This window comes from Trichosurus vulpecula, chromosome 3 (assembly GCF_011100635.1).
Source record: "Trichosurus vulpecula isolate mTriVul1 chromosome 3, mTriVul1.pri, whole genome shotgun sequence".
In the NCBI taxonomy this organism is placed as follows: domain Eukaryota; kingdom Metazoa; phylum Chordata; class Mammalia; order Diprotodontia; family Phalangeridae; genus Trichosurus; species Trichosurus vulpecula.
This window is the reverse complement of record NC_050575.1, coordinates 102434733-102556628: the sequence shown is the minus strand read 5'-3', so window position 1 is coordinate 102556628 and position 121896 is coordinate 102434733. Positions and strand designations below refer to the sequence as shown.

General features: G+C 45.5%; 1 protein-coding gene across 7 annotated transcripts; it reads right to left on the bottom strand.

Moving 5' to 3' along the window:
• Positions 1-437: 437 nt before the first annotated feature.
• Positions 438-102932, bottom strand: DLGAP4 (DLG associated protein 4). 7 transcript variants are annotated; one of them, XM_036750551.1, is made up of 11 exons: positions 101789-102932; positions 100233-100453; positions 97759-97873; positions 94537-94587; positions 77075-77303; positions 23669-24033; positions 18586-18674; positions 17396-17808; positions 6728-6819; positions 4471-4623; positions 438-2537 (listed from the first exon to the last, which is right to left on the bottom strand). In XM_036750551.1, the coding sequence occupies exons 1-11, from the start codon at positions 102806-102808 to the stop codon at positions 2319-2321; spliced, it is 2967 nt and encodes a 988-aa protein (XP_036606446.1). In that variant the 5' UTR covers positions 102809-102932; the 3' UTR covers positions 438-2318. The 7 variants fall into 7 exon arrangements, with proteins under 7 accessions (XP_036606446.1, XP_036606447.1, XP_036606450.1 ...); XM_036750552.1 differs by lacking the exon at positions 18586-18674 and adding an exon at positions 18930-19009 and having other exon boundaries at positions 101789-102833; XM_036750555.1 differs by lacking the exons at positions 77075-77303; positions 94537-94587; positions 97759-97873; positions 100233-100453; positions 101789-102932 and adding an exon at positions 64029-64277.
• Positions 102933-121896: the final 18964 nt, after the last annotated feature.

The following is a 121896-nucleotide window of genomic DNA, read 5'->3' as shown; positions in this document are numbered from 1 at the left end:
TACAGAAGCAGCCACCTCCACTATCCGGTAAATAGGCCAACAGAGAAAGCCCTTTTGAATCTGTTAGCCCCAGGTGCCTTTTTGCAGAACAGCTCTAAATGGCCTGATTTCTCCTTAAAACATTGCTCTAGCAAACCCAGGCTCCCATCCTCACTTTCTGCCCCCTTCCAGTAACTGGTGCAGTGGGCTAGGCTCACTGGGCACCTGGAGCAAGGAAGGGCCCTGGGAGAGTGTCTGTCACTTTGCAAACTACAAAGGGTTCATAGGAACTATGGTTGGATCTTCCATCAGAGATAAGCCCTTACAGCTCAGGGTGGGGCCAGGGCAACGCAGCTCAGAGCATCCCCCCCATCCCTCATAGCTCCAGCCTGGCCCCAGTTTTGGGGCAACCCCTCCCACCAACTCCCCCTCCCCAATAACAGCAATGAGGTCAGTCATACACGTGACCCTATTTATTCTCACAACATGCCTGTGAGGTAGGGAGGGGCGGGGACTATCCCCATTGTACAGAGGAGGAAATTAGAGGCACACAGAGGTCGAGTGACTTGCCCAAGGTCACAGAAAGTGGCAGAGCTGGGGGTTGGAACCCAGGCCTCCTGACTCCTTCCAGTGCTCATTGCGTGTGACGAGGCCTACACAGAGAAGCCTGCAATGCCATATAGACATATACATAGTATACAGCATTGGCGGGGGGGGGCACCAAGTGCACATGGTCTCCCGATTCCGGGCTCCTGGGCTGGTTTTTTTTTTCCTGGGATGAGGGGCTGAAGGAGCCACCGGACACTGTCCATCCCAGCAGGGGAGCCCAGGGATCCGTTCGAGTGCCGGCAGTTCAGTGCCACTGTGAGGGGCTTCAGTTAGAAAACCTGAAATGGGAAGGGTCCACCTGTCTGCCTGCCCCTCCTTCCCCCCCTAGGCACGGGCTACAAAGGGGAAAAGCTGCTAACACCAAGGTATGGATTTTTACACTCACTCTTACACACGCCTAGATATTGTACATGTAAAAATAGATGCTCTTCATACACCCATGTCCCACTTGGTGCCTTGAGGCCTCCTGTGCACATGTGTATGGGGGCGCACATGCGTGTGTCTATGTGCGCAAAATATACCACTCCTACGGGGAGGGGAAGGGGTCTATGTGCATATGTACACACAACGTCCGCAACCAGGCGTGACGGGAGCCCCAGCTGTCCCTCCCCGCTGGGGACTCCATCTGTCTGTAATACCTGTGGCTGGCTCAGTGTACACCCCACCACAATCAGCTTTCCCCCTTTCCTGCATTAGCTTCCTTTGCCAAGGAAGGGGAGGGTTGAAGAAAGGGGGCAGGAAGGTGGACGGTACATTCTTTAGCCTCCCAAGCAGGGCCTGGCCTTCGGGGAGGGTTCATAGGATGGAGAACTGAGAGACCTAACAGATTCAATCCATTCTCTCTATTTTTACAGGTAGGGCAGCTGAGGCCCAGAGGTGAGGTGACTTGTTTAAGGTCACTCAAGTAATAAGTGTCAGAGCTGAGATTTGAACCCAGGTCCACTGACTTCAAATCTATAACACTCTTTCCACTGCACCATGCCCCTCTGCAACTGGGAAAGAACTCTGTTCCGGCTCTCCACTCCTGGAAAGCTGCTTCCCATTAACCAAAAGACCAAGGACCATGCGTGGGGTGGGGGCCGCCACAGCATATCCACTCATCCCTCCCCATCCTCTTGTCCCTGCCCCTTCCTTCCCAGCCCTGATGGTAAGAAAAGAAAAAATACTGAGGGACAGAAAGGAGGGCTCTCACCAGGATGCCAACCCACCAGGAAGGCGGGAGCCTCTTAACCTCAGGGGAGGTCTTGGGGGAGGCAGGGCTGAGAGGAAGAGGTCAAAAACAAAGACTGAGGAATGAGGGAGGGAAGAGAGAGATGGGTGTGCCTGGGGCGATAGTGGCTGCTCAGGATTCTTGTTCTGTTCTGTAGCTTGTAAATAAAACTAATCATTTCTCATGAAACACAACAGGTAAAAAGATCCATAGTCTGGAGCCTGGGTGTGGGAGCTGCAGGAGTCTGTCTGTCCAGTCCACATGGCAATACTGCCTTCAGAAAGAGAAGACGGTCCTGTAGTTTGCTTGTCTGTTTCAATCTTCATCACTGAAAGCTGGGAAGAAGGGGAAGAGGAAAAAAAAGCCAAATTCGAGCCCTTTCATTAATTGGTAATTTTTGTTTTAAAGTTGGCTCCAGTGTCTCTAGACTGAATAATCACACTGAAGGGTGGGAGTATTTCATTTGCTCTTTAATGATTTAAAAATTGCTTGTGTTCCTTCCCTTTTCCGTTTTGTTGGCTCAAAGTCGGGTCTGGGCCTCCGGGACATAGATCTCAATGCTGTCCGCGCTCTCTGTCGCGGAGTTCTGCCGCACGGACGCGGCTCTCTTGGCGGCCAGGAGACGCTTTCGGGCTTCCTGGCGCTGCCTGTCCCCAGAGTCCGAGGCCTTGTCCCGGTTCAGAGCTGTTCGAGACTTGGCCGGCTTCTTTGGCACAGGAGGGGGAGGTTTCTTCTCTTCCTTTAGAGTAAGACAGTAAGGAGATAAAAGAGTAACATAAAGACGGCCGTCATGTGCACCCCATGCCGCCCCTTCCCCGCCCTTTTCCTCCCTTCCTCCCCCCACTCACCCCGTGGCTTCCACCCAATTGGTGGCTGGGCCACAAGCAACACACACAAGTAGCACAGGATGCAGGGGGGGGAAAGGGGGAGGGAGATGACGGCTGGGGGCAGTACCAAGTGCTTCTACAGGGTGCCAAATGCTAGGTTCCCCCTGGATTCCTCCCAGAGCAGAGCAGCTTGGAAGATCTAGAGCTGGAAGGGACCCTTAAAAAATCAACTGAGTCCAATACTCCCAATTTATGGGTGAGGAATCGAGGTCTAGATCATAGAAGGAATTTGCCTAGGGTCACAGGCAGTGAGTGGCTGAGCTGAGATCTGAATCATGGTCTTCTGATTCCAAATCTAGGGCTCATTTCCCTGTATCCTTGTGACCTTCAAGGCACCGATGTATTCTATTGGCTAATATTTGTTTGTTATTTTTGCATTAGCATTCGCTAACGGAGGCGGCATGGCTATGATCAGGGAGCCAGTCTTGCGGTCAAGAAGGCCCGAGTTCAGGTCTTTCCTCCCCCTGACACCATGGGGCCACAGGCAAATCACTTAACCTCCTGGAGCCTCAGGTAACTCTCTAAGACAAGAGTTCTTAACCTGGGGTCTGTGGATCGATTTCAAGGGGTCTATGGACTCGGAGGATAGGGAAAAAACTCTATTTTCACTAATCTTTGGTTTCCTTTATAATTACATGTATCTCAGGTAATAATGATGATAACAACTAACATTTATACAGGGTTTACTATGTGCCAGACACTGTGCTAAGCACCTGACAATTATCATCTCATCTGATCCTCACAACAACCCTGGGAGGAGGACCCCCATTTTATAGATGAGAAAACTGAGGCCAACAGAGGTGAAGTGACTTGCCCAGGGCCACACAGCTAGAAAGTGTCTGAGGCTCCGGTCTCTACGACACTGGATCTAGCACTCTATCCACCATGCCACCTGGCTGCCTTTTATGTCATGGACACCTTTCCATGACTGAAAAAGTTAGGAACCCTTGTTCTAAGACCATAAATTACAGATGCATGCTGATCTGCATCAGTGGAGGAAGTTTCTACACAGAGAACTTCCCAAACCAATGAGATGACAGATCTAGACTGCCCTCTCCCTGTAAAAATCATTAATGACACTGGCTTATAATTGAGTTTCTTTTTTTGTCTTTATCTTTGCCAGGTTTGGGAGATCAAGACTATATTTACTTCACAAGAAGGAACTCATAGTCTTTTATCATTCTCTACCCTAACAAACGAATGATTAACTCTTTGAAGATTTGGAAGAAATCACTTTTGAATCTGTCAGTTCCCAGTACCATTTTTGTAGAGCAGCTCTAAATGGCCTGATTTCTCCTTAAAAGATTGTTCTAGTTACATGAACAGATTACTTACTTGTTTTGTCAATTTGCAAGCCCCTCATTTTATGAAGTAGGAAATAGAGGCCCAGAGAGGGGGTTGGACCTCCCAAGGTCACACAGCAAGTCAGGTCAGAGTTGGGATTTGAACACAGGTTTCTCAAATCACCAAACAGGGCTCTAGCCACCTTATGGTGTTGCCGCCACCGTCCCAAGGGTGGGATTGTCCGTGCATAATATTGCAGCAGCCAAGACAGCACAAGTCACAAAGGAAGCCACAAGACAGAGCTTTGGGATGGGATGGGATGGGATGGAATGAGATGGCAGGAGAAGCATGGATTCCAGGAACAGAAATGGGTCTGCGTGGTCCTAGCTTAGAGACACATCGAGAACCGAGCCGAGCTGCACTGACCGATGGTAGAAAGTGTTATTTCCGACTAGGTCACAGCCCCTGGATTTCAGCCCCTCGGCAGTGCTCCATGCTCACCTTCTTCTCGGGGGGGTCCGCCAGCTGCCAGCTGTTTGCTTTAAGATGGTACAACTCATCAAACTTCATACTGATGTCTTCGATGGACAGCTGCAACAGGTCCCAAAACCCAGCCAAATCCTGGGCTGTGGGCCTGGGGTTGGAGTCAGGGTTCTACAAGGGTGAAGAAAGAGGGAGACTCAGAGGCTGTGCCCCCCACCCCCATCCCCACCCTTGGGGATCACATCAGAATAGGAACAAAGATGGCTTTTTTTTAAATTCATTTGTTTATTCATTCATTCACTGCACCAACAAACTGTTCAAGCAACAGAAAGGCAACATTCCTTATCCTCATCCAAGAATCTGCCCTGTGACTTCAGCCTAAGCTGCACTGGAAACTTTATGCATATATTCTCTTTGCTCAAGTTTCTGTCCAGACCAGTGTCTTTTCTGACCCTTTGTCAACAACAAGACTTTTCTGATGATCTGTTTCCCATTGTGCTTTCCCAACACCCATCTATCACAAAGTAGGAAAGCAATTCGGGGGGAAGGGGGCAGGCTGCGGGAGTACAGGAATAGAGGGATGAGAAGGTTACTCTGTGACTTTGGAAGAATCATTCCCCAACTCTTGAGCCTTATGCAAATGGCATCACAGGGATCATAGGGTTAGAGATGGAAGGGACCTCAGAGAATCATTTAGTGGAAACTAAGGTACAATGATACCCTGTGACTTGCCCAAGCTGCAAGGTGGCAGGGCTGGTATTTGTGACCAGGTCACATCTGAATCCCAAATTCTACATTCTTTCCATTTATTGGGGCATAATAACTCCTGTGCCCCACCTGTCAGGGCTACAGGGAAAACCCAAGGAGAGAGGGAGGACAGATATGATGATGCTTCATCAGTGGTGAAATTATAAAAAACAAAGCATCATAATTTATTTAATGATGATTTTTTAAAAAAAATTTTGACCAAATTGGTTAATTTCATCATTATAGGGAGCTATGCTAATAAGTATAACTTCCTCTGCCCAAAGTAGGTCTAGCACCTACTAGGTACCAAGAGCTGGAAATTCAACCTTAAGTTCCCGACTTCAAGGCCAGCTCTCCATCTGCCTCTCAATATAAATCTCAATATTCCTAACAACAGTTATTAATATTATTCCCCAGAAGGTCCCGCTTATGCTGGCCTGACTACCAGGAGCTCAGAACTAGCATGGGGGGGGGAGGGAGGTTTCACAGAAGATTTGTACAAGGGAAACAGTGAAACCAAAAGCCAGATGTAGCACATCTGGCTCTCTCCCCTCATTAATCATTACTGTGATTATTTCAAGTGTCATTAATAAGAGAGATAATAATGATATTATTTCCTCCTGTTTATCTTGTAATATTTAATAAGTGTTATCGTATCCACAGTCTCACTGGACCCTCACTGGACTCTTGCCAGGCAGGGCCAGGTTCATTAGCCCGATTTTTTCAGAAGGTGTAGGCCCAGAGAGGGGAGATCTGCCCATGGTTTACAGTGTCACCATGACTAGAATCCAAGTGAACTCACAGTTTAGGGCTGGGAAAGCTTAAAACTGCACTGTTTTTTGGGACAGCCTGAATACTGCCACCATTTGTTCACCTCCTTTTTAAGCGGGTGCCCTGAACAGAGCCTTTTTTGTCTCATCCTCCCAATGACTCCTTTCTTCTGGCCTTTCCCTTGTCCCTAATCTTGGCCTAACCTTATAGACCCCAGAGCTCAGCGTTCTTCCCAGTACTCTCACCACCCCCCTCCTGGGCTTGGTGGCTCAGAATCAGCCAGGAGGTCACTCCTAGGCCAGAAGACACAGTTACCAAAGTGAGGGTGGTCAATTGCTGACCAGTGGTATTCCATCGCAAGAATACAGTCCCTTGTGGGTAAGGCATTTCACTCATTACTCTCCTCCTTTTTCATTTTAGATGTTTCTGGTATTAGCAAGTTCACTGGCTCCAAGCGGGCCAGATTTCTTCCTCTGACATAAGGCAACAAAAGTCCAGCTCCTCCTCCCTCCCCCAGACTAATGGTTCTGGAATGTCTGAGTCACTTTAAAGACCCAGGATTTGTTGCGGACATTTCTTTTCCCCAGAGGAGAAAAGTGAGACCCTACAGCATCATTACCCAAAGGAAGAGCCTTAGTTTGGCAGCAAGCTAGTTGGAGGGACTTCTTATGAGGGAGCCAGATCCTGTTCCCGCCCCTCTATCTCCCAACCCAAGCTCACAGCAACTTCAAGGGCCACCAAGGGAATTCAGACTCACCAAGTTTTGGTCACAAAGACCCCGGAACTGCTGGAATTTCTGAGACATCAATAGCTGGGCACTACCAACAGCACTGAGGACTTTCCCTAAGACTGAGAAAAGAGAAGGAAGGTTGGTCCAGATCAAAACTAGTCAATCCCAGAGAAGGCCTGAGAAAGATATTGTATTAATTACCGTTATTATTATTCATAACAACTTATTTACAGTCTTAACATTTACAAAGCACATAGTCCATAATCTCATGAACTATGATGGACAGGTAACCCTTTTCACTCTTATTTTACAGATAAAGACCAAGGCTAAGAAGTTATGTGACTCGCCTAGCACCACATAGCTCATAAGTGTTAGAGCCAGAATTTAAACTCAGGTCTTCTGGCTTCAAGTCCAATGCTTCTCGGTTATGGCTCCGATCCTTATCCACTGCCTCGATGATGCCAACAACTCAGCCCAGTCCTCCTGTGAGAGGAAGGAAGGCTGTCGCCTCCTGTTCCAAAACTGTCTCCTTTGAAGCGTAGGACAAATATAGACACAGAAACAGAGAAAAATCTGCTCCAAACCTCCTACTCCCTTTGTGGCAACACCAGGGATGATGACAGCGGTGATAACAGCAGTGATGGTGGTCACGACGGCCCACAAATCTACACCAACTTTAAAGGTTTCCCAAATCCTTTCCCCATAATCCTATGAGGGAGATGGTTAAAGTATTGTCATCTCCATCTTAGAGAGTTCAGGGTTTAGAGCTGGAAGCCGACCTTAGAGTCCAGTCCCCTTCACACTTTGAAGAGGAGTTAATGAGACCCAGAGAAGAACTTGTCCTAGGTCACACAGGTACTAAGTAGCAGAGGCCGAATGAGGAAACGGAGGTTTGCAGGGCAAGTGACAACCCAAAGTCACACTGAGAACTGGTTAGCTTGATAATCTTAGAGAATGGAAAGACTTGCTTGGAATAATGAAAAGTGAAATGAGTGGAACCAAGAGAACATTGTATGTAGTAACAGTAACATTGTTTTAAGAACAACTTTGAGGGAATAAGTCATTTTGACTATCATAAATATCCCAATTAACTACAAAGGGCATATGAAGGAAGATGCTATCTAAATCCAGGGAAAGAAATGATAAATAGGAGCATGTATAGAATGCTTTTATGTATATATGTACATTTGTATCTAATGGTAGCCATCTCTAGGGTGGAGGGGAGAAGGGAAAAAAAAGGAAAAAAAGAAATTTACATTATAACGGTATAATATATTTAAAAGGAATAGAAAATTGTACATAACAGATCTGCAGTTTCATGTGCAATCATCTTTTTAAAAATTATATATGGAAATGCTTGTTTTATTCCATAAATTAAAAATAAAATAAATAAAACATTAAAAAAAACCCAATTGGTTAGAACCAAGGTCTTGACTCAGAGCCTAGAATTCTTTCCACATTCTCCATAATGATCAAATCACTCCCTTTTCCCAACAGAGAGGCAGAGAATGACAAGGGCTGAGTGCTGTGGACATGGGCACTGATACCTTTTGGGCTCCGCTGATTATCTTTTTTAATGAGTGAGGGGTTCCATGGTGGGGGGGGGGGAAGGGAAGAGGGCAGTAAAAGAGGGAGGATGCTTCTAGAAATGACTGACAGAAAACTCCCAAAGCCATCAATAAAACTTATTTTTAAAAAGATCAAATCATACGAATCCCATTGTCTTCTTGTTCCTGTTCAGCACCAGGGAACGCTAAATAGATTCAGAGCTGGAAGAAACTTTAGTCCAACTCCTTCTGTTTAAGAGATAAAGCAAGGACCTGGGAAGTACCCATCATACAAGGCAAGAAGAGCAGGATTGGAACTTTGACTTCAAACCCACCATTTAAAAAACTATATTGCATCGTCTCACTTAATATTCGCCAAACATTCTCAATACACTTGCGTTCGTGTTTTACCTTTACTCCCTTGTCAACCTCCCCTTTCTCCCAACTCCTGCTCTGCAGGGTTAGGGGTTACTTGCCAGGGAAGATGCTGTCCTCTCTATTGCCCTATTTTAGACTGGCGGGGTTCAGTAGAAATGAAATACCTTCCTTTCCCATGCCTCTTTCCAAGGGTTCACTTGACTACTCCTCAAGGTCATCCCACTGACCTCTGCAGGGCAGAACAGGGCAGCGCAGTCAGTCAATTAGCACTTATTAATCACCTACCATGTGCCAGGCACTTGTGCTAAGTGGGATGCCAGGAAGAAGAGATGGGAGAACAATGAGCTACCACTTACAACAAGGATGAAAAAAAAAGTTCAGCCAAATGAACCATGTCTGCAGCATTTCATCTCCATCCCCCTACCTCTGCAAGAAAGGGACAGAGGGGCTAACTGGTGTTTCAAGGCTCCATCTACAGCCCACAATATCTCAATCCTGTCCACCTTCCCCAAAATGTCCAGGGGCCCTCGTCTAGGAGACAGGTTCTACTAATGACTAACAGTGGAGTCTTTCCCTTTCCTAGGCCTGAGTTTGGTCCCAATGATTGTCCTGTTCAGCTCTAACATCTTTCTGTAAGAGAGAGATGGTACTCTGGGCTGGAGAGTGTAACCTCTGTACAGGACATGGCAGCTGGTTTTCATTCAACAAACACATGCAGAGAACTTTTCAGCTTGGTTTAAAAGGCTGAACAAAAAAGATCACAGGTAGTACGAGAGGAGAGCCTGGATCAAGAGCCAGTAAACCTGGTTTCCAGTCCTTTCCCTTCTCTGGGACTCAGTCTTCCCTCTGTAAAATAAGGCAGTTGTACAGTCTCTAAGGTTCCTTTAACTTTTAAAATTTTGTAATTCTCACCTGGACCCTGAAAACCATATCCCCACGACTAATAATATTTATGGCAGCAGATAAATATAATTCTAGCCTGGTACCCCCCTCTCTCAGAGAAGAGCCAAGCTTCTGGGCCCAACGTCCTGCTTCCCCTTCTAGAGTTCAGCAGAGGGAGATTCCAAAACTGCACTTCTGAGGAGGCCTTCAGTGTCTGTGCTGCACTCAGGGGAGGAACAAGGAAAAGAAGAGAGCCAATCAGGCCTGATCTGGCCCCTGAGCATCTATCGTATCACCTTTGGGGAACACAGGTCCCTTCCTTCCCCCTCCAGCTCACCCTCCACACAGCTTACCAAAGTGATATTTCTTAAGCCCAAGTCTGACCATGTCACTCCCCTGCATAAGAAGCTTCACTGGCTCCCTTCTCCCTCTGGGACAAAATACTAACTTTTCAGTTTGGCCCTTCACAGTAGGGCTCCAGCCTTCCCTTCCAAGATATTTCCACATTACTGCCTTTGAGCACATTTCCAGCCAAACTGGCCTTCTTGCTATCACCCTTGGATACCTAACATTCCATCTCCCAAGCCCTTGCAGAGGCTGTCTCCTATTCCTAGAATGCCCTACCCTCTTCCTCAGCCTATCAGAATGTCTAGCTTTCTTCAGAGCTCAGCACAAACACTGCCTCCTACTCCAGGTCTTTCCTAATGCTGGCCCTTCCCCTCCCCATCAAGCTACTAGTGCCTCCAATACCAGGAAATTACCTTGCATTTCTATATACAGATTTTGTCTCTACTTATATGCATGTACGTTGCTCCCCTTGATGGAATATAAGCTCCATGAGGGCAGGAACTGTTGGTCTTTGTGTTCCTAGTGCCTAGCACAGTGCCTGGTACAAAGCAGGTGCTTAATAAAGGGTTGCTGACTGCTTGGGCAGGACAGAAGCTGGATGGGATGTCAGAAGGCTTACAATCCAACAAGTATATGAAAATGAAATTTCCTTATTAACAGCTCCGACAGATGAGTGGCTTCTTCTAATGATGGGGAACTCATGACCACTTCCCAAGAGGGCTCTGCTCACACCATTACTGCACAGATCTCGCTGTTAAGCTTTTGCTTCTACCAAGCCTCCCAGTTGACTTGACCCCTATGGCATCTAGTTCTAGCCTCTGTGGTCAAGTAGAATTGGACCAACTCCACTTCCCTCAGACAGTCCTTTGTATAGTTTAAGACAAACACTGCATAACTGGGGGGCCCCGAGTCCTCTCTCTCCAGGAGAGATCATCATCAGCTCCTTTAAGAGATCAGTAAGCCAGCAGAGAAGGTCCTCCCTGAGGAACTGGAATCAAGGGAATCTCAACCTAAAAGAGGCTTTCTGATGCAGAGAAGCAATTAATTCAACACATATTAAGTGCCTACTTGATATGCAGAGCTCAGTATTTGGTTATAGAGCAGCCCCAAGCCATATCATAGGTCACAAAGTGTGATGTTGTGAGGCAGGGTGACAAAGTAGATACAGGGGCAGCTGGCCTCGAGATTCGGATGGATGTAGGCTCAGGTTCCACTTCTAACACATTCTGGCTGTGTGACATGGGGCAAACCACCTAACCTCTCAGTTGCTGTAGGTAGAGGCAGTTTCTGCATTGGGGAGTTTTAAATATCAATTAAATCACAGGCTGGCACCAAAAATAAATAAATAAGTCAAAAGAACCTTCAAGGCTTGAAGTACTGAGATGGTACAGTAGACTGAAAGTTGGATTTGGAGTCAAATCCTGTCTCAGTAAACTGATGGCCTCTGAGGTCACGTCGAGCTCTGAGTCTACGATTCCAGGTTTGTAAAGCATTTCCCCCTTGAGAAGTCCTGTTAGAAGTAGGCATACAAGTTCTGTCACCCCTGAGACTGAATTGCAGAAGGGGTTGAAGTGAGTTCCCCAAAGTCAAACAGCTACTAAATGGCAAAGCAGGATATGAGCCTGGATCCTCCAATTCCCAGAATTTGTGCTCTTTCAACTTCTAGAATTTAGCAAATGGTGCACACAGCAAGCGCTTAATGAATGCTCATCCATCAACAAGCTGCAACAAGAGAGAGGCCATCTGCTATCCTTATTTGAGAGAGTGAGAATCTGCTGGCTCAGAGTTCAGCCTAAAATACAATGAGAATGATACTGGAAAATGTGTGTGTTCTCTTCACTAGCTTCTGTCTGAACCAGTGTCCCTTCTGCCCTGTCACCTATACTACTAACTCCCACTTCTCTTACTAGAATCTTGTGAGAAAGGCAGTTTGAGTTCTTGGCATAACACACAACAAGGACATTAGAGGTCACTGAGTTCAACCCTATCATTTCACAATGGGAGGAAACTGAGCCACGGGGAGGGGAAAAAGATTTGTCCATGGACGTGAAATCAGAGAGGGCTGGAGCTGGGATTCCAACCTAGGGCCTCTGACTCCTAACCCTAGGCTGTTTCTATGATATCACTTTTGTCTCAATAATTAATCAATAAGCATTTATTAAGGCCTACTACATGTACTAGTTATTATGCTAGGCATTGTGGATGCAAAGCCAAAAAATGAAACAATCTTCACTCCTCAGGGGCTTACATTCTATCTGGGGAAACTGAATAAATAATAAAGTAATTATTAATTACCAACAGCTAAAACCCAAGGGTCCAAACCTAAGGGAAACTCCCCTCCTCCAAGTCAAAGCTAGCCACAGAAAGCCTTGTGCCCTGAGGCCCATGCAAGAGGTTTACATCCCTCTAACATTCACCCAAAATGAATTCCAGAAATGGCACCTCCTCTCTGATGGAGTGCTCAATTTCTGCTGTTCCTCACAGGGTCACAGAATCTCAGAGACAGTCAAGTCCCATCTCTACGTGAAGTGAGATTCCCTTCACAACATTAGGGATAAACGACCATCCTGCCAGTATCTGAATACCTCCAGGAACCCACCCAGGGCCTCCAAAGTCAGCCCATCCCAATTCTGAATAGCTTTAATTGTTAGGAAGGTTTCCCTTCCAGGCAATCTAAATCTTGGTCCTCTCCTTAACACTTCCCTACATAGAAGTCAGTCTGGTCCTCTGGGGCCAAGCAGATCAAGCTCTTTCCACACGCTGGCCCTTCAAATACCTGAAGACATTTACTGGGTCTCTCTTTATGTAAGGGCTGGTTCCACAAGGAACAAGTGGGGAGGGGGAGGGAGAAGGAGAACAGGAGGGCTAAAGTGATTTCAGGATAAGGTTCCCCACCCCTGTTTAGTTACTGATTAAATCTACCTAGGGCTGATCTACTGAATAACCCTAACCCTAAATGCCTCCATCTCTAACCCTAACCCTAACCCTAAATGCACACTCCTTTATAGCAGGGACCGCATTGCCTTTTCAGGGAAGCAGCTGTGGTGCTGGGGAAACCTGATTTCCAGGTTACTGCTCTTTAGCTGACTTGCTTTATGACCTTAGGCAAATCACTTTCTATCTACTCCTTAAAAAAAAAAAAGATTTTTATTATTACGAATTTGACAAGCATTAATTAAAAAAGGACTGTTTTTTAAAAAATAATAGGTTTTTTATATATAATACACAATAGAAATATAACTTTATATTAATATATAAATAATACAATTACATATCATAATATGATATAAATACATTTAATATAGACACATATGAAATTTAACGTCCTGGTTCCAACCCTGCCTGTCTGTGCTGTATTTAACTTCTGCTCTCTTCTGTGTATTTTTAGATGTTCTGTTGATGTGTTTTTCTTCTACCCCACCAGTCCCTCCATAACTCTCCCCTCTTCTCCTTCTTTGTAAGAAATAAGGAAAGTCAAGCGCAAGAAAACCACCCATCTGCTGTCTGCCTGCATATCAATATGCAGGCCTCCTTCTGCACCTCAAGCCCATCACCCCTCTCTAACAAGACTTCTACCCTTTCTTCCAAGCCCAACGTGGATGCTACCTCCTTCAGGAGCCTTCTCTTATTTCCAGGACCCCCACCTGTCAGGGTAATGACCTTTCCCTTGAACTTCACCTCCTATATTTGTTTTCTTCTTTTTCTTTTTTTGGAAGTAACTGGGGTTAAGTGACTTGCCCAAGGTCATACAACTAGGGTCTGAGGTTGGATTTGAACTCAGGTCCTCCTGATTCCGGGGCCAGTGGTCTAACCACTCTACCACCTAGCTGCTCCTCTTATATTTATTTTCTAACTCTCTAAGATGATTATTGTGTAATACTATCTCTTACCAGTTACCTGTGTTTGGGTCTTCTCCCCTTACAAGACTGGGATCACCACGAGGGCAGGAACTGTTTCTTATCTAATTTTGGCATCTCTTGTAATGCGTACCTCCTCAAATCCAGCCTCAGATATTTACTGGCTATGTGACCCTGAGCAAGTCATTCAATGCTATTTGCCTCAGTTCCTCATCTGTAAAATGAGCTGGAGAAGGAAATGGCAAAACCATTCCAATATCTTTGCTGAGAAAACCTCAAACAGGGTCACGAAGAGTCAAACACAACTTAAAAACAAATGAAGACTACCACCTAATGTCTTTAACAGTGCTCTGCAAGCAGCAGTTATTTAATAATAAATAACTGCTGAATTTCTGCCCATCTCCTAGCTGATGACAGTGGGCACAGGTCAGATGTGATCTACTAAGCATTTGTGAAAGAGCACTGGGCTCTGGTGGCCAAGAGGTACAGTTTAAATCTGACCTCTGACACCATGCGTGTGAACAGAGGCAAGTCCTTTCATCTCCCTGGGCCTCAGTTTCCCTATCTATAAAATGACTTTGGGATGAAATGACCTCTCAAATTCCAGCTCTAAAGCTGTGGTTCTATTAAGTGCCTGCTGTGTGCCAAGCACTACATTTGGCCCTGTGGATTCAGAAACAAAAATGAGGGGGGACTCTGCTCTCGGAGGAGTAAAAAATTCCTTTCTGAATGACCATCTCCAAAAATTCTGCATGATTTTTATGTATAAGAGTCTGGAATACGGGTTGTCAGAGCTACAACAGTCAAGCAGAGCGAATCCAAACAACAGCTGTGTTTGAGTGTCCAGGTCCCATTCTGTACCTGGAGAATCCTTTACCTCTTACTTAAGAGACTTGCCCTTTGAGGCAACTTAGAAATAAATCTCTGCCCTCGGAGACCATTGAATCCAAACTATTGGGGCTCCAGGGGAAGAAAACCGTCTGAATGACCAAGGTGACCCCAGAGTGGAACGAGCTCTCTTGGGAGGTCTTCAACTAGAGGCTTGGTAGGGGTGTGACAGAGGGGATTCCTGTACAGATATGGCTTAGCTGACCTCAGTGGGTCCCTGCAAACTCTGAATTCTGCTGACTAAATATTCGTGTATAGAGCATTATCCTTGGTGCTGGAGGAGACAAGGATAAATCAAACCTGGTCTCTGCCCGCAGTGGCCTCCCAGCCTCGTAGGGAGCTAGGAGAGTACAGCTAAATGAAATAAAAATTAGAACAAGCGTGTAAAAAGACTATCGCGTGCTAGGAATAGAGACAGGCCACACTCTTGCTTCTGTTTAATGTGAGCTCCCTGTGTCTAAAAGCAGAGAGATGAGCCCAGGTTATCAGAAGGTACAAGAAGGTGCCAGGTCCTGGGAACTGTGCTCTGGAAATTAAGCAGGCCCTGGGGGCAGCCATGGGCTGGCTGAAACAGTAGCAACATGAAGGAAGTCAAAACAGTCTGAAGAATAGATGCTTGAAGGGGCCTTAATAATAATCTCCAAAGACAGGATGCATATTCCTAGAGAATGCAAGCCACTGGTTTCTGGTATCCAATGAATGCAACAAAGTAGATTGAGGCTCCACAATTTGACAACTGGGGAAACTGAGGCACTGAAAAAGGAAAAAGACAGGGGCATATCCAGAGTGAGGCATCAGGGCCTTGTCCAGTTAATCAAACAACATTTACTAAGTAGCTATTATGTGGTAGGCCTAGAGATACAAAGAGATAGGTGGGGGACTACGGGTATGAAACGTGTCAGACATGGCTGATATAGAATGGTTAGTTTTGTTGACTATTTTCCCTACCTTTTTCTTTTCTAATTTTTGTTATGAGGGATAGCACTAGCTGGGAAGGTTGGGGGAGGAAATAGTCAGAAACAAATGAGACGTAATAAGACATTAAAAATAAGATCAAATCAAAAACCCCCGAAATAATAAGCTTTATTTCTTGAAAGAGGAGTTTTCGATGTGTCCAACTTTTGATGTGTCCCCATGATGACTTCACCAAAGAAGGCCTTGCTCCCCCTTCTACGTGGGGGCCTCATAAGCCTGGACCAGATGGTCTAAATATGTTGGAGGGATGCACGAGGGCACAGCAGCGAAGTCTACTATGCTGAACTGGGATGGGAGAAGCACAGCCCTCAGCCTCTGTCACACCAGACCGTCCCTATCTAGAATATCATCATGGTTAGGTCTGGGCCCATGTTTTTGGAAGGACACATTATTGGAATGCATTCAGAAAAGGATGCCAAAAGGACGGTGAATGAGCTGGAAATCATGACTGGAGGAAATGGGGTGGTGCGTTTTCCCTCATGAAGACAAAATTTAGTGGGTCATGATAGTGGTCTTCAGATATGTGAAGGGAGATTATTAGGTAGTCACCAATTAATCAACATTCACTAAGCATCTACTCTGTGCCAGGCACTGTGTTAACAGCACTAGCATGGGGAAGAGGGATTAAGTTTGTTCTGACTGGTCCTAGAGGGAAGAACTGGAGGAGAAAGCAGTGCTTTTGGATTCAGAGGATCTGGGTTCGAATTCTGTCTCCGATGCCTACTACCTGTGTAACTTTGGGCAAGACACTTCATGGCCCTGAACCTGTGCACACATGCACACACTAGATGGCCTCAGGTCTCTGCCAGCTCTATGATTCTGTAAGCGACAGGGAGACACAATTCCTCTAAATCTAAGGAGAAGCTGAATGGGAGAAGGGAAGGACAATCTAGCTTTAAAGCCAGGAAGACCTGGGTTCAAGCTTACCTTCTGACATCCACTGGCTGTGTGCCTCCATTCAATTCAATTCACAACCTCTCAGTGCTTTAGGCCAGAGGAGTCAAACATGAAGGCACTTCCCCCTCCCCCACCCCACTGAGTGCAGCCTGAATTAGATTAAAAGGTAACTGGGAAACATTTAACAAAATAAATAAAAATAAAATAAAACAGATAATATGTTTACAATTTCTAATAGTAATTCCTAAGTCACTATGTGATCCTTAGGTTCAGTTTAGGTGGTCCCTGCTTTAGGCAATTCCCCAAGATTATTAAGTTGCAAAAAGGGTACCAGCTTCACAACAGAGGAAGTTGGGACAGCTAGGTGGATCAGTGAGTAGAGTGCCAGCCCTGGAGTCAGAAGAACTTGAGTTCAAATCCTGCCTCAGATACTTCACACACTTACTAGCTGTGTGACCTTGGGCTAGTCACTTAAGCTCAATTGCCCTGCCTTCCCCTCCTCCAAAAAACATAAAAGTTTTCTTTCCAGGAGAGCCCCTGCTACCACTGAAACCCCAAATCCAATCCCTACCCTTATCCCTGTGAGGAGAAACTCCTAACAATTAGGCTGCTCCAACAACGGAACAGGCAGCCCTAGAGGCAAGGAAGCCACTCCTTTCTTGTTGAAGTTCTTTTGACATGAGCTCCTCCTTGCTGGGCAGTAAGCAGGGAGAGCCATGCTTTGTTTGGGTGGGAAATGGACCAAAGGCCTTCTAGAGTCCCTACTGAACATGACGTGCCATGATCTGTAAATCTCCGGGTGGATAATTTTGTGACTCTTGGAAACAGACTCGACACTCCCATGTGGCTCAATACCCCAGGGTGCTGCCCCGAGCCCCCCACCTCTACTCTGGCCCCCAAGGCTGCAGCTTTTTCCTTCCTACCTTCTTCGGAGAGATTGTTCTCTTTGGCCTCCTTATCCATCTGACAGCACCAGCCTTCTAACCTTTCTGTCTCTGCCTGAAGCAGCTTCAGGAACCAGTAGCCATCCCTCCGACAGGCCCCAGGTTGGGAAGGCTCCAGGGGAGAGCTGGATGAAGTCTCCAGCCAGGGGTCAGGTGGGGGAAGTGAGGAAGTTTCCAGGGCTGGGTCAGTGTTATCTCCATAGGAGAGGTTGCGCTTGATCTGGGAGGCCTTGGCGGAGGGCCGGGGGCTGGTGTCGATGTTGATGGAGTTGTGGTGTGGTGGGCAGTCAGACAGGCTCCTCTCAGAGGATTTACAGCTGGAGTCGTTGGCCTCCTGTGTGTCTGAGTCAGTGTCCCGCTTGGAGGACATACTGTGAGAGGCTCCGCTGTATCTACAAGGAGGGGAACAAGTGGGTATCAGGAGGTGCTCTTGACCGGGCCAGACCGGGCCACATCGGGCCCGTGTGTCTCTACCACACCCAGCACATACATCAGGGAGACAAAGGAATGCATCACTTCATCATGCCTGCAGCTGGGTCCCAAAGCCCCCTCCACCTCCCAGGCCTCACCCCCGCTGCATTCTCTGCGTAGCCCCTGCCTTGCCCTGTGCGCGCGCACACACACACACAGACACACAGTTATAAGGTTGCCTGCGCACTGCAATAGGCCATTATACCAGAACGACACGTCTGTAGCCTCAGGGATGTCGCCCCTGTCCTAAGCTCTCTCAACATCTGCTTTTGCCTTACAGAGCAGAGGCTCAATTCTGGCAGCACATGGCCACGGGGAAACTGTCATGGGACCACCGAGCGCCTGTTGCCTGCCCCTGCCCCAAGCCCAGTCTAGTTATCATCAATATGGGAAGGAGAGACATGGGTTAGAGCCAAATGGTAAGTGCAGCTTAAGGGTAGAGGAGGAAGAGGAGGGAAGAGAGAAAGAAAGAAAGAAGAAACAAAGCAGGAAAGAGGTAGAGACTGAGGAAGGAAAATGGAGAAAGGAAGAGGGAAGAGGAGGAAGATGAAGAGAGGAGGAAGAAAGGAACAGAAAAGGACAAAGATGAAAAGGAGGAGGAAGAGTAAGAAAGAGAAGGGAGAGAGGGAGCGGAATGAGAAAGGAGAAGAAAGGGAGGGAAAGAGGGAAGGAGCCGCCGCCGCCTCTCTCTGACTTACCGCCACTCGTCCTCTACCTGTACCCCGATGGACTGGAATTTGGTAGCGGGAGGTGGCTCTTCCTTTGGCACTGGCTGAATGCAGTCAACCTTATTGAACGACAACAAAAAAAAATACACAAACAGAAACAAAAAAAAAAAAACAAAAACACAAGAACTTGCGGCTAGAATTCACATTAGTAGAACACAAAAAAAGGTCCGTGCAGACGGACAGACAAACAGACAGACAAGCATGCGGACGTTGCACGCTGACGTACAGGCTGAGCAGGGAAGCCGGGCACCGCTCATACCACAAGGGCAGGGGAATGGGGAGATGGGAAAGGGGGTGTTACTGGCTGTCCCTACTCTGAAGAGGGTGGCATCAGATCGGTGGTTTTGGGTCCGCTGTCCTCAGGGAGTTGGAAACCGTTCCTTCTAGTCCTCTCCTTTATACACATCAGAGAGAAGAAGAAAAAGACACACACACGTACACACACACGCACACACGCACACACACATAGAGCCACAGTTGTTATGCCTGGGCCATGGAAGCTGGTGGATGGGGTGGGCACTTCCTGGGGAAGGTCTCGGCCCTCAGCAGGCAGGACCCACGAAGGTAGGACCGAGGATCCAGCCACCTTATGTCCAGCTTGGAATGAGGAGGAGCAAACTCAGAAGAGTTCTCACAACCCCAACTGTGGAAGAATCCCTTGAAAATCTCTGGGGAGAATTAGGAGTGAAAAATTGCAGGTAAAAACAATTTACTTTCCATTGGAAAACTCTGTGGATACCTGCACTGTACCTAATGGTTTTCCCCCTGGATGGGGGTGGAGCGGAGGGGAGGGGAGAAACCACATCTCTGGAAAACAAGCGGTAATACTCTCCATTGTGCTTTTCTTCCCCGGCAAGCGTGTGAAACACCTGCCAAAAGGACCAGTAAGTCATGCCCAGAACGGGTTTCATATGATGGTCAGCCTTAGGGCAAGTGAGAAGGATCCTAAAGATTACAACCAAGCTCTGGGCTAGGGGTTTAGAAGGAGGAAGAGGTCAGTCCCGGGAGCAGTGAGGAGAATGAGACACCTCCCCGAAAAGCTGCAGCCACTGGGACCTTCTCTATTAGCTTCCTGCTGGGCCTGTGGCTTGTGTCCAACGAAGGTGGTGAGCCCTCGACTCAGCATCCCAGGTGGGGGAGAGGACTTGCTCTCTAACCTCAGCAGGACTAGGCTAAAGTTTTCTAAATGGTCCTTCTTCACCTGAGACTAAACCACAGAACTTTAGACCGGGAAGGGACTTTAGAAATGGCCCAACCACACTTGGAATTTTTTGTTGCTGTCTTGTTTTCATTTGTGCCTGACTCTACATGATCCTGTTTGGGGTTTTCTTGGCAGAGATACTGGAGTGGTTTGCCATTTCCTTCTACAGCTCATTTTACAGATGAAGAAACTGAGGCAAACAGGGTGAAGTGACCTGCCACAGCTAGTAAGTATCTGAGGCCACATTCATTTGAACCCAGGTCTTCGTGACTTTAGGCCCAACTGTGCCACCTAACTGCCCCACCCCCCAAACTTGAATTTTACAGAGGACAAAAGAAACTCCAAAAGGAAAAATGACTTTCTCAATGTCACACGGCTAGTAGGTGCCAGGATTCAAAGCCAGGTGCTCTGACTCCAAAAGCAGTGCTTTGTCGTCCCTCTCACCCTGCCTCAGCGCTCTATGTAGACAGGGTGCTTCTGGGGGACTGGGACTACACCTTGGCTGTACCTTTAAGCCAACTGGGACATTAGTGGGGCCACTCCTAGACTGGGCTAGGGAAGGAAGGAGGGAGTTAAGCTCAGAAAGAGAATATGGGGCCAGGCTGGGCATTTCTGCTATCAGTGAAGTCCAGTAGGATTTAGGCCCAGCATGGAGGGGTCTTGGCTCACAAGTCTGTGAATGACAGAGGCATTACTGTGCTGCCTTAAGAGGTTAATTTCCTTTGCCCCACATCAGTATTTGGGAGTTCTTTCAATTCTGGAGCCCCAGAATATATAGGGACACTTCCAAGTTCCTTCTGTCTAACCCTACAGAATCACACTGTTGGAAGGGACCATTCTAGAGGCCATTCTGGACAGCTTGTACCTGACAGAGTGCCCCCTACCACATCTCTGCCAAGAAGCCACGTGGCTGCCTTTGCTTAAGGAGGACCTCTATTAAGGGGGGAGCCAGGACCTCCCAAATCAGCCTATTACATTTCTGGAAAGCTCCACTGTTAGCAAGTTGAGCCAAGACCTACCTCCCTGCAACTTTCAGTCACTGGGCCTGCTTCTGCCCTCCTGGGCCAAGCAGGGGGAGTCTAATCCCTCTTCCCACATGGCAGCCTTTCAAATACTTGACAGTCTTCATCCTTCTACACTCCCAGCTGGAGCTGTCCTCACGGCCACACCCTCCCAAATCACAGCTGGTCCTGTCCACAGCCTACTGAGACAGGCCCCCCAGACTCCCCACCTGCCATAAGCTTTCATCACTCTCATCTGCACATTTCCAACATCTGAGGCTCTGGTCACATCTTTTCCTGTTCTCAAATTCTTCTTTTATATCAACCCAAAGTAAAACCTCAGAATCCAAAGATGTACGGAAGAAACCTTAGCAGTCCTAGCCCAGAGACAAAAGGGCCATGGCCACAGTCACCTAGCCACACAGCCAGTAAATAGTGGAACCAGGTCAAGAACCCAAATCTCTAAGGACTGAAAAAGAGCCACAATCTACATCACACTACCGTCCTAGAGTACGAGTCTGAAACCTGGGTTCTAATCCTATCATTAACTAGTTATGTGACATCAGGCAATTAACTCCCTTCCCTTCTCTGGGCCTCAGTTTCCTCATGTGTAAAAATGAGAGGATTGGATCCTCATGATCTTTAAGATCCCTTTTGGTTTTTAAAAATTACTGATTTCCTGTCTTCTGGGTCTCTACATATCCAGTCCGCTGCTTCTCACTTGATGCTTTGTCCTCATTTTTAAAAGTTCACCCCTTAACTGGCCTTATTAAAGGGGGTGAGAGGAGCAAAGTCTCTGGGCCCCCAAACTCAGACAGGAGGGAAAGAAAGGGGGTGAAAGGAGCAGTACATCTTTATGTGATAGATCTAGGCTTCCCCTGGCTGATACCTTGATGACTAAGACATGTTAAGTGGAATTGGAGCAACAGCAACTTCCCCTACAGACTTGATATCTCCAAGGTCTGCTTTGTTTAACTTGTCAGTACTTTATACCCCTCACTCCTAAACAAAAATATGGGACCCTCAGGTCTTCTGAGTCCAACCTCTCTTCTAGGACAGGAAAAAAGGCCATCCTGATGGATGTCTAAACTCTACTCAAATACTACCTTAATCCATTATTAGGACAGATCTGATCATAAAGCTAAAATCTGCACCCCTGTAAGTCTTTGCACTGTTCCCCTCTCCCCATCAAATTAAAAACAAAACCTCAAACTGGGATCACTTCCCCCCACCCTACCTCCCACCCCCATCCCCTAGCACCACATTGAGTAAGCCTGTTGTTCCTTTTGCTATAGACAGTGTCTATAACAGTGGAATTTGGAGCCTGAGCCAGAAGGCTTCCAGAGCTGATCTGGATGGATCCAAGCACCCTCTATAGTGATTATCTTTCTTTCTGGCCCACCAGAGGAACCTACTAGGCTCCCTGAGAGAGCTTATCAGTGAGTCAGGTGGGCAGGCTTCCTGATGGAGTCACTGCCCACTCCCACCCCCCCCACCCTGCCCCCAGAGTCCCTGTCTTTCTCCCCAGTTGCAGTAAAGTGACTTTTCAGGTTCAGATTTTGGTAAAAGCAAGACAAAGGGAAAAAATATTCAAGTGGTTCATTGGAGATGAGCACAGACTGATTGTCTGCTGGGAGCATAGCAAGGGCCACAGCAGAAAACACAGTTTGGGGCCAGGGTGGGCGAGTAGCCTGAGGGCACTGGTCATTGGATAACAGCTGAATGGCCTCATCACAGTAACTGCTGGAGAGCTCCTTCACTTTTGGTCTTTAGCCACGTTTTTGCTTTGGTGATTTCTCCTATGATTCTTTCCACACAATCTCGTTCCGTCCTGAATGTTAGTTTCAAATCAATACTATTGAATTACAAGTCAGGGTAAAAGTTTCATCCCGCCCAGCGGACCAAAGATGGAACGGTACGAAGCTACAACAGTCTGAGGCTTGGACCTCAGCAGGAATATGCCCAGAATATGCTGTCCATTCTCCCAACAGTTCAAGGCTGATGGCCCCTCCTCAGACTTGGGACAGCAGGGTCAGTAGTAATCAGAACTGAATCTCTGCTCCCCACCCCCTATCTCCCATCCCCTTTACCCCACTCCTTTCTCACCTGCCCAGCAGGGAAGAGAGCTTCTGGTGGAGACAATGAGAAAGAGGACACAGCAAGCAGCTTCATTCCCTTCCAGCCTGGGGGCCACTCCCCAAATTTCTATTCTGAGGGGACTGAAGAGCTACCTTCTTGTACCCTCCCCCTCCCCACCCCCACCCTTGATTCAGACTGTCCTTGTGCCTGGTACAACAAGCAACCTACCTGTTCTCCAAGCACTGGGAAATGCTCTTCATGAGTGACCCCTATATCTCGGGGTGTCTGGCCCTGGGGGGCTGGGTACTGTGGCCTACATGCTTCTGCTGCTTTGTCCGGCTACTATACCAGCCTTCTTGACTTTAAGGGACACCTTGGATCAGAAAATCTGTTAGGTGGCAACCTGCCTCGAGGAGACAGGCCAGCAAGGAAAAAGATTGTGTGGACGGACAGTGGACGAGCAAACGTACAGGACATGGTGGGATGAGTGTAACTACATTCACCAGGAACCCCATCAGGAGGGAGGAAAAAAAAAGGCACAACACCTCACGTCCGTGCCATGAGCAGGGCATAACAGAATGAAATTTGGTTTGGAATCAGGAGCCGAACTCTGGACTGCATTTTGGCCAGACCCTCAAGGAGAGCCCAGGAAAACCGGCCTCCAGTAATGGTGAGGCCGGTTCCTTGAGATGGGTGAGTGGGGTCAGCCTCCGATGTAATTACACCCACGTGCACAGAGTGGAGTCTGACACACAACCAAAGGGACCCATACTTGTATTCCTATAGATGAAAGTTTCCTTTTGGGGGCGGCCTCGGCTTTGGGCTCCTCACTGGTCAACGTTCCTTTGTCGTTCTTCAGAGTTGCATTTTTCTGGGGTAGTTCTGGTGCCTCCCGGGCCTGAGCTCCTCCTCCACTGCCCTGTGTCACGCTGGGGGGCCGGGTGCTGTCTAAACTGTCAGAGGAATTGCTCAGACCAGACTGGCTGTTGACCTCGCTCTTGTGGTCCTGGCTGTCAAGGTAGGTATCCTGGGCCGACTCGGTGCTGCTCTGAACGGTGACCGAGATGAACGGCTTTGATGTGGTCCGGGGAGGGACAGGAGGCGGTGTCTTCTTATATGCCACTAGGCATGATGAACCTGCAGCCATGGAAGAGGGAGTAGAGAGAGGGGGAGAGGGAGACACAAGGGGAAAGTTAGAGCCAAAGAAATACACGGTTTCATATTAGTCTGGCATCTCAATGCTTGAGAAAGGCTGAAGGAGAAGGGAAAAACCCCCCAATACATCCCTGGCTAGGTTTCCTAAGGTCCGGAGTCCTGGCTGAGGGTCATTTCTGTCTCCCTAGCTGTTGGCATATCTTTTAAAAGCAAACTGCCCCATCCTAATCAGCTACTGCCTTAAAAAAGAAAAGAAAAAAAAAGATTCCATTTGCCAAAACTAAAACACTATGTGATTATAAGGACCAAGCTTGTCCACAGGGAAGGGAAAATGTATCTCTCCTCCCCTTTCATTAGAGGTGAGGGCTGGGGGTGGGGAGCTATGTGTGTGGAATGTTGCCTATGTTGTCAAATGAGGGTAATGTTGGTTTTGCTGAACTGATTTTTTCTCCCTTTTATCTTTGTTATAAGAGAGAGCCCACCGGATACAGGAAAGGGAGAGGAATGATATACTTAGAAATGAATGCAATGTAAAAACAAAAGATACGCATTATTTTTAAGAAGCTTGATACCAAGAGATATAAAAATAAATAAATAAAAATAAAAAAGGCATTTGCAAATGTCATTTACATATCTATGTTTCTCTGTCCAGGAGAGAAACCCGGCAGAACATGATCCTTTTTCCCATAGGACTGCAGTTTCAGAGCTGGAAGAGACCTTGATGGTCATCCTGTCCTATCCTTTCCATTTGACAGATGACGAAACTGAGGCCTATCAAGGTTACACATACACCAGGCCAAAGTCTGGATTTGAACCTAGATCCTCTGACTCCAGTTCCACTGGATATTTAATCTCTCTATGCCAAACAGCTTTTCTGTGATTGGCACTCTGAAGTCTAGGGACTTCAGAGATAGATATTAATTCACTAATAGGGGGACGATATTTCTAGGCCTGAAAAAAGGCCCCTGTGGGAATGGGGCCAAAATTTCCCATTTCTCCTTTGGCCCTGAAGGGGTACGGATATTAGTGACCTCACAGATTTAGTGCTAAAAGGGAACTTGGAGGTCCTCTAGTCCAATCCCCTCATTTTAAAGATGAGAAAACTAAGGCTTAAGTGACTTGTCCAAGGTTACCCAGGTAGTGTCAGAACCTAGATATGAACCCAGGTCTCCTGACTTCTGTAGAAATGGGTTTTAGTTTTAACCGGTAAAAAGCAGTGAGTTTCTCTTGAATATCCTTGGATGGTGAAGCCTAGCCTACCAGGCTGATTGTCAGCAGCCAGCCCTGACAAAGCCTCCTGTCCTGACACAGTTTTTCCAAGGGTCTGACCAGAGGCTGATGATCCAAAGCCCAGTCCTGGAGAGCTGGGAACTGCCACCAGGGTGGAAGCAAAGGAAGATATACCCAATCAGAGGTGGACCATGGTCCTGAGGTGAAGACCCCAGCTGAGGTTTCCCAACTCTTAGGGTGTGGGGGGAGTGTCAATCTCTGCTTCTGGGCTCACTTATTACCTGCGTCTATTACAAAGCACCTTTTCCACAATCATGTGAAGTAATTCCAATGGATCTGTGTTCTCATCAACGGGGCTGGTCCTTCCAATGATGCAGAGTGTGTGTAGCCCATCCCATGTGACTCATAAACTCATCAATACGCATTTCAGAAATTATTATCTTGTTTGACCCTCACAACAACCTTGGAAGGGGGGTGCTTTTATTTTCATTTTATAGAAGAGGAAACTGAAGCAAACACAAGTTAAATGACTTGCCCAGGGTCACACAGCTAGTAGGTGTTGAGGCTGGATTCGAGGTCTTTCTGACTCTAGGCCCAGTGTTCCCCCTCCCCAAATTAGCTGCCCCCACTGTACTATGGGCCTTTCTTGCTTTCCTCTTGACCTGATGAGGATGTGGGTGGTCTGTGGTTGCTCTTCCTGCCTATCTTCTTGCTCATACATTTCTTTGGAGAAGTCCTTCACAATGCTTCACTTTCCCACTCCTTTGTCTTGTGCCATAGTCGGCTTTCCCCCTGGGCACCTCTCCAGGTAACACGTTCAAATGTTATTATCCCCATCTAACAAAGGAGAGTGGCCTGCAGCTACCAAGTATCAATCAGAGCCAGGAACTTCGAACCCTGGCTTTCCGATTATTCTTTCTACTCCAACACATGCCTCTTCATTCATTCACACCCTCATTCAACCAAGCTTGTTACTTATTAAGTGCCTATTTGGTTTGAGGAGCAGGGGACAGAAGGATTAAAGGGAGGCAGTTCCTGACCTCAAGGAGCTCCCATTCTAGGGAGAGGGAGGGAGTCTAAGAGTGACAAAGGAAATTTTCCCCACAGATCCTGATCGGTCCCAAGATGGGGCCCATTTGGCTAATTTCATAAAATCAGGGCTCAGACTACAACAAACGAATCGACCTTGATCAAGGACTCAAACAATTTCACTGCCGGAGAAACAAGTCTTAAAAAGCAGGTTATGAGTTCCCTGAGTCTCATGTGTTGCCAGTTTTCCTCACAGTAAACGCCAAGTCAGCAAAACAACCTGCTATTAGACCTGAACACATAACATCTATCCATGCGAATTAAACAGTGTCAGCTGAAAGGAAGCTCTTAGCCCAGCGCTCTCATTTTACATCTGAGGAAACTGAGGATCAGAGACAGGAAGGGACATGTCTAAGGTCTGAGAGCTGGTATCAGTCAAGTTGGGTTATAATCCAGTCTCCTGCCTCCCACCCCAAGGCATCATGATCTCAGCTGATCCCCACACAATGGAGGCAAGGGGCGGGGCGGGGCGGGGGAACGAGGATGAGGACGACACTGTGCTCCACATTCTAGATGAGAAAAGCAAGTCCTAGGCAGGGAGAGGAAGTTGTCTATGTGATTTGTAACCTATTGGTAATGGTAGATCTGGAAACTAGGATCACAGAATTTTATAGCTTGAAGAGATCTTGGGTATCATTTGGTCCAGCCCCCTTATTAAGGAGACCAGCGAGATCTGTCCAATGCTCTGGGTGAAAGTCTAGCATCCTTACCACCACCCCACATGGACTAGAACCCAGGTCTCGTTACTCCCATAGGCTAGGACTCATACCATCACAGCAGGCTGCCTGTGACAAAGGCGTTTCCAAACATGTTCCCAACTCCAGCCAAGATCCCAGCTGATCCCAGTAAACAAGCGCTCTCCCCCTGCCCCCCTTCTCTCGGACACCAGCTGCCCTAGACTCCCCACAAGGACCAGAATTGTTCATGAGCTCAGGTTTTCCAGTGAACGCCAAGCTATATTTTCGGATGCTGGAGTTTTCTTATTCTTTACAATGCTTTGGATTCTGACTGAGAGGTTAACCATAGTAACCCTCAGTCTATTTAAAAATACACATGTGATGCAAGAGCCCTTTTGACTGCCCTGATGCTTTCTGGAGAAAAACAGCAGGGAAAGGAACAATTGGGAGAGCAGAAGGAATATCATTTCTTTCTCTTTTTTAAAAAAGGAAAAAATAACCTACTTTTTCACATTGTTATCGAGTATGTCTGACCACCTCCTTCCTTCCTTCCTTCCCTCCCTCCCTCACTTAGAAAACCAGGGAAGCTGTCTGGTCTGGTGAAAGAGATATGGATTTGTGTCAGCAGGTTAATTTAGTAAGCATTTATTGAATGCCTACAGTTGAATGCAAACAGCTAGAGCACAAAGAAAAAAAAGGGGTCCCTGCCCTCAAGCAGCTTATATTCTATTGGAAGGAAACAACATACACAAACCTTATACAGAGCAACTGCAAACAACTGGGGGTGTGGGGATCAGGAAACTGGGGGTACAGGAGGTGGCACCTGAGCTATGTTTTTTATTTTTACTTTTTAAAGATTAAGTCCTTCCGGGGCAGCTAGGTGGCACAGTGAGGAGGGCATTGGCCCTGGAGACAGGAGGACCTGAGTTCAAATCTAGCCTCAGACACTTGGCACACTTACTAGCTGTGAGACCTTGGGCGAGTCACTTAACCCCAATTACCCTGCCTTCCTCCCTCCAAAAAAAAAAAAAAAGAAAAAGAAAAAAAAAGATTAGGTCCTTCCTATCTCTCTCAGGTTGGAAATGCAGATGCTACTAGTACTCATGGGCCCAGTCCCACTACTGATTGTCATGACAATTTGACTTGTTTTATTCTGCCCTGAGCCACTAGAGGAGTCCACTCCTGTGGACTCCTTATGCTGATGCATTATACTTAACCCACTGTGGCTCAGAACTTCTGAGCTCCAGAGGCCTTTGCCGCCTCTTTAGCTAAGATAAGCGTCGAGTGCCACAAAGTGAGTGCCCTTCTTAAGCTATGTTTAGAAGGAAGTACTAGAGTCTACGAGGTAGATGCAATCAAGAACATTCTAGGCAGGGGGGCCTAGACAGCCCATGAAAATGCATGAAGGTAACAGATGGATGATCAATTTGGAATACAGCAAACTGGTTTGGCTAGAGTGTAGCATGCCTTTGGAACTCTTTGAGCTTATCACAACCTTTTTTATTTTGTCTTATGATCCCTCACCCTTCATCTTCGCTGTCATTTCCAATCTACCATCAGCCCTTCCTTTGGTTCTTTACCAAATGGGAAAGAATTGGAAACTGAGGGGATGCCCATTACCTGGGGAATGGCTGAACAATTTGTGGTATATGATCGTGATGAAATACCATTTCACCCCAAGAAATGACGAGCAGGATGCTCTCAGATAATATCGGAAGGACTTACATAAAAGGATGTAAAGAGAAAGAGGAGAAGTAGGAGAATACTGTACACATTAACAGCAATGTTGTATGATAATCAACTGAGAATTACACAACTATTCTCGGCAACACATTGATCCAAGACAATCTGAAGGACTTAAGACGAAACAATGCCATCTACCTCCACAGAAAGAACTGATGGAACCTATAAGCAGATCGAGGCAAACTTTTTTTACTTTTTAAATTTTTTTTGGGGGGGGGTCCGTGTTTTTTCTTACAATATGACTAATATGGAAATACGTTTTGCACGATTGCACGTGTCTGTATCAAATTGCTTGCCTTTTTAATGAGGGGGGAGAGGAAGGTGAGAATTTGGAACTAAAATTTAAGCCCCCCGCCCAACAAATGTTAAAAATAGTTTTTACATGTAATTGGGAAAAAATAAAGTATAAAATAAATAAAAATATATAGGTCCATCTCCACACTGGGAGTGGAGTAGCCAGGAAGGAATCCTGGAAGATGGATAAGCCAAAAAGATAATGAAATCTCCTAGCCCTTGCCTTAGTGAGCTCATGCTGAACTAGAAGAGAACCAATTTGTGAAATAGAAAGACCCTCTGGACTCTGAGTCAGAAAACTTGGGCTGGAAGGGACTTCAGAGATCTCTAAACCGTAAGGGACCTGCAATGCCTTCAATGACATGGCTTATTAACTGTTACCCAGCCTCCACTGGAAGATCTTCAGTGATCTAGCATCTACTACTCTCCCCTGAAAGGCAATCCATTCCATCTGGGGACAACTCTAATGGCTAGTAAATCTTTCCTTACTTGGTGCATGTTTCCTTACATCTATGTCCCTGTAATTTACACTCTATTAGTCCTAGTTCTGGCCTCTGGGTCCAAGTTGGAATAAATTCCCTTTTCAATGTGACAGCCCTTCAAAACACACACACACACACACACACACACACACACACACACACACAACTGGCCCACAGTGACTTGCCCAGGGTCACACAGCTAGTAAGTGTCTGAAGCTGAATTTGAACTCAAGTCCTCTTGATTCCAGGGCCAGTGCTCTATCCACTGAGCCACCTAACCATGCCCGCCCCGGCCCAGCCAATATTTTAAGATAATTATCATGTCCTAAGTATTCTCTTCTCCAGGTTAAATAACTATAGCTACTTTACTGGAACATTTTAAATATATATATGTGTGTGTGTGTATCTATCTATCTATCATAGGGCTGTCCAAAACGCAGCCTGCATGCGGCCTGCCTACAAGCATAGAAATTTACATAAATGCTTTAGTAAATGAAGCCGAGCTACTGCAGAGCTCTCACTAAAATGGCAAATCAAAATATATTGTCTATTGTTTCAATAAAAACCTAAGGTTGGACAGCCCTGATCTATAGCATAGACTCCAGTCTCTTCACTTGGTGACCCACCTCTAGACTCATTTTTCTTAAGATGGAATGAATACCTGACACTCAAAAAGATGCTAACCTGCATATACAGCTCTTCCAACAGGGCTGGGCACACAAAAGGTGCTCAAATGAGATGATGTACTCTTGTAATTTAAGAAGCTGTAGAAATACAAGTCCTTATCATGACTGAAACATTGGTTTAAAGCTGAGGTCCTTTACAAATGAAGGGACCTACCTACCACCTAAAGAGGTTTACCTTGTGTAAGAGATTTGCTTAACATCACCCAGGAAGAAGTGCCAAGGGAAGATCTGAATCTACGGTCTCTTTCAGGCTTCTTTAACCACCCCACCACTCCAAGTTGCATTTTATTCACTCAAAGAAACATCCCCTTCAAAAGTTTTCCTTGTCGGGGGTGGGGGAGGGGGTGGGATGGGGTACTGTCTCAAGTCCAGACAGGAAGCTCAAGGTCCCACCTAATTAGACTAGTCCGGAGGTAAAGGAGACTTCGGGGATAGTTTACAAGGCACAGGAGAAAATGACAGGAGTTACAACAACAAGCTCCTATTTCTCTAGGTCTTTAAGGTTTGGGTCTTTCCTCCTAATATTCTGTGTAAGTCTTATTTTTATAAAAGAAGGAAACTGAGGCTGGGAGAGAAAGTGACTTGCTCAAAGGTCAACCTCAAATGATTTCACTTTTTAAAAAAGTTTTGCTAGAACTTAGCACAGTATAAACAGTAAATGCTTGTTGACTATCTAGAGCTCAGACTCTGATCTAGGTCTTAAATTCAAAGCCAGGTCTTTTCCTTTCTATTACTCCAAACTGCATTTATGTCATGGCTTCGTTGTGTTTTTGACCAAAAATGGGCTTCCCTGGTTCAATCCTCCCCACCCCCTGCCCTTTGTCACTGGACAGTCTCCTTTCCAGAAGAGTGACTCTGGGATATTTTCAAAACTTACAGCCTCTCCTCAGTAAATGATCATTGGCTTATCATCAAGAATACTCCCCCGTACTTATCTGTGATCCCATACCCCACCTCGGGTTGTAGTCCTTTTTCATTTCTATAGAAGACCCAAGGACTAATACACGGAAGGTACTTAATAAAAATCTGAATTAAAATGACCTAAAAGAAAGTATTACAGTCTCCTATGAAACTAGAGCAATTTCTAAAAAAAAAAAAAAAAAACCCCTTCCTATCAGAGCTGGCCAAAAGCAGAGTGTGCTGGCTGGGTTATGGAGATAGTGAATGATTCTCCTGTCAGTGGGCAGCTTCAGGGGAAAACCGGATGATCACATGTCAAGGACTGGAATTCCAGTTCAGGAAAGTGTTGGCTGAGAGGTTCATTCTGACGCTGAGCACCTAGAGTCTGGCTGTTGAGTCACAACAGGCCGAATCCTTCAGTCTGACTGCTGGGGAGCCCGGGGCCAGCTGCCCCGAAGCACGTGGTGGGTTCTCTATAGCTGGGTACCAGAGTCAGCTCCAGCTCAGAGGTCATGCCAGGTTCCAGCTCAACTGACGGTCTTAAAGGGCTCCCTGGGCATTGCCAGATGAGGAAAAGTGAGACTGTTAAGGTTGTTCCAGGTGTGATAAGAAGAAAGCAGAATCGTTTATCTTTGAAGCCTTCTTAATCTCTCTCTCTCTCTTTCTTCCACCAACAACCCTGATATTATAAGTGTGGGACCAAAGGAACAGATGGACTGATTTTTTTTCCCCCTCAAACACATGAAATAGGGCTCCTAGACACCTAAGTGAGTGTGTCCCCTCCAGAGTGGGCCCTTGGCCCCTAGGAAGTCTGCCAACAAGCCCCCTATGTTCAGACACCCTCCAGACACCAAATGGACTTAGGATCACATTCTCGTTGATCTTTTCAATGGGGGAAAATGTTCTCAGACTGGATTGGAATTTTGCAAATAACAGTCATCTGAAACAGTGACGATGACTAAAGGAGGTGGTGACGAAGGGTGATCCTGATCCCATCTGGGAGTTCCAAAGGGAAAGGTGATGATAAAGTCATTAGATGGGATTTTTCTCATCTCTCTTCTAACTTGGCCTTGAAGTGAGTTTCCCTTTAAAAGGACTTTAAATGTGTTGTGAATACAGCAGTCCTGTTGGAGTGGGTCCCAACACACCACTGGCAGAATGTGAGTTAGAAAAGACCCCAAGGGTCATCCAATTTAACTTCTACCCAAAGCATGAATCTCTCCTAAAAATTAGTATCATCGAATTTAAAGCTGGAAGGGGCTTTATAGCTCTGCTCCACCTACTTCATTTTAGCCAGACAATGAGAGTATAGTAGAGAATATGCCAGCCCCAAGTCAGCAAGATTTGCATCCAAATTTCAGCTCTGTTACTTAGTAGCTTTGTGACCCTGGGCAAAGTCATTTAAGTTCTGAGTCATTGTTTATCTGTAAAATAGGGATACCGTCTGTGGTACCTACCTGACAAGAGTTATCATTATGTAAAATGCTCTGTAAGCCCTAACATTAGAAGGAGCAGGGGGGCATCAAGTGACTTTGTTCACTTTTCTTAAATCTTTAATTTGGGATTTTATTATTCCTCTAATTATTTGTAAAAACAATTTGTAACATTCATTTTAAAAAATTTTGGGCTCCAAATTGTCTCCTTGCCTCATCTCCTCCCCCACTCACTGAGAAGGCACAAAATCTGATATAGGTTATACACGTGCAATCATACAAAACATATTTCCATGTTAGTCATGTAACCTGACTTTGAAATAAAATATTACGTTAATATGAAAATTTTCATATTATCTCTATTTTATCTTATGTATTTTTAAAATGCACTGTGTCAATAGTACAACTTGGTTCAGGCTTAATTTTAAAGAATAATCTGTTAGTAATTTTTTATCTTTAATAATCTTCATTAATAATAATAAAATTCTGATCTTTCTAGTGTTAAAATATTATATAAACGTTAGTTATTATTATGAGGACAGATCAGAAAATCAAGGAAGGTTCAGAAATGAACTGGTCTGCCTAGGGTCACATAGCAGTAAGTGGCAAGGCGAGATTTTGAACCCCTGTTCTTCCTGACACTGGATTGAGTTCTTTTATATATGGAATATTCCCCAAATCTGGGTGAACACTCCACATCTATTTTCCCATGGTATCTCTTTATACTGTAGCTTTTAAATTCGCTTCTGATTATAACTTCCATCCTCTCTGGGCAGGTGTGAGCCCCAAAGGAAATGCTTGTTTTATATTTGCAAGTCTCTTGAATGTGGACAATAAAGTATTTTGCTGGTAACGAGAGGCCTGAATAGTCAAAGATGATTCTACTCAGGGGATGATGCAGGAGAAGTCTGTTTGCATGAATTGAAAAAGTCATTGCTTTGAGCTGAGGATGGGGGTGGGAGGGAAGAACAGGGCCCCTGGGGATCAGGCAGCCTTATCTCTGATACCTCAATCTGACAGCTGGGCAAAACAGGCCCAGAAAAGAGAAGGGACTTGCCAAGATCAGTGCAGAGGCATGATTCACACCCAGGTGTGAGGTGTCCCAGCCCATCACTAGCAGAGTAGGGGGTGTTGTATGGTCTGCTTCTCAAGAGCCTTCAGATCAGCTCCGAATGATGCGTGACTTTGAATAAGCCCATTCTTCTCTCTGAACCTTATTTTTTGTTCAATGATCTCCAGGCTCCCATAAGGATGGAAGACTTGCCCACAGTGACCTAGGGTTATAATGGCCAGGGCCATCAGGGCCATCAGATGGTTCCTGAGGCACATTTAGAAAAGACAGACACACCTAGGCCTCTGGACCTCAGTTTCTTCATCTGTAAAATAGGGATGATAACCCAATTAACAAACTTCACATTACATAATAACTAAGATGAACTTGCATCTGGATCCCTTCTGGGAGCTAAGGGACCATAGGGCCTCCTCCCCAGAGACCAGGGCTAGCTCTTGGTAAGAGCTCTCTTTTAGTTTCATTCAATTTTGGGTTTATGCACCCTTTTCTCTTCTACTCCCCTCTCCCTCTGGAGACTTTGCTTAATGTTACACAGCTATTATTAGTGGCAGAATGTGGATCTGAGTCTAGATTTCCTCTTTCTAAGACCAGGGCTCTCTTATACTGGGTTTATTCACAGCAAGAACACCTTGGGCTTGTAGGATTTTTAGAGCTCAAAGGGAATCCAGATCTCCATCCCTTTAGAAACGGCAAGACTGAGTCTACCACAGACAGGTTAAAAAAGAACTCGCTTAAAGTCACACAGATAACAGAAAAAGCAGTCATGGCAGGACCTGATCTGAGGTCTCCTAATTCCAAATACAGAGCAGCTTTTCCCAACACAGCCCCGCCGCCACAGCCCAGGAAGGACACAGGTAGAGTTCCACACCCTCCTGGGCTGAGGCTCACCTTGCTATTTCTGCCGGGTCAAGGACATTCAGAGTTGATGCCTGATGGTGACTTCTTTATCCCCAGGGTCTCTACCTTCTCTATTATACACTCAATTACTGAGGTTGCAGCTGGCTCAGTTTCTTGGGGCAACACCCACTACATCAGCACATACTAAAACACCCTGACCTATATTCTTTCTGCTGACTCCTTGTTGCTAGGTAAAGGTGCCTGTTCCCAACAGTTTCCACCCTACAGGTATTCCTGTCACTTAGGCCCCGAGTGTATACATGGGACAGGAGGTCCTAGTGTCTCTGAAGGAGCCCCTGTTGGGTGGGGCTAACACTGAGAGAGGCAGTTTCTAGTCCTGAGTTTAGCATCATCCATATTAGCCCTCTGGATTAAGGGATTTTTAAGATTTGGAAAAAAAATTGTTGAGAGCACCATGTTGGACCTATTTTAGGGATGGAAAAACTGAAAAGGAATTGTTTAAGGTTCTTCCTCATCCATAAGACATGAAAAAGATCCCATATCTTGGTATACCTCTTGAGAGACTATACCTGCACCCACGTGCTAAGGTGGTTTCTGTCTCGAATCATGCTGGTTTGACATGGGATGATTTCTCTAAGTGGGAGTTTCAAAATATCATGTGCAGATTTGAGGAACTCAAAACATCAACATTTCCCATCCTTGGTGGGCGTGTATTGTCAGTGTGGAAGCAGAAGGGGGGAGGAGTGTAAGCTATAGCAGGCAGATGCAAAGACTCAGAGCTGGCCCAGAATACAATGTCAGATCAATTTAACCAAAGTTTATTAAACGTTTGCTTTATGCAGGGCCCCAGGCTTTAGGGGTGAAGGTGTGGGGATAGAGGGTGGGGATGTGGTGAGATACAAAGACAGAAAAAGACAGCCCCTGCCCTGATGAAACTCCCAGTCCAGTCGTGGGGATAAGACACTTCTATAGTAAGTAGGATGCAGACTAGATTCTGGTATGCACCTAAGAGGTCCAAAGTGGTGCAGAGAACATCGGCATGGAGGATCAAGAGACTTCATAGAAGTGTCAGCGTTTGAGATGGGCCTTCATTGGGAAGGAGTTTGAGGAGGAAGGGATTATGGAGAAGAGGACTAAGGACTAAGGAACAGTGTCAGGAAACCCGGGGTATGTGCAGAGGGAGAGAGTAAATAGCTCACCTGGGCTGAAACCTAAAGAACAGACTGGGCGATAAGGAGATGAAGCTGGAGAGTGCGGCAGGGCAGCCTGACCGTGAAGGGCTTTGAATGTTAACACTAAGGCGGGGCGGGGTAGTAAGTAAACTCTCCTTTGCTGGACGTGTTCGGATGGAGCCTTGAACAATGGCTCCTTAGGGATGGTGCAGGAGGGCATATCTTGCTTAGGCATGGATTTGACCTCTGGAGTCCAAACTCAAAGACCATATGACTAAGTTATACAGGCTATGATCCTGACTCCCCCTCTCCCCCGACTCTCCAATGAAATAATTATACTCGGGGTCATTGTGAAATGTAGAGCATTATAATGGCAGTTATTATTCTTAATTATCATTAGGGTCTCTCCACTTTCCTGTCTGCAAAATGAAGTGGTAAGACCAGATGACCTCAAGACCCTTTCTGGCTCTGACAGTCAAAGAAGATGAGAGATGAAATGGGTCCCATAACATAGAAAGTCAATGCTAGGATGGATTTTTAAAGTTCACCTAGCTAGCAGCCCAAAGGGCACAAAGCAAGTCAGAGGCAGAGCAGAGAACGGAATCTAAGTGTCCTGTCCTGGGCTCTCAGTGCCACACATCTCCCCCTTTACCACCAATCTGTTCACCTGGCAGGCTAGGGAGGGAGCCAGACAGAGCATGCTTAATTCAAGAATCCTGATCTGAGTATCTCCTTTCTACAACTGAAAGCTGATATTGGCCTGGGCTGGGAGGAGGGTGGCCTTACTCTGTTTATAGTACAGTTATCCCTTCCACATTGAGGGGGTTAGGGGTGCTGTGCCTCCACAGTCTGGAAAATCCAGGTAAAAGTTTTTAACCCTCTCTTTGTACCAGAGAAGAAGTCTGACTTATTATGGTATTAAAAGATAAAATATGTTGATATATAATACAAAAATGTATATATATATATATATATATACACACACACACACACACACACACATTTTATACACTTCTGAGTTTCTAAACTTCTTCTGTGTCTTCTGCAAAACTCCCCCAAAATTCCCATTTACAATGACCTGGGATACAGTGAAACTGTGATGGGGAAAGCTGAAATGTGGAAGGGATAACTGCATGTTTTCAGAAAGACAGTAGAGAGAAGTTAAGTTTATTAGGCTATAAGCACCTTGAAGATGCACAACTTGTAGTTTTTCATATCTGTATCTCTAGGGCCAAACAAGGGCCCTAAGAGCAAGGGCAGGCACTAAGTAAATGTTTGATGAATTAAGTCATTACTGGACAGTCTGGCTTAAAGATTGAGAGGGGAGGGGGGGGAATGATGAACACAAGGAGAGTTAAAAGAAGTTGGAGCAGGCAAACAGTCCTCTTTAGGGACACACTGGGGTGGAAAAGGAGACACAGAATCCAGAAATTGGACAGCTTGGCTTCAAGTCCCGGCTTGGGGATTGGGGGAGCCCAGCACATGCAATATTTCACCTGTAAAACGGAGGCATTACTACTTACTGCACTGCCTGTCTCACCACCAGGGTGTTTGGTTGTGATTTTAAAATGCTGAGTTTGACCATTGGTTGAGACCACTTATATAATGAGGGGGTTGGACTAGATGGTTTCTTTTCTACAACTCTTAGATCTAGGCCAGAACTGAATGGTCATATTACATTTGGCTTTTCCAAACAGGCCTCAGTTTCCTTTTCTGTAAAATAAAGGGGGGCAGGGGTAGGGTTAGAGTCACCTAGCTCTTTCTCTACTGTCCCTTCTAGCTCTGAGTTCTAGAATCTGGTCCTTGTTTACCTTCACCCTTTAAAGGGCAGCTGTGTTACAGGTTAAGTAAGAACCAGAGAACAGAAGAGTTTAGAACCCTGGGAACTCTGGTTTCAGCACCCAAGCAACAGGAAAACACTCCATGCTGGCCCTCCTCAGTGGTTCCCATCCACGCCCAGCTCTGGGGGTGGCTGCATTCCTGGGAAGGTGGGCAGGCTGTGGACTGTACACAGACGGCCAGCTGGCTGACCCACCTCTTTGCCCCTCCTCCACCCCGTTGCTAGGGGAGCATCTAGTCTCATGAACAGCTGACACATGGAACTGCTGACTCTGGTCTGGGGAGATTACTCACCTGCTGCTGGGGTGGAGGTCTCTGTCCCAACATGCCTTCCCAGAGTGAGTCTGGGACGCAGCAGAAACAACAAACAATAATAATGGTCACGTTTCTACAGTCCCTTACAGTCTGACAAAGGGCTCTCCCTCGGGGGCCTTGCGGAGGCAGGGAGAAAGAATTAAGTGTTATTATACCATTTTACAGATGAGCTGACTGCCACTCAGAAAGAGGGCAAGTGACTAAGTCAGAAGCAGGAGGCAAAAGAGCTACTTGGCCCCAGGTCCCCTAACTTCACCTATACCGTGTCCCACTTCTGGCCTTTGCTTCCAGATGCAGAGACAGAAGCTGCCACCCAAGGCAAGGCTACTGGAAAATGAAAAGTGAGTTGTGTATCCTGGGGAGTTTCAAGGGATAGGAGAGAGAACAGAATTTAGACAAGATCTAGTGTAGGTTTGACCTCTGGGGTCCCTTCTCAACTCTGAGAATGGATGACTAAATTACAGATTCTAACTCTGACCCTGGCCTCCTCCCTTCTGCCCTCCCCCCTTTTCAGGATTCTCCAGCTGGAGAATTAACAAAAGCATTACGCAGGATACAGATGGGGACAGGAAGAGTTGTGGCATTGCCAGAATAAGGGACAACCAGGTGAAGAAGCACTTGACTTGATCAGCCAGGAGCTCCTTTAGGTTAAAAGCTACTACTACATTTAGACACTTCCCTTCACAGTATCCCAGCCTCTGCTTGAGCACCTCCAGGGATGGGGAAGTCACTACCCGTCTGTAAGCCATTCTTTTAAATAAAACTTGCAATTCCAAGAAGCGGACAATCTCTGAGTATTGGACAAAAACAAAATGACGTCCTGACCGACACTTCACAGGCCCAGATAACAAAAGGCTGGGGAAAATAAGTAAAAGCAAGAATCAGCATGGACCTTATAATGATCTCTTCGAGTTTTATATAATGTTATGAGGGTGGGTGAATACATAGGTTAACCAGCATAAATAAACCAGGTGCGGTGGTTACGGATCTGTTACCAGCAGAGGTTGAGAATGGATGGTTCTCTGGAGCTTAGAAGTTCTAAGCTGCCTAGTAAGTTAAGCCAATGAGGTGCCTGAAGCAAAGTCTAGCACCAATATGGTTGGTGGTGGTGTGTCACCAGTCTGCCTAAGGTGGGGTAAACCAGCCTATCATGCTAAAACTCAGGAGTGCCATTGGACCAGTTAGTGGCTGCCACTCTTTCAGCCTGGGAAAAACAAGGAGACAGAAAAAAAAAAATCCAAAACAAAACCACCAAAAAAAAAATTGCTTCAGGCAACAGACATTTATTGTATCCTAAGATAGTGGTGAGTGGTAGTGAATTCCCTTCTCATTGCTGAGGAGGGGATTTCCTATTCTAGGAGAGCTGGAGTACAGATGCCCTCTGAGATTCTAGGATTCTCTATGACTCTACTGCACCTACAGAGCCATCAAGAGCTGCAGAGAAAGGGCTGATATTCAATTCTGTGTTTTTTTCCTATTATAAACTCACCCCTTTGCTGGCCACAGGGCTAAAAATAAAGATGTCTTCCTTCTTGATTAATGATGGAGACCAGCTACTTTAAAGGCTAAGTTCTTTTTTTCCCCCTTCAACTTGATGGAGCATTTTCTCTTTTTTTAAAAGTCTCTTACTTTTTTCTCAATTACATGTAAATCTTCTTTTAACATTTTAAAAAAATTTTGAGTTCCAAATTCTCTCCCTTCCCTCCTTAAGAAGGCAAGCAACTTGATATATAGATTATAGGTGTGCAGTCATGCAAAACATATTTTTATACTGGCCATGTTGAAAAAGAAAACACAGGGGAAAAAAAGAAAGGAAATAAAGTTTAAAAAATATGCTTTGATCTGCATTCAGATGCCTTCAGTTCTTTCTCTGGAGGTGGAGAGCATTTTTCCTAAGTCCTACAGAACTGTCTTGGATCACTGTATTGCCAAGAATGGCTAAGTTATTCATAGCTAATCATTTTATAATACTGCTGTTATTATGTACAATGTTCTTCTGGTTCTGCTCAATTCATTTTGCATCGGTTAAGGCTGAGTTCTTAGAAAGGAATAGAAAGGGCATTTCTCAAGCTTTTCCCTTAAGAGTCTGCTCTCCAGAAAGCCCAAGAGAGTGGATAAAGCTTTCGGAATAATAGGTCTGTCCTTTTCAAATATCTGTTAAGAATGGATAAGATCAGAGCTGGAACATTCCTTAATTATCAGTTAGTCCAACCCTCATTTTACAGAAGAAACTGAGGCCCAGAGAAAGAAATTGCTTGAGTTAGCATCAAGGAAGAAGATCTCCTAGCTTCCAGGTCTTCAGAATTATTCTATTCCACACTCTCAGAGAATCATCTGAGTGACAGCCCCTCTTTAACAGCTCAGACCTTTCAATTCAGTAACATCTTTATTAAGACAGCTATGCTTGGAGGGCACATGGCTTCTCCAGACAGTCCATTCTATGTTTGGACAGCTTTGGTTGTTAGAAAGTTCTGCCTTCGAGGCAGCTAGGTGGCGCAGTGAGTAGAGCACTGGCCCTGGAATCAGGAGGACCTCAGTTCAAATCCGACCTCAGATGCTTGATGTGTGCACTAGCTGTGTGACCTTGGGTAAGTCACTGAACCCCAATTGCCCTGCCAAAAAACAAACAAAAAAACCCAAACAAGCCACAAAAAACTCCCAACCAAACAAGAAAGTTCTGCCTTCAATGCACCTCCTTTCCTACGCATATACACTGTATAGATTGGTAGATAGCTGATGATAAAGGTTGCTTACTCAACTGCTTTTCCTCCCTTTTTTGGTGATATTTATTAAAAGGGGTGGCTTCACTGAGTAGGGGAGGAAAATATTCAGAAATGTAGGGTGATGCAAACAAAAACACAAAATACATCAATGAAAATAAAAGTGCGTGCGTGCGTGTGTGTGTGTGTGTGTGTGTGTGTGTGTGAAACCCAGTGATTGGCTTAAAAGCCAGGAGACCTGGGTACAATTATCAAGCTCTGACCCTCACTGTTCACGCCTCTGAGTTATCTTGGCTTCTTCACCTTTATAGGGGTGCTAATAAAGTCTTATATGGCCCATTTCGTAGGGTTGTGCAGGGGAAAACACTCTGTAAACTTTAAAGCACTATAGAAATGTGAGGAATGGGATTATTCTCTACCCTCCCTCCTCCCTTCCCTCATTATTCCAGCACTACCTGAGAACCAATGCTTTGCCCTCACCCTCTCACTGAAAAGTTTTGACCCAGAGGCCAGCAGGATGTTGCAGAAAGAGCTCTAGACTAGGACATCAGGAGGAATCAGAGATTTGGGGCTTAAACAGAGTTTAGAAAAGATTAATCTAGTCCAACCTCCTCATTCAATTTACAGACTGAAGAAAATGGCACCTGGAGGGGCAAAGTGAATTCACTCTAGGTTGCACAGGTGTAGGAAGTGGTGGAGACAGGGTTTTGTATCAGATTCTCCATGGCCAGTGTTCCCTCTGTTACTTACTCATATTTCACGTTAAGGGATTGGGAGAAACACCACTAGCAATAAGATTCTTCCACCCTGGTTGCACTAGAGGCAGGACAACAGAGTTCTACGGTTTGGGGGAAATGTAGTTTTAGGGGGTTAAATTTATTTTTAAAGAAATTGTGCTGAGTTTTTAATCCTCACTATACTCACATAAGCTCTGCTGACCCCAGATAGGGAGCTGCTGGATCTTTGGTTGATAACCCAGTGAAGAGCTGAGCAAGTCCATGGGGGTTTTCTGAATAAAGGCTGACAGAATACAACTCCCCCCTCCTCCCTGGCCTTGTGGCTTTAGGGGCTATCCCAAACCTTAAAAGGGGGGGTAGTGGAAGGGAAAGAAGGAGAGAGTATGGTGTTATCAGACCTAGGTTTGAGCCCTAGACCTGATATTACTGACTGGATATACTCAGAAAAGTACACAATTCCACCACTCTGGGCCTTGGTTTCCCTCGGTGAAAAAAATAAGGGGGCTGGCCTAATGACCTAGCTCTGACAAACCATGAATCTAGACTCCTCTCTATTGACACTATGTGTGTCTCTGTGTATGTGTGGGGTTGTGTGTGCACACCCCCCATCCACCGTCCTTTTGGAGGATGCTGGAACAATTGAGCCAGTAGTGGGGTCACCTCCGGCAGTCTTCATCCTCCCCAGAGCCTTCTTCACATAGGGGCCTGGCTCACCCAGCAAGTATTTGGACTCGTCTGCAAGCACTGAGCCCGACGAGACCAGTAACACAAAGTTTAATTCCCAGAATCAGAGGAGCAGGAAAGGAGATTCACAATCCATGTGAGGGCTCTTTGGAAGAGAATGAAGCCATTTCTGCAAGTATTCTCATAGAATATAGGGGGAGGGCATGCCAAAGCCTACTATCATTTTTACAAACTGACTAAAAGACTACATTTTATAAAACTTGAAGAGTTAGCAGCAGAATTTTACCTTTCAGACTTTCTTTCTCCAGGAAAGACTGCCTCTTTTAAGATGGTCTTCCAGTCCACAATGACTGTCTCCCACCCCAGACCACGAGTCTGGTTTTGGGTTTTTTTTTTTGCCAAAGCCCTGTGGGGGCATCCCAGAAGTCTATGACATCACCACACATTTTGTTGTTTACTGCATAATGGAGTCCAACCCTCGGCCTGGCCTAAAGACAGAGGCTTCAGCAACACTTTCTAGTCGGTTCACAAGCTGGATCAAGGGGGCAAACTCTCTTGGAACCAGAGAAGGGCAGAGCTGGAGCTTTCCACAAGTGGAATGGTCTGCCATAAAAGGTAGTGAGCTCCCCATCCCTGGAGGTCTTCGGTTGACTGCTAGTGGAGGACACAGTAGGGGGCATTCTTTCTCAGACATGGGTTGGACCAGCTGCTGCCAGAAGCCCTTTCCAGCTCTGATATTCCAGAAGTAAAGGGACTTGCTTGAGCCAAACATGGTTTGACTAGGAATATAATCTAATAGAAATGTTCCTTTTCATTGTGTGTGACTGAATTAGAAAAGGAAATGACTGTGGGGGTGGGGTGTCTTCACAGACTGCCTCAAATTTTGCTCTTTAAAAAGAACCACTTTGGAAATATTTTACTCCACTGAACACAGATGGCTTTGGAGAGGGGCCATGGAACAACGTTGTCTTTTCCTCTCTAAATATGATCATGATAGGGGCAAATCCACTGCAAAGTACGGAGAGCTCTGGACTCCTAAGAGTGGAGTTCAAATCCTGCCTCTAACACTTACCATGTGACTGAGCAAGTCACATGACTTCTCTCAGGCTGCTGTTTTTTCATCTATAAAATGGGGCTAATAATACCTGGAACAACTCACTGGGCCAACAAATGGACCAAGGCTCTGCAAACCTGAAAGCACTATATAAACACGAGCTACCAGTATTGTTAATAATGTTTTACCTCCTCCACCACGCTACTTGTGGCACAGTGGATAGAGCACTGGACCTGGAGGCAGGAAGACTCAGCTTCATGAGTTCAAATCCAGCCTCTGATACTGGCTGTGTGACCCTGGGCAAGTCACTTAAACCTATCTGCCTCAGTTTCCTCAGCTGTAAAATGAGCTGGAGAAGGAAATGGCAAACCACTCCTGTATCTCTGCCAAGAAAACCCCAAATAGAGTCACGAGGGGTAGAACACGACTGAAAAATGGCAAATGAACAACGTGATGCCAATGCTTGAAACCGCTTATGATCAGGTGACCACAAGCAAAGACTTGACCTATAACACTTAGAAAAAAGAGACAAAAACAAAACCCGAGCATTCTTCTGCACCTACTATCTGTCAGGCACTTTGCTAAGTGCTCTGCAAACATTGCAAATGGAGTCTACAGCACACTAACTTGGATACCAGGTTGCCCCAAGATAGGGAGGGCACCTGAACACTTAGGCATAAGCAAGAATAATTAGTCCATGTCCCTAAGTTGGGGTGGGGAACCTTAGCTTCTAGGTCCTTGGGTGCGGCCCTTTGACTGAGTCCAAGTTTTATGAAGGGGATTTGTTCTGCCACGTTTGAGTCAAAGGGCTGCACCTGAGGACCTAGAGGGCCATGGGTGGCCTCCAGGGAGTAAGTTTCCCCACCCCTGCTCTTAGTTTGCTAAGTAGAGGCCTCCTCTATCCCCTAGGGAGTTCTGCCCTTTTAAATAGGAAGCTAAAATTTTTAAAAATGTTACAGAATCATCATCACCCCTATTTCCATAGCATTTTATCATCTGGAAATCACTTTCTTTACAAAAGCACCAGTTTTAGAGATGAAGAAACTGAGAGAGAAAATAACTTGTAACCAGGCTCACACAGCTAACAGGACTCAAAGCTTGGCCCTCAGTAACAGCATTTGGTGCACGTTCTATTACGTCACATAATGATAAATGTAGCTAATCAGACTCTCAGACACAAAAGGGACCTGGAGAGAATTTGGTTCAACTCTTGATGGAAGCACGCTGAGTCTCCACAGTGGTAGAGAATTTCTGTTTGCATACCTCCAGTGATGAAGAGCTCACTACCTATATCAAGGCAACCCATTCTACTAAAGGAAAGCTCTTCCTTATCCTGAACTAAAATTGACCTTTTCTCCCATTCCGGTAACACTTAGGAAAATAAAGTGTGCCTCACTGTCAGATTTACTCATGTAATAAGGACAAGAATAAGGTGTCATTTACAAAGCACTTTACGTACACGACTTCATTTGGACGTCATAAAAACCCAACTTACTGATGAGCACGGAGAGGCTCAAACAAGCTAAGTGGCTTGTTCATGACCTCCTAAGCCAGTAAATACCAGAGGCAGGATTTGAACCTGGGTCTCCCCAATTTCAAGTCTTGAACTTTACTTATGCTATACACTACATCATGCTTCCTTTCTTTCACTAAAGCAACGGGTGCCCAGGGAGACATAACTTTTCTTCCTCCCCCCTTTCCAAGCAGTATCTCTCCCTGCCTCCAAACAAACATGGTAGAAGCAGATTATGTGAGTCACAGGTTTGCCTAATTCCAAGTCTTGGACTTTATTCATGCTATACATTGTACCAGGAGGTGTCAAACCCTAATAGAAATAAATGGAACCAACCACACAGAAAGATCCCTACAGACTGTATATTATATTGACCTAGAAACAGACACGATAACATTATGTTCTACTGCATTTTGATTTATTTTGTTAACTATTTCCCAATTACCTATTAATCTGACTCCTTGGTTTTTTTGGGTTGTTGTTAAGTTGTTTCAGTTGTGTCCTGTGACCAAGGTCTCATAGCTAATAAATGGCAGAACTACAAGAATCAACCTATATCCCTCAGACCCCAAACCCAGTGCTGCCACCGTATCATACTGCCTAGAGACAAAGTAGAGATTTGCAAGACTGAAATCACAAACCAGAGCAAGATGGGATCCCAGGTATCATTCCGTCTAGCTGTCTTATTTTGTAAGAGCAGAAAACCAATTCATACCGGGATACAGGACTTGTTCAAAGCCTCACGGAGAACCAGGAATAGAATCCAGGTCTCAACTTCCAGGGCAACGATCTTTTGATTATACTAAAACTTTCTAATAATCGCTCCCACTAAACAAGAACAGAAGGAGTTGTGTATTGAGCTGGTAAAACTGATTGTTCTGGGATACCTAAGGGAGGATTTCCTGCTCAGGCACGAGAAAAGCACAATGCCCTTGAGGTTCCTTCTGTATACCTCCTGGAATGGTAACCACCCCCAGGTGGTCCCAGGCTCAGGCTGAAATGGGGAGCCTGTCTGAAGTTACTCTCTGGCAAGGTCTGAATGGTTGAGTAAACTCCAGGGAATGGCTGGCACCTGAGCCAGCTGGGGAAGAGCTGGCGCCAACTCCTATAGGGAACTTACAACAGACTGGCAACCCTGGGAGTTTCCTTAGAAAAGGAACTGAGAAAAATGTCAACCGGAGAAGAGAAAAGCTGCTCGGACAAAAACTACATGAAAACTTAATCCTTAGGTAAAAACAAGTCTTAAAATCCTTGCCAACAGAGAGGGAGAAAGCCCTACAAAAGATGGATATACGACCTGACTAGGAAAGCTGCCCATCTGCTCTTTGAGAAGCAAGCGATCAAGATGCAAAGAATCTTACATATGGAATCAAAGAGCTTTGGGTTCGAATCCTGACTCTGTGATTTGTGTGACCTATATTATCCCCTTTCTGCGGGCTTCAAAATGAGAAGGTTCAACCAGAAGGTCTTTAAAGAAAATCCCAAGTTAAACTGTAGCTAAACCTTCATGGAGACAGATGATCTAACTCTAAGGTCCATTCTAGCTTTATATCCCATGGTCCCCCAGAACTTGGGGCTAATGTTGAGTACAGCAAAGAAAAATCCAGGACCCAGGTAGGGATAATGGGGCATCTTACCTTTGGGGAGGGGAGATCAGAGACCCAACTTCCATCTGAAGATCCCACAGCCCCCACCAGCACTTGTCAGAGAGAGGCATAAGGTAGTCTCTAGGGAGGCTGAGGTTTAAAAGGCTTGACACGCAGGCCGCCCACACCTGTGCCCTCCTGGCTCCCGGCAGCCACACCTTCAGCCAGTTTCCCAAGCACGGTTAACCATCAGGTTGCCAGACTGCCTGGCTCCCCAACCTGTTTCCACCTGAGCCTCCGGGCAGGCAAAGCACTCCACCCAGACCTGCCACTTGAGACTATGCTCAGAGGGACCAATACCAGGAGCCTGAGCCCCAACCCCAGACCCGGATACAAAGCAGTCTGAGCCAGGTGGGGCGGGGCTAGAATACTTCCTGCTGGGCCACCCACTTTCGCTTTTGTTAAAGGGCTGGGGAGATGTTGCATCGAGAAAGCAGTCTTGTATAGGGGACCCAGGGTGCTCTGCCTTCTCTTCCTCCACTCTCTCTCTCTGGGTCCTTCAGCTGACTTCTGCCCAGCTGGCTATACTCAATAAATATAATGCGCTTTCAGACCTTTCTTCCCCTACTGTTGGCCCAATCCCTCCCCCCCCTTGCCCCCGCCCCCTACCCTCCTCCCTCGCCAGTGTCCTCTAAGACCTCCCCCAGGACTCAGAACGACCCTGTTTTAGCATTTTCAACAAACACTAAGCTCTTCCTTCCCCTGATGCAGCTCTTTCACTAAGGTAAAGAGTAACAATTCATTTCTGTGAATCGCACAATATTATAGTATTAAACTACTGCAACAGCTTCCAAATTGGCCTCGCAGTCACCGTTGTATTTCTTCTGTCATCTGCCCCCACCAAAATCTTCCTAACGCATTCCAAACTTTTAGCTGCTGTTCACTGACTACAAAATAAAGTAGCCAAGCCCCAGTTCTGTATTACCAACTCACTGCCCAATGGCCATTTCAAACTAGATGTCCCATAAGTATATTCAACTCAATTTGTCCAAATGAGAACTCCTAATTTTCACTCTGAACCCAGACCTCTTCCAAACCAGAACTCCCCTGTTTCTGCCCAAGGCACCACTAGCCTTTCAGTCACTCAGCAACATTCACTGGTTGGACTCCATGTTCTCCTCAGCTCTCTCTTGCTCAACTCTACTTAGCCAATCAGTTAACAGATCTTGTGATTTCTATCTCCACAACATCTCTGGCAACTGGTCCCTTCTCTACTCTCACACAACGGCTCCTCCTTAGAGCGCAGACCATCATCTCTCACCTAGTTCTTAGAATTGGTCTCCCTACCTTAAGTCCTTACCCTGCTGGAAAACCACATTGTGTGGGGTAAATAAAATGTGAAGACTTTACAGGGAAGATATGTATAAATATATATCTATATCTATACTAAGAAATGTTCAAAAAACAAAAATTAGGGAAGTGAAAAAAAAATTCCGAGGCCTTGAGAGTCTGATGGCTCAGCCTCTGGGAAAGTTTACCCTGAAACTTTTTGTTCTTTCTTCTGGTTCTGGTTTAAAGATTTGCTCAGTAAGAATAGGGTCACTGTGACCTGCTTTCCTTTACTGTAAAAGTACTGTAGAAGAATGGAGAGGGTCTCCCCCTCCCCTTATCCTATTCTCCTTCTTCAGATTTATAGATGTCACCTCAGTTGCAATCATTAACTAAGGGAATGGGAATTGGAGTTTCTGTGCCTCAATTTCCCGGTTCTTTGTCTAGCTTTTGTGCTCAGATTGTAAGTCCACCTCCCAGCCAATGACGATAAGGGTCAGAGGTGGGCGAGAATTCTCTTGTGTTAGGTATAATTATTGGTGCTTTGCCCCTTGTAAAGCGCCTCCCTTGCTAGATCTGTGCTAGCAGAGGATGCCCAGTTCTCGAGAATTGAATAAAATTTATTTCTGTTCCTATCCTGAGATGGCTCCTTATTAACTTTTAATTGGTGAGAGTCTTTCATCCCACACAACATGGTTGTCAAAACTGTTTCCCTAAAGTGCGGGTCTGATATGCCCCCTGCTCTATTCTATCTCCAGCGGCTTCCCATTGACTCAATCAAAAATAACTACCTGTTTGGCATTTAAAGTCTCTCACAATCTGGTCCCAACCCACAGGGTCTGACCAAATTAGCCTCCTGACTATTCATTCGATTCCCCCTCACTGTCACACGCTAGGGATGTCCTCTCCCATCATCACAGCCTTCTGGAATCCCTTGTTTCCTTCTAGTCTCAAGTGCCACAAAGAATCAGATATTGAGGGAATGCCCAACAATTACGGAATGACTGGACAAGCTGTGATATGACTGTGATGGAATACCATTGTGCTATTAAAAATGATGAGGGGAATGGTTTCAGAGAAACCTAGGAAAACTTATTTGAACTGATACAAACGGATGTAAGCAAAACCAGAACAATGTACGTAGCAACAGCAATATTTTAATGATCAACTGTGAAAGATTTGGCTATTCTAATCAATACAATGATCCAAGACAATTATAAATGACTCCTTAGGAAAAATGCTCTAGAGAAAGAACCAACGAGCTCTGAGCGCAGACTGAGGCACATATATTTTTTCACTTTCCTTGAAACATGGCAAAAATGGAAATGTTTTGCATGACTTCACAGGTATAAAAGGTATCATACTGTTTCCATTCTCAGTGGGTGGAGGACGGGCTGAAGGAAGAGAAACTGGAGCTCAAAATTTAAAAAAAATGAATGTTAAAAAATAAAAATCCTAAAGAGAAAAATCAAACAGCTCAAGTACCACCTTTTACACAAAGCCTTCTCTGATCTCACCAGTTACTAGCTAGCACCTTCTCCCCCATATAACCCTGTACCATTTTGTAGGTATACAGACAGCATACAGTTTTCCCCCAGAGAGAATATAAGATCCCTGAAGGTAAGCACCATTTCTGTCTTTGTACGTTCCACTGTAAAGCACAGTACCTGGAACATAGAAGACAGTACCTGACTGTTGAAAGATACAGACCACTGACCTTGGCATTCAAGGCCTTCCACAATTTTGACTCCAAACTTATCCCATGACTCTTCACTTATTCTAGTTTAAGGCAAATTGAACTATTCTCTATCCCTGTCCTGTATCCTCCTCTCCCCAGCTCCAGTACGATGTCATGGGAGTGGATGTCATGTGAGTGCTAACACTGTGTAAACTCCCAGCTTTTATTCAGTTTCCTCTAATCTTTAAGTCCCTCCCTTTCTTCAATGACTATCAGTTATTTACTTGTCTCCCCCAGTTAGACAGTACTCTAGCCATATATTCTTAGCATGGAGCCTAGGGCCTTGCATACAGCAGGTGCTTAATAAAAGCTGGCTGAATGCTCACTTTGGAGATGAGGAAAGAGGTTCAGAGGACGATGTGAATTGCAGAAAGAAAACAAGGCAAGGGATCATTTAGAGCACTGGAGGAAGTCACTGCAGGCTGGAACCAGCCTGGACTGAGAGAGTACAGCAAGGGGGTGAGGGTGGGGTGGGAAGGAAAGGTAGGACTTGGAGAGGTAGGAGGGAGGGTACTCCAGGCAAAGGGGGCAGACCTCAGGCAGGAGCCTATGCTCATTAGTCATCAATGAATCCTAACACCACATCTGAAATCTGATCTGCAAAGGCAATGTAGTTTAGTGCAAGGAGCTAACTGCTGATTGGAGAGTCAGCTCTGGTCTTAACTGTGTGACCTTGGCGAGTCCTTTGTCCGAGCTGAACACCAATTTCTTCATCTGTTGCAGGGGGAGGAGGATGGGAAATAACCTCTGCCAGTGCAATTTGTCATCCCCCATTGGCGTGACCCTCCTGGCCAAGGTGTGAGTTGAATACCAAAACAATAAACAAAAAACCCTTTGAAAAACATTTAGCTCAGGTTGTCCATGAGTTTCAGAGCTGCTGGGGAGGAGGTAGCAAGCTTGCTTTTCTTGACCCTAGAAGGCAGAGAATTAAGACGAGTGGAAGGAGTTACAGGGATGATTTCCCTAGGACTCAGCTGTTTGAGCACAGAGAGCTTCCCCAGGGGATAATGAGCTCCCTGCCACTGAAAGTCTTCAGGCTGGCATTTAAAGCACTCTACAATCTGGTTCCCATCTACCTTCCCAGTCTGATTTCACATTACTCTCCTCCTCATTTACTCTCTGCTCCAGCTCCAATCAAGTTACCCTGCTGGCTGTTCCCATACACAACATTCTGTCTTCCTCCTCTGGGTGTTCAGAACAAATAAGTGGTCCTCTACCTCTGGGATGCACTCTCCCCAGGCTTCCTCCAAAGCATAGCTCAGGTCTTTCTACAAGAGGCCTTTCCTGACTTCTCCCTCCCCACTCTACCCCTCCCCCAGCAGCAGACTCACCTTTAGAAATTGCTTTGTACTTACTGTTTCCTACCTCCATTTTATGATCCTTGAGGGTAGGGATTTGTCTTTGTAACCCTAGCACTAAATAAATGCATTTTATAATATTTGCTGAACTGAATTTTGGCAGAGACTGGATGACTTCCTGTCAGGGAAGCCAAAGTGATCTCTGAAAGGTCTCCTTCAGCTCTGAGATTCTCAGTCTGCGCTGGGTCATTTAAGGGAAGTGGGAAATGATGTTCCATCCCCAGCTGAGAACTGATTACACTTCAGTCTGCTCCCCCTGGAACAAGAAGAGTGAACACTGACTTACTTCACACAGTACCTGTGCAGAGGAAAGCAGCTTTGGGTGGCCAAACCAGTGGTCTAGCAAACCGGAAATGGTTACTGGTGGGGAGCTGTTATCCTGGTCGTGCCACCGACTGTGGTCATAGTAACCCTGGGCAAGTCGCTTCCCATTTCTGTGGGCGTTACTTTCCTCCTTATTAAATTGGGGATAACATTTTTGGGGGAGGACTTACTAATGAAAACGACTGTTGCTAAACCTGCTATTCAAAAAACAATCAATGGCTTCCACATTCCTTTGGAGAAGCAGCTTTTGACCAGCCCATCTCAGAAGCTCAGGACACAGACTGCCAGAGCTGGGGACGGGGTGTTGGGGACTTCAGAACACAGGATGTCAGAGCTGGTGGATGGGGGAACCTTAGAACAGAGAATGTCAGACCCAGGGGGATCTCAGAGATCCACATCTACCTCATTTTATAGATAAGGCAACCAAAGTCCAGGGAAGGACTTTAGAGGCAAGGATATTCAGAGCTGGAAGAGACTGCCAGGATTATCAAATTTAGCACATATGTGAATGGGAATTAGATTCTACTGTAGGGGTTCTTAACCCCTCTCCATGGATCATGGACCCCTCTGGCAGTGTGGTGAGGCCTGTGGATCTCTTCTCAATGTTTTTAAATGCATAAGATACATGGTATCGCAAAGGAAACTTTTACTGAAAGTCACAGAAATGTATACATAACTATGTGAGTGTTTATGTACATATATATGTATATAAATGTTCACGGGCCCTAGGTTAAGAACTCCTGCTCTACAAGATTCTAATACCTCCAACTTTAATACCTCAAGCCTTCATCTGAAGACCTTTGGTGATGGGGATCACCTTCCTCCTCCCAAGCAGCCCATTTCACTTTTGGATAGCTCCTCCTATGTTAAGCTAAAATCTGCCTTGAACTACTTAGTTCTGTTCCCCCCAATCCCGGCAGAACAAGTCTAGTCCTTTCACATGCCAGACCTTGCAATACTTGAAGATGGTGATTATGTGTGAGCCCTCACCCCCCTTCCCCAGCCTTCTCTTCCCCGATCTACCTAATGTTACACAGTGAGTTAATGGCAGAGCAAGCGAAGAAGCCAGATTTCCTCATTCCCAGTGCTGGGCTCTTTCAAGTGCCTAACTCTAGTACTGCCCAACTCTTAATAAGGTACACTGTCATGTGACTGCTAACATTATGTAACCTCTAAGGCTCCAGACCTAAGAGAAAAGGAGAAACAAGATGGAAACAATTTTCTGCTTGACCTTGGACAAGTCCTTCTGGTACCTGAACCTCACGGTCCTGTCAAACGAGAGGGATGGAATGGAACCTGCCTCCCAAGACCCTGCCCCCGGCTCTGACGATCCCTGAATCTGGGACGTATTTTCTCTTCTTTGACCTGTGAGACTTCCCTGGCCCCTTAGCATCAGCTCACCAGTGTAAACTCAAGCACAAGCACTCTCAGAGAAAGGTGAAAGCTCTTGGTAAAGGCTGAGGTCTTAGCTGGAGGCTATTGCAGCATATAAGTTGCACCAGGGCCAGGGCATCGGTAAGAGGCTCAGGCTGTCTGCAGGCCTCCCAGGCCCCCAGAGTCCAGTGCTGCCAAATGCTATGGAGTCTGTTATCTTTTTCAGCAGTTCCCTCCTTTCTATACGCATGGCCTCTGAAGAGCACCTCTCTCCTTGTCATTGTTCTCACCGCCAGTCTAGTCCCTTCCAATACTTCCTGAACAGGCTTCAGAGTATTTAGAGATGGGAGGGCCCCTAAAGACCACCTAGTACAACCTCTGCCATTTTACAGATGAGAAAGCTGGGTACTAGAGGTAGAGAGATTTCCAACGCACTGGGTAAGGAGGCCTCCTCTCATTTCAGAAGCCTTTGTCTGCAGCGTACATTTTTGGGGGGTGGGGGGAGAAGAGAGGCAATCAGGGTTAAGTGACTTGCCCAGAGTCCCACAACTAGTGTCTGAGGCCAAATGTGAACTTAGGTCTTTCTGATTCCAGGGCCAGGGCTCTATCTACTGTGCCACCTAGCTGCCCTTGCAGTGTACATTTTAATAGTTCACAAATGTCAGCTGAAAGAAACCCAAGAGACCATCTAATCCAACCTGTACCTGAGCAGGAAACTCTCTACTGGACAGATTTCTGGGAAGTGAGCACTGGGTACCTTCTTGGAAACCTTCCTGGATGGGGAGAAGACAATGTTTCTGCCGTGACCCTCGCTGTTTCAGTTCAACTAATCCTTAGAGAGCAGCCCTGTTCCCTCCCCATCAGGGTTACCTTCCTGCGGACTCTCCTTTCTAGCTTGTCCAGGTCCCTCTTAAAACATGACACTCAGAACTGGAATGCAGCTCTCTGGATGAGACAAGGGACGGTGGCTGTGGGAGACAATCATGTTACATTTTTGGGGGAAGCCACATCACACACTTGATACATACCAAGCTTGATTCTCTTTGGTCTGATACTTTGTAATGTAGTGGTTTTACATAGGAAGGTTTTAGGTTCCCCAAAGGCAGGGCCTGGACAATAAATGGAGGCAACCTAGTCCAAACACTGGTCTGAGAAGTCAGAAGATGTGGAGCTGCAGATCTCTAATCCTCGGCTCCTCCTTCTCTTAGCGGGGTGACTGCTGATTAGACATTTCCCCTTTCTGGGTCTCAGTTTTCTCATTTGTAAAATGGAAACTAAAACTACCTGCCTGCTGGAAAGTTGTTGTGAGGTTCAAATGAGATAATGTAAGCATAAGGCTCTTAGAAACCAGCGCTATTGTATGATGGGGCTATTTCATAGGCGCGGTCTCCACCTTTGCCTTTAAAATCAGGGTTGTTGCTTTTTGTGGTGGCCAGGAACTAGAAACAAAGTAGATGTTTGTTGACTGGGGAACGGCTAAACAGACTTGGGAACAATGGATATAAAGAATACAGAAAATGGGAAGACCTTTATGAACTGATGCAAAGTGAAGTAAGCAGAACCTGGTAAACAATTCTACACCTTTCCCCACCACTAAAGATGAATGCTATATAATGTCTAAGCTTGGCCCAGGAGCTGAGAAGATATAGCCCACTCCTCTGTAAAGGGGGGGGGAGCTATGGGTGTGGAACATCGATGTGCTGTCAGAACTCAGTTGGTACATTGGTTAGTTTTACTAAATTACCTTTTTCCTCTTTCTTTTTCATTCCTTATTAAAAGGGATGACTCTGGAGAGGGGAGGGATACATTCAGAAATGACATAAAAACAGTATCAATAACCCCCCCCCCAAAAAAAACCCCAAACCAACAAACAAAAAACAGGAAGTGGTGCTCATGGTTGTGGTACCTGAGACCACCACATTTCCAACTGATCACTGGCTAGGCCTGGAGAGCCCAGGATTACAGACTCTTCACCTCCAGGCTTCAGAAGGCTTGTGGAGCCATGGGTTACTCACAGAAGAGTCATACCCTGCTTTTAAAACCCCCATCTAGTGACAACATGCTTGGGAGAGGAGGATCTCAGCACCTGATCGTTCATTTAGGTGACTGGGCAGAGCAGGGAGGGGTAAGACAGTGAAGAAAGGCTGGCAAGGTAGGGTGGAATCCGGATGGCAGAGGGCCCAGGCTTCTTGGGTAACAGTTCCGTTTCAGTAAAGATATTTAAGCTGAGGCTGAGTAATCCTTTGTCAGGGACATTGTAGGGGGAATTCCTGCTTAGGCATGAATTGGATGAGATGCCCTCTGAGGCCCCCTGCAAGCCTGAGCTTCGAGCACCAAGTAAATTATAGCTTCTAACACTGACCACTTCAGGACACTCAGATTTAATAGAGGAGTTGGCCTGATCTGATATGTTAATTTCCCTTCTGGCTTTAACATCTTATGACATAGCATGAAAGAGGTGGAAAATATCTTAAGAGATTATTTCAAAACTCTCATTTTACAAATAAGGAAACTGAGGACTAAAGAAGTGAGTGACTTGCCCAAAGCTAAATAGCAAAGCCAGTAGTTATTGTTTTGAAAAGCTGCTCGATGTGGAGAATCTGGCCAGTGATTCATCTTTTTGCCCTTCCTTTTTTATCCCCCTTCCTTTCTACTTCCAAGGCCTCCTCCTAGTCTAAGCCTGGTCCAACAGTACAGTGGAAGAACACTGGGTATGAAGTTAGATGATGTAGATTCCAATCCTGCCTCCAGTACTTAGTACCTGTTTGACAGTGGGCAAAGTCACTACACTAAAGCTGTAGCCTCCTCATCTGTAAAAATGGGAGAGTCAGAGCTGGGGGGCTTGGATAAGGGATTCTTAAAGCTCTTTTGTGTCATGGGCCCTTCTGTCAGTCTGGTGAAGCCTTCTCAGAATAATGGTTTAAATGCATAAAATAAGATGCATAGGATTACAAAGGAATCCAAAAGGAATCCAATTATATTAAAATACGTATCCAAATAGTTTTTAAAAGTATATGAACTCGGGGCAGTGAGGTGGCACAGTGAGTAGAGCACTGGCCCTGGAGTCAGGAGGACCTGAGTTCAAATCCAGCCTCAGACACCTGACACACTTACTAACTGTGTGACCTTGGGCAAGTCACTTAACTCCAACTGCTTTGCTTTCCCCCCTCCAAAAAAAAAAGGTATATGAACTCCAAGTTAAGAATCACTGGTCTAGGACTTCATTTTAAAGGAGAAAATGAAGGCCCAGAAAGGGAAGTGACTTGTCCTAGGCCCTACAGGGAAGTCAGCAGCACAGGTCCGGAACTCCGATCTTCCCACTCCAGAGTTAGTGCTCCTTCCCTACATCAGGTGGCCCTCTTATCCTCGGAGCCTAGGAAATGCAACCTCTTCAGAGAAGCCTTCCTCGATCTTCCCCTCCCCGATGTGCCAAGCTCTCCGTCACACTTTCATAGCCTACACATGGCTGGCGATTTGTGTTGTGTGTCTGCTAAATACAGCCCCTGCCCTGCAGACAGTCCCCTTAGACCGAGTTCCCTCAGGGCTGGACTGGGGTTGACGAAGCATTTCTTCCCCAAACACCATCCCATGTTGAGCCCTCTCTACATAGCAATGGGCATATGCTTGCTGAATAGAGCCCTACCTTCCTCTACCGATAGGGGGGGTATACAGTCCCTCAACTTCCCCCAGGTATCCTTGAAAAGGCACCACCCAGAAAAGACCCTAGACTTTGCCCACCATCAAGTTTCAAGAGGTCAAATGGGGTCATCAAGAGATTCCAGCAGCTGAAGCCTAAGAAGAGGCTGAGGCCAGGCCTGGCTGGCCCGCCCAGCCAGCTGGTCATGAGCACTTCCTGGAAGCTGGGAGGGAGCCTGGGCAACTCCCCGACACAGCTGCATGCGAGATCATGTTTCCCATAGCAATGCCAGGGATGCTCAGGGCCCATGACCGACCCCAGAAGCTGAGAACGGGAACACTGGCAGGACCTTTAGAGGAACTCCTGATTGCCGGGAAGCCAGATGAGATGATGTTGGGCAACGCAAAGACTTGCTGCACTTGGGAGTCAGCCCCTGCTTCTGCTGAAAATGCCTCTAAATCGAGTATCACCTATCCAGTCTTCCTTCCTATGATTATCCCACATGCTGCTATGCTCCAGCCAGTCTGGAAATGGAGGCTGGCAGGATGGCATAATGGAGAGAACACTAAACACAGACAGGAAGACAATAGCTACCTGTGCGACAGCTTAACTTCTCCTCTCTAAAAAGAGGGGTAGGGACAGACTAAATGGCCCCTTCTAGTTCTTTATCTAGCATTCTGGGACTCTACTATTATCTTCCCATCTCGAAGCCATGAAGTTACCCACTACTGCATTTGCTTACAATGTTTCCAGAATGCCCTGTTCTACCGCTGCCTACTGAATTCTGACCCATTCTTTCAAGTCCAATTCAAATGCCACCACCTCCATGAATCCTCCCCTGATCAAATGAGAGGGTGCTTTCCCCCCTTCTCTGGATTAGATGGCCTCTTAGGTCCCCTCCAAGAGTCTGTCTTTTATTTTCATAATGCTTTCATATCTTTCTAATGTGCTTATTCAAATAATTCCATGTGTTTTATTTACCACTGTTTGCATCTGATTCCCTTTCAAGGCTATGAATTTTCAGAGGGGAGGAATAGTGTTTCATATAAACTTCAGAGGCCTCCAGCACTAACCCCTGTAATGTTCCTTTTGGTATTCAATCACAGTCTGTCTCCCTGAGATTTTTAATTATAAGTCTGGTTGCCCCAGCTGAACCAGACGGTCCTGGACAGCAGGGAGCAGATCTCCTCCCTCCCATCCAAGCCTAGCCCAGAACTGGAAAGCAAGCACGGATGCCTGCTTTACAAGTATGTTCACTGAACAAATTTTGTCATTTGAATTAAATTGATCAGAGTTTCTACAACAAAAGGAGACCCTATATTGAAGTGCTTCTACTCAGCTTTTGTTGTTCAGTCATTTACAGTGGTGTCGGACTCTCTGTGATCCCGTTTGGAGTTTTCTTGGCAAAGATACCAGAGAAGTTTGCTATTTCCTTCTCCAGCTCATTTTACAGATGAGGAAACTGAGGCAAACAGGGTGAAGTGACTTGCTCAGGGTTGCACAGCTAATAAAGGTCTGGGGCCGGATTTGAACTTGGGAAGATGAGTCTTCCTGATTCCAGGCCCTTAGCTCTATTTTGTCACCTTGCTGCCCTCAGCTGCTCATATCCTAAAGAGGGTGATTCTTTCAAAAGACCCAGGTTCAATTCTTGTCCCAAAACATCCTAGCTATGAGACTATGCTTGTATTTCTTCCCTTCTCTGGCCCTCAAGTTTCTAGCTAGGCTGCATTAAATCTCCAAAGTTTCTCCCAATTCTAAGTCCTTTGAGCCCTGTGTGTTGTGCCCACTGAGGTGAGTGTAAACAGCTCTCAACTGGGAGTTAATTCTAATCCCAGGTAGGGCATTAACATACTTGGGCACAAGTGACCTTGGGTAAGTCCCTTTCCTTTGCTAGCTGGCTAAAGCATTTATTAAGTGCTTATTATGTACCAGGTAGTAGGCTAAGGAGAAAGGGTTGGGGTGGGGAGTTGGGTAGGATCTAAATCCAATCAAGCAACTCAAGTCCCTGCCCTCAATCTATGTTCTAATTCTAATGAAGGAAGGAATTCTGCTGGGTTCCAGCTTGATTATCCATTGCCCTCTCTCCTAAACTCCATGGTCCAGCCAAAGTGGCCTCACACCTACCACTCCAAATCTGGGTTTCCATGACTTTACAGCAACTGTCCTGAAAACACCTGCACCTGGTTAACATCACTCTCTCCCTTTCCTGATCAATCCTCTCAGGTCCTGGCGTCCAAACTCTCCAAATTCCTTGTATCTATTTCATATGCATTCTGTATACACCATTTTATGCACATGTTGTTTCCCTAAATAAAACATAATGCGAGCAGGGACTGCTTCATTTTTTGTCTTTGAATCCTTATTATAAGGTGCTGGGGAACCTGTTTCCCCTCTAGGTCCTCAAATATGGCCCTTTGACTGAATTCAAACTTCACAGAATCCCCTTAATAAAAGGATTTGTTCCATAAAACTTGGATTCAGTCAAAAGGCCACATGTGGCCTCAAGGCTGAAGGTTCCCCACCCCTACTAGCACCAAGCACAATACGTGACATACAGTAGGTGATTAATAAATGTGTGTTGATCTGTAATATCAAGGGAATCATAAGAACCCTCTGGCATCTTATGAATGAGATAGCTGCAGACATTCCCTGCTATTACAGGAAGAGAAGGCTTTTTTCCTGATGAGGATAAATGAGCAGTAACAGCACTTAGTATTTCCATTACACTCCTGAGTAGTGCACATAATCTCAGTGTCAGAAGGGACATTAGGGTCAGAATGGGCTGGAGACTTGACCAAGGTCACACAGCAAGTTAGTGGGAAGAAACAGGACTACAAATCAGGACTCCTGACTTCTGGTTCAAGGCTCTGTAGAGGGCCAACAGATTATGGTATGATTAGGCTTTAATTTCTTCTTGTGTCTATGACCCTTTACCATGTGGTACAGACCTGAAAAAGGTTCATACCAGACAGATGCGCCACATGAGGCTGCTTTTCCAGATTTCTTTGAGATCCAAGGGTAACATTACAATCAAAGCAGATGCATCAAGGAATGAAAATATTCTGAACTACATATCTAACTTTTGACTACTACACCCCAGTAGAAGCTCATTCTAAGAGAGTACCCAATCTAGAGCAAGCCACTTAGTACAACCTCTTCGTCTTATAGGTGAGGAAGCTGGGGGGTCAAGGGGAGGGACTAAGATTTGCCCAAGACCACATAGGTAGTAAGTATCTGAGGCAGGGCACTGACTCTAGAGCCAGTGTTCTTTCCACAATGACAATGGGATCTCTCTCTGTAGATTTCCCAGCTCTAGAACTGATCTGCTTCCCTCTCTTCTTCCAAAATGACCAAACATTCAGTGGCTGCATGAGCCAGGTAAAAAGCCTGCTCAAGGCCAAGGAGGAGGAGGGATCCCTCTTCCACTCAGACCTTTGTCACCTCTTTCCAATACTAAGTTTTAAATCTTCAGGGATTCACAATTATCTGAGAAAAATTCAAACTCCTTTGCTTGGAATCAAAGACTCTTTGTAATCAGGTGCTATCAGTTCAACTGGATCCAATAAGCATGTATTAAATGCTTCCTATATGCAAGTCACAGCTTACTTTTCTGACCTTCTCTCATATTCTTCCCCTTGATTCGCACTATGCTGTAACAAAACTAGATTCATGTCTGTCCCTGCTAAACACATCCTGCATGCGGTCCTACCTTTGTGCCTTTGCCCAGCTTGTTTCCTATTTCTGGAAGGTCTTCCCTCCTCATTGTCCTTTAAAAGCATCATTGAAATGTCCTAATCTTCTTGGGGGCCTTCTCCCACAGACCTCGCATAACACTTTGCTATTTCTTGAATACATTTAAATAAAAATGGATGCGAAAGTTATTTGCCACAGTCCCTTACCAGATGGTAAAATTCGTGAGAGCAAAGATCATGATTCATCTAAATTTTTTTTTAATCTTCCCAATTGTTCACCGAAGGAGTAATAATGTCGTAACATTTGGTTTTGAGGGGGGGCGGGGATTCCTCTGGCTTGTCTACTTCCCCTTCCCCTTCCTCTACCTCTAGGACAAGTCATAGCTCCCCCTTTCCTGGACTGAAAAAAAAATCTGCCCATTTTATAAGCTCACATACAGATAGGAAGGACACCACATCTGGTTTCTCATTCTTGTTCTGATGCCAGCTAAATGTCTTTGCCCCAGTTACTTCACCTCCAACCTCTGTAAGGTGTGTGGAAGTAGAAAGAAATCAGGAGGCCCAGCTTCTAGTCCTAACTCTGGCACCAACCCACTGTGTGATCTCAAATAGGTCCTGTCCCTTTTTTGGTCCCCAGTTCTCTCATCTGCCCAGATGCCTGAGACCTGCCCAGGGTACAGACTTTGATTCTCCCTCTGTACCCAGCCTCAGGATTCTGCGGAATTCAGGGGGCTGGCCCTGAGGAGGATGAGAGAGACCTGACCCCAAACTATCTAAAGACTAATCACAGCCTTAGCTCTCCACAGTGAGAATTCAGACGATGACTCACAGAATTTAAGAACTGGAAGGGACCTCCCTGACAGCTAGTCCAACCTATCCCCAAAAGAGAAAGAATCTCTAAGACAGCGTGCCCAGGTTCAGCTTAGAGACCTCCAGAGAGAGGGGCTGGATTCTCCCCCATTCACCCAAGAGAAGCCCTCGGCTCTTTTGTATGGATCTCATAGAAGTATTTGCTGACCTTAAGCCTATATTTGCCTCCCCCGCCCCCAAGTTCTCTCCACGTCAGCCAAACAAAACATAATAATAGCCTTTTAAGTACTTGAAGACAGGCTTTCCAGTGCCCCATCCCCAGCTCTTCCCTTGTTTCAAGCTAAACCTTCCTATTTTCATTAACTGACCTTCAAGTGATGTGGACTCAAGACCCTACAGCATTCCGATTAATCTCCAGGTTATCAACGTCCTTTCTCTAAAATGCAGGGTCCAGAAGGGAATACAATACTTGAGATACGGTCTGATCAGTGCAGAGCACAGAAAGGATGGAATGTTGGGATTTCCCCCGCCTCGCCTCGCCTCGCCTCCCCCCCCCCCCCTTGGTCTTGACAGGAATTTACAGCTAAATCCTAGGATCCAGGCTGCTTCACACTCAGTCCAGGTTCTTATCCTCCCAAACTATGCTTCTTTTCCTATTATCCAACTTTCTCCTCAAAAGGGACATTTGCAAATCTGGCTTTTTTTTGAGGAAGGAAACCTCAGGCAGTCAAGGCCAGAGACTCCCATACATATTCAGTCCATAAAGGCACTCACCTAAGTGTCCCCCCGCCCCACTTCTGCGTTTCTAATATCTATCTCTGGCTTATGGGAGAGGAGGGTGTAGGGGAGGCAGACTACCCAGACTTCTCTAAGCTTTCTCCCTTACCTCCAAAAGCCAATCTGTCAATGCTCCTTCTAAGTATGACATCTCAAACTTGGACAACTGCAGCTGCCTCTGAACTAGGTCACAGGTAGGATCACGGGTCTAGAGTTGAAAAGAACCTCTAAGGCCAACTAGTCTAATTCCCTGATTTTATAGACAGAGGAACTGAGGTCCAGGGGAGTCAAGTAATACAGGGACACAAAGGATGTCACTTATGATACAAGGGCACAGACAAGTAATCTGAGGACTTAGATTCAAGTCCTGACTGGATGTATGACTTTGGCAAGTCTCTTTCGTTCTCTAGACCTCAAATTCCCCCACCTGGATAGTCCTTGCGACAAGTGCTTTTGTCAGCAGTACGGTGCCATGGGAAAAGAGAGTAGTGGTTACCTCTAGGCTGCCTTTCTCCCTGAAGCTGCATGATACTTACAGGTAAGGGACCACTAAAAGGTCACCCAGTCCTCTTCCTCCCCTATTATATTCATTTAGTAACAATCAACTAACAAAAGACAGATGTGAAAGAAGAGAACAGTCTCAAAGTGACTTTGGGGGCAGTGGAGATAGTGAGCATCCCAACACCTGCCGAAATTTGGAGGCTGGATGACCAGTCTAAGGGATGCTATAGAGGGTATCACGGCTCCAATTCCGGAGTACAGATTTCTATTCAAAACAACCACTTCCCTCCTATCAGCCCTGTGTTTTAAGAGGCAGTTTTTATTAGCTCCATTTTATAGAAATGAGTGGAGGCCCTTCATGGAGGAAAAGTGCCTTACTCAGTCAGGGTCATGTAGTAAATTAGTGTCACAAACCCTATCTGAATCATGTGTTCTCCTTCTCAAGCCAGGGTTCTCTTTCAGCTACACCACTACTATCTCATATTTTTTTCCGTCTTCCTCAGACTGACTAGTTCCTAGTTTTGGCCATGCCAAAATGAGGCAAGGCTCAAGTGAGATACATAGCCTGGCACTTAGTAGGTGTTACATAGATGCTTATTATCCCCCTCCTGCTGCCACTGAACTGACATCATGTCCTCCTATTCCCCTCTTAGGGTCTTGATTTCCTCATCTGCAAAATGAAGGGGTTGGAGTTAATGATCCTTAAGTCTCCTTCTGGCTCTAAGGTTTTCCAAGCCAACCTCCTCCCTCTATTTAGAATTTCGTTCTGTGTTTCTGGGTCTTTGTTCCTTTGTGAGACTGATGGGAAGGAACTGGGGGTTGAGGAGGGAGGGTCCTTTTGCTGCTTGGGGCTGTGTCACCCTGAGAAGGGGGTGGACAGGGCAGGGCTCAACTCTGGGTACACTGAGTCACTCCCTCTTAGGAACAGGCTGTCAGCTAGTGCAACAGGCCAAAACAAAAAAAGGAGGAGGAGGAGGAGGAGGCAGGAGGCAACCAAAGGAGGTTAGAAGGGAAGGGAAGGGTGAGGGAGGGAGGAGGCCCTAACATGAGAGGATGGAAAATACAACAGACTATTTCAACAGCCCTTCCCAATGGCGCGCACCCGCCTATCATTACATGCCCAGCTTAATTACCCATCATTATAAACTGAATCCACAATAGATGCCAACTGCATTTTCTAAGGACAGACAGCTTCTCTTCCCTTATTCTCCCCCTCCCAACTACCACTAGGGAGAATCTCCATAATGTCACATTGAGATTAATTCCCCTTTATCCCTAAATAGCTGTGAGATGTTCTGAATCCTTATCCCTTAATGGGAAGGAGATGGTACAGCGGTGGTAACAGACTGGCTGAAGTCAGGGTCCTAGGAAAGCCCCGTGGAAGGCGGGGGAGGTCCCTGCAAAGTTTGTCCTTAAAAACACCAGTTCAGAGAAGCTGCCCGGGGCTCCGGGGGCTAGTGGAGGCCAACTCAAGCTGAGTAACCAGTATCTCCCTTTCCCCACCCCAAACCCAGGCTCCCAGAAATAAACGGGAGCTGAGCTCATATCCTGTGGGGATCTGAAATAGCCCAGGCAGGTTAAAATAGCGCAGAGTCCACGGCAGCACAGAGTCGGGTCGGCCCAGGCCAGGCAAGCAGAGTCCACACCGTTCCCGTCCCCCTCCAGGGGAGCTCAAGGCAGCAGCCCCCTGCCAGGCCGGGGGCCCTCCCCCCGCGCGCCCCCGCGCACAAAGCGGCAGCCCCCTCCCCCATTCCCAGGGCGTGGGCCCCCAGCCCCGCTTTGTTAACGAGCCTTCGAGCATTCCCTCCGGGGCCAGCCAGACAAGCCGAGCCGAGCCAAGCCGAGCCGAACAGAGCCGAGCCGGGCCGAGTCCCCGGGGCCGGACTCGGCCCCTCATGCCGGCGCGGGGGGGCAAAAAACCACAAAATCGCTTCCACTCACATTGCTTCAAGAGGTCCAGACACAAAGCCATGAGACCCGAGGGGCGTAGGGGCGGAGACAGAAAGAGACAGAGAGAGGGAGAGAAGGAGAGAGACAGAGAGACAGAGACACACAGACAGAGGTCGGGGAGGCGGCAGTGCCTCGGTCTGCTCCGGGAGGAGGAGTCCCCTTGGCTGCCAGAGGCCGGAGCCTGGGAGGAAGCCGGAGTCCGCCCCGCCCCGCCCGCTCCCGGCACAAAGCCCCGGCGTGGCCGGTCCGGCGGCGCTGGGCTGCGCGCACGGGGGCCCGGGCCCGGACACCAGGACGGCCGCGGGACGCCCGCGCTGGGGGAGAGAAGGCGGCGGCTCGTGGCTCGGCCAGAGCCGAGGGCGCACGGAGACAGGGAGAGCCCGGTGGGGGCGGCTGCACTCACCCTCCTCCCTCGCTCAGCCCCGGCCGCTCCGGTGATGTACTTGCAAGGGGAGGGGCCTCTGGGTTAAAGCCCCGCGCGCGGCCCCACCTCCGGGCCCGCGTCACTGGCCGCGCGGCGGCTCCCCCAGCTTCTCCCCCTCCCTCCTCTCTGCGCTCTGGGGCGCGGCGGCGGTGGAGGGGTGGGGGGCAAGGGGGCCCGGGAAGGGAAGGATTTTGGAGCACATGCACGCGCACACGCAATACACCGTGCGGAGTGCACGCAGGGAATCCTCGCTCATGTGTGCACGTGCCCGCCCTGAAGTGGTGGGGGGTGCACATAGGCAACTCCATTCAAACCAACAGTGTGGGAGTGCACGCGCACGCGAGCACGGCTAGGACTGGATGGGCGTGCACTTACATACAGGGCGGAGGGCGGGTAGGAAACATGCGTGCATAAGCACATCCAATCAGACGTGCACGACTATACTCCCGTGTGGAGCGCGCATATGCACGTGCACATCTTCCCCACGGGCGGGTGCACGCCCTGCACGAGCGCGCACGTGTTCTGTGCACACTGGAACCGGCGTGGGCACACCCACCTACCAACGTCCTACCCGCTGCACTATAGGTCCTACAGGCGGGGGAAAGAGCTACTTCACAAGCCAAGTCTGCCTTGGCAGAGGCACTCCAGCAGTTCGCACGGGACCACCCCACCCGTGCTGTTACTAGCTGGCATCCCGCACATGCTCAGTGCCGAAGTCCCAGGCTGGTGCCCACGTCCCAGCCGCTGCCACCTTTTGAGAACACGAATGGTGGCGCGCTCTCCGACGGCCCCCAGGCTAGTTCTGCTCAGCCCCCACCACCCTGTGGCCAGGAGCTGGCAGCTCTCTGCCAGATGTATCCTCCCCATTCTTATTCACAAACCTTCTCTTCCCTTTCCCTACCCCTTTCTCTTTCTGTCCTCCTTTTGTTTCCTCCTTACTTGGCCAGTGGTCAGGGCCATGGCCACCCTATCAAGCTCCTTTCCCAGAGGATGTCCTGGACAAAGCAGACTGTGATCTGAACATGCAACCTTCTCTCCATCCCAAGCCTGAGGACCCTTTGATAAAATCCTGCTGGTCTTCAAGAGTAGAAGAAGCTTTTAAGCGGGCAATCAGGACTTTCAGAATCTCACCTTTTAGGGCTGGAAGGGGCAGAGTGGATGAGATACCGCATTTCACAGAAGAGGAAACTGATCCAGAGTGGGAAGAAAGGGACTTGCTGTCATCATATATGAAAAATCAGTTGCCGTGTCCTGTGACTTCTTCAAACTTTACCGTCTTGCATCCAGCCCCTCCTCTCCACTCCTGCCCCTAAACTAATTCAGACTTTCAAACCTAGATTATCACAATAGTCTTCTAACTGGCTGCCTCCCTTTGCAATTTACCCTCTGGGAACTATAATTTTCTTAAAGCAATATGTGATCATAGATTTAGAGCTGGAAGGAACTTTAGGGGGCCATCCAAACCCAATCGCCTTATTCTGAAGAAGAGGAAAAGGAGGACCTGGAGATATTAAGTGTCTTGCTCAAGAATTCAGCACTCCTCTGTTCAAAAACCTTCTGTGGATCCCTATGTCTGGTATAAACTCCTGATCCTGACATTCACGGTCCACCACAACCTGCCTCCAACCTACCTGTACAGATTATATGCTTTTTATGTTACTCCTCCTCTCACACGGTCTACATCCAGCTGAACGGACTACTTTGTCTATTTCATACGGTCCTTTTATTGCACCCCACCCCCACTCTGAACTAAGGCTCATTAAAGGCAAAGGACTATTTTAAAAATCCACAATGCCTAACCCATAATAGGCACTTAATAATGCTTGTCGAATTGAACTGGACTCATTTCTTGGCTCTAGGCCTCAGTTTCTCTCTGTAAAATTGGATGCCACTTGCTCAGCATCCCTCAGTGGGCTATTGTGAAGACCAAATGAACGACAGAATGTGAAAGCACTTTTAAAGGCATTATAGTGGTAAAATAGTAATAATATAAGCCATCTCCTGAAAGAATGGGAGTTTTGATGGGGCAGAGGAAGGAGAAAGAACTGTAGAATCTGGGGTTTTGATGGGGCAGAGGAAGGAGAAAGAACTGTAGAATCTGGGGGTACTACCACGGATGGCAGGGCTGCGAAGGGCTTTGTACAGTTAGAGGGCAGCCTGAGAACCCTGGGAAAGGGAGCAGTGGGAGATAGGAGAGGGGAATCAGGAGCTGGAGGTGGAGTGGCTCTGTTTGCTGTATAGGTCTTCCCAAGAGATCTGGTCATGCTTCTTCCTCTCTTCCAGCGGAGGTCAGCTCATAGTAGACTCCAGTATGAATGCTGATGCCTTTCTTGGCATTGATACTAAGCGGCTCTTGCCCTGATGAGCAAGCCAGGGCTCTGAGGCATTGCTATTCCAGCTGCCTGCTGAGCCCTTCCCTGAGAGAGGGACATGCTACAAGACCCTGGGGCTGGGGGATGAAGGAAGGGGGGAGTCTCTTTGGAGGGAGCCTTGCGCAGGGCCCACAACCCCATTAAGAAGCAAGAATTACTATGTCTAGTTTCTACCCTGAATTCAATTCAGCTTTGCTGTAGCAAAAGGGCACAGACTGGAATCCTAACTCTGCTACCTATAAGACCTTGGCCAAGTCCTTTCTCCTTTCTGGGCCTCGGTGTTATTTTTGTTTTTTTAATTTGCAAAATGAGGAGATTAAATTAAATGATCCCTAAGGGGCCCTTCCCATTCTGAATCCTGTGATTCTATGAACAAACATTTCTTAATTGCTCCCTGTGTGCAGAGTACTGGGCTAGAATGGTATACTCGCAGAACATGGAATGTGGGAAGCCTAGAAAATGGAATGTTAGAGTTCCGAGTTCTAGGATTCTAATCTTCTTTCTCTGTACAGCCTAGTCACAGAGTCTGTGAAGCCTGCTCTAAAATCTACCTACTGCCCTTCACCTCGATGTGGAGGTCACATTGGCTTTTCAAAGTCTATACTCTGATAACACAAATATTAGCAGGTCACACCAGGCTGGAGAGGTTTCAAGTAGGAGTCCAGTGAAGGGCTATTTCTATCTTCTAAGGTCCAATCTAGCTGAGTTCAGAGGGCCTCAATGCCACCAAGTGATACAGTTTCTTTGGTCACCTCAACTTGATTATGGAGATAGTGTGGTATAGTTGGAAAGAGCATTAATTTGTTCTGGAATCAGGGGAGCTGGGTTCAAATCCTGTCTCTGATACTTACAATCTGTGTGACCTCAGTCAAGCAGTTTACCCTATCTGAGTCTCTATCTTCTCATCTATAAAATGAGGGGGTTGGACTCTAGATCTATGATTCTATGAAGACCAGCAACAAAGCGCATAGATAAGTTCTCCAAGAGAGCAAGAAGCACCCACAATAATAAAATCATATATATACACATATATAACACATATATATGTATGTATGCGTATATGTATATAGATAGTTATTTTATCAGTATAAGGAGCTCCCAGTATGGAATTTCCTCTACCAATCCCCTTTCTCTGCAACTCCTAGTCTTAGAGAATTGTCTGGGGGCACTGAGATTAGGTGACCTGCCCAGAGTCACACAGCCAGTATATATCAAAGACTAGACGCACCCAATTCCCAGACACTCCTAATTCAAAAGGCAGATCTTTTATCCACGGTGCCATGGCACCTCTCATATCTACCTTTTTCTCTGTGTTAGGGTGGCAATGTAGGGTGTATATTCGTTGGTATGGGGAATTCTCAGTGAGGAAACTCCCTCTGTGAATACAAGTAGCATCTTCTCTACAACTTGGAGTCTTAAGAGAGCTTCGATTGAGTGACTTGTCCGGGGGCACAGCCAATATTGAGTCAACAGTCAGTAATGTGTCAAAGATGGGACTTAAACCTGGGTCTTCCTGGATTCAAAGCTGACTCTATATCCACTATACTGACTTGTTCATCTCAGGAAACCTGTCATTCTGCAAGATGAAATCAACTAGGAAACTCACACCTCCTCTGTACCTCCTGCCCCTGGGGCCCCTCCCTCCCTCCCTCTCTCTCTCCTCCGATTAGAAAGGATAGAGGTTAGACCTTGGAGAGCTCCTCCCATATCCTTCACCAAGTAAGGAGGGCATCTAGGGAATTCTCTTCATCATTTCCCCCCTGTTACTTTTTTGGACGTCATCCTCTTTAGAAACTCACCATTCTGCAAGATGGAATCAATGCAGACACGCACCTCCTCAGATAATTTCCCAGCCCAGTTGAATGCCTCCATGCCTCCTTCCAGCTTAGCCTCTCTTTCCCACTTCAGCTTCTTTTTATGTGTTGTCTCTCCCATTAGAGTATGAGCTCCTTGAGGGCAGAGACCGTCTCATGCCTTTCTTTCTACTCTCAGTGCATAGCCCAGTGCCTGGCACATAGTAGGGGTTTAATAAAATGTTTATCAACTCTGACTCTGGCTTATTTCACTGAAGTCCTCTTTATGCCTTATTAAGGTATGGAGTTCTTGAAGGCTATATTAATGGAGTAAAAGCCCTAGCTGTTCCTACCCAATTGGAAAGAACTACAATACAACCCCAGGAGTGATGGCTTTTTGTCCCAGGATCTTCCTAGTACAATTTGTAGAGGTCATCAGGCTGGACAAAGCAGACATCAAAGACTATTGACTTAAGTTAGGGACAAGTTGTGTGAACTTTCTTGACAGAGAGCATCTACTCTGATGAAATTACAGCTCTCTGATATATGAATGTCTATATATGTGTCATACTCTATTCAAACATTCTTTCTCTCTAAAGATACATATATGTGCACATAGACACATATATGTGCATGTAAACACATAGAGAGTAAACAAAAGAATGTTAAATTATAGAATCATACAACACTGAATATTAGAATCATGGAATCTTGGGACCATAGAATGCAGAGCCATGGAATCTTGGAACTACAGAGTAAGAGGCAGCTAGCTGGCATAGCAGATAGAGCGCTGGGTCTAGAATCAGAAAGACCTGAGTTCAGATCCAGACTCAGACACATATTAGCTATGTGACACTGGGCAAGCCTGTCTGCCTCAGCTTCCCTATCTGCAAAATGAGGATAATAAAAGCAAGGTTGTTGTAAGGATCATCTGAAGTAATATTTTTAAAGCACTTTGTAGACCTTAAAGCAGTGTCTATATAAATGCTCGTTAGCTATGTAGAATGTTATAGGTGGAAGGGACCTCAGAGGTCATCTAGTTTATAGCATCACAGAACTAAAGTTGGAAGGAATCAGAGAGGCCATTTACTCCAACCTTTTCATTTTGCAGACGAGGAAACTGAGGCCCAGAGGGGTTAAGTAACTTGTCCAAGTTGTAAGTACTAGAGGTGGGATGTGGACCCAGGTCCTATGACTCCAAACCTGTTATTCTTTTTTTTGCTGTACCGTATTGCCTTCAACCTCTTCATTTTCTAGAAGGGGAACTTGAAGTTCTGACCTTAGAGCTCCAAGGCCAAGGAGGGGAAGGGTTTGAAGAGGCTGGAAGTTAAGAGAGAATCCCATGGCTAGCTATCCACTCTAAACCCAGAGGTCTTGCCTGGTAAGATATCCCAACTCACAGAGTTTATAGGAAATGACCAAAGCAGTAGGAGACCCATCGTTTCTTCCCTTGGCATGTAAAATCTTTGTGTCCCTTGCCCAGAATTAGGGACACTGTTGGAAGCTCCAGATAGGACTGTGAGGTCAGGCATGTTCACCCAGAGTGACTTAGACAATAAGCATTTATTAAGTGCCTACTGTGTGCCAGGTATTGCAGTAAGCACTGGGGATACAAAAAAGGGCAAAAAAAGACCCCAGTCCCTACCCTCAAGGAGCTCACATTCTAATGGAAGGGAAAACATGTATAAACAAGCGATCGTATCATTTTTCAGTTGTATGTGACTCTTTGTGACCCCATTTAGGGTTTTCTTATCAAGGATACTGGAATGGTTTACCATTCCTTCTCCAGCTCATTTTACAGATGAAGTAACTGAGGCAAACAGGGTTAAGTGACTTGCCCAGGGTCACACAGCTAGTAAAGTGTCTGAGGCTAGATTTGAACTAAGGAAAGAAGAGTGTTTCTGGCTCCAGGCCTGGCACTCTGTGCACTGTGGTGCCACCTAGTGGCTATATACAATATAAATTAGAGATAATAACAGGGAAGGCCCTAACATTAAAGTCAGTCAATAAATCAGTCGATTCATTAAGCATGCCAGTTACTGTACTAAGCGCTGGATCACTGGATCTAAAGGGGAAAGGCTTTTTGAAGAGGGTGAAATTTTAGCTGGGATTAGAAAGAAGTCAGGGAAACTAGTAGACAGAAATGAGGAAGGACAGCATTCCAGGTGTGAGGAACAGCCAGTGAAATTTCAGTCAGGAGATGGGACATCTTGTTCAGGGAACAGTAAAGAGGCCAGTGTTGCTGAATCAAAGAGTTTGTGGAAGGGGGTAAGGTGTAAGAAGTTTGGAAAGGTAAGAAGGAATCACTTTAGTGGAGACAGAATGGAACAATTAGCCTGGGGCAAGAGGACCGGACAAATTCTCCTACATTTAGGTGTGAAAAGGATTTTGTACATGGGTGAGTCCTGCCTGCTTTGATGCACAGGGCAAGGCCACCAGCGGGAGAAAGAAGCCAGAAGCCAATATAAATAACCTCACCATTTCCAGGGGCTCTTCCCTACCCCCTGTCATTTTCATAGCCAGCACATCATTATGCCGGAGTCAGGGAGCAGAAAGATCTGGCTTTAAATCTCATTCTAGACACTAGGGTTATGTAGGGTTGTGAAACTCTAGACAATTCTCCAAAGCTCTCTGAGCCTCAGTTTCCTCATTTGTAAAATGGGGGAGGGAGTAAGAGTCCCTACTTCACGTTGTAGTGAGGAACAAATTAAATAGTGTATGTAAAGGGCTTTGTAAACTTTAAAGGGCTATATGAATATAAACCGTCATCATCATCGTATTCATCATCATTATTACAACTTCATGAACTACCATGACCAAAATAATTCCTCCCCTGCTAACCAATCTCTGAAGTCATGAGCCTCTTGTCACTTAGCTGCAGGTTCTCCAAGGATGGGCAATGTAGTCTATCACCCAAGTCCACAGTGGAGGGTTTTCCAGTTTGGTAGAACTTATTAGAGTTACCTCCTCCATCTTCTTCTGCTGCTTCCTGGGGATGTGGAGGTGACTCTGGGATGAATTGTGAAGCCCAAATTTTGGCAGGTTTGACCAAAGAAATTCCTGACCCTAGACCCATTTGACCTTATGGCCAAAGGTTTGGGAGGAACTGGGGAACAGCCTTTGATTTTGGAGCATGGGAAGCACTGACCTCTAAAGTGAGGTCCAGGCAACCCCAATAGATGAGCTCAGTAAGGTCTGGGAGCTTGGGGACACCGAAGGGTTCCTGGCTGCACTTGATTGGATTCTTTCATCATTCATCTCTGCTCCCCACCTCAGAGCAGCCCTGAAGAGGATTCAGTACATAGTGGGTGGCTGAAACATGGTGAAGTGGGAGGGAGCCTAGGTTTGGAAACAGAGGACCAGGGTCCAAATACAAGTTCTAGCACTTATTATCTGTGTGACCTTCAGCAAGTGAATTAACCTCTCTTGGCTTGTTTCCTGATTTGTAAAATGAGGAGGTTTAACTAGATAACCCCTAGGCTATTCTAGCTCTAAATATGTTGATTATGTAATTTTGTGATAAGTATCTATTGAATGTCATTCTCTCCCATGTTTTGCCTCAGACATTTCTGTATTTCTCCTTCCAGTTTCTAATAGTGACTGCACACCTTCTGTGAGGGCCACTAGATAGAAGCCACTAGAAACATCTCCCCAGCTTGTGACCAGAAGGGCTACCATAGGCGAAAGTGGGTCACTGACTGTCCCCAGACCCAACCCTTCCACCTTATCCCCTAAAGGGAAACACCTGTGACTTTGACAATTTGCACTAGGCACCCACAACACCTTACTCACGCTTACATTCACTCTCCATCCTTCTCCTTTGCAATCTTCAATTCCCACCTGTTCTTGTTTCTGGCTTGTGAACCCATTCCTTTGCCACTGCCTCATCCTGGAACTTCCCTCACACCTGGAGAATCCTTGATCTGGAACATCCCACCATCCCTTTGCCCTTCTCAACCTATAACTTTCTGTAAGATTCTTCTCCCATTGTTGAATTCCTCTTGGTGGGAATACTCCTGGAAGGGCCCAAGCTGGCCTTCATTCTTCTCCAAGCCCTGTTTCTTGCTTTGGGATTTCAAAACCATGCCCTACTTTTTAACTCTCTCTTGGGTGTTGTCTTGCCCTGTTAGAATGTAAGCCCTTTGAGGGCAGGGACTTTTTGCTTGTATTTGTATCCCCAGTGCCTAGCACAGTGTCTGTGCTTAATAAGTGCTTATTTCCTTCCTTTCTTGCCTGCCACCTTGCCACACTGGAGGCCCTATTCTCCTAAATGTTGACTCCCTCCCAGGGACCATAATTTAAGGAAGGACTCTAACCCTGCTTTGCCTCAGTCCTAACTGGACTCAATCTGACTTCTCTTTTGACTAGCTGCCCTTCCACTTTCCCATCTTCCCCATTCATCTATCCCTTTTATATATATTGTTGTTCTTTCACTAGAATGTAAACTCCTTGTTTCTATCCCCAGTGCATAGTACAATGCCTGGCACATTGTAAGAGCTCTCCCTCTCTCTCTGTCTCTCTCTGTCTCTCCCCCTCCTCTCTCTCTCTGTCTCTCTCTCCCCACCGACCCCTGCCTCTCTCTGCATCTCTCGTTCATACCCGTGGAAATGCCTAGACCGTACTATGTACCTTTCTGCTCCACCTCCTGAGGCTTTGTGAATTCTTCTTGAGAAAGATGGTAGGCCAGAAGAGGGGGGGAATCACACTTCTAGGCTATCAGAGCTAGGAGGACCCTTCGAGATCACAGAGTCCAACTCCATCACCTTATAGATTGGAAAATCTGGTCTTAAAGAAGGGGGAAAGAGCTCATCCATGGTCACATAATGTGTTGGTGGCAGAGCCAGGGCTAGATCCCAGAGTGTTGTAGTTCTGTTCCAAGGCTCTCTTCTCTTCACCTGCCATCCATCCTCCCACCCCACCCCCCAACTACCTGAAGATGTCACTATGAAACATTTGTTCTCCAGATGTTGCTGAGATGGAGGGCTCAAGCCAAGCAGGCATCACAGAAGGAGAGGGCTCTCAGTCCCTAACCTGCTGTATATTCTGACATTTGAGTTTGGATAAGATGTGAAGAGTGGGGGTGCCTCCCTCTCTCCTTTGCCCCTACTTCATATCATTCAGCTATGGCTGGCCAGCTTTTACCCCATATGATGGAGGAGGCAGGACCACTGAGTTTCTGCTAAGGAAAGGAGACAGATACACTGAGGCACAGAGTGAAAGTGACATGGAGAGACTAATACAGAGAGGAGAAAGAAAGCTAGTAAGAGAGAGACAGAGAGAGAAAGATTGGGGAGGAGAAGGGAGAAGAGAGAAAGAAGAGAGAAGGGAAGGGAGAGGAGAAGAGGGAGGAGAGAGAGAGAGAGAGAGAGAGAGAGAGAGAGAGAGAGAGAGAGAGAGAAAGAGAAATGAGAGAGGAGGCAGAAAGGAAAATAGAAAATACAGAAGCAGAGATGTGAAAATGAAAAGCTAAAAAATAAAAGTAAAACATTTCAACAAAAAAGAGAGATGGAGACAGAGAAGAAGAAATTATGGAAGAAATAGACACAGAAAAATGCAAGAAGTGGGGGGAGAGGGAGAGAGAGAGATAGAGAGAGAGAGAGAGAGAGAGAGAGAGAGAGAGAGAGAGAGAGAAGGAATGGAAGAGTTCACTAACTTGTCTGACCATGGGCATGCTTTGGGGCCAGCACTAGAGAAGCCTGCCAGCTGTCAGTGTGCACGTCTGTTTGTCCGTGTGCATGTCCATGTGCTTGAGAAGTCAGAACAGGCTCACAATGCATCACAGGCAGGGGCTAATGTGCTCCCTGCCAGGCTGCTTGAGAAAGCTATTTCTGGAATGTGAAATCTGGGTCAGAAAGAAGGAGGCAGGAGGAAGGGAGGTGCATATGTTCCTCTGGAAGGACATATGGAGGACCAGTCTAGGGCCTAATCCTGAGGCCCATCCAACCTGGGGCCCTCCACCTCTGCCCTTCTCTTCCTCCTGGCCTCTCTCCAATCCTCCCTTTCCCCTCCTTTCTCCCCAGTCTGGCAAGGTCTCGTTTTCTCGGGTGACAGCTGCTGCCTGAGCATTCCCGGGCAGGTCATTAGACTAATTACAATTGATCTCCTGGGTATAGGCCTTTCAAGTTTACAGAAACATTCATTTTCTCATTGATCTCCTTACCCCTAAGAAGACAGATTAAGGATGACTGTCCTTATATTGTGTGTTATCAGTTGTTTCCCTCATGTCTGACTCTTTGTGACCCTATTTGGGGTTTTCTTGGCAAAGACACTAGAGTGGTTTGCCATTTCTATCTCCATATCATTTTATAGATGAGGAAACTGAGGCAAACAGGGTAAAGTGACTTGCCCAGGGTCACACAGCTAGTAAATTTCTGAGGCCAGATTTGAACTCAGGAAGAGAGGTCTTCCTTACTTCAAGCCCAGAATTCTATCCACTTTGCCACCTAGCTGCTTCAATTTTACAGAGAAGGAAATTGAGGAACAGACAGAAGTGACTTGCCTAAGGTCATAGTAAGTGTCCAAGCCAGGATTTTTTTTTTTTGAGAGTGGGTCTCCCTATCTCACCCAGCCTGGAAATGTAACAGTCACTCACAGATGGAGCCTATTACTGACTGGCACACAAGCTTTGACCTGCTCCATTTCTGACCTGGGCATGTTCCCTCTTCCTCAGGCAGCCTAGCGGACCTCCACTCCTGGCGGCTCACCATATTAGTGCCACACTGTGTTTGGACAGCCCATCAGCCCAGGCCACTGTAGCTCAGAACTCTTGAGCTCAAGGGATCCATCAGTCACAGCCTCCCCAGTAGAAGAAATGATAGGCGCCATCCTTGGTCCGAGCCAGGATTTCAACCCAGGTCTCTGAACTACCTTTCCATCATCCTATGAAACTAAGCTTACCTTTATTTTATGTACCTATACATACATACATATATATGTATATATATATAGAATATATACACACATATACATATATACACACATACATATGTATGTGTGTATGTGTATACACACACACACACACACACACACACACATATATGTATATTTGCTTCAAACTGCTCCTCCTTCGGATTTTCCCACCTCTGTTAGTGGTACTACCGTTTATTCTATCTTCCAGGCTAGATGTTATCTTGGACTCCTCACTCTCTCTCACCTAGTAAATCTTTCTTATTGGATGATCCCAGTTTGTTTGTTCATTGTCTAGCATGAGATCAAAGGATTTGGAAGTGAAAAGGGCCTCAGTGACATTTCGATGTGGTGGATTAGAGCATTGAATGAAAAGGCAGGAAGGCCATGGTTCAGAATCCTTCCTCGGATACTTATTCACTGTGTGACTATGATCAAGATCCATAACCTCTCTGGGTGTCAGTTTTCTGCTTTATAGAGTGAGCAGTCCAGATCTAAGGCTATTTCAAGGTCTATAATCATCCAATCCAATTCTTTTATTTTTCAGAGGGAGAAGCTCAGGTCCAGAAAAGGGAAGGGTCATACCACAAGCCAGAAGCTGAGCCAGGATTTGAACCTAACTCTAAATCAGATTCTCTTTCTACCACATTGTTTCTTCACAGTCTAGTGCTGATTTTTTTCTTCAGGGTCTGTGGTAGGAACTCCCTCTAATAAAGCAGACAGGCAATTATTCTGCAATTTTAAGTCTTAGAGAGTTGCCCAGAGCAACGAGAAGTTAAGCGATTTGTCCAAAGTCACACAGTCAGCATGCAAATTAGAACTCAAACCCAGGTCCTCTGGACTCCAAGGCAGTCTATCTACTATGCAATACTATCTCTCTAGCCTAGCATCCAATAAATGTTCAATTGAATTCCATGTGTTAACACTCCTTCTCTGTTGTGCTCCATTCAAAAATCTGATAAGCAGTGTTAGCAGAGTGCCCGGCACATAGTAGGCACTTAAGAAATGCTAGTTGATGGACTTGGACTTACATCAACATTAACCACTACAACAAGTAACCATCCAGCTTCCAATTAAAGACATCCAGTGATGAAGAACTCATTATTTTTTGGAACAACCTCCAACCAGCCAGTTTACAAGCATTTATTAAGCATGTCTTCTACATGAGAGTTCTTCAGATATTTGAAATAAAGTGAACAAGCATTTATATGGTACCTACTATGCGCCAGTCACTGGGTTAAGTACTTTTACAAATATGATCTCATTTGATCGTCACAACCTTTCAAGGCAGGTGCTGTTATTTTTTCTATCTTACAGTTGAGGAAAGCAAAGCAGACACAGGTTAAGTGACTTGCCCCGGGTCATAAAACTAGTAAGTGCGTGAGGCTGAATTTGAACTCAGGTCTTTCTGACTCCAGGCCCAGCACTCTATCTACTATGTCACCTAGCTACTGAAGGCATTGCTGAAGTGACCCCATGGTCTCCTTGTCAATCAGCCCTGAGTGCACAAGATCCCAACATTCCAATGTTCACCCCAGCTGCTGGGAGGCTGAGTCCACAGTTCCTTTCTCTCACTATGTTCTGGGAGTCATTTAGCACTTGTGCAACACAATCAGTACCCACAGACCCAGGCAAGCCAGGAGCTTCTTGGTCTGCCCACCAGAACCACTAGGGAAGAGGGAATGATGGGATACGCAATCTGGAATCAGATGGATCATAAGATATTGAGTTCGAAACTGAGGTTAAGTGATTTTTTTTTCCCCATAGTGACCCAGAAAGTAGCAGCAGTAGGATTTGAACTGAGGTCTTCTGACTCAAAATCCTGCTCTTCTTCCATTACATCACTTGGTTCCTCAGCAAACAGATTCACAAAGCTGTACTCCACCTTCCCAGTGAGCTCCTTCTATTCCCTGGCCCAGCCATCCCTTCCACGCCCCCCACCAGCAGGACTTACTGGGCAGTGTTCGGCTGCTGCTCAGGCTGCTGCCCGTGGGCGGAGGGGAGAGGGACTGGAGGGAGATGCTGTCCTCATCCTGGGAGCAGCCCGCCTGGATGGCCCGAAGATAGCTATGGCTCCGAGAGCGAAAGTAGCTGGGGAGAGGCAGGTCCAGCACATCGGCAGTGGCGGACTCAGCCTCACTACAGGCAGCCTCGTACTGGTCACTCAGCTCTGCCTCCCTGACCTGGGGAGGGAGAACAAAAATAGTAACTCACATTTCTACAGTGTTCTAAGTCTGCTATTAGCCTTAATGCTCAGAATAATGATAACCAGAATTCCCAAATCTCGAGCTTTTAAGGTTCCACTGGACCTGTTATCTCATTGAGAAGGCCTTTCCTCCCCAGATACCCATCCATGGCTGCCCATCCAGTGCATCTCTTGTCCATGTCCTTCCCAAATTAGCTATTTGGTTATTAGCCAAGGATCTCCCATTTAGACTACTACCGGTTAAGTAGAAGTTTATAGACTGTCCAAAAACTGTGTCCCCAAAGTCCATAGTTAGTGGATCCAGATTGCTGGTAAAAGTAGTGGGATTTGAGATAAGGGGCCCCCAAACTTATGTGGGCTATACCATGACTTTCCAAACCAAAACACTCCCCCATGTCATTCCCCTATGCATGGTTTTTTTTTTTTTTTTTTTTTTGCTGCTATTAGAACTTGAGGGCAGGGACTATTTTAACTTTGTATTGGTATTCGCAGCACTGAGCACAGTTGTTGGCACAGAGTTAGAGCTTAATAATTTTTTGTTCATTAAAAGAAAACAAACAAACCTGTGTGGTTCTTAGCTCTCTCTATTCTTTCCTCTGCCACCCTGCCTCAGTTGCTGCAGAGGTGGAAGGAGGCCAGGTAGGACTTAAAACTATTTTGTATTTTTCTCTATTATTTGGGTGGCCATGGCCAAAGAGCGTATCACCAAGTAGCCACTCTTCCCTCACTTGACTAGGCTGGTCCTCGCGAAGCAGGCTCAGGCTGTTGCTGGAACCATACCTGAAGTGTTTCTTTCCTGCATGTCAGCATTTATAAATCCATCAGCATTTATTAGTGCCCATCACACATCAGGCACTGGGGATACAGAAACAGAAAAGAAACATTCCCTGAGGGAAGGATACAGTGGCAAGAGATATTGAAGAGGATGGAATACTATTGTACTGTAAAAAATGATGAAGGAGAATCCTTGGAAGACATGTATGAACTGATGCAAAGAGAAGTGAGCAGAACCAGGAGAGGTGGGGAGAGCAGGGAGAACTCTAAGCTTGTAAATGTGGGTGATGAGTGACTAGAAGGACAGTGGTGCTCTCACTAAAGACAGAGAAGGTTGGAAGAGGGATGAGTTTCAGAGAAGAAGACAATAAGCTTTGTTTTAGCTATGGTGAGTTTGAGATGTCCAGGGGGCATCCAGTTGGAACTGTCCAAGAGGCAGGTAATGGAGGACTGAGGCTTTGAGGGCTTAAGCTATTGTATCTCAGGATCATAGACTGAGAATTAGAAGGGACCTCAGAGGCCAACTAGTTTGACTTCTTAATTTCCCAGAGGAGGAAACTGAGGCCTAGAGAGGTTAAATGACTTGCTCAAGGTCATACAGGTAGTATCTATGGTGGGATTTGAACCCAGGCCCTCTGATTTCAGAGGACTACACCACACTACACCACAATGGAAATCATTGGCAGAGAAATAATAATTAAAACCAAGAGACCCTATGAGGAGTAGAGAGAGAGAAGAGAAGAGGGACCAGAACAGAGCCCTGGGGGATGCTCAAGATTTCTCAGTTCTAGGTTATATTGTTCTAGCCTTAGAGAACTTCGGTTAGCTCCATACTATGATGAAGCCCTGGAGCAGGGCTTCATCAAAGTTATTACTATAACGTTCTCATTCTCATTTCTGTAGTGCTTTGGGCATATCAGTAAAAACACCTATTCCTATAGCACCCCAAAGCTTACAAAGCCTTCTGCTTACAACAGCCTGAAGGATAAGCACTGCAAGTCACAGAACTGCAGAATCTAGAAGCCCCCTAGTCTAATACCTATCTGAACCATCCCCTCCACAACACACATGGTGTGCCAGTGGTCACTAGCCTCCAGTAAAGACCTCTAGTGAGCTCCACCTTCCTTTGTAGCCTGTTCCACTTTGGAAGACATCTAATTGCTAGGAGCTTTTTCCTCCTAGCAAGTTGAAATCTGTCCCTTTGCAACCTCCACCTTTTGCCCCTAGTCTGGTCCTCTGGTACCAAATGGAACAAGTGTAATTCTTCTTCATGAAAGCCCTTCAAAGACAACATGGTACAGTGCAAGGAGTGCTGGATTTGGGGTCAGAGGACCAGTGTTTGAAAATCACTTTTGCCAGGCACAAGAATGTATCATTGGTGGAGAAGTGAAGTAGGCTAGGCATTCTGGGAAGCAACTTGGAACTATGCCCTGAAAGTTATTAAATTGTGCATGCCCTTTGATTCAGTCATACTGCTCTTAGGTCTATACTCCAAAGACATTAGGGAAAGAGGAAAAGGACTCATATGTACAAAAGTACTGATAGAAACAGTTTTGTGATGGCAAAGAATTGGAAAATGAGGGGATACCTATCAATCTGGGAAGGCAAGTCATGGTATTTGACTGTGATGAAATACTATTGTGCTGTAAAAAATGATGAAGGAGAATCCTGGGAAGATTTGTATGAACTGATGCAAAGAGAAGTGAGCAGAACCAGGAGAACAATTAATTCAACGACAGCAGTATGGCAAAGACAAACAACTCTGAAAGACTTAGGAATTGTGATCAACACAGTGACCAACTATCATTCCGAGAATTCATCATGAAGCAGGCTACCTACTTCCTAATAGAGAGATGAAGGACTCAGAGTGCAGATGAAGATGTATTTTTTCTGGACATGGCCCATGTGGGAATTTGTTTTGTTTGACTATGCATGTTTGTAATAGTTTTGTTTTTCTTTGCTTTCTCAGGGTGTGTGTGTGTGTGTGTGTGTGTGTGTGTGTGTGTGTGTGTGTGTGTGTGTGTGTCTGTGTGTCTGTGTGTGTGAGAGAGAGAGTTTGGAGGGAAAAACGCAGATTTTTGTTTTAAATAATATTTCTGCAAGTCAAACAGAGGATTTTGTATTCTATATTGGAGATAATAGGGAGCCAGGAGAGTTTATTGAGTAGGGTTAGACCTGTAGCTTTAGGAAGATCACTTTTTTAGCTCAGAGGGGGAGAGATTAGAATGAGGAGGGACTTGAGGCTGGGAGACGAACCTGCAGGTGATTGTAATAGTCCAAGCATGAGGTGTTGAGAGCCTGAACTAAGGCATGGCTGTGTTGGAAGAGAAAATGGAGCATACGCCAGAAGAGTTGCAAAGTAGAATTGATAAGACTTGGCAGCTTACTGGATAGAGGGGTGGGTGTGTTGGTAAGCAAAATGGGCTCTTAGCACTTAGTTCAATAAGTGCCCTTGAAAAGTTTGGTTTGTTTCCTTTGAGTAATTCAGTGTATTTCACTGAGCCTTACTAGGTGCTAAGCCCCAGGCCCAAACCCCTATTAGATGTAAAACCTATGTGGGTGTGGATTGGTAACTAAGGTTGGGCCCAAGGTGGGGCTAACTCAGGGAGGACCTGGTTTACAAATGAGTTTGAGTGATAGGTTTGGGACATCAGAGGCTCTTAGACCACGTGGGTTTAAGTCTCCTCTTTGTGATGATTTTAGGTCACGTGGGTGAGTTGCATGTGTGACTCACCCCTGATGCTGAAAAAGATATAAAACCAGGGGTTGACCTTCTCTTCTTTGGAGCTCTTACCCACAGCCATGGTGGCACACGTGACTCTGGGCCAGCCCTTGTTCTGAGCTCCCGGGCTGAACCTAGATGTTGGTAACTATGAATTGTATTGGGTCTGTGTGTTTGTAATTTGTTTAGGGATCTCACTTGTGCTGGAATGCTGATGCAGAGACTCCGGGCAGCTGTAGCTAAGGGCCCTCCAGCTTGTAACCCAGATGCTGGGACTTTGTTAAACTCTGGTAACTATGTATTGGGATTTGAATCAGACAAGGTCTGTCTGTTGATGTTTGTAATTTGTTTGTATTTGTTCTGAAGTTCAGGGTGCTGGCTTTTTCCCCTGAACTAAGAGAATGCTGTCTGTATGCTGAATTAAAGTAAGCTTGTCAACCCCTTCATGTAGCTTTCCTTAGTTAAGCAGATCAAAAGAACCTGTGCTTTTGCAGCGTGTTGGCAGCTTTCTGGGTGCTGGCTGCTGGTGGATCTTACACCCCCACGGAAGCTGCTAGCCGGATTGTTGAAACAGTGGGTGGGAATGAGAAGAGCTTGATGAGTGGAGGATGATACCCAGGTTGTGAGACTGGGTGACTGGGAGGATTGTGGTACCCTCCATTGTAATAGGGAAGTTTAGAAGGGGGGGGACAGTATTGGGGGGATGATAATGAGTTCAGTTTTGGACAGACTGAATTTGAGAAGTCACTAAGATATCCAGGAGAAGTTGGAAATGTGAGACAAGAGAGGTTAGGGCTGGACAAACAGATCTGAAAATCATTTGCATAGAAATGATAATTGAATTCATTGTACCACACTAACATGCCCTGGGGTACCCTTTGAGAATCACTGTCCTACTTCAAGAATGCTATCATATCCCCCTCGAATCTTTCCTTCAAAGTTAAACACCCTCAGTTCTTTTAATCTCTTCTCATATGATAACACATCCAGGTCCTTTACCATGCTGCTTTCCCTCCTCTGGCTACTCTCCAAATCATCAGAATTCTTCATAAAATAAGTTGCCCAGAGCTGAAGTAATACTTCCAACATCCAGGGCAGAGTTCAGTGGGGCTATTATCTCCCAAGTGCTCAATGATATTATTCTCTTAATACAGCCTAAAATGGAATTAGCTTCCTTTGGCTATTCTTAATGACTTATCTTGAGCTTGTGGTCCACTAAAGCCTACAGATCTTTTTTTGGGGGGGCATCTATATTATTTATGGATGGGGAAACTGAAGTACAGACAGAGAAAGTATTTGTGTCTAGTAGGTATTAGAGCCTGGGTTTTTCACTTGAAGTCAACTGCTTTTTACACTAGCCTAGGTTATTTGCATAAAACAGTCAGAGGTCTAACCAGATGGTCCATCACATCCTGCCATCACTAAAAGTAACTCCTATATCTACAGCGCCTTAGTGTTTACAAAGAGTTTTCCTTGTAGTCTTATGAGTTAGATAGCTTTGTTTGTGGGACCAGACCTAGGATTCTGCTGGTATTGGGACCTCCTGATGAGGAAATTCTCTACACTAATGCAAATCAGCCCTTCCCTTGACATTTATAGTTTTAGAGATTAAGTGACTTTCCAATATGACACAGCCAGTCCAATGTATGTCAGAGGTAAGATTAGAACCCAGGTCATCCTGACTTCAAAGTTGGTTTTCTATCTGTTATACCGTTCTGCTTCTTGAATTAGATAGAACAGGTATCATCTGTATTTTACAGATGAGGAAAGTAAAGAAAGTCTCAGAGAAGTATCCAAAGGGTTCAGGGTTCAGAACTGGAAGGGACCTTGGATCTCATTTTAAAGAGATGGAGATGGAGGCCTGAAAAGATGATGTGACCTATGCAAGATCACAAAGGTAAAGTCACAGAGCTAGGATTCAAACCCAGGTCTTTGGACTACTATTCCAAGGTTATTTCTGCAACATTGTGGTATCACTTAAACTTAATGGACTTTGCCACAGGTCACAAAGCTTGGGGTATCTGGAGAGAGGAAGTGAATGAGAGATGAAGGAGGGGGAGGGTCACTGCAGTGGGTACTGAGAGAGTCTGGGAAATCCTGTTTGGTCTGAAGACTAGGCCCTGAGGCCAGCCTACCCTCTCTGAGGACCCAAGGGGCCTCCAAAAGAGCAAAGAGAAAGCTCTGTTGGGCTTTGCCCAAAGCCTACAGAATAAAGCCCCAACTCGTCAACATTCGAGGTCCTCCACCGAGTGCCTCCAATCTCCCTTTCCAGACTCATCTTCCACTCACTTTCCTTCAGGTTCCTCACTTGTAAAATGGAGATAGGATGGTAAGATCACAGATTTGGAGCCATAAGGGACCATAGGAGTCACTGAATTCAACTTCCTCATTTTACATGGTAGAAAACTGAAGCAAGGAAAGGTTAGGGTATTTGACCAGGGTCACAGACTTATTAAGTATCTGAGGCAGGATTTGAATTCAGGGCTTCCTGATTCCAAGTCCAGAGTTCTATCTACTACACAAAGCTATATATTACCTGTCTCCCAAGGCTGTAGTAAGCAAAGTGGGTGAGATGTGCTCCAGCCATAGTAGATGACTTGTTATACACCAAACATGCAACTATTCCTTCTTATCCCTTAATTTTTCCTTATGGAATGTCTTAAACCTAAAACAACGTACCTCCTTCCCTTCTCTATCCTTCTACCTAGATCCTAATGATTCTTCAAGGTCCTGGTTTGATGATACCTCCTCCAGAAAACCTGCTCTGAGTCCCCTAGTGTTTCCTCTTTTGGATTTTGTTTGCCAATTTCTTATAAAATGATCATGTTCTGTCCCTCATTATGGTTGTGCATTGATTGGAGGCCAAGTGTAGAAGGCATTCAATGCTGAGGAGTTTGGGCTTTATTCTGTGGCCAAAAGGCCAAAGCCAACAGAGCTTTCCCTTTCTTGTGCTTTAGCTCTTCTACGATACTGAAAAGTTCAGGGACCTTGGGCTAGTCCCTGCTCCTCTCTGGAATTCAGTTTTGTCATCTGTAAAATAAGGAAGTTGAATTGAAAAAGAAGGGGGAAAGAGAAAACTGCCTATGTAGATCTACAAAGCCAGATACCTTAGAGGAAAAGTTGTGCCAGTGCAGGAAGAATAGCCATAGAGAAGTTCCAAAATTCATAGGAAACCAAAATCCAAGAAAAAAAAATCCAGTCCCTTAGATGCTTAAGCATAAATGTGCAAATTATGAGAAACAAGTAAGGTAAAAAAAATAGGAAGCCTAACGCAAGGAGGCAAATTTGACTCCCCAGATATCTCTGAGACTCTTTGGATTGGGAACCATGGCTTTGGAAGAGTATGTGTATAAATATATATATATATATATATATATGTATATATACTTTATGTATGTATATGTATGTATGTATATGTAAGTATGTATATATACTTTATTCAAAAGGAATAGCATTGGTAAAATAGAAGGAACAGAGAAACTACATGTATTACAAAGATACACTTAATTGAAGAAATTTAGGAAGTGAAGTGAGGAAGCAAGATGGCAAGCAATTGGATGGCTCTCAATGGAAGCAGAGACCTAAGTGATATAAGGTAGAATGAGAAGCAAATTGGGTAGAATTGCAAAAAGACCAATATAAGGTCAATGTTAGGGGAAATCCCCCAACAGTTAGATCATAGGATCTAGAGCTGGAAAAGACCTCAAAGGCCATCTGGTTTAACAACTTCATTTTACATGTGAGGCAACTGAGGCCTGTGAAGGTTAAGAGACTTGTCCAAAGTCACATAGGTAGAAAATGTGAAAGGTAGGATTGAATCCAAGTCCTTTGATATCAGAGTCAGTGATCTTTTCATAGAACCATGCTGATCTGTTCCAAAATAGAATGGGCTGGCTCAGGTGGTAGGTGATTCCTTGCCTCCTACAGAAGTCCAAGACCAAATGAGCACTTGTCAGGTATAACGCAGAGGGAATTCTTTTTTGGGTATGGATTGAGCTACATGGCCTCTGTGCCCCCCTACAACTGTGAGATTATACTATGGAACACCTAGACAGGACAGAAAGAGCATATAGAGGGGGAATTTGGGAAACATCGTTAAGTCTGGCATAGAGAAACATGGGGTGGAGGAACTTCAATAATCCAGACATCTGCTGAAGCTAGCTCTCTTGACCAACCTTCCTTCCTTCCTTCCTTCCTTCCTTCCTTCCTTCCTTCCTTCCTTCCTTCCTTCCTTCCTTCCTTCCTTCCTTCTTTCCTTCTTTCCTTTCTTCCTTTTTTTCTTTCTTTCCCTCCTCCCTTTCCCCTTTCTTCTTTCATTCCCTTCTCCTTCCTTCCTTTTTTCTTTCTTTCCTTCTTTCTTTCTTTCCTTCCTCCTCCCTTCCCCTTTTCTTCCTTCCTTCTCTTCCCCTTCCTTCCTTCCTTTTTTCTTTCCTTCTTTCTTTCTTTCCCTCCTCCTCCCTTCTCCCTTCGTTCCTTCATTCCTTTGTTCCTTCGTTCCTCCCTCCCTCTGTCTTTCTCCCCCTCCTCCCCCTCCAAAAATAGAAGTCAGTTTGCTACATGGGAAAGAACAATGCCTGTGGAGTCAGAAGACCTGGGCTCTGATCCCATCTTCGATCTGTTCTTGAACAAGACAGTTACCTGACCTGGGCTGTAGTTTCTTTATCTGTAAAGTAAGGGCAGTCTGACCAGATGGCTTTTAAGGTCTCTTGCACCTTTACCTCCAAAATCCTAAACGATCAACACGCATTTATTAAATTTTTCTCACGTGCCAGGCACAATCCTGAGTGCAGGAGAGACAAGGAGAGGCAAAGACACAGTCCCTGCCCTCAAGGAGCTCACCTTTCAAATGAGACAGAGGATATGTACATGTCAAGGTGTGTACAAGATAGATGCAGAGTAAATAGAAGCTCAGCTGGGTGGTGCAGGGAATAGCTCTAGCCTGATTCCAGGAGTCAGAAAGCCCTGAGTTCAGATCTGACCTCAGACACTTACTAGCTGTGTGACTCTGGGCAAGTCACTTAACCCTGCTTGCCTCAGTTTCCTCATCTGTAAAATGAGCTGAAGAAGGAAATGGCAAACCACTCCAAGAAATGCGGTCACAAAGAGCCAGACACAACTGAACAACAACAGAAGGTAATTCCAGATGAAAGGCATCAGCAACCTGGAGCTCAGAAATGGATTTGTGCTGAAGGCAGGATGTGAACTAGGTCTTAAAGGAGGCCAGGAAAGCAGAGAGGTAGAGGTGAGGGGTGGGGGGCAGAACATTCCTGGCAAGCCTAGAGAAGAGCTGGTTCAAAGGCTTGGTGTTGGGCAATGGAGATGGAGGCTGTAGGCTCGTGAACCTGGATTGTTAGAGCAAGAGAGGAAAATCAGTTATGAGAAGCCTGGAGGGACAGGAAGGGGTCGGGTCGTGAAGGGCTTTAAATGCCAAATAGGTAATAGGATCCACTGGTGTTCACTGAGGGTTTGTGATGACATGGGTAGACCTGACTTTTAGGAAAATCACTTTGGTAGCTGAGTGGCACAAAGAGAAACCTGAGTCAGGGAGACCAACGAGAAGGCTACTGAAACAGTGCTAGTGAAAGGTGAGGAAGTCTTCATTAGGGTGTGTCTATATGAGTGGAGAGAAGGATAGTCCTGACTTCAGGAGGCTATCCACTGCACACCTGGGTACCCTGAATTCAAATCTGGCCTCAGATACCTACTAGCTGTGTGACCTTGGGAAAGTTACTTAGTCCTGTTTGCCTCAGTTCTTTATCTGTAAAATGAGCTGGAGAAGGAAATGGCAAGCTACTCCAGTATCTTTGCCAAGAAAATCCCAAATGGGGTCATCATGGAGAGTCAGATATGACTGATACAACTCAACAACAACAACAGACATAGTCTGACAGGCACCCTAGATTTTTACAGAGCAGATTTCAAAGGGTTCAGGAAAACTATAAGTAAGATCTTCTGAACTAAAATTCTACAGGAGATCTCCAGGAGGGATGGGAAGCTCAAGAATATAATTTTGAAGACACAAAGGAAACAATTTTAATGAGGAAGAAAGAAGAAATTGTCTTAAGAGATTAATGTGGATACACTGACAAAAAAGACACGCATAGTGCAAGAAATGATGAGCATCAGCAATACAATACAATACAGCAAGACAATTCCAAAAGACTCACAATAGAAAATGCTATGCAAAGAAAGAACTGATCGAGTCTGAATGCAGATCAAAGCATACTATTTTTCACTTTATTTTTTTGGTGTTTTTTCCCCTTTTGTCCTGTTTCTTCTTTCATGACATGACTAATATGGAAACAGCTTTCACATGATTGCACATACATAGCCTACATCAAATTGCTTACTATTGTTAGGGAGGGAGACAATTTGGAACTCAAAATTTTATTTAAAAAAATGAATGTTAAAAGTTGTCTTTACATGTAATTGGAAGAGCTAAAATACTATTTAAAAGAAGAAAGAAATGATGAGCATTATGAACATAGAGAAGCATGAGAAGACTTAAAGTGAATTAGATTTAAAGTGAACCTAGAAGAAATAGGAAAATAATATGCTCAATGAATACAATGATGAGGATGGAAAGAACAACAATAAAAGGAACTGAATGCTATGTAATTATGATGCCAAGTTTGTCCCCCCAAAAGTGAGGAGCAAACCTCCCTCCCTCAATTCTTTGCTACAATGGGGGTGGGGGGAGGCTATATTCTTCTCAGAATACTTCTGGCTTATGGGTGTAGAACACAGGCATATTCTATCAGATTCGATGAATGTTTTGGTTATTTTGACTGAATTGCTCCCCCCTTTCTTTTCTAATGAATTCTTGATATAAACACAAATTTAAAAAAAAAACATAAAAGACTAGGTAGGCCACGAAGAAAGTGTATTAAGTGAACAAGAAAGGTGCTTTATACTATTGGTGTTTGTTTCTCTTGGTTCTGTGATGTGTTAGTCCACCTGGTAACAGCAATGATTGATAGACATCATGTCTACCTCAATAGATAGTTGTCCATTTGACTTGATTGTGTTTTTCATTATGTTGACTGTTTTTTTAACCAAATAATATTTCTAGCATGCCTAAAAACAAAGTTTGAAGAAAAAAATAAAACAAATGCACAGAAGATGGAAGCAAGGGCAATGTAACCAGATGAATACAAAAACATGGCACGATTGTGGTAGGACAGTGTCAGGAAGGCTAAATCTGGAAATGAGCTGAGACTGGTGAGGAATCAGAGAGGCAACAGAAAGGGTCTCCTTCAGCTATTTTGGGAAAAGGAGAACTAAAGAAGGGACAGAATCAGGTCTTGGGCTCAGAGTGAATAGGATGGCGATAATAGATAAGAGAGAGAAGAGAGAACTATTCAACTATAACCTTTTCTTTGCCAAGGAAAATAATTTTTGGACTGGAGAAGACAGAACAAAAATGGCTTATAGGGAGTTGGAACCCAAGACAAGAAAAACGAGAATACTATTGGGCAGCTAGGTGGCGCCATGGTGCACAGAGCACTGAGCTTGGAATCAGACTCCTTCCTGTTCCTGCATTGAAATCTGGACTCAGACACTTCCTAGCTGTGTGATCCTGTGTAAGTCTTTTAACCCCGCTTGCCTCAGTTTCCTCATCTGCAAAATGAGCTGGAGAAGGAAATGGCAAGTCACTCCAGTATCTTTGCAAAGAGAACCGTAAGTGGAGTTTTCCAGCTTTCCCCCCCTTTCTTTCCTCCCTTTCTTTTCTAACGAATTCTTGATATAAACACACATTTTAAAAACGAAGAATCAGACATGACTGAAATGACTGAACAACAAGAGAGTACTGCCTTCTCTCAAAGGAGCTGAAGCCATTAGATAAAAAAGAACAACATGCCTCAACTGGCAGAAGTGATTTTTAGGTCATGGTTAGTGATCTTTGAAAGATTATGAAGTAGAACAGGAGACTGGAAGCAGTACTAGAAAACGTTAAATGTGTTGATTTTGAAATAAGAGAGTCTATAAACTAGAGGCCAGTGACCTTGACTTTGATTCCTTGCAAAATTCTAGAATCCATTATTAATTAGTAAATATTCATTAATTAATTATGGAATATTATTAGAGAACAGAACATATTAATTAGTAAAAATTTTAACCTTGACTTTGATTACTTGCAAAATTCTAGAATCCTTTATTAATTAGTAAATATTTATTAATTAATTAGGGAATATTATTAATTAGTAAATATTTAGAAAAGGATCAGCAATCATGAAGAGACACTATGGCTTCATCAAGGATAAGACACGCCAGACCAACCTCATTTTCTTTTTTGACAGAGTAGGTCAAGAGAATTCTTTAGACATAGTTTACCTCAATTTTAGCAAAACATTTACAAAATCTCATGTAATTCTGTGGGTAATATAGAAGTATGTAGGCTAGACCAGAATGCAATCAAGTGGATTTGGAACTATTTGAATGGTTAGACCCAGAGAATGGGATGCTTATCAAATTTTATGACATCACAAAGCTGAGGTAAAATTATTATGTTGTATAGAAGAATTAGGATCCAAAAAGGTCTCCAAAAGTTAGAACAATGAGCCACATCCAATAAAGTGAAATTTAGTAGGAATAAATGTTAAGTCCTACTTGGGTTGAAAGAAACAGCTTCACAAATATAATATGAGGTGACAGTAATTTGTTTGAAAAATATCTGGGGGGTAGAGCGATTTTCAAATGACTCAACATGAGTCAATAGTGAAGACAAGTTGCTGGAGAGCTAATGCAATCATAGGAAATGTCCAGGATTGGGGATGATAGGACTCACTGTACTTTGTTGTGGTCAGTTGACAACTGGAGTATTGAATTCAATTCAGCATTCCACAAGGATGTTGATAAGCTGGAAAATGTCTAGGAGAGAGTGACTTCAATAGTGAAAGATCTCAAAATCGTGCCACGTAAGAATTAGTTGAAAGAACTGAAGATGTTTATCCTGGCAAAAAGAAGACCTGAAGGGAACATAACAGTTGTCTTCAAGGCTTTCATGAATTAGACTCTTTGGTCCCGGAGGGTAGAAGCAGGAGCAATGGGTAAGAGAGACAGATTTGTACTTGATAAAATGAAAAAACTTGTTAATAATGTGAGTTATCCAAAAGTGTAATGGACGACTGCCCTTGGGAGGTAATGAGTTCCCATTCACTTGTGGTGTTCAAGCCAAGCCTGGGTGAGTAGCGGGTATATCCTATGAGAAGACCAGGTGCATTAAAGGGGATATTCTTGTTCAGGCACGTGGGGGCCATGTATGGCTTCGAGGACCCCACTAACTTGGAGGTTCTGTGATTTTGCGACAGAATTGTCTTGGAGGCCCCGTCAGGTTTTGATTCGTGATGATTCAAAGTGAAGAGAAGTCCTGGGCTTCTCCTAGAAGTGAGAATATTCCTGGAGCAGGGCGGGGGGCAGGGGGCGAGGCTATCTTTATATCAATCTGTCCAAGGATGAGCTGGGATGCCTGGGCCCTGAGGGAAGGTGATTTGGGCACTAAGGGTTCCAAGTTGTCTCCTTCCAACAGGAAGGGCAGATTAGGGAGTTTATCAGAATTTTGAATCTTTCTCAAAAGAGTGAAACAACATGACATAGTGAAGAGAGGGCTGGATTTGGAGTCAGGCTACCTGGGTTTGAATTCTACCTCTGACACAGAATAGTCATGTGCAAAATGGGGAGGTTGGGTTAAATGATGTTTAAGGTTCTTTCCAGCTCTAAATTTATGTTCCTATAACCCCAACCTACTCCGCCAGAATAAAAGTCCATTTTTTAAACATGAATATTTTTCTGATGATCTGTATTTATAGTATCAAGTCATGGAGTACCAGTCTATGAAGAATTAAAGTTGTGGGTCAATCAAAAGGCAATGAAGAAGCTCATAATAGGCTTCAATATCTTGCCAACAAAAGACTAAACAGAAGAAGAGGTATGATCAGAAAAGTAGGGGGCCTGATTATGTAGTTAGAGTTAGGAATCACCCAAGAGGAAAGGGCAAGAGAACTAGGAGACACTGGGGAGATCATCTGGGAAGGATTTACTGGGAGATAGGGCAAGAGTCACATCACACAAAGTGTGGTGGAATTGTGATTTATACCACCAGGGGGAGTAGCCACATGGATGAGATCACAGAGTTAGCAAAGTATTTATGAGCTAGCTCAGTGAAGACCCAAAAGAACGGAAAAGATCAGAACAAATTTATTATTGATAACATATTTTATTAAATATTTTCTTAATAGATTTTATTTGTTGTTAATAAAATATTTTGTTATTATTAACAAAAAAGTGACTAAGAAGGCATCAGATAACTCATACACCTACTCTCTCATTTCTATAAAATCTTTTTTTGGGGGGAGGTGGGAAGGCAAAGCAATTGGAGTTAAGTGACTTGCACAAGGTCACAAAGCTAGTAAGTGTCAAATGTCGGAGGCCACGTTTGAACTCAGGTCCTCCCGATTCCAGGGCCAGTGTTCTATTCATGGCACCAACTAGCTGCCCCTCATTTCTATAAAATCTTAGTAAGAATAGACTATCTTTGATGAAAATGAGAAGAAATGGCCTTTTAGAACAGTTCCCTACAGTAGACCAAATCCTCACAAAATCTAATTGAGAAACATAGAGAATACAAGACCACCCTGTGTTTATACTTTGTTGACTACAGACCAGGAATAGTAATAATGATGATGATAACAACAGCTAATATTTATGTAGTGCTTCCTATGTGCCTGGCACTGTGCCGAGTGCTTTACGATTATTATCTTGTCTGATCCTCACAACAACCCTGGAACATTGATGCTATCACTATCCCCATTTTACATATAGGAAACCGAGGCAGATAGAGGATAAGTGGCTTGCCTGGGGTCACACAACTCTTAAGAGAAGGAGGTGGCATTTGAACTCAGGGCTTCCTGAGTCCAGGTCTTGTGCTTGATCCACTCCACCACCTAGCTGCTCCTAGAATGGAGACTGGACCTGTGATTTCATTGGTTAAAGGGTATTTTCAGGTGAGGAAACTCTCTCTACCAATGCAGGTTGGCACCTTCTCTACAACTTATAGTTGTCTTTTTTTAAAACAACCTATAGTCTTAAAAATCACTAGAGCACCGACTAAAGTGCTAAGTGCTTTCCCATATGTCACTGTTACAGTATGTGTCAGAGATAGGACTTGAACTCAGGTCTTGCTGGCTTAGAGGCCAGCTCTCCATCCACTATGAAACTAAACAAGATGAGTACAGTATATGTCTACTTTACCATGTTGTCTCTGAACTTGGACTCACAAATTCATAGACGTGGAATTGGAATGGACCTGAGAAGTCATCTAACCAGTGGTTAAATAAAATAAATTAACAACTGGTTCTCCATGGAACCGAGCTGAGGTGCTGCCGCCACTGACGTGGTGGGCGCAGACCCCGCACCCGCTAACAACCAGTTGGCCGAATTCAACCTAAGATTAGGTACTGGTTCTGCCAAACTGGTGCAAACCAGCTGAATCCCACCACTGCATCTAACCCATCCATCCTCCTCCTTTTTTCAGATAAAAGTAAGGTTAAAGAGGTTAACAAGATCACAAAGGTAGTAAGGAACAGAGCCAAGATTTGAACTCATATCCCTTGACTCCAGATTCAGAACTCCTTCCCCTGTGCCATGCTCAGGAGAGATCTGAATTCACATTGCGCCCCAACATTTACTAGCTTAATCTCTTTAGCCTCAGTTTTCTGATCTGTAAGTGGGTACAATAACAACACAACACTTGTAGTACATGCGTTATAGAGTTGCCCAGATGAGATAATGTATATAAAAAAATGGGCAAATTTTAAAGCGCTGTAAAATGGCTGCTGCTGCTGTTATGTGACCTGGCAGAGGAAGACGTAGCCTCAAATGGTCTTCCAACAAGATGTCTCCCACACATTTGTCAAAATCACACAAGATTCCTTGATAGATGCAGCCCCAGAGACAACTTTGTTTAATGATCCTCCATCAACAAAACAGAGAGGTGTGTGCTTGCCAAAGTAGCTTGCCCATTATTATCTGGAGAATCTCTCTCTCCAAGGTCAAAAGGAAGATGCTGAGATTCTGTATGCTGAGGTTCTCCACATGTTCCTGCTTGGAGATGACACGGGCCCAGTAGAATGAACGTAAGCTCCTTGAGGGCAGGGCCTTTTTCTATTTGTATCCCCGATGCCTAGCACATAGTAGGTGTTTAATAAATGCTGTAAAGTGCTCTGGAAGCTGGAAAGCCTTTTTAAAACATCAGAAAGCGCTCTGGAAATTGGGATGATTGATTAATTGATTGACTGTTAATTGAAGTGAGCCTGGGAACACTAAAAGGCCTCCTCAGTGAGATTCGGGGCCTCTCAAAAAAAAGACTGCCTATTAATCCGCAGGAAAAAGCAAGTGATGATGAATGAAAAATGCCTACTACCCTGATTATGACAGACAGTTGGATGGGCAGCCCATTGACTTAGTTCAGCAACGCATATATCTTGGATAGGCATTCCAAATGGGCGATGGGCCCAGAACTGGCAGGCAGCAGGAGATCAGGATGGACTGTACTTGGGAAATTTCCCAAACTGATCTTTGTTACAAAAGTCTCCCTCCCTCTCTCCCTCTCATTCTTTCTCTCTCTCATTCCCTCTCTCTCTCTCTCTCTCTCTCTCTCTCTCTCTCTCTCTCTCTCATAGACTAACATTCTTACCATAAAAATCACAAGTGACCTAAATAGCAAGTAACATTTATATAAATTTACAAATATATGTATTATAAATGTGTGTATATGTGTGTACCTGTATACATACACACACACACACACATATATACATATATATACACATACCAGAAAAATTAGGTGAGAGGGTCATAGAATAATTTTAAGTGATGACAGATAAACTGTCCCCTGCTTGCATTGGGATTTACAATACAGTAAAAACCTCTGAGCAGGGCCCCTGGTGGGATGGACGGCTCCTCCATACCTGAGTTTTGCAAGGACCTGGACAAGTATTGTACAGGATGGGCAGGCATGGAGGGGGATATGTATCTCTGATGGAGATATAACACATTAGTGAGAACACATATGCATCATAGAATAGGAATGATGTTTGCATGCTTCCCTCACAGGGTTACTGTGAAGGAAGTTTCCTGTAAACAATAAATCCTAATACACATGTGAGTCCTTACTGTCAGAACTGAGACTCAGAATGGCATAGAAAGGGTATAGAAAGTCAGCCTTGTGGTCAGGAAGACCTGGGTTCAAGTCCTACCTCTGACACATATCGGCTTTGTGACTCTGGGCAAGTCACTCTGCCCAAGGAAGTTGTCTGAGATCATAGTGCAGAGCAGGTACAGGTATACATTGGTAGAGGAAATTTTCTCACTGGGAGTTTCATATACCAATGAAATCACAGGCCACATCCCAAATTTTCATTAAACCATGCTCCAATGTGAAAACCAAAGTCTTTCCTGGTGTGGCCTGGGGGAGTGAAGAGGACCCACTGGGCTGGGGAGTCAGGCCACTTTGAGGTGAGTGTCCTCAGCTCCAGGATGAGATGCCCAGAGTCAATCACAGGGCTGGGGGAGCATCCTTGAGTCGGGCCCTCAGCAGTGCTTCTGGGGCCTCAGAATTGGAGGGGAAGAGTTCCTCCAGGAAGGGGAGGAATGAGGACTGGGAGGGTAGGGAAAAAGGCAGGAGAGATAGGGTGAGATGGTGAATATACTGTACCTGTTCCTCATGGGAAAATATCTGAGGCACAAACGAGGCCTGTCCAAAGATCTGTGGAAGAGAGAGATGAGGGAGGTTAATGGAGGGATATAAAGGAGACCTGAGACAACAGGAGACGACCCTTTCACAATTACTGATGTGAGTCAGACTCTTAGAGCTTAATCAATCGATCAATAAACATTTATTAAGCACCTACTATGTGCTATGCACTTTGCTAAGTGCTGGAGATACAAAAAGAGGCAAAAGACAGTTTTTGCCCTCAGGGAGCACACAATCCAATGGGGATACAATATACAAACAAATACATATGAGCGAACTATATACAGCCAAATAAGAAATAATTAACAGAGGGAAGATACTAGAATTAAGAAGGGTTAGAAAGCTTATTTTTTTGAGGAGGGAAGGCAGGGCAATTGGGGTTAAGTGACTTGCCCAAGGTCACACAGCCAGTAAGTGTGTCAAGGCTGGATTTGAACTCAGGTCCTCCTGACTCCAGGGCTGGTGCTCTACTCACTGCACCACCTAGCTGCCCCATAGAAAGCTTTTTTTAAGACTCTAGTTTCTTCTCCCTGAACTAGTCTTATCTCTCCCTCTAAATCTCCCCAATGAGGGTTGTCCAGTCCTCGCCTGAATACCTCTGGAAAAGGGGAATTCATAGGAGACACAGACTCTCCGAGCTAGGAGGACTTCCAGTTCCCTCTCTTCCTAAGCAAAATTCCTCAACTATATGAGGCAGAAGGGTACAGGGGAAAGAAGACTTTGCTTCAGAGGCCCCATGTACAAATCTGTGCTCGGCCACTGACTGGCCATGGGATCTCAGGTAAGTAAGTCCCTTGTCCCTTCTGGGATTCATCTGCTAAGGGAAGGGGCTATTAGACAGCAGGGTGTAGTGCTGTGGTATCAAACTCATATAGGAAACAGAGTCCTGCTGGCAGCATATTGACGTAATCCACTTTGTATTGTATTTGTTCTGTTAAACATTTCCCAATTACATCTTGCCAGCCCTTTGATGACCTCGATGACTAGAGTTTGACCCCCCTCATACTGGCTAGGGCACTAGACTTGGAGTCCAAAAGACCTCAGGTCTTTGAGTCTATCCCACTTCTGATACTGACTGGCTGTGTGACCTTGGGCAAGTCACTTAACTTTTCCCAGCCTCAGTTTCTTCCTTTCTAAAATGAAAGGGTTGCATCTCTGATGTACTCCAAAGTCTTCTCCATCTCTAGAATCTATGATCCTATGACTAAATTGTCTCCTAGGTTCCTTCGAGTTCCAAATCTGATGAATGCTTTCAAAAGGCTTTCCGACTCAGCTTGAAAATCTCCAGGGATGAGGAGCTCATTACTTCCCAAGGCAGTCCATTCCATTTTGGATAGCTTGACACACAAAAAATTATAAGAACCCCTGATCTAGCCCAACTTTCCCATTTTACGGATGAGGATGCTGAGGCCCAGAGGGGGAAGTGGCTCGCTCATGGTTGTACAAGTAGAACAGAAGAGTGAAGATTTGAATCTAGGTCCAAGTTAAGGTTGGAGTCCAAGCTTGGGCACTCACAGCAGGGCCTTGGGTCAAGGGTTGGAGTCCAAATTCTCTTCTCTGGACCAACCCATACCCACTCTTCAAAGAATTGTAATAAACAGGGTCCCTGGCTGTGGGGACACAGAGCAGAAAGACTAGGGCTGAGCCAGCAGTAGGGTTGGGTCCCATTGGAACTGGAAGGTTGGAGACCAGCAAGGCATTCCCCATTCCCACTCTGTGCCCATGAAGGTTCTTCTAGGGGACTCTAGGTGCTCCCATCAGGCCCTAATTTATCCTGTTCTCCCTCTTATAAGTCCCTGTACAATAAACCACCTTGTGGTCCTTACATCTCTCACCTTTGCTGCTGATAGAAATACTGCTGCAGCCTTGTCAGCTTAGGTAAGAAATCTGGTCTGAGGAGAGGGTAAGGTTAGGGATCAGAGAGTAAAAGAGATTGAGTTGCACTTTGGCCTTCGGTCCTCAAGGCTAATAGCTGGTTTCAGCGACAAGTTATGCTCTGGTTTGGATTCTTCCTTCCTTCCTTTCTTCCTTCCTTCTTTCCTTCCTTCCTCCTTCCTTCCTTCCTTCCTTCCTTCCTTCCTTCCTTCCTTCCTTCTTTCTTTCCTTCACTCCTTCCTTCCTTCCTTTCTTACTTCATTCCTTCTTTCCTACCTTCTTTCCTTCATTCCTTCCTGCCTTCTTTCCTTCCCTCCTTCCTTCCTTCCTTCTTTCCCTCCTTCCTTCCTCCTTTCTTTCTTTTCCTTCCTTCCTTCCTCTCTCTCTCTTTCTTTCTCTCTCTCTCTCTCTTTCTTTCTTTCTCTTTCTTTCCCTTGCTCCCTGTTGGGAAATGCTAAGCTTTCCTCCCTGCTGCAAACTGCAGACACTCTTCTGGCTGACCTGGAGTCAGGGCTCAAATCCTACCTCTGACACTCAGCTGTGTGACCAAGGCCAAATCACTCAGTCTCTCTGAGCTTCCATTTCCTCAAATGTAACATAATAATAATTATTAACAACAATATCTATAAAGCGCTGACCATGTGCCAGGCACTCTGCTAAGTACTTTATAATTATTACATTGTTTGACCCTCACAATAATGAGGAAACTAAGACACACAGAGGTTAAGTGATTTGCCCATGGTCCTACAGCTAAAAAGCGACTGAAGTTGGATTTGAATTCAGGTCTTCCTGACTCCAGGCCAGGTCCATGGCACCACCTAGCGAACGCTTAATGCAGATGCCTGTGATCGTCGAATGAGATCATGCGTATAAAGTAACTCAGATCATAGAGCAAGATGGCAATCATCCTCCAAGGCAATCCATTCCACCTTCTGCATTTTAGAGAGGAGGCTAGGGAGTTCCAGGGACTTGCCCAAGGTCACCCATATAACACATATCAATGACAGGATTCAAGCTAGAGTTCTCTGACTCCAGAGTCAGTCCGCTCTCCACTGTACCAAGTAGAAACCTTGTCAGCCTTAAAGAATTAGATAAACATCCATTTTTTTTTTTTACAGCAGGACAGTGATGGTCTCACTGAACCCATTTACCTTGGAAACAGAGGACTCACCAGAAGCCCCCAGATCTGGGCCTGGCTCTTTCCTCATTTCAGGCCCTGCCTGGCCTTTGATATTAGCCACTATGTTAATCCCTGTCCTCTCCCACCATTATGAGCCAGCCTTCCCACTACCCTCTTCCCTTTCTCACCTGATTGATGCAGCTGGACTCGGTAATGCTATTGCCAATAGGATTATATTCCTCCTCCCAGCTCGGGAACTTGGAGGGTAGCAACATGTCCACGGAGTCAAGGCGGTCTAAGCTCCTGTGGGGGAGATAATGGTGATGCGGAGGCTGCCGGAATCAAAGCTTATGCCAGGGAACAGAAGTTTATAGACTCACAGAACATCAGAGAGGAAAAGGAGCTTAGAGATGATTGAATCAAACACCCTCATTTTACAGAGGAGGAAACTGAGGCATAGAGAAGGGGTGTGAGTTGCCTAAGGACAAATCAAAGGCAGAACGCAAGAATAGAGGACCCAACCCCCGAGGACTCATCAGCCCATGACCCTGTGCAGCCTGCTCAAGGAGGAGCTGTATTTATCGGGGTGGGATGGGGAGTTGAAGGGGGGAGACGGGGATCTCCTCACCATTATGGGGTAAAGAAAGAGCCAGCCTCCTGTTGGTCCCTGGTGAACGGGAGCTGTCCTCAGCACCAGGGGACTCCAGAAGTATGATTATGCCTAGGCTTCTTAAACCATTCACTCTTGGAGAAATTCTACCATATGGAGGGGATGGGGCTAATGGGTCAGTGTTCCTCAATACCTTCCTGGGTAAAGTCAACATCAGCAGGGCTCGGAGCGAGGGGAAGGATTTTGGTTAGCGCAAGACGTCCAGAGGTCCTGGATGACACAGAAGCTGCTCTTCCTCATACCTGCCACCAGGTGGCAGCCGGAGCTCACGCTGCACTCAAGCCTCCAGCCAAATAGGCCAGGCCCGTCTGTGTCACAGGCCAATCTTAACTCTGAGACTACCATGTGAGTGTGTGGGGGCTGGGAGATAACCCCTCACTGGAGCAACCTCAGCAAGTGGTGTAGCAGAAAGAACAAAGCCCTTGGAATGGGGTTTGGTTTTAAATCCCAAATGCTCCTAAACTGTGTCATTGCTGGCAAATCCCTTTAGCCTGACCGAGCCTTGGTATCTTCACCTGTAAAATGGGAGAGGAGGAAGTAATTATCCTTACCCTACCTATTTCACTAAGCTGTGGGGAACCTCAAATTGCTATGTAGGCTGTTAGTAGGATAGGGAATTGATTAGTGATTTTATTAGCGAATTCTGGTGAAAAAACTCCCCCTACCAATGCAGACCTCCAACTTGGAGGCGGTGGAGGGTGGGGGGGAGGGCAGCTAGGTGTCGCAGTGGATAGAGTATCAGGCCTGGATAGACTCATCTTCCTGAGTTCAAATCTAGCATCAGACTAGTGACCCTGGGCAAGTCACTTCACCCTGTCTGCCTCAGTTTCCTTATCTGTAAAATGAGCTGGAGAAGGAAATGGCTAAACCACTCCAGTATCTCTGCCAAGAAAACCCCAAACGGGGTCACGAAGTGTAGGACACAACTGAAAAATGACTTAACAACAACAACTACGTTCTCTACGATGTAGTCAAGAATTGCCTGGGGTCCAGGATCACATAGAGATTATGTGTCAGAGGCAGAACTTGAACCCAGGTTCTCCTGGCTTTGAGGCCATCTCTCTATCCACTCTGCAGTGCCGCCTCCTGAGTTATTATTATTAGTACTATTAACCAGGACACCCTCTAACTAGGGCATCCTTGAACACAGCCTCTAACCAGGACAATTTGTAGTCGGTCTGACTGCGGAGCTCAGGGTATATATGAGGTCATCCAGGGAAGGAGACTGAGCCTAATGCATGGAAAGCAGATTTGAGGAGAGAGCTGCTGGCCTGGGATTCCCAGGTCATGGCTGGGGGCACAAGGACCAGACTATCAGAAGCAGAAGGGCCCTTAAAGACTGCCTATTCCAGGGCAGCTGGGTGGTGCACCAGCCCTGGAGACAGGAGGACCCTGAGTTAAATTCAGCCTCAGATACTTACTAGCTGTGTCATTCTGGGCAAGTCACTTAACTCTGATTGCTTCTAAAAAAAGAAAAATGGAATGTCTATTCCAACCCACTTGGGCAACTCCCTTTCTCACTCTGGATATCACTTTTCCTGTCTCTAAAATGGGGTGGGAGGCAGGGTAGTCATGATGTCTAAGTCCCTTTCAAATTCTGACATTCTATACGTTAAGGTGCCTTTCATTCATTCTTTCTTTTTGGCGGGGGGAATCAATTGGGGTTAAGTAACTTGCCAAGGGTCACACAGTCAGGAAGTGTCTGAGGCTGGATTTGAATTCAGATCCTCCTGACTCTGGGGCTGTTGCTCTATTCACTATGCTACCTAGCTGCCCCCTAGGTCCCTTTCATCCTTGATGTGACATTTCTTGTTCTACTTTTCAGAAGAGGAAACTGAAGCCCAGAATGGTCACATACTGATGTCATCAGTGCCAGAGTCAGGATTAGAACCTGAGGGTCCTGAGGCTCCTGAGGCTCAGCCCAGGGCTCCAAGGCAAGGTCAGGGACCTGGCCGGGGCCTGGTTTGGTCTCTTGGCATTGCCAAGGCTCACCTGTGGGTGGTGCTCTGCTCACTCAGCGACTGCTGGGTGGCCTTGAGGTAACTCTGCCTCCGGGCAGCTGTCTTGGGGGATGGCTTGGGGCTGGTGTCCGAATCCTCGCTGTCCTCGTCGCCCATGGCCTTGATGTAGCTTCCACTGCGCATTCGTCTGCAAGGAATCTCACTGTCTGCACCCGTCCTGGAGAGGGAGCTGTTCCACTCACTTGGGGGCACCTGAGGGAGGGACACAGCAGCATGGAGAGAGAGAACACCAAGCCCCACTGTCAGAGCCCCAGTCACAAGAAAAACAGGGGCCCTTGAGAGAAAGAGCCCTTCAAAGCCTCTGGTAGCCACCCCTGTGACCTTGGGCTAGTCTCTATCCCATTCTGGATATCTCTCTTCCTGTCTATAGAATGGAGTGGGGGCAGGATGGACATCTTAAGGTCCCTTCTGTCCTTGGCATATTCTGTTTTCTCAAGTTCCTTCCAGGTCTGTTATTCTATATCTAAGGTCCCTTTGACATGACATTCTGTGTTTTAGGGTCCCTTCCATCTTTGATGTTCAATTTTCTTTTTTCCCCATTTATTTAATATTTTATTTCCCCCCAATTACACGTAGATGTTCAATTTTCTAAGGACTCTTCTACTGACATTTTGTCCTACGTCTTTCCCTGATTTGACAGTCTATGCCCTAAGGTTCCACCCCAGTTCTAAAGCCTAGGGACTTATGGTTTCATAAACAAATAGTCAGAGCTATAATATTGGAATGACGAGGGGGGACCTGACATTTGAGGGCCCTTTTAGGTTCTGTATCATCACGTTCTAGAGGTGGCCACTTCCAGACACATCTAAGGGCCAAGAAAAGGAGGCAATTAGAGGCTCAGCATTGCCACTCCTGAAAAACTAGAAAATAACAATTCTTCCTTTCCCCAAATGTTTCCGGTTCCCTGATACTCCCAAGCCATCCCAACTCATCTAAATGAATGCTCGGATACTTTGGCGGCAAGAGGTAAAGGTGTTAAGAGAGATAATGTGCATAGTGAAAAGAAGGGTAGGTTCAAGGCTCAAATCCATCTCTTTACAAGCCATGACTGTGTTACCCACGTAAGTCCCTTCTTTTCTCTCAGCCTCAGTTTCCTCCCCCATAAAATAGAGACAACAACACCTGATCTTTCTTTCACTATTGTGTTATGATCCAATGGAAGGGGATGAGAAAATACTGTGATCTCTGTAAAATGTTTTGAATACCATAAAGCACCTTGGACTCTGTAAAGTACTTTGTAAACTATAAATCATTTGTCACATAAATTTGTGATTTATAAGTTATTGTAAACTGTAAAGTACTCTGTTGGAAGCATCTTTATAAACTGTAAAGCTTGTTAAGTTTCTATTGCCCTTTGTAAATTGAGAAGTACTTCAGAAGGTATAGAAAGCTAAGTTATGAAACTCTTCTTCCTGCTCTGACATGACCCAAAGAAGGGAATCCTGGCTCCTTCAGCCCATACCCTGGGGTCTGTGACTCCTTGACCGCTCTTCCCTCTCCCCAACCTCCCATCATTTCCAAGATTACCTGTAGGTAGTGGTAGGCCAGGTCCTGATGACAAGATTTGGACTTCAGCAGGGCCTTATCGATGGTGGCCGAAGCTTTCTGGCAGACCTCTCGGGCATGGCTGAGGGTCAGAGTGGACCAGGAGCCGCGTTTGCCATAGCTAGTGTCTGTGCTGGCAGGCAGGCTGGCAGGTGGGGGTGCCCCTCCTCCCCCTCCTCCTCCTGCTCGGGGGAGCTCACTGTTGTTCTTGGCTGCTTTCAGCATGTGCTCGCTGAAGGTATTGTAGACAAAGTATCGTGGCTGTGCCCGTTCCGGCTGCCGGCCCAGTGTCATCAGCCCAGCCGGGGGCCGGTAACCACAGTCCCCACTGTTGCCACTATCCAGGTTGTCATCTGAGCTCCACCAGCCTGAGATGTTGGAGCGGCTCCTTCGTTTGGGCTCCGCTGCCTTGGTCGAATCCTTGCCCTTGGCCCTCCGGCCCTTCCCGGTCTCCCCACCCCCAGCTCCACCTTTCCGGCCATTGCCAGCGCCCTTAAGGCCACCACCCTCCAGAGACTGGGCCTTGGCAAAGAAGAGCTTCTGGACTGAGTGGACCAGGTGACGGATGCGCCCAGGACTTTCCCCTCGTGGCCGGGGCTCTGCCCGGTGGAACTGGAGAGTACTGAAGCCATCACGATGTACAGGCAGCTGTTTCTCAAACTGATCCAGGAGGTTGGCTGGCAGCCGGTTGATCTTGGTGGCCTGGGCATGGCTTGGGAAGGGGCCCTCCTCAGGTACTTCAAAGTGCGAATTGTAGTGAAGACGAGGAAAGGTGCCACTGGTGGGTAGGGGGCTGGGCAGAGGGAAGAGGGTATCCCCAGGTACAGCAGTTGAGGCTCCTGGAAATCCTGACTCACGGGAGAAGGGGTCAGCCGCTACTGTTGCAGTTGGAGATAGCAGGTAGGGATTCCGATCAGAGCCAGGGAATAGGGCATCAGGGGGTGGCGGCTCCAGGCTGTCTGAAAGGTGGCGGCCTCGACTGTCCCCACTCAGGCCTTTCATGGTCCTAATCGGAGCCTCAGAGCATCTCGTCTGCTTGGGCACAGCAAGGCCCCCTCCTCACCCTTAGCCTTGCTCTTGATTGCTAAAGGGGCAGCTGCGGCTGGGCCCCTCTCTGGGCGCCGTCCTGAGGAGGAAGGAGGATACAGGGTTATAGCTAAGGGGACACAGCAAAGCACATGGCTCTAAGGGACTGGGGGTGAGGGAAGGTGTCCCAAGGCACTGAGTTGGTGAAAACCAAAAGAGGTTGGCAGTGGGAGAAGACAGAAGAGGTAAAGGCTTTCCTGAGCTTTTCTTTCTTTCTTTTTTTTGGTAAATTTTAAAATTTATTTTAAACTCAAATACAACATGAGTAAAGGAAAAAAAGACATGCCACGTACACGGCAGAACATAAGAAAGGATTCGATATAAAACAATAACTGTCCATTTCAAGAAAACCTTAACAATATTAATAATATTATCAATAATAATTACAGAAATTATATAGACAATAATATAAAAATAACAATATAATAAATTAATAATAATATAATAATAAGCACTACACATTGTTTTCAAAGCTGCCTGGCTTTTCTTTGCTTCCTTGCAGGTTTTCTTTTGTTCTCTACTAGGTTTCCTGAACTCTTCAACAGCCGGGTGACCATGGACAAATCCCTGCTTTTCTCTGAACCTCAGTTTCTTCAACTGCAAAATGGGAGAGCTGGACTAGATGGTTCCTTCTCTAAGGTTCCCTCCAGAGCTGATTTCCCATGGTTCTATAATAGGAAACAATATTGATAACTCCCAACAGCCCTGAGACAACAAGCAGTATGATCACTTTTGGTTTACAGAGGAAGAAACCAAGGCTGATGGAGAACTGACTTGCTCACAGCTGGGGAGTGTCTGAAATAGCCACTACGAAGAAGTCTCCAGGCCCTAAGCCCTTCCTTGTCCACTCCCCCCACCGGAGCCTGCCTGTGTTCTTTGGCCTCAGCTGCTATATGGCAAAAGGATTTAAAGAGGCCTTGCCACTGATGTGCCTTGTGTCCCTAGGCAAGAAGTCTCTCTGGGCTTCAGCCTCCCCATCTGTAAAATGGGTGGTTGGGTTCGATTAAATGAACTCTGATGACCTTGAACTCACATCCTATGATGCTGATGCTGATTGTCCTGATTTTGGGATAACGGATAATTAGGCTCAAAGACCAAAGTAGGAAAGGGCCTCAGAGGGGACATCCAACTCCCTTCTTTTACAGAGGAGGAAATGAGGAAACAAGCATTTATTAAGTACCTACTGTATGCCAGAAACTTTACCAATATTATCTCATTGGAGCCTCACAACAACCCTAGGTGTGATGGGTGCTATTACTGTACCCATTTTACAGTTGAGGAAACTGAGTCACACAGAGGTGAAGTGACTTGGCCAGGGTCACACAGGGAGCAAGCATTAGACAACTGAGGGTCTTCCAACTTTGTACCATGTTACTTCTGTAGTCTAGGGCTCCTCTGAAAAGCCTTCCCTGATTTCTCCCTCCTTGGGCTCCCCACATCACTTTGCCTGGTGTGATTTCTCAGTCCCACTTCCACAGCCTGCCCAACATTCGTGATTTATGTCATGTAGTGTTGGCACAGATCACCTGGGTAGTAGCGGTAGGATCTGAACCCAGGTCCTCTCTACAGTCAGTTCCTTTTCCTAGATCTTGAATGACAGATAGAAAGGCAACATAGTATATCGTAGAAAAACACTAGATAAGGAATCGACAGACTGGCCTCAGGTACTGGCCTGTAGTATGACCTTGGGTAAACCCCTAAACGAGCCTAGAGCGGAGAGGGCAGGATGGGGAAGGGGAGGCGGTGCAGACGAGGAAGCAAGAGGTGTTGTTCTAACCTTCCAGAGTCGATGGAAGGTTCTGTCAGATGAACAGCTCTTGTTGTATTTGGGTGCCATCATCAAAGTGAGTGGATTTTTCCTTTAGGTTTATAGGGCAGAGCAGCAATTCTGGAAACTGCTGCAGAAGAGACAGGCAAGGGCCCCATATATTGAAGGCTATGAGCTGGGGGGGGTGTATGGGGTAAGGTCAAACCCCCACCCCCAACGTCCTTCCTTGCCCCAGCCCCGGGTCTAGCAGGCAAGGCTGGTCCTCCCCTTGTGGCTCTTGGCCCTCTCCTTAGAACCATGAAGAAAACATCTCCTAAGCTATTCTTAGGTCTATGCAGCCTCCCCATAATTAGCAGTAATTAATACAAGCCTCATTGCCCTCAAGGAAATGGAACTTCACAGGGGGTTGGCTTCAGGAGCTCCCCCGCCTCCATCTGCCCATAGAGTTACTTCCATGGTCTTTCTGAGTGGCTAGATTCCTGCCTGATTGGCCTGGGGATGCTCTAAGCTCCAGGGAGCTGGCCAGAGACCCTGTATCCAGACCCAGACTGAAGCCTCAACCTGGTCCCACAGTGAATCCTAACCTTAATTGAAAACAAACCCCTCTTCCAAAGCCCTAGAGCAACAGTTCTTAATCTGAGATCTACAAAGATCTTGGATGGGAATAAAAATTATATCTTTATTTTCATTAACTGAAACTTACCATTTCTTTGAATTATAAGTAATTGGCAACAACATTCTTGGCAGCCCATAGGATTTAACAGATTGTCAAAGGGGTCCACAACACAAAAATGTCAAGAGCCACTGTTCTAGAGTGACCCCAATCTCTGGGTCAGGAGTGAGTCCTAACCTTAAGTGCCAGGCTGAGCCCTGACCCGAGTTCAGGGGCGAGTGTAGAATCCTAGAAGGTAAGAACTAGAAGGAGTCCTAAATATAGCTCCCTCATTTTACATGTGGGGTAATTAAAGACCATAAAGTGCCCCAGGTCACATAATGAGGTAAGCAGAGCCCAGTCTGGAATTCAGGGGTTGAGTCCCAGTCTATGACTCTTTCTACCAGGGCACATAAGGAGGAATTCCCTTGTGCCCTTGGTGAAGGTCTGTGTGTGTGTGTGTGTGTGTGTGTGTGTGTGTGTGTGTGTGTGTGTGTGCAGGGGTTAGAGCAGGGGTCCTTAACTGAGGTCTGTGAACTTGGAAAATTTATTTTTACTAACCTCTAACTGAAATTTGGCATTTTCTTCAATTATAATGTAACAAAAAAGTTTTCTGAGAAGGGGTCTATAGGCTTCCCCAGATTGTAAAAGAGGTCCATGACACAAAAGACCCCTGGGTTAGAGAGTAATCTAGCTGCAAAGTTCTCCCACAGAATCCTAGATTATAAATTTATGTTAAGTGTTCAGGGGTCAACAGAGATGTGACGGAAAGATCCCTTGGCTGGAACTTGGGAGAACTGGATTACAATCCTAAACATAGAAGACTAAGATGGTTACTTTGGAAGAAAAATTCTAAGGGAGACCCTGTTTAAGCCTAACCCTAAATTTTGGCTCCCCATTCCTAGGGCAAGAGGATGGGAGGAGGGCAAGCTATGGGGCTCTCGGTGGGTTGGCTAGGACTCTTACAGCAATATGGTTCCTTCCTCTCCTTGGGCTCAAGACCCAATCTTGTCAGTTCTTGGTCTCCCTACCAATACACTGAAAAAATCAACTCCTCTTTGGGCTCTACAAAGCTGAATTTGGCCCTAGCCTATAGCAGGTATCCCGAGAATTCTTAGTGAAAGATTGGGTGGGTGGGGGTGACACATGCAAAAACTCTGAGCCTCTTGGAGGGAAGAGACTACTAACAAAAGGGTTTTTTTTTTTTGCCTGAGAACCTTGGTGGAGGGGGCAATGGATAAAAAGGGGAAGGGAGGAGAATAGCATAATCTTCCCTACAGTAACAGCAGGCCCAAATGGGCCAGGCCGAAGGCTTGTGAGCCAAAGCATCCTCAGCACCTGGACAGCTCCCACTGAGCAGCCCACAGTGTTCCAGTAGATAATGCAAGGCCAACGCAGGTCTTTGAAATTCAACCCAAAGGAGTTTTGGTCAACTGTAAGTTGTGTGTGTGTGTTTTTTTAATTGGAAGGTACTATGGGGAGTGAGGGAGGGAGGGAACAAATTGCAGAATTTTTAAAAAAGAAACCTGAAATCCACATAGATTGAAAGCTAGAAAGGAGCTTAGAGGCCATCAAATCTAACCCAGTCCTTTTACAGACATGGAGAAACTGAGGTACACAGAAATTCCATCACTTGCTTAGGGTTGCACAGTTAAGTCTCTGATGCAGTGTTCTAGCCATTATCCCATTTCTGTGCAAGAGAACTTCAGGGGTTTGATTCACTAACACAGTGCCTAACATCTAGTAGTCATCTAACAATGATCATTGATTAGCCTCCCAAGTGTGCTTCTAGAGAAGCTTTTGAAAGGGAGATCCTGGTTCAGTTCCAGGCTTGGGCAAAACTCTTCCCCTCTGGATCTAGGTTTCCCCATCTATAGGATAAGGATGGTCAGTCTAGATACCTAGAATGGTGTACTGAAACGAATGGTATATTTGGAGTCAGGACATCTGGCTTCAAATCTTGGTTCTTTCACTTATGACCTGTATGACCATGGATAATTCACTTAACCTTTCTTTCTGGGCCTCAGTTTCCTCATCTGTAAAATGAAACAATTGGACTAGATGACCTCCTAGGGTCCATCCCAGCTATAAATCTATGATTCTATCATTCTCTGAGATTCCTTTTAGCACCAGGTCCTATGATCTCATGACCTAAGTCATGTCTCATCTTGGAGCTTTGGTTTCCTCAACCATAGCATTGCTCCGCCTCCCTTGGAGGGTCATTGTAAGAATCAAATGAGGCACTGTAAGCACACCATGAACACACACCTGGCTCACCCACAGTACATCCTCATCTTTCCCTCCCCTCTGAGAGTGACATTTGGAGAATGTGCATGTGACAGCTGGAGTTGGCCTAAGCCCAAGATCACTGTTTCATCACCCAACGAAACAAGAGGCACTGTTGGGGGAGGGATGAAGAGGAAGGTCAAGGATCATTGCAGTAACAGAAATACCTCACCTGATTTTGTTAGAATACCATTAGTCTTTTATACTCTGCTTGGTGTAGGGGATTATGAGTTAGAGGACCTGGATTAAAAGCCCTTCTTGGCCACACACATTGTTGTGTGACCTTATGCTTGTTCCTTCATGTCTCTGTGCTTCGGTTTACCCGTCTATGAAATAGAGAGAATGATTCCCACCCCATTTGCCTCAAAGAGTTCCTGGGAGGATTTCACAAAGTGAATATCTTGATGTCAAATAAAACCATATGGAATGGTAAAAGATGGAAGAGTGGGTGAGGGAGACCAGTGAGGCCCGAGGTCAGAGAAGGCAGCCCCAGGGAGCAGAATTTGTGTTGGGCCTTGGCTGATGGGTAGGACTGGCTAGACTGAGAGAGGAGGAAAGTTCCTTATGGGAAAGGGACAGGAATAAGCCTGGGATAAGAGGGAATGGAGGCTTATTTGCCCCTCCCCCAATTGGCGCCCCTCCTCTTTGATGTCAGGAATGCCTAGAGATAGCTTGGTTGTGCAGTGGATAGAGCACTGCGCTTGGAGTCAGGAAGAGCTGAGTTAAAATCTGGCCTTAGACACTTATAAGCTGTGTGACTGGGCAAATTATTTAACCTCTATCTGCCTCAATTTCCTCAACTGTAAAACAGGGTCATCTACATCACAGAGCTGTTGTGAGGATCAAATGAGATATTTGAAAAGCCCTTAGCCAGTGCCTGGCACAGTGTAGGCACTTAATAAATGCTTATTCCCTCCCTTCCTCCTTCCTGAGGACAATGTGCCAGGGAATGCTGAGGCTAGAACATAGAGTCTGAATCACAGACTTCCCACTCTTTCAGGACATTAGCAGAATGGTGTTTACTTTCTCCACCCTGGGCTAAAGTCCTTGGAGGTCAGCCTTGGGATCCAGGTGGAAGTTTGGTGCTGGAAATGGTAGGAAGCAGAATCTCATTCACTGGGCAAAGAAACAAGAAAAGAAAGGGAGACTAGGAGATATAGAGAGATATGGACAGAGCTATAGAAAGCCTTTGACCCAAACAAAAGAGAGGTAGAAATTTAGAGATGAAGAAAGAGAGAGAAAAGGAAGAAGAAATAACTGTAAAAACAGAAGGAAACAGAGAGGCCAAGAGAGGATGTTCTGATTGGCCTAGACAACATCTCAGGTCTTTTCCAACTCAGAATCCCTGATTTAATGATTCTGTTAATGTATATAAAGCCTTCTATAGCCATATGATGTTAGTTACTATTATTAATGTTGAATGAATCCCTACTGTGCCATCCCCAACGAGCAGACACTAGGCTGTGTTTGAACAGCTCCAGTGATGGAGAGCTCTCTTGAGGCAGCCCATGACACTTTTGGAAAGCTCTGGAAGTTTTTCCTACATTAAGTTGCAACGTCTCCTCTTTGTTCCGAGTGTTACCCTTTGGAGACAAGAAGTCTAACTCTTCCCCAGCCCCCGCAAGATAGTACTTCAAAAACTTGAAGATGGGTATCCTGTTTCATTTTTCTCCCCCCAGTCTTCTCTTCTCCAGGGTAAATACCCTTAATTTCTTCATCTGGTTTTTAGATGGAATGACATGGAGGTCCTTCAGTGTCCTGCTCACACTCGGCTGGCTCCACTCTGCCTCTGTCTTTCAGAGCCTTCAAAGCAGGGCTCATGTCCCATTCTGCCCCTAACCTTTTCTTCTCTGGGCTAAACATTCCAAGGTCTTCTATGTGACAGCTCTATAGTCTGGTCTTACTTACTTGCTTAGGGTGGTGGTGATACAAGAGATCAGTCCATTGAAGCTAACTTCTTCAATATAGCTTTGGTCTTTTCATAAAGATGAGCACTATTTTTTTTGAGGCATTTGGGATTAAGTGACTTTTCCAGGGTCACACAGCTAGTAAGTGTCTGAGGCTGCATTTGAACTCACGTCCTCCTGACTCCAGGGCTGGTACTCTATGCACTGTGTTACCCAGCTGCCCTTATGAGCACTAAATTTTCACTTCCCCTGATACGGGGACTTCTTTCCCCAGGTCATCTTCAAAGTCAGCCAATAAATGGCAGAGAAGCTGCCAACCACACTGGTACCAAAAGTTGCAAAGTAGTAAGTGCTGTCACTTGGGGGCACAACTGAATTTCTAAATTCTTATCCTGGACAGAGGCCTTATGCTTTTTACAGCCTGAACTCCATCCCTACCAACTGAAATGGGCTTTGTTGGGGGAAGGAGCAGTGGCGTGCTGCTAAATACTCGATAATTGGCTTTCTTATTTGCTTGTAACATACTTTAAGTTTAATCTGCATTAGTAATATTTTCTCCATCACCTTCTTAAGTATGGGCAATCAACAAAATAATAAATGAAGTATTTGCTCATTTCTTAGCTATTCAGGGAAGGAGTATCCCTTTAAAAAGCCTACTCTGGAAGGGCAAACATAGCCTAGTATGATGAGAAAAGCTCTGATCTGCATTGTCGGAGGGGCTCTGGGAAGACAGGAATACTAATACACTGTTGCTGGAGCTGCAAATTGATAGCAATTTGGAACTTGGCTCAAAAAGTCACCAAACTGTGTATCCTTTGACCCAGCAATACCACTAGTAGAGATCAAAGAAATCAAAGAGATTTTAAGTCCCAAAGAGATCAGAGAAATAGGGAAAGGCCAAATATGTACAAAACACTTAGAGTAGTACTTTTTGTTGTAGCAAAGGGCTGGAAATGAAGGACGGGCCTTTCAATTGGGGGATGGCCGAACAAATTATGGTATATAATGTAATGGGATGTTACAGTTTTGTGCTATAGGAAGTGATGAAAAATATGGATTTAGAAACATTTGGGAAGACTCATATAAACTGAAGCAGAGTCTAGTGAGCAGAACTAGAAGAACAATGCTACAGTGATCACAACACTGTAAATTAAAACTACTTTGAAAGACTTAGGAACTTTTATCAATGCAATGGCCAATCATAGCTCCAGAAGACCAATGATGAAGCATGTCACCTACCTCCTAAGAGAGAGGAGATGGATTATAGGTATAGAATGAGACATTCATCTTTAGACATGACCCACTAAACACAAATTTGTTTTCCTTGACTATACTTGTTTGTCACAAGTATAGAGCTTTTATTTGGGAGATGCTGAGGGGAAAAGAGTAGGGATAGTGATGCGAAAAAAGGGCAAGAGAAAAAACTGTCAATGAAACATTTTTGAAATATACAGAAGAGAGCAGAAGGAATTTCAGAAGAAGACACAAACAAGAAAGGGTGTCTATACTGCTACTTTAAATTTACTATACACAGTAAAATATCAGTCTGTATGTAATAGATTCATGGTCCATTTTTCTAACCTGGGCCAGTTCGATCCTCCTCAGGTAGTGTCTTGGCCCTCCATTTTTAAGAGTTCACCATATTGGTGCCAGACGGTGCAGGGGCCCAATCAATTTTAGTGCTACTATAACTTAGAACTTCTGAACCGAAGCAATCCATCAGTCTCAGTCTCTCCCAGCATCAGAGATTATAGGGATGCACTTCTACCATTCCATCACCCCCCTCCCCACCAATTATTTTTTAGGGAAAAAGGGCCCTGGGCTGGAAGATGAGACCTGGTTCCTAATCTTGGCTTTGCCATTTATTTTGCCACAGTCATCTTCAAAGACATGTCACAGACATGTCTCTTCCCCTTTCTAGAATTCATTTTTCTCCTCTGTGAAATAAAGATAAGTATCCTGTCATCCCCAGCCTATGGAATTCACCAAGTTTGTTGAAATCACAGATTTATAAGATTTAGAGCTGCAAGTGACCTTGGAGATTATCTAGTCCAGTGATTCTTACCCTTTGTTGTGTCCTAGACTCCTTGGGCAGTCTGGGGAAGCCTATGGACCCCTTCTTAGGATAATGCTTTTAAACGTGTAAAATAAAGTATGTAGGATTACAAAGGAAACCAAAGTTTAGTGGAAATAAAGGAAATAAAATTTTTTTTCCCATCCAAGTTCAAGGACCCCCTGAAATATATCCACTGACCCAGGTTAAGAACCCCTCATTTAGATACACAAGAGAATTCCACTAACTTAAGATCCCTTTGAATAATTAAGATGCTCTTAAAATGCAAATATTTCTGAAAGTGTTGAGGTAGGGCTACTGATCATTTACACTTTAGTATGAATCCTTTGATTAGATTGTTTTCTTAACATTTAGTTGAGAACTGTAGTAGTGAGTGAATGGGAAGTGGGTTTGAGTTTTGTTCTGTTGGTTTTTCTGGGAGGGGTGGAGTATGGGGAGCAGGAGGACTGCTTGGGAGAGGAAGAGAGGGCACCTGAGGAGGATGAAGGATTCTAAAGACACCAAGGGAACCCCTCTCTCTACCTGCTCTCCTCCTCCCACCCCTCATAGAGTATAGGTACAGAAACTTTTGGATGGGGCAAGGGACTAATTCTCTCGCCACATAGGTGTAAGCCCTAGGTAGAGGGGATAATGACGGAAGGCAAAATTTGAGACCCTAAATCCTGTCAGACTAAAGGAGAGAGGGTGTTGGATCTGGATGGTAGCACAGCTTCCAAGCCAGGAGCCCTTCGGCCAGAGAAGTCAGTAAAGGGTAGTAGAAGGACCCCTAGATTCATACTCAGAGGATGGAGGTTCAAACTTGTTCTTCTACTCATTACCCATGTGACCTTGGGTAAGTCATTCTTAGCCTTGCTGGGTCTCTGCTGCCTCATGTATAAAATGAGGGGATTGGAGCACTCCTTTTAGCTTTAAAGCCTATCAATATTGCTTCAAAGCTGCATTTTTCAAGCCACTCAGCTCCTTTTCAAGGTGAAGGGCTTTTTTTGGGGGGGGGAGGAGGGAGAGAACAGGCTAACCAATCCCTTAGAGCAGGACAACAGAGGACTTCCCAACCCCATTAAAGAGCCCAGAGAGTCCCTCAGGAGGCCATCAAATTACTTTTTTACGCTTTCAGCATTTTCACTTTGGAACAAAAAATAATCCACCCTCACGGGCTGTTCCCGATCTTTGATACTTTTGTTTTCCCCTCGCAAAAATAACTTGGATGAAATCTATTGTCTTTCTTTTGTTTGCCTTGAACTAACATCTTCCCTGTCCTGAGGGACAGCATAGGGCCTGATTAGTAGGAAATGGTGAAGATGAGGAATTGAGAGAAATATGGGAAGATCTGTAAGAACTGGTGTAGTCAAAAGAGGAAAAGCAAAAAGAACAGCTAACATTTGGGTAGCACTTACAGGTTTGTGAAGCACTTTGCATATGTTAACTCTTTTGCTTCTCATAACAACCCTGAGAGATAGGGTATTATTATCCTGATTTCATAGATGAAAAACTGAGGCACAGAAAAGTTAAATGACTTGCCCAGGGTCACAACTCTAGGAAATAGCTCAGGCAGGATTCAAACGCAGGTCTTCCCGATTCCCAGTCTGTTGATCTGTACCACAGATCTACAGAGACACAGTGACTTCTGCCATGGAAATGGAAGATCATGGAAAAGAAGTGGAACTCTAAGCAACAGAAAAACCACTGAAGGTTCTTGTCAAGAGATAGCAAAATATACCACTGAAAGGTGGTGGATATCAGACAAGCTTTCTGCATCCAATTTTTTTTTGCTTAATTATTTCTATTTGTTACAATGAAGGATCCAATCTAGTAATATAGGGAGGGAACAGACATTTATTAAGCACCTACCACATGTAGGCCCTGTGCTAAGCACTTTACAAATATATTCTTATTTGATCTTCACAAAAACCCTACAACGTAGGTGCTATTGTTAGCCCCGTTTTCCAGTTGAAGAAACAAAGGCACACAGAGGTTAAGTGACTTACACACCATCCCGCAGTTAGGAAGTGTCTGAGGCTGGATTTAAACTTAGGTCTTCCTGGCTCCAAGACCAGTTGTTCTGTCTACCTAGCTGCCTCTAAGGAGTCAGGGTGAGGAGTGGGGAAATGACTTATATAAAGACAGAAGACATTAATAAAATATGATTTTTTTAAAGGGCCATGCTGGCTAACATGGAAATATGTTTTGCATGACTTCACATGTGTAATTGATATATTGCAAGAGGTAGGGGAGGGAAGGGAAGGAGAGAATCTGGAGCACAAAATTTTAAAAAATGAATGTTAAAATGTTTTAAAAATGTAATTGGGAAATATTTAAACAAATAAATATATTTTATAAAAAAGGCTGTGGAAGATAAGCTGGACTTGGAGGCAGGATCCCTAGATTTGAATCCCAATTCCAACACTTAACAACAGTGTGACTTTTTGTATACGTCCTTTCATCTCTGTGCCCCTTAGTTTGTTTATCTGCAAAATGGGACCAGTAACGTTTGTACCTGGAAAAGCTTCTTGGAGGAAGTGTTTTGCTAGTCTTAAAGTGCTACATAAGAGCAAGCTAATAGCTTCAGTGTCCTCTTTCATAAAATGAGGCTGATAATCCAGGCCACGGTTCTCTCCCAGGACTGTTGTCAGGGAGGATACTTTGAAACTCGCAAATCAGATTCTGTAGCCATTCACTATCCACACTGCATCTTCACCTCCCAATTCATTAAACAAGCATTTATTAAATACCTAGTATATGCCAGACACTGGGAAATACAAAGACAAAAACTTTTCAAGTGCTACCTGACTATTTTCATTCTCTTATACTGCCAGTGTTTCAGGGCACCCTGTCTTCCCCTCCCAAGCAGTCCTCTTGCTCTCAAATTTCCCTCTTCTTACCCCAAACACCTGACAAAACAAAACCCAAACCTGCACCCATTCGCTCATCTCAACTAGATGTTAAGAGAGCAGCTGTTTTCTGAATAAAGGAAAAAGGAGTCTTCCCTTTTACTCCTTGTTTTAGCATTATTGTGTAGAGGGCATTTGTTGGTGGGGAGGCATGTAAGGTGGGTAGAGAAAATATTAATGTTTCCATTTTACAGATGAAGTAATCGAGGCTCAGATATGTCCAAAGTCACACAGTTAATAAATTCTGCTGGAACTCAAACCCAGATCCTCTCCATTCTAACTTATCATTTATATATGCATATATAAATGATAAGTTATATATAAATGATAAGCATATATATATATATATATGCTAATGAGCATACTAACTCTCAATAAGCATTATTGGTTTGCCCTTGAATTTCGGCTGCCCCTGTAAAAGGAGTTTTTTTTTGAAGGGATTTTCTTTTGAGATTTCTCTTTGAAAGGGAAAAAAAATTATACTGGTTTACACTGTGGCCAAGACCAGGACAATTAAATAAAAATATTATAGGTTACACACAGTTTTTATACAAGCTAGACTCGGGGAAAACAGTGAAGGCTACACTCAGATGGATCTAGGAATGTGGAAATACTTTGTGCACTGTGTACAGGTAAAATGATAATGTTGATTTCCTTGCTGATCTCCTCCTCCATGTTTTGTGGTAGCACAGAGCGTTCCCTGGGTTCTGGGGTCCATGTCAAGAGAACACAAGGCCTGGAAGGTCCTATGCCACATTGAAAAGCATTTATTAAGTGCTGAGTGCTGAGGGTACAGAGAAAGGCAAAAACAGTCCCTGATCTCAAGGAGCACAAATCTAATGGGGGACACAATATGCAAATCTATACAAACAAGATATACATAGGATGACTTGGAGGTGATCTCAGAAGGAAGGCACCAGCATTAAAAGGAGATTGGGAAAGACTTCTTATAGAAGGTGAGATTTTAGCTGAGGCTTGAAGGAAAACAGGGACATGAGGAGGTGGCGCCAAGGAGGAAGCACTCTAGGCATGGGGGCTGGCCAGTCTGGCTGGTGAGAATGCATGGAGTCAGAGACGGAGTGTCTTGTGCAAGGAGCAGTAATGAGGCTGGTGTCATTGGACAGGAGAGTAAAGTGTAAGAAGATGGGAAAGGCAGGAAAGGCCCATGTATTAAGGGCCTTCAAAACCCAACAGAGGATTTTGTATTTGATCCTGGAGGTAATGCCAAGCTAGAAAGTCTTCATGTATGGATCCAGGATGGACCATATGTCTGCTCTTCAAGGCTCAGATGAATTAAATGCAAAGAGGTCCCTTACCAGGGGTTTGGCCACCAGGAGATGACTGTTTTTGGTTCCAGCAATTCCTGAAGCCCATTTCATAAAGCACGGAATGACTTGAAACTTGCTGTTCTGCACACATGACATTCTATCTCCCATCTCTAGGACTTTGGACAAAGTGTTCCCTAAGCCTCTCCACTTCTTAGAATCCCTAGTCTAGCTTCCTTGAAAACTCAGCTCAAATGCCACATCCTACATGATGCCCTTCTTCATCCCCTCAGCTGCTGGTGCTCTCCCCGCCAGGTACATCTACTTTGTATACATGTGTTATATATTTTGTATATATGCATCCTAGCTTCCTCCCCCCATAGAAGCTGAGTTTCTTGAGGGCAGGCACTGTTTCATCTCTGACTCAGTATCCCCATTATTTAGCATCGTGTTTACTGATTCATTAAATTATAATTAGTAAATGCCTTTTCTTTTTCTTTGTTGAGAGGAAGGCAGGGCAATTGGGGGTAAGTGACTTGCCCAAGATCACACAGCTAGTAAGTATGTCAAGTGTCTGAGGCCAGATTTGAACTCAGGTCCTCCTGACTCCAGGGCTGGTGCTCTACTCACTGCTCCACCTAGCTGCCTCATAGTAAATGCTTTTTTGATCGATAGATGGATAGGGAGAAGACCCATAGATCCATGACCCTGACCCACAGGATCATAGATGTAGAGTTGGAAAGGATTGTAGAGGTCATTGAGACCAATGCCCTCATTTTACAAATGACATAACCTGTCCATAGATAGTAAGTGGCGGAGCAGGGATTTCAACTCAGGTTCTGATTCCAAATTTATTGCTTTTTCTACTGTTTTATGCTTTCTCCTCTAATATTTTGGGGCCCTGTTAAAGTACAATAGAAATGTGGAATTCTTCTTCTTCTTCTTCATTACATAGGTTTCTATGGCCAAAGAACCCATCAGCTAGTGGCCAACCTGCTTGGCTGAGTGCCTCTCCATATTGAGCTAGAGTGATCTTCAGATTGCAGATTCAATCTGCTGCCAAAACTGAATTTAGAGGGATATGGTCCAGAAAATGCATTATTGAAAGAAAAAGGAGGCCAGCTGGTCATGCAGCGAGAGGGAGGGTTAAAAGAATCAGGACTCAAGTGATACACTGGTACCCACTGGCTTTAGAGACAGGGGACAGAGGTTCAAATTTAACTCTAATGTTTATAGCCTTATTAAGTCCTGCATTTGCCACATGACCCCAGAGAGCTATTTTCCCCGTCCTCAATGACAGTTTCCCTATCTTTAAAATGAGAGGGTTAGACTAGACGGCTTCTATGATCCCATGAAATGTAAAGGGTCTCAATCTAGCATGTTGGGCAGATCACCTGGAGAGTATTTCTGGTCAGGCATGGATGAAAATTGTTCAGTGTGAGCAGGTGTAGGTAAAGCAAGATCTGTACCTGTGGAGGAAATATCCATTGATAAAGTATTGAATTATATTGTGATTATTGGAAGCCTCAACTCAATGCCTTGTCCTTGTTTCTCTTGATCAATTTCTGATTAGTTTCCACTGAAACTTTATTCTTGAGTACTAGAGAGGGATAGGGACTAGGCTTGTGTGATTTCATTGGAAGGGGCAACACTTGAATGAGGAAACTCCTTCTGCCAGTGCAGACTGGTGCCTCCTCTACAACCTGTAGAGCACTGCCTGGAACACTGAGAGGCTCAGTGACTTTTCTAAGGTCACAAAGCCAGTATAGAGTATACCGGTGGAATTCCTGACTCTGAATCCAGCTCTCTAATCACTACACCATAATGCCTCTAGCTGGTAAAGCTAGAAAGGCCTTTAAATCCCAGCTATTTCAATTGTTTCATTTTATAGAGGGGGGGAACTAAGTCACAGGCTGAGGAAATGACTTACGGTAACAGAGAAAGTCAGTGGCAGAGCCCGAATTAGAACCCAGGTTTCTGTCCACTGGATTCTATTCATGGCACAGAAACTGTTTGGGTCTAAGGAGCTTATCTCTAGAGGGTCCTATTAATCTTTATTCAGTGCTGCCATGAAGTCTACTCAAGCCTGTTTAATATTCTGCTTGGGAAAGCTTAGAGGAAAATAAAATATTTATCAGTGGCTGGTGGTTTGCGGAGGCCATTAACAATGCTATGCCTCCCTCTGCCTGGGAATCTAATTGCCTTCATTGTCCCATATTTGGCTTCATGAAACAGAAAAATAACTTTCCGAGCTAATGGCTGAGGACTAGCCCAGCCCTGTCAATTCCATTCAATTCAACAAACATTTATTAAATGCCTACTATGTGTCAGAGTATTACAGAATACAAAAACAATAATGAAACAGTCCATTTCCTTCTCTTAAGGGGCTTACATCCTACTTGGGGGTGAAAGGGAGAGGATATACCTTTTTCTCTCTATAGAATGTAAGCTCCTTGAGAACAAGGACTGTTTTCATTTTTGTCTTTGTATCCCCAGAGAAGAACATGATGCCTGGCACATAGTAGCTCCTAAAATTCTTTTTGAATTAAACACACACATAAAGAAATACAAAATAATTTTTAGGAGTGAGAGAGTACTTAATAACTGGGGGAGGGGGATCAGAAAGGGTCTGGAATGGAAAGAGCATGGCACCTAAGACATACTTCGAAGGAAGTTCTAAGAGGTGGAGGTGAGGAAGGAGTACATTTCAGACATAGCTGTGCAAAGGTATGAGGAAGCCGGAGATGGAATAGCATGTTTAGGAAATAGTGGGCTACTTTGACTGGAATGGAGAGTAGGTGAAGAGGAGTAACACGAAATAAAACAGAAAAGAGTGGTAGGAGACAGATTATGAAAGGCTAATTGAATGACAGGCTAGGGATTTTGAATGTGTCCCCTAAGCAATAGGGATCCATGGAAACTTTCCGAGCAGGAGAGTGATACAGCTTTATATATTTATAATATAGGAATATCAACTTGGCAGCTACACAGAAGATAGATTGGAGAGAGGAGAGGCTGGAAGTAGGAAAGCCTTTCTTCCCTGGCTTCTGGCTCCAATTTGGTCCACCGGTGTTATTTGTGGTGGCCAGAGTGGAAAGGGTTTTTAGCCTGGTACTATCTCTTCAAAGTCTCTCTCTTTCCTCTCTCTCTGTCTCTCTCTCTCTCTCCCCCCTCTTTGTCTCTCTTCCCTTTCTTTCTCTCTGTCTCTGTCTGTCTCTCTCTCTCTTCCCCCTCTCTCTCTGTCTCTCTCTCTCTCTCTCCCCCCACCTCTGTCTCTATCTCTCTCTCCCCCCTCTGTCTCTGTCTCTCTCTGTCTCCCCCCTCTGTCTCTCTCCCCTTCCTCCTCTCTGTCTCCCTTCTCTCTCTGTCTCTCTGTCTGTCTCTCTGTGTGTCTCTCTTTGTCTCTCCCTGTCTCTGTCTCTTTCTCCCCCTCTGTCTCTCTCTTTGTCTCTCTCTATCTCTCTCTCCCCCCGTCTCTGTCTTTCTGTCTCTATCTCTCTCTCTCCCCCTCTCTGTCTCTGTCTTCCCCCTCTTTCTGTCTCTCTCTCTCCCCCTTCTCTCTCTCTCTCTCTTTCTCTCTCCCTGTCTCCTCTCTCTCTCTCTCCCCCCTCTGTCTCTGTCTCTCTCCCCCCTCTCTCTGTCTCCTCTCTGTCTCCCCTCTCTCTCTGTCTCTCTATCTGTCTGTGTGTCTCTCTCTCCTCTCTCTGTGTCTCTCTCTTTATCTCTCTCTGTCTGTCTTTCTCTCCCCCCTCTCTGCCTCTCTCTTTATCTCTCTCTCTCTGCCCCTCTCTCTGTCTCTGTCTCTCTGTCTCCCCCCTCTCTCTGTCTCTCTTGTCTCTTTCTCTCTCTGTCTCTCCCCCCCCATCTCTCTCTGTCTCTCTCTCCCCCCACCCACTCCACCCCTCTCTCTGTTTGTCTCTTGAGGAAAAAGCTGAGGTCTAGAGAGGACCCAATGTCGTAGAGCTGGTAAGAAGCAGGGCCATAATTCAAGGCCATGACTTTTGATCCCACATCTTGTGTTCTTTCCACTGGACCAGGAGATCAAACCGCCAATCAAAAGACACCACGCTTCCCTGACATTTGGGCTCAATGGGTCACTGGCTGCAGCCTGAACTAAACTTATGGCTCTCTTTGGGATATCTAATTGTGGGCTTCCTCTCTCTGGCTGTGGAGAGAGCTTTGGGTTTGGAGCCAGAAGACCTGCTTTGAATTCCAGCTGTTCCACACTAGTTGTAAGACCTTGGGCCACTCCACTCCTCTCCTCTCCCCTCAGCCTTTTCCTCCTTTGCAACGAACACGATAGTAATGATGATGAAAATTATACTGCCTCTTTGTTGTGAGGACTACATGGATATTGCTTTAGGTACGGACTTGGGATTTCAAGGGCGTAGGGAATTCTTGAACGAGGAATTTTCTCTACCAAAGCTGGTCAGCACTTTCTATCATCTTAGGGAGTTTCTCGGAAAACTGAGAGTTTAACACACTTGCCAGGAGGTGACCGGGGATCGGTCTCAGGTCTTCCGGGCTCCAAGGGCATCTCCCTACCCATTCACCCAGTGGCCTCTCAGTGACAATGATTTCCCTTCTCCAGGAATGGGCTGGATGGAGGGAGTGGCAAGTGGGGAGGGGGGAGGAAGCTGGGGAGCCTAAGGACAGACGGGCCAGCCCCAGGCAAAATTTAGAAGTAAGTGATTTTGTCTGTGTTCTCTCCTTTGCTTTCTAAAACTGAAGCTTTTCATTGGCTTTCTTGGAGCTTCCAGGAATCCGGAGGTATTTGCCTCCCAGTGGAAAGCAGTCTAAATGAACAATTGCAGTAAAGGCAGCTTTGCAAAGCTCTTTCCTTCACTGGAATATGTGTTATTGGTCTTTGTTGGATGACTAGCCCTCCCAAATGTACAGGGCCCCTTCGTAGGGGGTTCACATCCACACTTAGCATCAGAGGATTCAGAGATGGATTTCAGAGCCTCAGAAATCACTCCTCCTTTCCCCACCAACTTTACAGAAGGACCCCGAGGGCCACATTGGTTAAAGGACTTGCCCAAGGTCACACAGACAGTAAGTGGCAGAGTCAGTTCAAATCTTTCTTCTGTTACTTACAAGCTATGTAATCTTGAGCAAATTATTCAGACGTTCCTGGCCTCAGCTTCTTCCTTTGTAAAATGTGCATGGTAACTTTGGTACTACTTACCCCACAGGGTTGCCATGAGGAAATTCAACAGCAAAGCTCATTATAGTTCTATAGAAATACAAGGTATTATTATTCTGGTTCCCCCATACCATTGTCCTTCCCCACACAAAATGGTGCTTAGTAAAGACCCAAGGAGCAGACAGAGCAAACATTTTTAAGGACTTGGCCCCATCATGCCACTTCTTGGGCTCTGGAAAAAAAAACAAAAACAAAAACAAAACATCACAGGCTGTGTCCCAGAAGCCTCTTCGCCCAGGGCCTGACTGCCAATGAATGGCTGCTGGGGCCGGGATAATGACCAAGCCTTCCTATAGTGCGTGCCTTTGACTGGTGGCTCAGCTCTCCAGCTGCCTGTCTGGCTCTGTCCCCCGCCCAGACAGGTAGAGAAGAGGCATTGTGCAGGTGTTTCTGTCTGAAGTCTGTCCCTGGACTTTTCTTTCCCTCTCCATCTACTGCTATCAGGAAAGGGTCTGAGGTCAGTCACTCACTCCAGAGTATGAATGCTCTCATTGGACAGTGGGAGAAACTGAGGTCCAGAGAGGAGCAGGGACCTGCCCAAGGTCACATAGTGAGTCAGGTCGAGGACCCGGGTGTTCTTTCTCCCAGCCGTCTGCTTTGCCCCCTTTCACTGGCAGCCTTCTTGCTGGCAAAACAGAGGCCCGGGGCTCCCAGCCCAGGCTCCCTGGCTGCGGCTGCACTGAAATCCAGTCTAGTTGCTGGCTGAGCCAAGCATAATGTGGCCCCGGAGGACCCATGGTCGCTAATTAGCACTTAATTAAGCACCTTGGAGATACAAGTAAGAATCTGAAGGCTGTGTATGGTTCTCAGACACCTCCCATCCTGTGAAAACACAGACACTGAGACACAAAATGCTCACACACAGACACAACTGCCTAAAGGAAGATGCTATTTTTCATAATGTTAGCTATGAAGTCCCTTGGTCTTTGTATAAAACTCTCCGCCCTCCTCCTGCCCC

Bases quoted from the DNA above. Each gene is read 5' to 3' on its own strand.
- DLGAP4 (XM_036750551.1), bottom strand. From the start codon at position 102,808: ATGAAAGGCCTGAGTGGGGACAGTCGAGGCCGCCACCTTTCAGACAGC. The intron at 77,304-94,536 runs GTACAGTATATT...CTCCCTCCCCAG, and splicing joins TATTTTCCCATGAGGAACAG to GTCAGGGAGGCAGAGCTGAG. The intron at 4,624-6,727 runs GTGAGTCTGAAT...TCACCCTTGTAG, and splicing joins GTCTTTGTGACCAAAACTTG to AACCCTGACTCCAACCCCAG.